Raw genomic sequence first — 120544 nt, forward strand, 5'->3', positions numbered from 1 at the left:
AAGGGCTCTGGTCAAACATAGTGCACTAAAAAGTTAATAGGGTAGCCTTTAGGACAAAGCCCTATTGAGGGTAGAGCCTGAGGATCAACAAGAGATCAATAGGAGGAGGAAGACTGAATGGCAAATATCTGGATGTATTTAATGTATGATATATTATATTCTATAGGGTGGTAAATATCAGGATGTATATAATGTATAATGTATGATATATTCTATTCTATAGCGTGGTAAATATCAGGATGTATATAATGTATGATGAATTAAATATTTAAGCAATAAGGTCTGAGGGGGAGTGGTATATGGCCAATATACCACAGCTAAGGGCTGTTCTTTAGCATGACGCAACGCGGAGTGCCAGGATACACCGTGGTATATTGTCCATATACCACAGCTAAGGGCTGTTCTTTAGCATGACGCAACGCGGAGTGCCAGGATACACCGTGGTATATTGGCCATATACCACAGCTAAGGGCTGTTCTTTAGCATGACGCAACGTGGAGTGCCAGGATACACCGTGGTATATTGGCCATATACCACAGCTAAGGGCTGTTCTTTAGCATGACGCAATGCGGAGTGCCAGGATACACCGTGGTATATTGTCCATATACCACAGCTAAGGGCTGTTCTTTAGCATGACGCAATGCGGAGTGCCAGGATACACCGTGGTATATTGGCCATATACCACAAACCCCTGAGGTGCCTTATTGCTATTATAAACTGGTTACCAATGGAATTAGAGCTGTAAAAAGACATGTTTTGTCATACCGGTGGAATACGGACTGATATACCACGGCTGTCAGCCAATCAGCATTCAGGGTTCAAACCACCCAGTTTTTAATCTATTCTATAAGGTGGTAAAGGACGGTGTTCTTAATGTTTTGTACACTCATATAAAAAAATATTAAAAAAAAAAAAAAATCATGAGTAACGCTAACAGATTACACTCATTTTGGCCAAGGGATCCATGAAATATGTATAGAGGATGTAATACAATACAATGTAATGGGTTTTCTCACAATGTGCCCTTTGATATTTTAGTGCACCAATATTGAATTTTAAAAGCCTGTTATATTAAATGGGGTGCCCTTTAATATAGGCCACATGGAGAATTCAATAAATAAGACTTTTTTAATGTGAATAACGGCTTGCTAAAATTGCAAAACCCAGCATTTTGACATGTCCCTCCGTCAACCCTGTGTTACCTCTAGGAAGATTTGAACTTAATCCCCCCAAAATTCTCAAAGTTTCACCGTCACTGTAAAGTCCTAGTTATTTATTTGCTTTGACAAAGGCATTTGTTAAAGATTATTATTTATTATATGTAAATAGTGATTCATTTATGTCAGTCTCTCATTTTATGGGTCAACCCTGTTACGTGAACTGAACTCTTGTTTTAATAGGGTGAAACATTAAAGAAACATCGAACATCTAATAGTCAATTCACAGAGTAAAAGCATGTGAGCTGGTCCTCGTCTTTTTGGCCATTTCCTGGTGTTTTGTGGTGGAATACTGAGTGGGTTAAGCATAACAAGGCAACCCTTTTTACCCATAGACAGACAGGATAGAAATGTTTTAACAATGTAATATGTTTTTGTTAAGCTTGCATTCAATTGCCACTTCATGTTGCACACAACAAGCTTCAGTTCCCCCTATTATAATTGGATTTATGGTTGATTAAAGAAAATATTGTCAACCCTGTTGCCTTATTTTGCACTTAATAGGCACTTAATATAGTTTTTATTTTAATTTTATTTAACCTCTTGAGGTGGGAATACAGTTTTTTTATGAAGTTGAAAATGTGCTCTTCATGAGAGAATGTTAATATTTGGTGAAATCTTGGTGGAATTGGTAGAACGACCCTAAAATGATTTATCTGCAATTTCTTAAACCTGAGCAGCGTGGGCCTGGGAGGCTTACATACTGACCACACCGCTCGCGTCACAAAATAAATGTACACATACATGTTATTCAATAATTTCACCCACACTGTTCGCTCGCACCAATGAGCGTCTGCGTTGCCAAGGCGCTAAAATAGAAGTCTGTTCTATTTGTGACGCTGAACGCGATGCAAGTCCTTCCTCTCCCATCTCCTCATTGGTTTATAGAAGCAGATACCCACGTGCCATCACCTCATTGGTTATACCCACGTGGGTCATTGAAAGATGAACTGAGGTCGGTCTGTTGTTGTGGTAATACTACGAAAGTTAGATGCCAATCGCCAAGAAGAAAAGCCTGGAAGAAGGAGGGATGACTAGAAACAATTTGGTTGATCGTTTTATGTATGGATTAACTGTCGTAGTAGAGGACCTTGTGCATTTCAGGTAAAATAACAACTCAACATTTATATCCCAGGACAAATGAGCTAGCAACAGCAAGCTAGCTAAATAGGACAAATTAGCTAGCAACTGCAAGCTAGCTAGCTAAATTGCCATAAATATTTCATGCTTTTCGACCTGTCCCCACATTAATATAGTTGGTTCAGAGTGTGTTTTGATATTTTAACCTGCGTGCCGTGATCGCGTTTGGTGTGGGGAGACAAAATCAATTTGTGCACGATAGCGCACGCTGTCTCTCCCGCGCGTCCAGTCTGGGAATGGTGTTACATGTTGACCAGACCGCACGCGTGTTATGACGCGCAAGTTGATTTTGTTCACCAAAACGATCAGGACACGTAGGTTGAAATAACAAAACAAACTCTGAACCAATTAATTTGGGGACAGGTCAAAAAGTATTAAACATTTATGGCAATTTAGCTAGCTAGCTTTCTGTTGCTAGCTAATTTGTCCTGGTATGTAAATATTGGGTTGTTATTTTACCTGAGGTCTCCGACAATTAACCCACAGATAAAACTGTAAACCTAATTAGTTTCTCGTCATCTCTCCTCCTTCCTTCAGCCTTCTTTTTCTTCTTTGACTTCATATGGCAGTTGGCAGCCAACTCTATAGAACCTACTGGAGTGTGGACCTAAGTTCATCTTTCAATCACCCACGTGGGTATATGCTCCTAAAAACCAATGAGGTGATGAGAGAGGCTGGACTTGCAACGCGTTGAGCATCACAAATAGAACCAATTTCCATTTAGCGCCTGGCTACACAGATGTTCGCTGACGCCTGCGATAGCAGTGTGGGTGCAATGATTGAATAACATTTATTTTGCAACGCTCGCGCACGCGATGTGTCCAGTCTGGTCAGCATGTCACAGGGATGTTGGTTTGCACAGTACTGCACCAATTCTCTTTTCCACTCAATACTTCTTGTGTTCTCCAAAAATGTCTATATATATTTTTGGACATAAATGGACTGTAATTTAATATTTTCTCTCTGTCTCGTGGCAAAATGTGTAGTATTGTAGGATATTAGTTTTAAGCTGCAACAACAACAACAATCTTTCTGCCCCATGACGACAAAATCTATAAAATTACATGACATTTTCTTGAAAACTGCTACATTTTCTCTCAGATGCCGAGAGGCGGGCCTTTAAAATGTTCCTTCCTAGGGCCAGAGACTTAGTTCTTCCAGACATCCACTAATTATTAAGACATAGTAGAACTATTCAATTTGATCTCACTCAAGGTGTGTTCTGATTATGATGAGGTTGCTGGTGAATTTTCTATCACAATAGTGGTCTCCAGCCACAAAACGTTTGAGAACCCCTGGCCTAAGGGCATGATTTAAGGAGCCCTTAAAAATATATAAAAAAGTGTTATGGGATAATATGGCAAACTGTTGTTTATCCTTTCAGAGTAAGAGCTAATTATATTTCAGCTCAGATATTTTCTTAATTTATTTATTTTCTTAGATAACTTCTTGGGTAATGGTCATTAGTGCACTCAAAAAGGATTAAACACAATCATTACGTAATGTCATATTTAGGAGCCCAAATGAGAAATGTTGTATTTTCGAAAACTCACAGCAAAGCATTTAATTAATTTATATCATCCAGGTGGTCGACTGAAGAGTATTAAATTATACAAGTCCTCGACTCACTTTAGCTACGAGCTAGAGTCTTTATTTGAGATAAACGATGCAAACACGTATCTGTTTCCTCAATAGGACAAGGCGGATTCCTGTTGAATACTGTGGATGAGAACGAACAAAAGCACCATATATCCATCCGTATTCTAATCGTGCGTATTCCATTCTTTCTCAACCGTCCGTGTGCCACGTGATATTTAGTGACTGCGTTCCCGAAAGAGAGCTGCATTAGAAACCGACTCACGTTTCAATGGACAATGTGGACAGCGGTGCCGATGAAATACCGCTACTGCAGAGACAGAGGGGAGAGAGACTCTCTTTAATAAATGTCTGCATGGAGGGAAAACAATATCGATTATACAACAAGGATCAAACAGAAAATACAAGTGGAGGCAACGAAGCATGATATTGAACAAAATACTTTCTTTCTGCTTCCTTTTTTTTGCCGCCCTTGCAACGCTCACTTGTCAATCAAAAAGTAACCCACAAGAACATTTAATTAAAAATGAAAATACTTTAATGCCGGCTGACAAATTCCCATCAAAAAGGGGAAAAAAAGAATTATTACATAATAATTGTATAGTCTGTCACAAGCATTTCGCTACACTCGCAATAATATCCGCTAACCATGGTTATGTGACCAATAAAATGGGATTTGATTTAGAACATTTTAACACGTCAACCAGTGTAGATCCGGGGTGTGCAAACAGTTAACGAAACTAAAAAGTTTATAGAAATATGATAATTTAACATTTGATTAATCATGGACTATTCTCTAGTTCCATACCAATGCGCGGGACATTAAAACTCTCCAGATGACAAGCCCTCTCTCCAATCCGAGCCGTAGCCTAACTAGTTGGAGCAACATGTAGACCAATAACAACGTTATGTGGGCGTGTGTTCAAAGGAGATGTGCTTTTTTTGAGTTTAGTAAATGACTGCAGCAAGAAATACAGTGTTGGTCTGACGAGAGAGCGCTGGGTTATGGGAGGCAATGGAAGAAGAGGCTAGTCACATCCCGATTTCACTCATTTTGACATTGTTGCGAGGAATTTAAATGCAAGAAGACGAAAACGAGTTGTGAGTCCCGAACTTGACCGGACAATGGAAGTAGCTCTCTGCAGCAGTTCCAACTCACCCCTGGGAGTCAACTACCGAGACACAGAGAGTACCTGCAGAAAAACATCAGTCAGCACCTCAGGGGTAACTACAACTACGTGTGGCTTGAAAGCAACACCTCTGTTTTTGGGATGCATATAAGAGAAAGCGTAAAGAAAAAAAACACTGACTACGTATGTATATATTTCGTGTAACAACTGTGGAATTCCGCCACTGTTCTATGCGTAAGGGATATACAACCACGTAGTTAAACCTCTCCTGAGATTGAGACATTCATTGAGACGCAGAGCACATACATTCTCACATTTATCACTGAAGGAGGCAATGTTCAAATTCACAAATTCCCCTTGTAACACAACCCTAATTGCCGCTTAGGATCGCAAAGAATAAACGTCGGAAATATCTGTGGTATCGTAGCCTAACGTGCTGTACCATCAAAGCAACAATAACCTGGGCTGAGTGAAATCCCGCAAACCGGGTCTGCTGCTGTCCGTGGTCCTGAAAAAATACTCATTATTTGGGTTATCCGAATCAGTAACGGCGGTCTAAGAAGACGGTTTCATGGCCTGGGCGGTTATGAAAATCTTGTGGTTTTCTTGTGACTCTGGAATCTGAAATAAAAGCAACAGAAGAATTGCCTACCTACCTTGGAGGTCCGAAATCATTCAAGGAATTGGAATTCTACTCCTATTGGTGCTCCTGGAGCTGTAGGTAGCCCGAATGAGACCGGCAAAAATGTATCGAATAAACGCTCTCGGGATCTATTTGTGGGAAACAATAGTATTTTTCAGGTAAGGAACATTATTTATTGACTTTACAGTGCATTCTTAATGTGTTAAATACAATTGTATTGATATCTGGTGGGCTGTACGGTGGTCAGAATGTATCCTACCATAGCTTAGCATGCATGGACAAAAGTCTGAAAAGAAATACATCAACACAGCCAATTGATTAGGTTTAATCACACGATTATCAATGTTGCGTAGGCTTTATTATATATTTATGTAGCCCTAATCATTCCTCTATTGTGAGTGAGTTACATTAAGTCACACACTACATTACATTAAGATGTGTGTGAGAGAGACAGCGGGTGCCAACAGCGAACACTAGTGGTCATCTAACGCTAAATGTTGTAAACTCTCATGAGGCATATGTTATCAACAGGCAAGTCAGAGTAAAGGAACTGAGTGCACACTCTCACACACATATCAGGGAAGTTTTGTTGTTGTTGGTGTGTAAGCCTATCCATCACCTACTCACTGAGAAGAGAAATGTCTTGTGTCTGTCTTCATTTCTCTCATGGGGCCAGCCCACTATATGTTACAGTCTTAGGCTAATAGTATTCAACTCTTGTGATTGAAATGGACAAATCATGTTTTTTAAGACTTGCATATTTAACAGGATATAAACTGTAAATATGCTGGATGATGACTGTTTTGCTTTCTCCCAGTAACCACACAGTATATCCACCCTGACCAGTAGGAATATTCTAGTTTTGACATGATTGTCTTTGTATGAATGTAACGACTACTATCAAGCTCGTGATCCTCATACATGAAGTGTATTATTCTCTGTAAATGTGAACAGGGATATCTCCAATGTTCACATTGGAGGGGAGGCAGGTATTCTGTTCAGAGAACAGCTTCTCTCCCATTGGCCCAAACATGGCTCTTTGTCTGTGTATGGTGTTGTGCATTGCATGTTTAATCAACATTACGTCCTACATTCTAGAATCAAATGAATCATCAGAGTTCTTTTTTAGACTACCTTACATTCTATATTCTATTCTATAGTCCATTGGATTCCATGTCCATTCCTTGCAAACAGACAGTGTTAATTTAGCATTCTGGCCAGCGTGTTTAGCTAATGAAGTAGATTCAGGATTTTGCAGCCTCAGCTCTCACTGCTGAACTCTGCAGTTCTGCTTAATTGATATCTCTTTCCCAGTCTCAACCTAGACCTCCAGACCTCATTTCAAATGCAGACTTATTACTTATTACTTATTACCAATAATTTATTACTTTGTCAATGTCAAAACAGCCTGATGAATGCACATTATATACATCACTGTATATACAAACATATTCATTCATATAAATTGCACATTTCTTTCTGAATTTCTATTAATGTTAGGGTTAGTTTGTGGAAAGGTTTGTGGTCATACGCACATCCATAAAAGCATACGTGCTGGGCTAATATAGAATACTAGTATATAACAAGAAGTACTCTGTTAAAGCTCCCAATTCACAGATTTATTGACAAGGTTTAGATTCGAAACGGATATTCGTCAGGTCGTCGCAGGGTTAGTTTGTGGCCCATGTGAAAAGTTGCGCGCTCGTTTAATGAACGACTATCAGATAAAGTATGCATTTGACACAGCAAGTGAAAACATGTAATTACCTAATCAAAGTCTATGTCAGTCTATGTTCATTTGCAAAACATCTGCGAATACTAGGGTTTGTTCAATCAAAATGACCTATCCTTTTGCCACCAAACATGAAAACAGTGGGAGGAAATTGAGCATTTCAATCATTCAAAACACATTCTATTGCACCGTATATTACACAGGATATACACTGTATAGCCCATATTACACAGGATATACACTGTATAGCCCATATTACACAGGATATACACTGTATAGCCCTTATTAAACAGGATATACACTGTATAGCTCTTATTAAACAGGATATACACTGTATAGCCCATATTACACAGGATATACACTGTATAGCCCTTATTAAACAGGATATACACTGCATAGCCCTTATTAAACAGGATATACACTGTATAGCCCTTATTAAACAGGATATACACTGTATAGCCCTTATTAAACAGGATATAGACTGTATAGCCCTTATTAAACAGGATATACACTGTATAGCCCTTATTAAACAGGAAATACACTATATAGCCCTTATTAAACAGGATATACACTGTATAGCCCTTATTAAACAGGATATACACTGTATAGCCCTTATTAAACAGGATATACACTGTATAGCCCTTATTAAACAGGAAATACACTATATAGCCCTTATTAAACAGGATATACACTGTATAGCCCTTATTAAACAGGATATACACTGTATAGCCCTTATTAAACAGGAAATACACTATACAGCCCTTATTAAACAGGATATACACTGTATAGCCCTTATTAAACAGGATATACACTGTATAGCCCTTATTAAACAGGAAATACACGATATAGCCCTTATTAAACAGGATATACACTGTATAGCCCTTATTAAACAGGATATACACTGTATAGCCCCTATTAAACAGGAAATACACTATATAGCCCTTATTAAACAGGATATACACTGTATAGCCCTTATTAAACAGGATATACACTGTATAGCCCATATTAAACAGGATATACATTGCTTTCTGCAACGTAGCACACCAATGTGTGGAAGTAAACATGTGGCCCTAATCCATTAACAAGAATCCCAGACCATCACTGGAGAATATGTACGCGGCAAATGTGTCCACACATAGTCTCTCGAGAATAAATATTCACTGATTTAAATTCAATTAAAGGCCTAACACTAAAATGAGTACCTCACATTTGTGCAGAAAAATGCTAGTCTCAACAGTGTAGAATGTGGCTGTATGGTGTTTTTTATTTTTATTTTTTATTATCTTGTATTTTATGCCATCTTTGACACCATGACACGTATGTTTGGAACGTATTACTCTCAGTTGAATAGTTCAATCAACCAAATACATGCACACTTTTCCATAGCAAAATTGGAATATGGAATAATCTATTTAGAAGAAAAAATATATATAAAATAAAATAGAATAATGTATTTAGAAAAACAAATAATATAAAATAAAATAGAATAATGTATTTAGAAAAAAAAATAAAATAATATAAAATAAAATAGAATAATCTATTTAGAAAAAAAAATAATATAAAATAAAATAGAATAATCTATTTAGAAAAAATGTGTTGAAGTGACTTTACGGATTTTTCTATTTCATACAATGCTTTCTAAATTGAACTGGAAAATGTAAAGCTAATTTATAATGGATTATTTCATGTATTCCTCCCAGTATCACCTGGCCTATAGGCTCATGAATAGGGTTGCAAAGGGTGGGTATATTGCTGGAAACTTTCAAAGTTTACCAGTAAACGACAGGAATTTCGGTATCTTTCAAAGATTTTATGTAATCTAGCACAAGACATATTGTGGCCCTTTTTGGGTACTTCAGATTATCACAGGTGTCTGTAATTATCTCTGGCCCTCTGTGTGGCCTTATTACATGTAAAATATACGGAACAAATTAATGAAAGAAAGAGAGAGACAAAGCTGTAAAACATTATCCTAAATATAAACCACCATTTTAGTAAATACCAAATCCTTTATATATTTTTTAACACCGTTTTATTTATTTTACTATGTCGCTGTATATTTGTTGTCAATGTTTAGGCCTCAAACTCATGGCAGTTGTGAAAAACGTCAATAGTAGGAAGAGTTGCAGAGTTATTTGAAAAATAATGCTATTGTCGATTAGACGCTTTCTCCATTAATTAGGCCATCTTCTCTTGAACTATGTGGTCCGTCCACTAGAAACACATTGACATTATGGACACAGATGTATAAAATTAGTCATATATATTAATATATTTTTCAAAGCTATTCAAGTATAAATTACCAAAGATTTTCTGTTAATTACCCAAATGACTAAAGACTCCTGTAACTTCCAGTAGCTTTGCGACCCTACTCATGAAACATAACCTTGAGTTGGCCTTGAACAGCAGAAAACAGTGGCGTTGCTTGCATGCACAGACACCACAGAACCAGTTGTATCCAATCACCTATATAGAATTAGTCCTTTAAAAACCTCATTTCATCACAGATTTGAACCCCATGTCTTCGTTAAATCATATTTACACACATCATGCTGTTCTGCCAACCATATCACGTTCATTGTGATGGTGATGGGGATGGCAGTCACTTGTTTCCAGGTCCGATAGGATGTACTACATGCATTGTCAGAACAGATGGGTGGGAAAGATGGATATATTTAGTTATAAATGCATAAGCCTCTAATAAAAAAAAACTATCGACGAGCTCAGTGGAGTTCACGAACCCTTACAATCACACATTTTAGCCAGGTTTATTTCCAAATCTTGATGTATGATAATACACTATTTATCAACATAGACAAAGACAGATAGCACTATAAATAACATCAATGGCCTCACCTCTCTTTCTACTCAGTCACGGAGAAAGAATTCGTAGCTCTGAATTCACTGAAATCTTTCAATTGTCCACACAATAATACCAGTTCCCATGCATGTCCAGTATGTTGTTCTATACAGCATGCTGTACTGTACTGCATGCTGACATTGTACGGAGCATTAATTCATGTCATGTTTCACTTCTTGATCTTTTTGTTTCTCTTTTCAGCTCAACACAATAACACTCCTAGACAAATGCATGACCTTATGCCGTGCACGTTCGTCATTCGTTTTGTGTAATGTTTTGTTTTTAAATATATGTTTATGATGATTCTAGGTTTATTAACGGACAGTTAACAGTTTGAAAAGGAGAACAGAACGCCCCCCCCGTCCGTCCGTCCGTCCTCCCCCCCCCCCCCCTGTCCTTTCTGTGCCAGGGACTGGGAGGGGATGAAGGCTTTGGTTGGGCTTTGATTATTTCAGAAAAGCCAGAATGAGATCAATTAGGATTGTGGTCTTCAGAGGCTTTATTAAGAACATAATGAGGTACACTTAGCGCTAATGATTGGTGCTCCACATTAAGGTATGCAGAGCTCAGAGACTGTTGGCATATTATTCTCTCCGTCGCTGGGAGTCAGCTGTTTTTTACTGCTGCCTCAGCACTGGCCACACGGACTAAGTCTCTCCACAGTTGGCCGTGGCCTGGCCAAGCAAGCATTGATCAGAAATAATTATAAAAGTAAATCTAAACTTTGATCATGCAAAACCCAGGAACAAGTCACTCGGGACGGGAGAAGCCGAGACGGAAGGAAGGAAATCATAGATGATCTTCTTGATACCCCCCATGGGTGTAGAATCCTGATTCCTGTAGGTTTGAGTGGGATTGACTTCTCGGCCTATTGATTATGTGATTTAGTGTTTTAGGGGTCTATCCTACATTCATAGATTATTTCTTCAAACCGAAGGGCCCCGATGATGTAAGGAGAAAGAGTGTGTTGGTCCCAGATTTTCTTGGTGCAAATTCCTGTGGTTTTGTGTGGGATTATCCTCCACAGATGTTATGATTTAGTGTGGTAGCGATGCTATAAATTCCTCATTGATTATTTCCCTCTATTATACCAAATCCCATAATAATGTAAGGGGAAAGAGTATGCCGGTCCCCTAATTTCACACTGTCAAACAGATTCCTGCGTGGCCCACAGCATGGGCCCATGCTAGCTGTCTAAGGCAATCATCTCTGTAGAGGACACTGTCTAATCTCTCTATGACTAATCTGATTGTGTGGTCAGTTCGAGGGTGTTTGTTCAATACTAAATTTAAAAGCGTTTTAACATAGCGTTAGATCATGGTATTATCTGTATTGTGTGAGTCCTAACAACAGTTTATTTCCAGCGCTTGATCCCTAGTACTAACCTCATGGTCACAGCCGACTATTGTGTTTAGGTGATTATAATAGGATTCCACCGTGTTGTGTGGTAATTAACTGGCATTAGAATAATCCTTGATACACTGTATTTTCTGCTGAAAGAAAATTCCATGCAAAACATTCTAGAATTCAAAGTTCTAGAATTCTAATAGTATTCGAAGAATTCTAGAGTTCTAGGCTATGGATTCTAGACTTGTCTGTCTTGGCATGGATTGATATTAATGGTTAGTAAAGAACTGTAGCTCTTAGGAACATTCCATCAATGAACCATAATGCCAGCATCGATGGAAGAGACACAGTGATTTGTCAGAATTGACAGAAACTGGTTGGTCTGCAGATAGGTTCAGGGTATCAGAGTTCTAGGGCCACCAGGGCATCAGTTAACCCACCAGGGCTTCAGGGTATCAGTTAACCCACCAGGGCATCAGGGTATCAGTTAACCCACCAGGGCTTCCGGATATCAGTTAACCCACCAGGGCTTCAGGGTATCAGTTAACCCACCAGGGCTTCAGGGTATCAGTTAACCCACCAGGGCTTCCGGGTATCAGTTAACCCACCAGGGCTTCAGGGTATCAGTTAACCCACCAGGGCTTCCGGGTATCAGTTAACCCACCAGGGCTTCCGGGTATCAGTTAATCCACCAGGGCTTCCTGGTATCAGTTAACCCACCAGGGCTTCCGGGTATTAGTTAACCCACCAGGGCTTCAGGGTATCAGTTAATCCACCAGGGCTTCCGGGTATCAGTTAACCCACCAGGGCTTCCGGGTATCAGTTAACCCACCAGGGCTTCAGGGTATCAGTTAACCCACCAGGGCTTCAGGGTATCAGTTAACCCACAAGGGCTTCCGGGTATCAGTTAACCCACCAGGGCTTCAGGGTATCAGTTAACCCACCAGGGCTTCAGGGTATCAGTTAACCCACCAGGGCTTCAGGGTATCAGTTAACCCACAAGGGCTTCAGGGTATCAGTTAACCCACCAGGGCTTCCGGGTATCAGTTAACCCACCAGGGCTTCAGGGTATCAGTTAACCCACCAGGGCTTCCGGGTATCAGTTAACCCACCAGGGCTTCAGGGTATCAGTTAACCCACCAGGGCTTCAGGGTATCAGTTAACCCACAAGGGCTTCCGGGTATCAGTTAACCCACCAGGGCTTCAGGGTATCAGTTAACCCACAAGGGCTTCAGGGTATCAGTTAACCCACCAGGGCTTCAGGGTATCAGTTAACCCACAAGGGCTTCAGGGTATCAGTTAACCCACCAGGGCTTCCGGGTATCAGTTAACCCACCAGGGCTTCAGGGTATCAGTTAACCCACCAGGGCTTCAGGGTATCAGTTAACCCACAAGGGCTTCCGGGTATCAGTTAACCCACCAGGGCTTCAGGGTATCAGTTAACCCACAAGGGCTTCAGGGCATCAGTTAACCCACCAGGGCTTCCGGGTATCAGTTAACCCACCAGGGCTTCAGGGTATCAGTTAACCCACCAGGGCTTCAGGGTATCAGTTAACCCACAAGGGCTTCAGGGTATCAGTTAACCCACCAGGGCTTCCGGGTATCAGTTAACCCACCAGGGCTTCAGGGCATCAGTTAATCCACAAGGGCTTCAGGGTATCAGTTAACCCACCAGGGCTTCAGGGTATCAGTTAACCCACCAGGGCTTCCAGGGGTCAGTTAACCCACAAGGGCTTCAGGGTATCAGTTAATCCACCAGGGCTTCAGGGTATCAGTTAACCCACCAGGGCTTCAGGGTATCAGTTAACCCACCAGGGATTCAGGGTATCAGTTAACCCACCAGGGCTTCAGGGTATCAGTTAACCCACCAGGGCTTCAGGGTATCAGTTAACCCACAAGGGCTTCCGGGTATCAGTTAACCCACCAGGGCTTCAGGGTATCAGTTAACCCACAAGGGCTTCAGGGCATCAGTTAACCCACCAGGGCTTCCGGGTATCAGTTAACCCACCAGGGCTTCAGGGTATCAGTTAACACACCAGGGCTTCAGGGTATCAGTTAACCCACAAGGGCTTCAGGGTATCAGTTAACCCACCAGGGCTTCCGGGTATCAGTTAACCCACCAGGGCTTCAGGGCATCAGTTAATCCACAAGGGCTTCAGGGTATCAGTTAACCCACCAGGGCTTCAGGGTATCAGTTAACCGACCAGGGATTCAGGGTATCAGTTAACCCACCAGGGCTTCAGGGTATCAGTTAACCCACCAGGGCTTCCGGGTATCAGTTAACCCACCAAGGCTTCCGGGCATCAGTTAACCCACCAGGGCTTCTGGGTATCAGATAACCCACCAGGGCTTCAGGGTATCAGTTAACACACCAGGGCTGCTTTTGGCTGTCACAATCGTCACCTAATGTTGAATATTAGACCTGCAACACTAATAGTGTTGACAGTTAGTTATCAACAGTCAGTTATCAACACTGTCCAGTCATCAGTGTGAATATAGAATGAACTTATTTGGTAGTGAACAACATACTGTATGGGCCTTTCCAATGGCACATTTCCAAACAACGACACAGCAGCAAACCCACAAACAAAAGCGTAAACAATAGCGAGGAACCATTGAAAATCTCGGAATGCATCCAAAATGGCACAGTATTCCCTCCTACATAGTGCACCACTGGTTAAAAGCAGTGCACTATAGGGTACCATTGTAGTATACTATATAGCCTTCACGTGCCATTTCAATGAGTGAGTTCTAGGAAGCCATGATGCATAGAGAGTAGAGAGAGTAGTGCTTGGCTGACCCCAGCAGCAGCCTCTGGGGAAGTTGGTGCCTGCCCATGTGACAGTAAAGCAGCAGCACAGCCTGGCCAGTGACCTGGCAGTTAGGGTGGCCCACCCACACACAGACTGGTAGCAGTATGGAGAGACAGCAACCTTCCTAATGTACAGCACTTCAGTGTTCTATGTCCATCCTTGTGTGATCTGTATTCTGTTTAGTCTACTGATGGGGCAGTTGGTTCATATGTTAGTCTAATGATGGGGGCAGTTGGTTCATATGTTAGTCTACTGATGGGGCAGTTGGTTCATATGTTAGTCTACTGATGGGGGGTGGGCAGTTGGTTCATATGTTAGTCTACTGATGGGGGCAGTTGGTTCATATGTTAGTCTACTGATGGGGGGGCAATTGGTTCATATGTTAGTCTACTGATGGGGGCAGTTGGTTCATATGTTAGTCTACTGATGGGGGCAGTTGGTTCATATGTTAGTCTACTGATGGGGGGCAATTGGTTCATATGTTAGTCTACTGATGGGGGCAGTTGGTTCAAATGTTAGTCTACTGATGGGGGCAGTTGGTTCATATGTTAGTCTACTGATGGGGGCAGTTGGTTCATATGTTAGTCTACTGATGGGGGCAGTTGGTTCATATGTTAGTCTACTGATGGGGGCAGTTGGTTCATATGTTAGTCTACTGATGGGGGGCAGTTGGTTCATATGTTAGTCTAGTGATGGGGGCAGTTGGTTCATATGTTAGTCTACTGATGGGAGCAGTTGGTTCATATGTTAGTCTACTGATGGGGGCAGTTGGTTCATATGTTAGTCTACTGATGGGAGCAGTTGGTTCATATGTTAGTCTAGTGATGGGGGGGGCAGTTGGTTCATATGTTAGTCTAGTGATGGGGGGGGCAGTTGGTTCATATGTTAGTCTACTGATGGGGCAGTTGGTTCATATGTTAGTCTAGTGATGGGGGGCAGTTGGTTCATATGTTAGTCTAGTGATGGGGGGGCAGTTGGTTCATATGTTAGTCTACTGATGGGGCAGTTGGTTCATATGTTAGTCTAGTGATGGGGGGCAGTTGGTTCATATGTTAGTCTAGTGATGGGGGGGCAGTTGGTTCATATGTTAGTCTACTGATGGGGGCAGTTGGTTCATATGTTAGTCTAGTGATGGGGGGGGGGCAGTTGGTTCATATGTTAGTCTACTGATGGGGGCAGTTGGTTCATATGTTAGTCTAGTGATGGGGGGGGCAGTTGGTTCATATGTTAGTCTACTGATGGGGGCAGTTGGTTCATATGTTAGTCTACTGATGGGGGCAGTTGGTTCATATGTTAGTCTACTGATGGGGGGGCAGTTGGTTCATATGTTAGTCTACTGATGGGGGGGCAGTTGGTTCATATGTTAGCCTTCTGATGGGGGCAGTTGGTTCATATGTTAGTCTACTGATGGGGCAGTTGGTTCAAATGTTAGTCTACTGATGGGGGGTATTTGGTTCATATGTTAATCTACTGATGGGGGCAGTTGGTTCATCTGTTAGTCTACTGATGGGGGCAGTTGGTTCATATGTTAGTCTACTGATGGGGGGCAGTTGGTTCATATGTTAGTCTACTGATGGGGGGCAGTTGGTTCATATGTTAGTCTAGTGATGGGGGAAGTTGGTTCATATGTTAGTCTACTGATGGGGGCAGTTGGTTCATATGTTAGTCTACTGATGGGGGGAAGTTGGTTCATATGTTAGTCTACTGATGGGGGCAGTTGGTTCATATGTTAGTCTACTGATGGGGGGTAGTTGGTTCATATGTTAGTCTACTGATGGGGCAGTTGGTTCATATGTTAGTCTACTGATGGGGCAGTTGGTTCATATGTCAGTCTACTGATGGGGGCAGTTGGTTCATATGTTAGTCTACTGATGGGGCAGTTGGTTCATATGTTAGTCTACTGATGGGGGCAGTTGGTTCATATGTTAGTCTACTGATGGGGGGGGCAGTTGGTTCATATGTTAGTCTACTGATGGGGGCAGTTGGTTAATATGTTAGTCTACTGATGGGGGCAGTTGGTTCATATGTTAGTCTAGTGATGGGGGGGCAGTTGGTTCATATGTTAGTCTACTGATGGGGGCAGTTGGTTCATATGTTAGTCTACTGATGGGGGCAGTTGGTTCATCTGTTAGTCTAGTGATGGGGGGTAGTTGGTTCATATGTTAGTCTACTTATGGGGGCAGATGGTTCATATGTTAGTCTAGTGATGGGGGGGCAGTTGGTTCATATGTTAGTCTAGTGATGGGGGCAGTTGGTTCATATGTTAGTCTACTGATGGGGCAGTTGGTTCATATGTTAGTCTACTGATGGGGCAGTTGGTTCATATGTTAGTCTACTGATGGGGGGGCAGTTGGTTCATATGTTAGTCTAGTGAGGGGGCAGTTGGTTCATATGTTAGTCTACTGATGGGGGCAGATGGTTCATATGTTAGTCTAGTGATGGGGGGGCAGTTGGTTCATATGTTAGTCTACTGATGGGGGCAGTTGGTTCATATGTTAGTCTAGTGATGGGGGGCAGTTGGTTCATATGTTAGTCTACTGATGGGGCAGTTGGTTCATATGTTAGTCTACTGATGGGGCAGTTGGTTCATATGTTAGTCTACTGATGGGGGCAGTTGGTTCATATGTTAGTCTAGTGATGGGGGCAGTTGGTTCATATGTTAGTCTACTGATGTCGGCAGTTGGTTCATATGTTAGTCTACTGATGGGGGGCAGTTGGTTCATATGTTAGTCTACTGATGTCGGCAGTTGGTTCATATGTTAGTCTACTGATGGGGGGCAGTAGTTCATCTGTTAGTCTACTGATGGGGGCAGTTGGTTCATATGTTAGTCTACTGATGGGGGCAGTTGGTTCATATGTTAGTCTACTGATGGGGGGGCAGTTGGTTCATATGTTAGTCTACTGATGGGGGCAGTTGGTTCATATGTTAGTCTACTGATGGGGGCAGTTGGTTCATATGTTAGTCTACTGATGGGGCAGTTGGTTCATATGTTAGTCTGCTGATGGGGGCAGTTGGTTCATATGTCAGTCTACTGATGGGGGCAGTTGGTTCATATGTTAGTCTACTAATGAGGGCAGTTGGTTCATATGTTAGTCTACTGATGGGGCAGTTGGTTCATATGTCAGTCTACTGATGGGGCAGTTGGTTCATATGTTAGTCTACTGATGGGGCAGTTGGTTCATATGTTAGTCTACTGATGGGGCAGTTGGTTCATATGTTAGTCTACTGATTGGGGGGGCAGTTGGTTCATATGTTAGTCTACTGATGGGGGCAGTTGGTTCATATGTTAGTCTACTGATGGGGCAGTTGGTTCATATGTCAGTCTGCTGATGGGAGGGGGCAGTTGGTTCATATGTTAGTCTACTGATGGGGGCAGTTGGTTCATATGTTAGTCTACTGATGGGGCAGTTGGTTCATATGTTAGTCTACTGATGGGGCAGTTGGTTCATATGTTAGTCTACTGATTGGGGGGCAGTTGGTTCATATGTTAGTCTACTGATGGGGCAGTTGGTTCATATGTTAGTCTACTGATGGGGGCAGTTGGTTCATATGTTAGTCTACTGATTGGGGGGGGGGCAGTTGGTTCATATGTTAGTCTACTGATGGGGCAGTTGGTTCATATGTTAGTCTACTGATTGGGGGGGGGGCAGTTGGTTCATATGTTAGTCTACTGATGGGGGCAGTTGGTTCATATGTTAGTCTACTGATGGGGGCAGTTGGTTCATATGTTAGTCTACTGATTGGGGGGGCAGTTGGTTCATATGTTAGTCTACTGATGGGGGCAGTTGGTTCATATGTTAGTCTACTGATGGGGGCAGTTGGTTCATATGTTAGTCTACTGATGGGGGGGGCAGTTGGTTCATATGTTAGTCTAGTGATGGGGTAGTTGGTTCATATGTTAGTCTACTGATGGGGGCAGTTGGTTCATATGTTAGTCTACTGATGGGGGCAGTTGGTTCATATGTTAGTCTACTGATGGGGGGGCAGTTGGTTCATATGTTAGTCTACTGATGGGGGGGGCAGTTGGTTCATATGTTAGTCTACTGATGGGGGCAGTTGGTTCATATGTTAGTCTACTGATGGGGGCAGTTGGTTCATATGTTAGTCTACTGATGGGGGGGGCAGTTGGTTCATATGTTAGTCTAGTGATGGGGTAGTTGGTTCATATGTTAGTCTACTGATGGGGTCAGTTGGTTCATATGTTAGTCTACTGATGGGGGCAGTTGGTTCATATGTTAGTCTACTGATGGGGGGGCAGTTGGTTCATATGTTAGTCTACTGATGGGGCAGTTGGTTCATATGTTAGTCTACTGATGGGGCAGTTGGTTCATATGTTAGTCTACTGATGGGGGCAGTTGGTTCATATGTTAGTCTACTGATGGGGGCAGTTGGTTCATATGTTAGTCTACTGATGGGGGCAGTTGGTTCATATGTTAGTCTACTGATGGGGGCAGTTGGTTCATATGTTAGTCTACTGATGGGGGGGGGGCAGTTGGTTCATATGTTAGTCTAGTGATGGGGTAGTTGGTTCATATGTTAGTCTACTGATGGGGTCAGTTGGTTCATATGTTAGTCTACTGATGGGGGCAGTTGGTTCATATGTTAGTCTACTGATGGGGGCAGTTGGTTCATATGTTAGTCTACTGATGGGGCAGTTGGTTCATATGTTAGTCTACTGATGGGGGCAGTTGGTTCATATGTTAGTCTACTGATGGGGCAGTTGGTTCATATGTTAGTCTAGTGATGGGGGGGGCAGTTGGTTCATATGTTAGTCTACTGATGGGGCAGTTGGTTCATATGTTAGTCTACTGATTGTGGGGGCAGTTGGTTCATATGTTAGTCTACTGATGGGGGCAGTTGGTTCATATGTTAGTCTACTGATTGTGGGGGGGCAGTTGGTTCATATGTTAGTCTACTGATGGGGGCAGTTGGTTCATATGTTAGTCTACTGATTGTGGGGGGGCAGTTGGTTCATATGTTAGTCTACTGATGGGGGCAGTTGGTTCATATGTTAGTCTACTGATGGGGCAGTTGGTTCATATGTTAGTCTACTGATGGGGGCAGTTGGTTCATATGTTAGTCTACTGATGGGGGCAGTTGGTTCATATGTTAGTCTACTGATGGGGGCAGTTGGTTCATATGTTAGTCTACTGATGGGGGCAGTTGGTTCATATGTTAGTCTACTGATGGGGCAGTTGGTTCATATGTTAGTCTACTGATGGGGCAGTTGGTTCATATGTTAGTCTACTGATGTGGGCAGTTGGTTCATATGTTAGTCTACGGATGGGGGGGCATTTGGTTCATATGTTAGTCTACTGATGGGGCAGTTGGTTCATATGTTAGTCTAGTGATGTGGGCAGTTGGTTCATATGTTAGTCTACGGATGGGGGGGCATTTGGTTCATATGTTAGTCTACTGATGGGGTCAGTTGGTTCATATGTTAGTCTACGGATGGGGGCAGTTTGTTCATATGTTAGTCTACTGATGGGGCAGTTGGTTCATATGTTAGTCTACTGATGGGGGCAGTTTGTTCATATGTTAGTCTACTGATGGGGCAGTTGGTTCATATGTTAGTCTACTGATGGGTCAGTTGGTTCATATGTTAGTCTACTGATGGGGGGGGGTCAGTTGGTTCATATGTTAGTCTACTGATGGGGGCAGTTGGTTCATATGTTAGTCTACTGATGGGGGCAGTTGGTTCATATGGGGCAGTTGGTTCATATGTTAGTCTACTGATGGGGCAGTTGGTTAATATGTTAGTCTACTGATGGGGGCAGTTGGTTCATATGTTAGTCTACTGATGGGGGCAGTTGGTTAACATGTTAGTCTACTGATGGGGCAGTTGGTTCATATGTTAGTCTACTGATGTCGGCAGTTGGTTCATATGTTAGTCTAGTGATGGGGGCAGTTGGTTCATATGTTAGTCTACTGATGGGGGCAGTTGGTTCATATGTCAGTCTACTGATGGGGGGGGCAGTTGGTTCATATGTTAGTCTAGTGATGGGGGCAGTTGGTTCATATGTTAGTCTACTGATGGGGGCAGTTGGTTCATATGTTAGTCTACTGATGGGGGCAGTTGGTTCATATGTTAGTCTACTGATGGGGCAGTTGGTTAATATGTTAGTCTACTGATGGGGCAGTTGGTTCATATGTTAGTCTACTGATGTCGGCAGTTGGTTCATATGTTAGTCTACTGATGGGGGCAGTTGGTTCATATGTTAGTCTAGTGATGGGGGGGCAGTTGGTTCATATGTTAGTCTAGTGATGGCGGGGCAGTTGGTTCATATGTGAGTCTACTGATGGGGGTAGTTGGTTCATATGTTAGTCTACTGATGGGGGGGCAGTTGGTTCATATGTTAGTCTACTGATGTCGGCAGTTGGTTCATATGTTAGTCTACTGATGGGGGCAGTTGGTTCATATGTTAGTCTTCTGATGGGGGCAGTTGGTTCATATGTTAGTCTTCTGATGGGGGTAGTTGGTTCATATGTTAGTCCACTGATGGGGCAGTTGGTTCATATGTTGTTGCGTTAATGATCACAGTGGTATAAAACATAAGGTCTTTGGTGTTATGATCACACGTAGATTTGAGTTGTATTTTGCAGTGGTGTTTATTGGAACTTTTCTTTCCTCTACCGTCTCAGTTTCAGAAGGCTGCGATCAGACCCGAGGCATCAGTTGGAAGGGCATTTGATTTCCAGAGGAGGGCGCATTTTTTAAATTATTGTATTAGTAAAGATCATAGGCGGCTCGTTAGCTTCAAGTTTGGGGAAGCTTACAATTTATCCTACCATTTCTACCGATCTGCGTGCCAGTTATGAATATTTATATATGCACATTTTCATGGAACAGTTTCATTTCAATTTGTTTTCCCAAATCATTATCACGTGGTGGTTAATCATAAAAATCTGAAGTAAAATCAAAAAGTTAAAAATTCAACTACGGCAAAGAGCACAAGCCTCTGCCATTTGGACACATTGATACACTGTGCTCCATTAACGAACTTGCAAGATTGTATCAACTAGCCTGTTTCCTGCCCTCGACGTTTCCTGCGCCAGTGAGTTTGGTATAGAAAGCTGTTTCTTTGTGACGTTTCCACAGGATATATGGGATCATCAGATCATGATATTTGGTTCTTTCACATCGAGTATGGTGATTATCGAGGCCAGGAGTGTTGGAAAGATTTTTCATATTCTCAGGAACTATCATTTGCAATGGATTAAAAACAGACTTTGTTGAGTTGTGTGAGGCGAAGAAAGAAACATGTGCTCTCTGTGGCGAGTTTAAGACGATCTGAAACAAGACATTGACAAACGGGCACTTTCCTATATAGCATTTCACCACACCTCCCTCCCCTTCTTCCTGTCTCAATATTTTAAATTCTACTCAAGATACATGATGTTCACACATATTTTAGACGCTTGTCACTGACAGCCGCAAATCAATGAGCTAGACCAATCGCCACGTTCACGACCCAAATTACAGGCTTCCCACACTTGTGATTTGAAACAATCCACAGCAACAAAAAAATTAATAGAAGCTAAAGATCCAAAGTGGCTAAGTCATGCTCCCCGGTGACGTGTTTTGAAGTATTTTATTTAGACAGGAGTAATTATATAATTTTGGCTCAACATCAGTTTCATTTAGGGCAATCCGCCGTTCTAATAATGCACTATGTACCCACCAACTTTCCTTTCCAATTGGTAAAAGGCTGAAACCAGAAATCTGTATATGATCCCAGAGAAACAGCGCCACTCTATATGTATCCCATGTATCTGATGATATGAGTCTTTCGCTCCAGACGACGACAGATACATTGTCTACACATACCGAGACAGATAGGGGGCGCTGTTTTACTCGCTCTGACGCTTTAACTGGGATTGATTTGTCTTTCTGTCGGCGCTCGTCTCCGTCAAAATAAATAAGGAGTATTTCAGTATTTTATTTGGAAGGGAAAGGAGGTAAGTAAGGGTGGACCAGGCCCCCTGGCCGGGCCCTGGACTGCTTGCATGAGACATTAAAGGGAATGCCACCCTGGTCATTATCTGTCATCCCTTATTATCCACAAGACGGTTCATTCTGGATATGCAGGATATGCAAATTCTCCGAACAAATGGAGAAGTAATTAACATATTTTCTGTTTTCAGCTTTCTTTTTGGAGCTATAAATTGGTATGTTTGTGGTATTTTCAAAAAACGTTGATTGTTTTATTATCCTGTCATCACAGGAAATGGATTGTGAGGTTACAGGTATCTGTGGTTATGTAAAATCTTGCTTTTATTCTGTGTAGGAAATGTTCATATTATTTTGTTAATGGCTATTAAAAAAAAAAGAACATAAAGAAATTCAAATTTTAGATGAGACATTTAGAAAATATCCAATAAACATGATGTATGTGTGTTTATATCAAATCAAATGTTATTGGTCACCTACACATATTTAGCAGATAATATTACGGGTGTAGCGAAATGCTTGTCTTGTAGGCTACGATGTGAAGGAGTCAAATATCAACAACTTAATGGACAATCAATATTATTGATTGTCCTCTGAGCATATAACTCACCAAGTGGATACTTCCTAAAAGTTCCCCACAAAGTTCCTACATTACATGGAGCTGATCAAACTGCTGTATTAATTTGGAAGACAGGTAACATAGTTCATACCTCATATTGAGGCACATTATATAACAAATGGACAGGGGAAGGGAACCAGTAATGGTAGCATCCCTCAACAGAAAATACTTGTTGGAAGGGATTACTCTCAGAATGATGCTATGTATGATGACAACTCACCATTTTAAATCTCAGTTGTGCACCCATATCTCTCTCTCTCTCTCGCTCTCTCGCTCTCTTTTTTATTCTCTCTCTCTCTCTCTCTCTCTCTCTCTCTCTCGCTCTCTTTTTATTCTCTCTCTCTCTCTCTCTCTCTCGCTCTCTTTTTTTTCTCTCTCTCTCTCTCTCTCTCTCTCTCTCGCTCTCTTTTTATTCTCTCTCTCTCTCTCTCTCTCTCTCTCTCTCCCTCTCTCTCTCTCTCTCTCTAGCTTGGCAGCCTCTAAAGAAGCCGCGGCTCGAAAAGCCGCCTCCCCGATGCCTCCCTCTGAGTTCCTGGACAAACTCATGGGCAAAGTTTCGGGTTACGATGCAAGAATCAGACCTAATTTCAAAGGTAGGAGCAGCCACCAAGACACAGTGGGATTAAACAGGAATGTAGCCAAGCACCACCAGAAATAACATATTCCAGTCAGAATTGTAAAGAGAGGACAGTGTAGTTAAACAATGAAATCTATATAATATGAATATATATATTACACCTTTATTTTACTATTGATTTGGGCTTTAGCAAATAATTCTGATTAAAATGTGTTGGTTCAAGTGAGGTCATTTTCACACATTAAACACACTTATTAACCTTTTTTTTCTTTCAAATTTGAACACTTTTTGCACCTTAAACACGTCACACTTTTAAACCGTAAAATATTGAATTTAAGCTGTTACGATATTCACAAATCCTCAATATGTTTACAGGATGTGGCTACAATGAAGTTGTTTAAGGCTGGCTACATTCCTGTGAAAAACAACACGTCACAACCGTTTCAATGTCCTGAATGTCTGTTTTGGTGGTAAAGGCAGTGTGTTGCTAAACATGTTTTCCGTAACGTTAAAAGTGACCTTTCCCTATATGGAAGCCCCCATAAAGATACATGTCAGAGGTTTCCTTATTGAACTATGGTCAGCAACACAGCTACGTTATGATGACTCAGTCCAAACCATGTTGTCCAATGGTAGAGCACCGTTGTGGCAACACACCAAATGTATGTTGGAGCATTTGAAAGAAGTATTCATCATTTTGATGAGAGTTCCTTTATTTTATAATATTTTCTGCGTTGGTATAATAATTCACATATGGTAAATATATACATATTTTTAATTTTACTAAGCAAGTCAGTTAAGAACAAATTCTTATTTTCAATGACGGCCTAGGAACAGTGGGTTAACTGCCTGTTCAGGGGCAGAACGACAAATTTGTACCTTGTCAGCTCAGGGATTTGAACTTGCAACCTTTCAGTTACTAGTCCAACGCTCTAACCACTAGGCTACCCTATATGTACCCTATATGGTATAAATATATATATATGGTATAAATATGTATGTATTTATACCATATAGGGTACATATAGGGTAGCCTAGTGGTTAGAGCGTTGGACTAGTAACCGAAAGGTTAGAGCGTTGGACTATATATTGGAATATTACCCCCACAATTCTGTAATTGTGGGGGTCTATAATAATAAGACATAAATATGAATCCAATGTTCTGCATGAGAAACCACTCCCACAAACAGCCTGTTTCCATACCATACACTGAGATTGTTTCTGAGGACATTTGAAGGGATTTGCTTCTGATTATCTATCTATCATACATGCTTTGATACTTTGCAAATATTTCACGTTAACTAACTACAATGGGACTGCTACTCTGTGTCCATGTTTAACATGATGTTTTGGCCCCAGAATGGCTCTGCCTTTTACAGGTATATTGCATGTGATTTCCATGAGTATGACATCTCAGTATATGAAGTACTGAATCCAGGAGTGTTTGCTGTGACTAAGCATGAATTATTCAGCCTGCTAGAGTTGCAAAACCACATCTGCTCATACAGTTAGACTACATAACGTCTTTTCACAATACTCACTTCGCTCACGATGTTCACTGCAACAACAACAACAACAACAAAAACAACGCCTTTTCTTTGCTTTATAAACTGTTTAATGTTCAGAGGCTTTGTATGAATGTTGTTTTTTTAGCCAACATCTCAACCCACAGTGATAACATCACGACAGATTGTATGATGTGCTGGTCTTGTCTGGCACCTGTAGAGTTCTGCTCTCAGCTAAACCTACTTTATCACAGTTACTTTGATATATGAAACTAGAGTGTTGTGTGTATTGTGATTCGCTGCTGTAATAGAACCCTCCATCACCGTTATAGTACACTGCCCAGAGAAAGTGTTCACTACAGGATCCGCTCAGCCTCAGTGGGCTTGTCAAGAGCACTAAGACAAGAAGCACAATAGCAGTTTTCATGCTAATGAGTCTAAATAGGGTTGGATATGAAAGCTAACAGTGTTCTAATTTTGATTTACTAGCCCAACGCTCTAACCACTAGGCTACCCTGCCGCCCCTCTAACCACTAGGCTACCCTGCCGCCCCTAATGTAACATGTCTTTGCATTTCAAGGAAAATACATGACATTACGTAATGTATAATGTTAATCATATGACTAGTGTGTGGCGAGAGGCCTATTGTCATGGGATGGAACAATGTGAGATAGATTCAGAGGTTAGTCATGGCTGTCAGGTCAACACTGTATTGTAGTGTGAGTGGTAGACTCACTCATTCAAGCAGTCCCTCTCCCATCCCTGCCAGCCAAACACATGAATCCCATTCATGAAATAAACAGGCCGGCAGGTCATTTCTTAATAATGAACGTCTGTACAAAGACTAAGAAACGTCTTCATCAGAGAATGATGGTTGTTTATAAGATATACAGTGAACACAGTGGAACTGTAGAACTGCTCATATATTATATACAATTAAAATGGTAAAGATATCCTTTATACAATTAGAATGGTAAAGATATACAATTAGAATGGTAAAGATATCCTTTATACAATTAGAATGGTAAAGATATCCTTTATACAATTAGAATGGTAAAGATATACAATTAGAATGGTAAAGATATCCTTTATACAATTAGAATGGTAAAGATATACAATTAGAATGGTAAAGATATCCTTTATACAATTAGAATGGTAAAGATATCCTTTATACAATTAGAATGGTAAAGATATCCTTTATACAATTAGAATGGTAAAGATATACAATTAGAATGGTAAAGATATCCTTTATACAATTAGAATGGTAAAGATATCCTTTATACAATTAGAATGGTAAAGATATCCTTTATACAATTAGAATGGTAAAGATATCCTTTATACAATTAGAATGGTAAAGATATCCTTTATACAATTAGAATGGTAAAGATATCCTTTATACAATTAGAATGGTAAAGATATCCTTTATACAATTAGAATGGTAAAGATATCCTTTATATAATTAGAATGGTAAAGATATCCTTTATACAATTAGAATGGTAAAGATATCCTTTATACAATTAGAATGGTAAAGATATCCTTTATACAATTAGAATGGTAAAGATATCCTTTATACAATTAGAATTAGAATGGTAAAGATATCCTTTATACAATTAGAATGGTAAAGATATCCTTTATACAATTAGAATGGTAAAGATATCCTTTATACAATTAGAATGGTAAAGATATCCTTTATACAATTAGAATGGTAAAGATATACAATTAGAATGGTAAAGATATACAATTAGAATGGTAAAGATATACAATTAGAATGGTAAAGATATCCTTTATACAATTAGAATGGTAAAGATATCCTTTATACAATTAGAATGGTAAAGATATACAATTAGAATGGTAAAGATATACAATTAGAATGGTAAAGATATACAATTAGAATGGTAAAGATATCCTTTATACAATTAGAATGGTAAAGATATCCTTTATACAATTAGAATGGTAAAGATATCCTTTATACAATTAGAATGGTAAAGATATACAATTAGAATGGTAAAGATATCCTTTATACAATTAGAATGGTAAAGATATCCTTTATACAATTAGAATGGTAAAGATATCCTTTATACAATTAGAATGGTAAAGATATCCTTTATACAATTAGAATGGTAAAGATATACAATTAGAATGGTAAAGATATCCTTTATACAATTAGAATGGTAAAGATATCCTTTATACAATTAGAATGGTAAAGATATCCTTTATACAATTAGAATGGTAAAGATATCCTTTATACAATTAGAATGGTAAAGATATCCTTTATACAATTAGAATGGTAAAGATATCCTTTATACAATTAGAATGGTAAAGATATCCTTTATACAATTAGAATGGTAAAGATATCCAATTAGAATGGTAAAGATATCCTTTATACAATTAGAATGGTAAAGATATCCTTTATACAATTAGAATGGTAAAGATATCCTTTATACAATTAGAATGGTAAAGATATCCTTTATACAATTAGAATGGTAAAGATATCCTTTATACAATTAGAATGGTAAAGATATCCTTTATACAATTAGAATGGTAAAGATATCCTTTATACAATTAGAATGGTAAAGATATCCTTGGTAAAGATACAATTAGAATGGTAAAGATATCCTTTATACAATTAGAATGGTAAAGATATCCTTTATACAATTAGAATGGTAAAGATATCCTTCATACAATTAGAATGGTAAAGATATCCTTTATACAATTAGAATGGTAAAGATATCCTTTATACAATTAGAATGGTAAAGATATCCTTTATACAATTAGAATGGTAAAGATATCCTTTATACAATTAGAATGGTAAAGATATCCTTCATACAATTAGAATGGTAAAGATATCCTTTATATAATTAGAATGGTAAAGATATCCTTTATACAATTAGAATGGTAAAGATATCCTTTATACAATTAGAATGGTAAAGATATCCTTCATACAATTAGAATGGTAAAGATATCCTTTATACAATTAGAATGGTAAAGATATCCTTTATACAATTACAATTGTAAAGATATCCTTTATACAATTAGAACTTCAAAAATAGTGTTTATAGAATTGTAGAACTGCAAAGGCATTCTTTAGAACATTAGAACGTTAGAAGGCATTCTTTAGAACATTACAATGTTAGAACTGCAAAGGCATTCTTTAGAACATTAGAACGTTAGAAGGCATTCTTTAGAACGTTACAATGTTAGAACTGCAAAGGCATTCTTTAGAACATTAGAACGTTAGAAGGCATTCTTTAGAACATTAGAATGTTAGAACTGCTAAGGCTTCTTTGAACATTAGAATGTTAGAAGGCATTCTTTAGAACATTACATTTTTAGAACATTAGAAAGCATTCATTAGAACATTAAAATTATAGAACTGCTAAGGCATTCTTTAGAACATTGGAATGTTAGAACATTAGAAGGCATTCTTTAGAACATTAGAATGTTTGAACTGCTAAGGCATTCTTTAGAACATTAGAATGTTAGAAGGCATTCTTTAGAACATTAGACTGTTAGAAGGCATTCTTTAGAACATTGGAATGTGAGAACATTAGAAGGCATTCTTTAGAACATTAGAATGTTTGAACTGCTAAGGCATTCTTTAGAACATTAGAATGTTAGAACGTCAGAAGGCATTCTTTGGAACATTAGAATGTAGAACTGCTGAGGCATTCTTTACAACAGGGGTGTCAAAGTCAAATGGACGGAGGGCCAAATAAAAAATTTAGCTACAAGCCGAGGGCCGGACTGTTCGAATGTTCATTGAAAAATTTTTAAATGACGCATATAGTCTAGTGAACCTAATTGAACCTACTGAAAACCTAACAAATATATTCCAATATGATCAGATAAATAAAGCAATATTTTCTTATGGCTCTGTCAGTAATCTTTAATTTTCAACAGACACAAAAGACAAATTTCCTTTATATAAAAATCCCCATAACATGAACATTAAACTCAGACTCACATTTAAAAAGAGTTGCCTTTTTTCTGGGCAAACTTCGTCACAAACTTTAATCATGCAGTTTTTGATGAAATCCCCCTCCGTAAATGGCCGGGCTGATTTAGCGATCTCTTCTGCCAAAATAAAACTGGCCTTGACAGCAGCCTGGCCTTGTGATTTGGCTTTTTTGAACAGAGCCTGTCGAGATTTGAGGCCTCGTTTTAATTCCTCTGCCTTTTGTAGCCTTTGTTCCATGTCCATATTCTTGTTTTTGTCCGCGTGTTTCGTTTCATAATGTCGTCTCAGATTATACTCTTTCAGTACCGCCACACTTTCTCCACACAGAAGACACACAGGTTTTCCAGCTACCTCCGTGAACATATACTCCGACTCCCACCTTGTTTGAAACCCCGGTTCTCAGTGTCCACCTTCCGTTTTGCCATTTTTGATGGGTATCTGAAAGTTAATTTTACTGTGATGCTGACGACTGCTGTGCCAATAAATATTGAAATGAAGCAGCCTACTGCTCGGTGCGTCACCGTTGCATTGTGGGAAATGTAGTATTGGTGCGTGTAAAAGATCTGCGGGCTGCCGGCTTGCTGCGGTCTGCGGGCCGGTTCTAATAATAAATCAAGATCATCCCAGGGGCCGTAAAAAACCTTCTCGCGGGCCGGATGTGGCCCGCGGGCCTTGACTCTGACATATGTGCTTTACAACATTAGAATGTTAAAAGGCATTCTTTAGAACATTAGAATGTTAGAACGTTAGAAGGCATTCTTTAGAACATTATAATGTTTGAACTGCTGAGTCATTCTTTAGATCATTAGAATGTTAGAATGTTAGAAAGCATTCTTTAGAACATTAGAATGTTTTAACTGCTGAGTCATTCTTTAGAACATTATAATGTTTTAACTGCTGAGTCATTCTTTAGATCATTAGAATGTTAGAACGTTTGAACTGCTAAGGCATTCTTTAGAACATTAGAATGTTAGAACGTTTGAACTGCTAAGGCATTCTTTGTAGGGCTAACAAAGGAGCACACCTCCTCAATCTACCACCATCCCTGCTAATGTGATGGCACAGCAACAGTGAAAAACAGGGAGAGAATAGCAGAGAATTGCCTGGAGCTTCGAATGTGCCGGCATGAGAGGAAATTACACTAATCATGACTGGGACTCACTGTGGGGAACCCTTCTAATTGATTTAGCAGGTTCTTTATTGGAATGGGAAAAAAGGAAATATCTTTCTGACACATTTGGGATCTCCCCTGTATGGTCTACGAGTTTCTTTTTAACATTTAATTCATTCCACTTTAACGTTCATTCTCCAGCAACGACTATGAAGGTTAAGGAGGTCTTGACTTATTATTTACCCTGCTAGCTTTCCCCTCGCACCTCTGATGAGCTATAGGCAGGGTGACTGGTGTAATCTAGGGCTCCACTCTGCCTGCACTGCAGTGATGAACAGTGGTGGGGGGTACAGCTGTGACTTCAGTCTCCTCTTCAACCTTGTCCCTCCTCATCAGTCACAGTGAGGGGCAGCTTGGCCGACAACCATGAGGCTGTGCAGATTCCACCAAAATACACATCACCACCCCACCCTGTCAGTCAGTCAGTCATCACCCCACCCTGGGTTGTTACTGCTGCTTCTGATGCCTGTCAGACAGTCATACAGCCAGTCAGTCAAGACAGCCAGACAGCCAGACAGCAGTCAGCCAGTCAGTCAGCCAGCCAGTCAGACAGTCAGAGAGTCAGACAGCCAGTCAGACAGCCAGTCAGTCAGTCAGACAGTCAGACAGCCAGACAGTCAGTCAGACAGCCAGACAGTCAGTCAGACAGCCGTCAGTCACTTAGTCCTCTCTGCTCTCTCCTCTTACTCTCACATCCTTTTTAAAGCCTGCCGTGTCACATCACAGTGATGATCAGTGTAACCACACGCTTTCACAATGAACTTGCTGTGTCACTTTGCTTCTGAATTAGTTTTGCGAGACAAGTGAACATCTGTAAATATATAGTCCTTGCTGCCGTATTTTTACTGTTTCTGGCTTCTGTCTTATTTTTCACTACGCAGGGATGTCTTTCACCTTTTATGTATCTCTCTCTCTCCCTCTCTCTCTCTCTCTCTCTCTCTCACCCTCTCCCTCTTTCTCCCTCTCCCGCTCTCTCCCGCTCTCTCTCTCCCTCTCTCTCTCTCCCTCTCTCTCCCTCTCCCTCTCTCTCTTTCTCCTCTCTCTCTCTCTCCCTCTCTCTCCCTCTCTCTCTCCCTCTCCCTCTCCCTCTCCCTCTCCCTCTCTCCCTCTCTCCCTCTCTCTTTCCCTCTCCCTCTCCCTCTCTCTCCCTCTCTCTTTCCCTCTCTCTTTCCCTCTCCCTCTCTCTTTCTCTCTCCCTCTCCTTCTCTCTTTCTCTCTCCCTCTCCCTCTCTCCCTCTCCCTCTCTCTCTCTCCCTCTCCCTCTCTCTCCCTCACTCTCCCTCTCTTTCCCTCTCTCTTTCCCTCTCTCTTTCCCTCTCCCTCTCTCCCTCTCTATTGCCCTCTCCCTCCCTCTCTCTCTCCCTCTCTCTCCCTCTCCCTCTCTCCCTCTCCCTCTCCCTCTCTCTCTCCCTCTCCCTCTCCCTCTTCCTCTCTCTCCCTCTCCCTCTCTCTCTCCCTCTCTTTCTCTGTTCTACCTCTTTTTCTTCTCCTTCTCTTTTTGTTTGAACCTACCTGACTAGGGAGATGAAATATTATTAGCTGGTGGGGCTTGACGTTCATTTGGTGTTATCAGCATTTGTTTAATGGGTAACTAATAGGATTAATGGAATACCCTAATGAGAGAGGGGGGAGGGGGCAGTGTTCAGATGCTGCTGTGTTCATATACACATGGCAACAGGGAACCAACTGATCTGCTGACTACTTCAGGAATATTAAAGGAATGGGGTTCAGTAAAGAACACAACCCTAAACAGAGTTAATATAACACACACACACACACACCAATCACTAACTACATTACTTTTTGACATTGAACCTTCAGTCTGCCTTCTTCTTAAAACAATTTAATTATTTTTGTTATTCTACTACGTTTGATGAATGAGGATACATTCAGCTACTCCGGATGCTCGACTCTTGGATCTAGACATTTGGTCTGACGTACCGTACTGAACTGGGAGTAGATGTTTGATAGCATTTCAGGACTGAATCTACCTGAGTTATAACAGAAGTTTTGATCATGTTTCAAAGTCTAGGGAGAGGCAAAATCGCAAGGACACAGCAGACTGAATGGATGATGTAGCAGTCATAGGACAGGATAGGACAGGACAGGATAGGACAGGACAGGATAGGACAGGACAGGATAGGACAGAACAGGATAGGACAGGACAGGATAAGACAGGACAGGACGCCATTCACACCAAGATGGTTGTCGTATCCAACCATCCGTTACTTTAATACTTGGTACAAATCTGTTCCTAGTATACATCTACTGTACATGTAAACATAGGAGAAATACCTTTTAAAAGAAATAAACAGTAGCCTTATTCTATTTATTTGAATGAGATGATATCAAGGCCATGTGTTTATTAAAGCCCTATTATTGGGAGTTTGCACTTGATGTTGTTATTCAGCATGATATCAAACAGTACCATTCTTTAATTTAATGAATGGCATGTGAGAATGGTTGGATTGTTCAATCGGATGCCGCTTCTCTCCGCCTGGTCACTGAAGCGTCTCTAATACTACTGTGAGGAGGAGAGGAGATGGTGTCATAACGGCTACTGTCACTTCCTGTCATTTGGGTCATTTCACTTCTGATACTGCGAAGTGGGAAAACGGCCACCACACTTGAGTGTGACATTAAAGTTGCCATATAATTGTTTACTCTGACAAGATAATTTAAGTCCCCCCCCCCCCCAAGCAACTGTTTTTATGTTTCATGCTAGACGGTTTTAACTGTCACCTTTTCAGATTTGTCCTTTTGTGAAACGGTGCGTGAGTGAGACGCTACCAGGCCCAGATGGATTCATTCTAAAAACGCAGTTGTACATTCTTATAGCCGATTATTCACTGTTCTTTACATTTTGCACAAAGCCTTTTACTTGCATCACCTCTTTGTAACATATGGAGAATTGATTTTACACACTGCTAGTTATTTGCCAGTATGAGATTTGCAAGCTTTGAACAAAGAAAACAGTCCAAGCTCTGGTTTAATGTTTGGATCAGGTTTTCAGATCTCAAATAGAGGATAAACTCAGGCTTAGGTTGACACAGAGGGATTGCCTTTGCATGCAGAGTGTAAAAACAACAACAACAACAACAAGAGGAAAAATAATAATAATCCTCAGTAGATCCAGACAGATTATAGAGTTCGAATCACCTGTCTACAACAGTTCATGGTCATGCAGAATACTTTCCATCTATCTTAAAGAACGATTTCCTTTTCTCCTGACGTTGATAGATTGCAATATCCCCCACAAAGACTTCAGCTCTGTGTAGTCGCCATCTCTCATCAATGGCACTTGTCACCTATAGAAAAGTAGGCAGACTGCATGTCGCCTGGTTTACAAATTCAATGCGCCTCCGGAGCAAAAAGAAAATAGCACATTTATCAACACACAATCTTTGTGGAGAAAATACATTTACTATGTGCCTAAGAAGAATAATTCACCTGTGTCGACAGGCGATAGTGATTAGGAACGGACCGGCAGCGTTTCAGCATGAGCAGCAAATGTTGTCTGGGAAGGAGCAACCTTTCTGTTGATCTAATTAAGATCTTTGGAATTTTGTCAGAAAGTTCTGGAAATGTACTGTATGTTTGTGTTAATGTGTGTGTTATGTACAGTGGTTTATCATTAACAGCCTTTGGGTGTAAAAGGTGAGCTTGAACAGGTTGAAATATGAAGGTTATCATCAGGTATTTTGGTGTTATCTTTTGCATGCCTTATTTATTTTACACACTTACCAAATACGTGCAATCAATAATGGGACTAATTTTTCTATCTTTAATTGTAATTAAGTGGTTTGTTGTGCTGGATTGGTGAAGCGCCAACCAGGTTTGAAATGATGCATGGCCAGCTTCAGTCATGGCAATTCATAAAAAAGGTAATTTCTGTAACGACTGGAAAAGGCCCAGGTAAAACAATGAATTGATCACGTCTGTGTGTGAGCCTTTGTGTTTTATATCACTTTTCTATATCACTTCGTCCACTAAGTATACTTCCTGTTCCTGTTCTCTTGTGTTGCACCAATTTTGCTGCTCAGTTGCAGGGGTCCCCCCGAGTGGAAGAGGTAAAAATATAATTTTTTTAGATTAACAAAATCTAAAAAAATAAGATTTTTATATCCCATTTATTAGAAAATTAGTTTGAATCACTTACCAGTTGCTTGATAAGAAAATGTAAGCATTTAAGCATTTAAAGCCAAATGATGCAAGCAGATCTAAGCGAAGCCAGTTTGACATGTAGTCTATGCATCTTTCCTTTGTCTGATGTTTTTCATCTTAGTGCATTTTGCTAACCTCACCTTCTGCCTCCCGTGAAGAACTATGCCTTGCACCCCTGCTCTACCCCTCCTCTCATCTCTGCATCGCCTCCTCTCCTGCCCGACCCGCTATGACGTTCTCCAACACAAACTCGTGCATCCCTCCTTCCTGCTATTGCCTTCAGTATTTTGACCACCACAATGTTTCCTTCCTTTCCCTGCCACACACTTACCTGTATAAGTTCTGAAGTGTTGGCAAGTTGTGATACTAGATGTGTTTTTATTGTTGTTTTCCACATTGTTTTTCTCAATGTGAGTTCTTGCTGTTAGAATATGATGTGTTTTAATCATGATCTTTTTTGTTATTAGACCCACAAGGCCCCAAAACAGAAGCTTCTCACAAGAAAGGTACTTTCTTTTCATTCATCACGGAATAAAGTATGCAAGTCACTCTCTCTCAACGCCACTCAGGCAATCTTCATGTTTATAGCCATTAAAACACATTTTGAAAAAAAGAAACCAAGCACGTTTCAGGTGTAATCTTGAAGAGGACACATGTGTTTACTGTCAATGCATAATGTTGTGAGGGGAATCAGTCTGCTGATAGTGTATCGTCAGATTTGTCTTTAAAGCGATTTTTGTAGAACAGCTGGCAATTAAGAACTTGGCTCAAAACATTAGTCCAATGTCAGCAATATTTCAAACTGTTTTGTTTGTAATTTATGTCGACGTGGTCTCTTCTGTCTTCTTGCTAATTGTTGTTCTGGATGGAAAAGTGGGAATACAACTGAAAGATGCACAGTTTTTTTTGTTGCTTTGGGTAAAAACAAGCTTTTTACAGTTGGTAAGCTTTGCTGTTAACGTTTCATGATACATCACAGGAGGTTGGTTTTGGCATTCCATTCCATTTGTTCTGTTCCAGGGAGGACGGTCTCAGCAGCCTCCACTGTGAATGGCTGGAGCGGAATCACTGGAATGGTATCCGAATACATCAAGATATTATCCTGTTGGGATGATTATAATGTAGAGAGGCGTGGTTTCCATGGTTTCCAGGTGTCTGATTCCATTCCATTTGTTCTGTTCCAGCCATTATTATGGCCTTCCTCAACTCAGCAGCCTCCACTGTGAAACATGTTTATTATATTCTGATGTAGAGAGGAGTGGAGATATCCTGTTGGGATGATTGTAATGTAGAGAGGAGTGGAGATATCCTGTTGGGATGATTATAATGTAGAGAGGAGTGGAGATATTATCCTGTTGGGATGATTATAATGTAGAGAGGAGTGGAGATATCCTGTTGGGATGATTATAATGTAGAGAGGAGTGGAGATATCCTGTTGGGATGATTATAATGTAGAGAGGAGTGGAGATATCCTGTTGGGATGATTATAATGTAGAGAGGAGTGGAGATATTATCCTGTTGGGATGATTATAAATGAATGATAGCTGGTGCTACAGGTCACTCCATTAATTTACAGACTAAAATACCTCAATGGCTACTTGACCTGTTTTCCTCCTAACAAGAGATTACCTGCTATACATAACAGGGAATATTAGTTACCTGACTGCTTTTTGGCTGAAACATGGCATCTGTATTGTAATTAGAATGAATTAGAGAGATTGTTGCTGGGGTTGAAAAGGAACAATCATGGAATGCATTCATTTCCTTTTTTCTAATTGAAATGAATCTCTCTATATATTTAAAAACGACTGTATTTAAATTATTCTGTTTTTAAACATAAATCATATTTGTTTGTGCAACTTGCTAAATGAGATGATTGTATGAATATGGTCCTTTGTAAAAGGGATGTAACCATTATTAATTTGTGTGTGTGTGTGTGTGTGTGTGTGTGTGTGTGTGTGTGTGTGTGTGTGTGTGTGTGTGTGTGTGTGTGTGTGTGTGTGTGTGTGTGTGTGTGTGTGTGTGTGTGTGTGTGTGTGTGTGTGTGAGAGAGAGAGAGAGAGAGAGAGAGAGAGAGAGAGAGAGAGAGGTTATATTATATTCATTGCCGTACTTAAAGTAGTATTTAACAGAGCGGATGACTGGGACCAGATTTCAGCCATTAATTTCAGCTGATCTCCTCTCCTCTCCTGCTATAGACACCGACTAAGGTAAATGTGATTTTATCCATATACCTAGCTATGGATTTAATATACATCAGTACACATTTCTAAATACTGTACTTAAATGTGAACATATTCTCTTGTCACAATTGCAACCAACACACTTTTATATATAAAATATATATATTGGTTAAAACCAAACCTGCTCTCGTGTTTACTAAGCCTAAATAAAGTGTTATCACCTTACTTGTAATGAACAGATTCAAGCTGAGCTGCCCTGTTTCACCAAGTCACATCACATGGTCAGGTTAGAATGCCCTGTTTCACCAAGTCACATCACATGGTCAGTTTAGAATGCCCTGTTTCACCAAGTCACATCACATGGTCAGGTTGGAAGAATGCCCTGTTTCACCAAGTCACATCACATGGTCAGGTTAGAATGCCCTGTTTCACCAAGTCACATCACATGGTCAGGTTAGAATGCCCTGTTTCACCAAGTCACATCACATGGTCAGGTTAGAATGCCCTGTTTCACCAAGTCACATCACATGGTCAGGTTAGAATGCCCTGTTTCACCAAGTCACATCACATGGTCAGGTTAGAATGCCCTGTTTCACCAAGTCACATCACATGGTCAGGTTAGAATGCCCTGTTTCACCAAATCACATCACATGGTCAGTTTAGAATGCCCTGTTTCACCAAATCACATCACATGGTCAGTTTAGAATGCCCTGTTTCACCAAATCACATCACATGGTCAGTTTAGAATGCCCTGTTTCACCAAGTCACATCACATGGTCAGGTTAGAATGCCCTGTTTCACCAAGTCACATCACATGGTCAGGTTAGAATGCCCTGTTTCACCAAGTCACATCACATGGTCAGTTTAGAATGCCCTGTTTCACCAAGTCACATCACATGGTCAGGTTAGAATGCCCTGTTTCACCAAGTCACATCACATGGTCAGTTTAGAATGCCCTGTTTCACCAAGTCACATCACATGGTCAGTTTAGAATGCCCTGTTTCACCAAGTCACATCACATGGTCAGGTTAGAATGCCCTGTTTCACCAAGTCACATCACATGGTCAGGTTAGAATGCCCTGTTTCACCAAGTCACATCACATGGTCAGGTTAGAATGCCCTGTTTCACCAAGTCACATCACATGGTCGGTTTAGAATGCCCTGTTTCACCAAGTCACATCACATGGTCAGGTTAGAATGCCCTGTTTCACCAAGTCACATCACATGGTCAGGTTAGAATGCCCTGTTTCACCAAGTCACATCACATGGTCAGGTTAGAATGCCCTGTTTCACCAAGTCACATCACATGGTCAGGTTAGAATGCCCTGTTTCACCAAGTCACATCACATGGTCAGGTTAGAATGCCCTGTTTCACCAAGTCACATCACATGGTCAGGTTAGAATGCCCTGTTTCACCAAGTCACATCACATGGTCAGTTTAGAATGCCCTGTTTCACCAAGTTACATCACATGGTCAGTTTAGAATGCCCTGTTTCACCAAGTCACATCACATGGTCAGGTTAGAATGCCCTGTTTCACCAAGTCACATCACATGGTCTTGTTAGAATGCCCTGTTTCACCAAGTCACATCACATGGTCAGGTTAGAATGCCCTGTTTCACCAAGTCACAACACATGGTCAGGTTAGAATGCCCTGTTTCACCAAGTCACATCACATGGTCAGGTTAGAATGCCCTGTTTCACCAAGTCACATCACATGGTAAGTTTAGAATGCCCTGTTTCACCAAATCACATCACATGGTCAGTTTAGAATGCCCTGTTTCACCAAGTCACATCACATGGTCAGTTTAGAATGCCCTGTTTCACCAAGTCACATCACATGGTCAGTTTAGAATGCCCTGTTTCACCAAGTCACATCACATGGTCAGGTTAGAATGCCCTGTTTCACCAAGTCACATCACATGGTCAGGTTAGAATGCCCTGTTTCACCAAGTCACATCACATGGTCAGGTTAGAATGCCCTGTTTCACCAAGTTACATCACATGGTCAGGTTAGAATGCCCTGTTTCACCAAGTCACATCTCATGGTCAGGTTAGAATGCCCTGTTTCACCAAGTCACATCACATGGTCAGTTTAAAATGCCCTGTTTCACCAAGTCACATCACATGGTCAGTTTAGAATGCACTGTTTCACCAAGTCACATCACATGGTCAGTTTAAATGCCCTGTTTCACCAAGTCACATCACATGGTCAGGTTAGAATGCCCTGTTTCACCAAGTCACATCACATGGTCAGATGGGTTAGAATGCCCTGTTTCACCAAGTCACATCACATGGAATGCCCAGGTTAGAATGCCCTGTTTCACCAAGTTACATCACATGGTCAGGTTAGAATGCCCTGTTTCACCAAGTCACATCACATGGTCAGGTTAGAATGCCCTGTTTCACCAAATCACATCACATGGTCAGTTTAGAATGCCCTGTTTCACCAAATCACATCACATGGTCAGTTTAGAATGCCCTGTTTCACCAAATCACATCACATGGTCAGTTTAGAATGCCCTGTTTCACCAAATCACATCACATGGTAATTGTAGATCCCATTAGTAGATAGGTACTCTGCCAGATGGTGGCTATTAGGTTAAAAGAAACCTATGGTCGATGTCCGCGCCTGTGCGGAAATCTAATAAGCATCTTAAAAAAATCCCCATACATCTGTCAGTTTAAGCAAGAGATATATAAAAACCAAATAGTATACAGAATTGTATTTGAGAGTATTTCCCAATACTTATTTCAAATAGTATTTTCAAATACCTGGATTAAATGCATGGGAGTGTATTTGAGTATATTCATATAAAAGTTTGGACACTTCTACTCATTAAAGGGTTTTTCTTATTTTTTAAAACTATTTTCTACATTGTAGAATAATAGTGAAGACATCAAAACGATTAAACAACACATATGGAATCATGTAGTAACCAAAAAAGTGTTAAAAAAATATAAATAGATTTTATATTTGAGATTCTTCAAAGAAGCCATCCTTCACCTTGATGACAGATTTGCACTCCCTTGGCATTCTCTCAACAGCTTCATGTGGTAGTCACCTGGAATGCATTTCATTTAACAGGTGAGCCTTGTTAAAAGTTCATTTGTGGAATTTCTTTCCTTCTTAATGTGTTTGAGCCAATCAGTTGTGTTGTGACAAGGTAAGGGTGGTATACAGAAGATAGACCTATTTGTCAAAAGACTAAGTCCAAGAACAGCTCAAATAAGCAAAGAGAAACGATAGTCCATCATTACTTTTAGACATGAAGGTCATTCAACTTTGACATTTTCTTCAAGTGCAGTCGCAAAAAAACATCAAGCGCAATGATGAAACTGGCTTTCATGTGGGCTGTCATAGGAAAGGAAGACCCAGAGTTACCTCTGCTGCAGAGTTACCAGCCTCAAAAATTGCAGCCCAAATAAATGCTTCACAGGGTTCAAGTAACAGACACATCTCAACATCAACTGTTCAGAGGAGACTGCGTGAATCAGGCCTTCATGGTCGAATTGCTGCAAAGAAACCGCTTCTAAAGGACACCAATAATAAGAAGCAACTTGCTTGGGCCAAGAAACACGAGCAATGGACATTAGACCGTGGAAATCTGTCCTTTGGACAGATGAGTCCAAATTTGAGATTTTTGGTTCCAACTGTCATGTCTTTGTGCGACGCAGAGTAGGTGAACGGATGCACTCCGCATGTGTGGTTCCCACCGTGAAGCATGGAAGAGGAGGTGTGATGATCTGGGGGTGCTTTGCTGGTGACAATGTCCGTGATTTATTTACAATTCAAGGCACACTTAACCAGCATGGCTACCACAGCATTCTGCAGCAATACGCCATCCCATCTGGTTTGCGCATTTGTTTTTCATCAGGACAATCTCCCAACACACCTCCACGCTGTGTAAGGGCTATTTGACCAAGAAGTAGAGTGATGGAGTGCTGCATCAGATGACCTGGCCTCCACAATCACCTGACCTCAACCCAATTGAGATGGTTTGGGATGAGTTGGACCGCAGAGTGAAGGAAAAGCAAAGTTATAAGCATATATGGGAACTCCTTCAAGGCTGTTGGAAAAGCATTCCAGGTGAAGCTGGTTGAGAGAATGCCAAGAGTGGTTGGCTACTTTGAAGAATCTCAAATATAAAATATATTTTGATTTGTTTAACACTTTTTTGGTTACTACATTACTATTTGTGTAATTTGATGTCTTCACTATTATTTTACAATCTATAGAAAAAATATGTATATATATATATATAAACCATTTAATGAGTAGGTGTGTCTAAACTTTTGACCGGTACTGTATGTGAAAGTAATTGAGATATTTGAAATAGTATTTGAAACCAAGTCTGGTAGGTATAGCCTACAGTGAATTGCTTCTGTTTGACATGGAAATTATTAGAAACAGAAAACAGATTGATACTGTTGCATGGAGGGCACTGGTCCCTGTCTGGTTAGTATGTGACGTCACCAGTATTAAAATACATTATTTTGTCATTTAAAAAAACCTTTTATTTAACTAGACAGGTCAGTTAAGAACAAATTCTTATTTACAATGACAGCCAAACCGGGACGACGCTGAGCCAATTGTGCGCCGCCCTATGGGACTCCCAATCATGGCCGGATGTGATACCGCCTGGATTCAAACCAGGGACTGTAGCGACGCCTCTTGCACTGGGATGCAGTGCCTTTAGACCGCTGCGACACTCGGGAGCCCCTAACCTGTTCAATATCACCAATCCACTAGTCTAATATTAGCTGGAATGATTGACCGACCACATCTTCATTTGATTTGCCCTCTCAACAGAGTGCTTCCTGTACTCAGTCGATTGCTTCAGCTGATGACTGATACAGCGGTGCTCAGTATCATGGTACCCCTAACCTCCCCACGCTCTTGTTTTCACTCTCAAGATGATTAAAACACCAAGCAAAGACCGAATATCACAACGTCTGCTAAAATCATTGACTGGTCCATTTTATTCCTTCCGTCACACTCCCTACCAGCTCCATGTGGTATACCTCTCCCTTGGCATGCATCCCAAATGGCACCCTATTCCCTATATAGTGCACTACTTCTGACCAGAGTCCTATGAGCCTTTTGATGGGTCAAAAGTATTGCACTATATAGAGAATAGGGTGACATTTGGAAGGTAGCCCATCCCTCTCTCTTTCTCTCTCTCTCTCTCTCTCTCTCTCTCTCTCTCTCTCTCTCTCTCTCTCTCTCTCTCTCTCCCTCAGTCTCTCTCTCTCCGTCTCTCTCTCTCTCTCTCCCTCTCTCCCTCTCAGTCTCTCTCTCTCTCTCTGTCTCATCTCTCTCTTTGTCTCTCTCTCCCTCTCAGTCTCTCTCTCTCTGTCTCATTCATTCTCTCTCTTTGTTTCTCTCTCTCTTTGTCTCTCTATCTTTGTCTCTCTTTCTCACTCTCTCTCTCTCTCTTTGTCTCTTTTTTTCTCTCTCTCTGTCTCTCTGTAATCCACTGGAATAATGCCCTCGTCAACTGTTCTGCGTTCGGTATCCCGAGCCACGGCCCGGATATTGATTAATGTCTTTCTGTAGTCACACTCCTCTAAGGCTGTCATGTCCTCCCATCTGTCACAGCTAACCCAGGGCCCAGGAAAAGGCTCATTTAGTCGCCTGCCATTACTTATAGACATGTGACATAGCAAACTCAGAGTAGCTAGGCTCTTAGTTGTACTGGCCGTCAGATCTAGCCATCAAGAGCTTTCAGCGACACTGCCAAATGGCCTCCTATTCCCTGTAAAGTGCACTGCTTTTGACCAGGGTCCACACAAGTTGGGTTAAACGTGGAAGACACATTTCAGTTGAACATATTCAGTTGTACAATTGACAAGCAATCCCCCCCTTTTCCCTTTCACATAGGGCTCTCGTAAGGCTCTCGTAGGGCTCTCGTAAAGCTCTCGTAGGGCTCTCGTCAAAAGTAGTGCACTATATACGTGCCCTGTCCTTTATGTAGTGCTCTATATAATGAATAGGGTGCCATTTTAAATGCAGCTTCAGGGCCTACATCGATCCAGCTAGCTAGCTGCCCACTCAATTTGAATACATTTCACTTAAATAATGAGACATTGAGAGGAACCCTGCTGTCATGGAACCTGTCAAGGATGTCCTATAATGGCATTTCATTTCTCATAAAAGCCTCATCCTGAAATGCCAGCCAGCTCAGAAAAAGTTTCTCCTTATAAGTGCAGGCTGTTAAAGCAGTGAATGTGATGCATGGTGGGAGAATGTATAGGTGAAGATTGGAAGTTGGAACAACCATTTCTCATGTTGCATAGTCCAATTAAAATGTGACAGAAATATTATCTTTTACCGCATATAGCTGTTGTTTGGTACGTTACAGCCTTATTATAAAATGGATTAAATATAAAAATGTCCCCATCAATCTACACACAATACCCCATAATGACAAAGCAACATTTATTAAAAAGAAAAAATGGAAATATCACATTTACATAAGCATTCAGACCATTTACTCTGTACATTGTTGAATTACCTTTGGCAGCGATTACAGACTCGAGTCTTCTTGGGAGCAGTTTATCCCATTCTTCTCTGGAGATCCTCTCAGGTTCTGTCAGGTAGGATGGGGAGTTGCACATCTATTTTCAGGTCTCTCTAAAGATGTTTGATCGGGTTGAAGTCCGGGCTCTGGCTGGGCCACTCAAGGACATTTAGAGACTTGTCCAGAAGCCACTCGTGTGTTGTCTTGGCCGTGTGCTTAGGGTCGTTGTCCTGTTGGAAGGTGAACTATCAACAGAGTCTGAGATCCTGAGCGCTCTGGATCAGATGTCATCAAGGATCTCTCGGTACTTTGCTCTGTTAATCTTTCCCTCGATCCTGACTCGTCTCCCAGTCCCTGCCACTGAAAAACATCCGCACAGCATGATGCTGCCACCACCAAGCTTCACCGCAGGGATGGTGCCAGGTGTCCTCCAGATGTGACACTTGGCATTCAGGCCAAAGAGTTAAATCTTGGTTTCAACAGACCAGAGAATCTTGTTTCTCATGGTCTGAGAGTCCTTTAGGTGCCTTTTGTCAAACTCCAAGTGGGCTGTCATGTGCCTTTTACTGAGGAGTGGCTTCCATCTGGCTACTCTACCATAAAAGCCTGATTGGTGGAGTGCTGTAGAGATGGTTGTCCTTCTGGAAGGCTCTCCCATCTTCACAGAGGAACTCTGGAGCTCTGTCAGAGTAACCATCAGGTTCTTGGTGACCTCCCTGACCAAGGCCCTTCTCCCCCGATTGCTCAGTTTGGCCGGACAACCTGCTCTAGGAAGAGTCTTGGTGTTTCCAAACTTCTTCCATTTAAGCATGATGGAGGCCACTGTGTTCTTGGGGTCCTTCAATGCTGTATATATTTTTGGGTACCCTTCCCCAGATCTATAACTCGACACAATCCTGTCTCTGAGCTCTACAGACAATTCCTTCAACCTCATGGCTTGGTTTTTTCTCTGACTTGCACTGTCAACTGTGGGACCTTATATAGACAGTGTGTGCCTTTCCAAATCATGTCCAATCAATTGAGTTTACCACAGGTGGACTCCAATCAAGTTGTAGAAACATCTCAAGGATGATCAATGGAAACAGGTGTCACGTTCATTGTAAAGATGAGACCAAGGCTCAGCGTGAGTAGAGTTCCACACGTTTTTAATAAAACCGAAACAAAACAAGCACAAATGAAACGTGAAGCTATTCGAATAGTGCAGACAGTTAACTAAACATAGAACAAGATCCCACAAACACCAAAGGGAAATGACTACCTAAATATGATCCCCGATCAGAGACAACGATAAACAGCTGCCTCTGATTGGGAACCATATCAGGCCACCATAGACATACAAATCACCTAAACCTACAAAAACTCTAGACATACAAAAAAACCTAGACATTACAAAAACTAGCATATCCACCCTAGTCACACCCTGACCTAACCAAAATATAAAGAAAACAGAGATATCTCAGGTCAGGGCGTGACAACAGGATGCACCTGAGCTAAATGTTGAGTCGGATAGCAAAGGGTCTGAATATTTATGTAAATAAGTTATTTCCGTTTTTTATTTTGAATAAATGTGCACAAATATATAAAAACATATTTTCGCTTTTGTCTGAATACTTTCCGAATGCACTATATGTATCAAATCAAGAAGAAAAACAACTATTCCACTTCAACATATATGTATGTGTGTATGTGTGTGTGTGTGTGTGTGTGTGTGTGTGTGTGTGTGTGTGTGTGTGTGTGTGTGTGTGTGTGTGTGTGTATGTATGTGTGTATGTGTGTGTGTGTGTGTGTGTGTGTGTGTGTGTGTGTGTGTGTATGTATGTGTGTATGTATGTATGTGTGTGTGTGTGTGTGTGTGTGTGTGTGTGTGTGTGTGCGTGTGTATGTGTATGTATGTATGTATGTATGTGTGTGTGTGTGTGTGTGTGTGTGTGTGTGTGTGTGTGTGTGTGTGTGTGTGTGTGTGTGCGTGCGTGCGTGCGTGCGTGCGTGCGTGTGTCTGTATGTATGTATGTATGTATGTATGTATGTATGTATGTATGTATGTATGTATGTATGTATGTATGCTTTCCACTAGTATTGTTTCTTCACTATTGATTCAGGTATTTGATGTCAGTTTACCCATCTCTAATACATCTCTAGTGTTTATGACGCTTTGACAAAGCCCCTCTGCCTCTATCAGCTGTGTTGTCTGCACATAATGAAAAAAAACCCCAGCTTAGTCAATAACACTATAACTTGTTTCTCTCTCCAGCTTGTAAGTGTAAAATGAGTTGCGCTCCACTTCCTTGAGCATGTGTGGAATATATATTAGCTCAATGAAACCTAAAACTGCTCGGGCCGACACTCTATAGGTACCAGGCTTAAAGTTATATAAGTAATGACTGCCTGGAAACCATTGTGTACGGCAGCTCGATTGTGAAGTGGTCCATTATAATTGGTTTTGATTTTTACTTATATCAAAACTCTTAAACCACACTTACATTTTTTTTCTCTCTCTCTCGATCACGGTCTCTCTCTCTCTCTCTCTCTCGCTCTCTCACTCTCTCTCTGTCTCTCTCTCTGTCTTGCTCTCTCACTCGTTCTCTCACTCTCTCGCTCTCGCTCTCTCTCTCTCGCTCTCGCTCTCTCTCTTTCTCGATCGCACTCTGTCTCGCTCTCTCTCTCTCTCTCTGTCTCGCTCTCTGTCTCGCTCTCTCTCTCTCTCTCTCTCTCTCTCTCTCTCTCTCTGTCTCGCTCTCTTGCTCTCTTTCTCTCACTCTCACTCTCTGTCTTGTGTTTGTTTGTTGTTTTGGATGTAAATCAATGTATCTTCACTGTGGTGTCGTTTAATTGGAACTGAGGTGTCGTTTAATCTGTGTCTCAACTCGATGTGGAATTGCAACACTTCAGTAAAACAGAGAGGAGCGTGAAGGTGGATGGGTCTTCCCCGTGGTACCTGTGTTTTACAACCCCCAAAAGGAAGGATGCTGTATCTACGCAGGGATATCATTATCATCCATGGGTTACCGCTATACTGAACCAATGCAGAGCAGTGAAGAACTGCATAGCTGCTTGATTTAAAGACATGCCTTCATTACACCCATGTTATGGCCTTGTGGTTAGAGTGTCTGCCCTGAGATTAGAAGGTTGGGCATTTGATTCCCAGCCAAATCATACCAAAGACTGTAAAAATGGGACCCGATATGTCTGTCATTGATTAGGGGATTGGGGGCAAGGCCCTGTGATAAACTAGTGTCCTATCCAAAGGGGTGTTCTTGTACATCAAGCTGTCTCCTGCTCCTATGAGCCACTCTGGCCAAGACTACTTATAACTGATATGCTGACCAGACTGGACGCGTCACGTGTGCGAGCGTTCCAAAATAAATGTCAGCGAGCGTCTGCGTCGCCAAGGCGCTAAAATGGGAATTGGTTCTATTTGCGACGCTCAACGCGTGCTGCAAGTCCGGCCTCTCCCATCTCCTCATTGGTTTTTAGAAACATGTACCCATGTGCCATCTCCTCATTGGTTTTTAGTAACATATACCCACGTGGGTGATTGAAAGGTGAACTGAGGTCGGTTGTTGTAATGCACCTTATTAGTTGCCAATCGCCATATAAAGTCCAAAGAAGAAAAAGAAGCCTGGAAGGAGGAGAGATGTCTAGAAATTGGGTTGACTGTTTGCGTATATTAATTGTCAGAGTAGAGGACCTTGTTTATTTCAGGTAAAATAACAACTCAATGTTTATATCCCAGAACGAATTAGCTAGCAACAGCAAGCTAGCTAGCTAAATAGACATAAAATGTTAAATGCTTTTCTACCTGTCCCCGAATGAATATACTTTGTTCAGAGTTTGTTTTGATATTTCAACCTGCGTGTCGTGATCGCAATCATTATTCCAAGAGTGAAAATGATTTGTTCTGCTTAAATTACTTGACACATTAATCTGATCTGAATAATGATGTATTGTTTTTACAGTTGTTTCCAGTTGAGAAAAGCCAGTGGGGTTTTGATAGCTAAGGCCATGGTCATCTCTTAGCAAGGAAAGGAGAGATGTAAGCAAAGCATTTGTTTCATTATGGTTTATTGCTGTTGTCACTTATTTTTAATGAAATTGGAGGTTGGGGTACAGGAGCACGGAATTGATTTGGAAGGACAGTTCACCTCACCTCAGCAACAAATCAGAGAGAGACACCAAGACACCTACTTACCTCTCTCTCCTTTTTTCCCTCTGTCTCTCTCTCTCTCTCTCTCTCTCTCTCTCTCTCTCTCTTTCTCTCTCTCGATCTATCTCTCTCTCTCTTTCTCTTTTTCTCTCTCTCTCTCTGTCTCTCTCTCTTTTTCCTCGCTCTCTCTTTCTCTCTCGCTTTCTCTTGCTCTGTCTCTCTTGCGCTGTCTCTCTTTCTCTCTCTCTCGCTCTCTTTTTCCCTTGCTCTCTCTCTTTTCATTTCTCGTTCTCTCTTTCTCTCTCTCTCTCTCTCTTTTTCTCTCTCTCTCTTTTTCCCTCGCTCTCTCTTTCTCTCTCTTGCTCTCTCTTGCTCCGTTGCTCTCTTTTTTTCTCTCTCTGTCTGTCTCTCTCTCGGTCTCTCACTCTCTCTGTTTCTCTCACTCTTTCTCTCTCTCTTTCTCTCTCTGTTTCTCTATGTTTCGCTCTCTCTCTCACTGTTTCTCTCTCTTTCACTGCTGTGTCTGCAGTGCACTGAGCCCAGACCATTTGGAATAAACATAGTAAAGCAAATCATTGTGCTCTACAGTATGAGTCACCCTGCCTTCACAGTTAATGAGCTGCCCTTTATCCCTCTCTGCATAGCTCATTGGAAGGCTATGAAATGAACTGCAGCGGTGGAGAAAGAGAGGGAGGAGAGAGAGAGAGAGAGAGAGAGAGAGAGAGAGAGAGACATTAGATTTCCCAAGCCTTTGCGTCACCACACATTGTAAGGGAGGAATGTCAAGAAAATAGAACTTATTACATTTACTTCCTCCTCCTCTTTTCTCCTCCTCTTTCCTCCTCTTTCCTCCTCCTCTTTCCTCCTCTTCCTCCTCCTCTTTCCTCCTCTTTCCTCCTCCTCTTTTCCCCCTCTTCATTCCCCTCCTCTTTCCTCCTCTTTCCTGCTCCTCTTTCCTCCTCTTCCTCCTCCTCTTTCCTCCTCTTTCCTCCTCTTTCCTCCTCCTCTTCCTCCTCCTCTTTCCTCCTCTTTCCTCCTCTTCCTCCTCTTTCCTCCTCTTTTCGCCTCCTCTTTCCTCCTCTTTCCTCCTCCTCTTTCCTCCTCTTTCCTCCTCCTCTTTCCCCCTCTTTCCTCCTCCTCTTTCCTCCTCTTTCCTCCTCCTCTTTTCCCCCTCTTCATTCCCCTCCTCTTTCCTCCTCTTTCCTGCTCCTCTTTCCTCCTCTTCCTCCTCCTCTTCCTCCTCTTTCCTCCTCCTCTTTCTCCTCCTCTTTCTCCTCCTCTTTCCTCCTCTTTCTGCCTCTTCCTCCTCCTCTTCCGCCTCTTTCCTCCTCTTTTCGCCTACTCTTTCCTCCTCTTTCCTCCTCCTCTTTCCTCCTCTTTCCTCCTCCTCTTTCCTCCTCTTTCCTCCTCCTCTTTCCCCCTCTTTCCTCCTCCTCTTTCCCCCTCTTTCCTCCTCCTCTTCCTCCTCCTCTTCCCCCTCTTTCCTCCTCCTCTTTCCTCCTCTTCCTCCTCCTCTTTCCTCCTTCTCTTTCCTCCTCCTCTTCCTCCTCCTCTTTCCACCTCCTCTTTCCCCCTCTTTCCTCCTCCTCTTTCCTCCTCTTCCTCCTCCTCTTTCCTCCTCCTCTTCCTCCTCTTCCTCCTCCTCTTTCCTGCTCCTCTTTCCTCTTTCCTGCTCCTCTTTCCTCCTCTTTCCTGCTCCTCTTTCCTCCTCTTTCCTCCTCCTCTTCCCCCTCCTCTTTCCTCCTCTTTCCTCCTCCTCTTTCCCCCTCTTTCCTCCTCTCTTGCCTCCTCTTCCTCCCCCTCTTCCCTCCTCTTACCTCCTCCTCTTTCCCCCTCTTTCCTCCTCTTCCTCCTCCTCTTTCCTCCTTCTCTTTCCTCCTCATCCTGCTCCTCTTTCCTCCTCTTTCCTCCTCCTCTTTCCCCCTCTTTCCTCCTCCTCTTTCCTCCTCTTCCTCCTCCTCTTTCCACCTCCTCTTTCCCCCTCTTTCCTCCTCCTCTTTCCTCCTCTTCCTCCTCCTCTGCCTCCTCCTCCTCTTCCCCTCTCTTCCTCCTCTTTCCTCCTCCTCCTCCTCTCCTCCTCCTCCTCTTTCCTCCTCCTCTTTTCCTCCTCCTCCTCCTCCTCTTCCTCCTCCTCTTTCCTCCTCTTTCCTGCGCCTCTTTCCTCCTCTTCCTCCTCCTCTTTCATCCTCTTTCCTCCTCCTCTTTCCCCCTCTTTCCTGCTCCTCTTTCCCCCTCTTTCCTCCTCCTCTTCCTCCTCTTCCTCCTCCTCTTTCCTCCTCCTCCTTCCCCCCCCTCCTCTTTCCTGCTCCTCTTTCCTCCTCTTTCCTGCTCCTCTTTCCTCCTCTTCCTCCTCCTCTTTCCTCCTCCTCTTTCCCCCTCTTTCCTCCTCCTCCTCTTCCTCCTCTTCCTCCTCCTCTTTCCTCCTCCTCTTCCTCCTCTTCCTCCTCCTCTTTCCTCCTCCTCTTTCCTCCTCCTCCTCCTCCTCTTTCCTGCTCCTCTTTCCCCCTCTTTCCTCCTCCTCTTTCCTCCTCTTTCCTCCTCCTCTGCCTCCTCCTCTTTCCCCCTCTTTCCTCCTCCTCCTCTTTCCTCCTCTTCCTCCTCCTCTTTCCTCCTCCTCTTTCCTCCTCTTCCTCCTCCTCTTCCTCCTCCTCTTTCCTCCTCCTCTTTCCTCCTCCTCCTCCTCCTCTTTCCTGCTCCTCTTTCCTCCTCTTTCCTGCGCCTCTTTCCTCCTCTTCCTCCTCCTCTTTCATCCTCTTTCCTCCTCCTCTTTCCCCCTCTTTCCTGCTCCTCTTTCCCCCTCTTTCCTCCTCCTCTTTCCTCCTCTTCCTCCTCCTCTTTCCTCCTCCTCTTTCCCCCTCTTCTTTCCTGCTCCTCTTTCCTCCTCTTTCCTGCTCCTCTTTCCTCCTCTTTCCTCCTCCTCTTTCCTCCTCCTCTTTCCAACTCTTTTCATCTCCTCTTCTCCCCTCTTTGCCTCCTCTTTCCACCTCCTCTTTTTCCTCCTCTTTGCCTCCTCTTTTCAGTGTGAAACATTTTAAATCTTAGAACGTTTTAATGTGGGATCATTAATGTATACGCTGATTGTTGATTACAGGCTTATGTTTGTCACGGGCATTCATGCTATAAAACTAGACTTAATTATTGATTTATTTTCTTTACTTATTTTGTCCTGTGATTACTTTATTGATAGTAATTTAATTCGATGAAAACCTAAAAAAAATTGATATTTGCTCCAGGGTAAAAACCTGCTGATTTCCTCTGCATCTCCATCTCCTGAGGTTTGTGTGTGTGTGTGTGTGTGTGTGTGTGTGTGTGTGTGTGTGTGTGTGTGTCATCAAAATAATTCAGAGCCTTCAGTTCACTGTAGCCACCAGGCCTTCAGTTCACTGTAGCCACCAGGCATCTGTATTAGAGGAAGCTTGTCAACTTAAACACAGAGGTTGTTTGTGTTAAAGAGTACAGGATGTGACCTTAAATGTTAAGGGAATGTAGTCCTCTTGTGACATGTGACTATGTCCAATTATTCTTTAATCATATATATATATACATATATTACCATACCTTTGTGACCCACAAATTTGATGTACTGTAAAATAAAGTAAAAATGATGTAGTCTTTTTTTTATATAAACAATAAGTAGAATCCTTTAATTTACCAAAAAAAGGTTGTCTTTCCGGCTCTATGTAGAAGGTAAAGATGATGAGGAGGGGTTTGGTACCGCCTAAGGAGGGGTTTGGTACCTCCTAAGGAGGGGTTTGGTACTGCCTAAGGAGGGGTTTGGTACCGCCTAAGGAGGGGTTTGGTACCGCCTAAGGAGGGGTTTGGTACCGCCTAAGGAGGGGTTTGGTACCTCCTAAGGAGGGGTTTGGTACCGCCTAAGGAGGGGTTTGGTACCACCTAAGGAGGGGTTTGGTACCGCCTAAGGAGGGGTTTGGTACCGCCTAAGGAGGGGTTTGGTACCGCCTAAGGAGGGGTTTGGTACCTCCTAAGGAGGGGTTTGGTACCACCTAAGGAGGGGTTTGGTACCTCCTAAGGAGGGGTTTGGTACCACCTACGGAGGGGTTTGGTACCACCTAAGGAGGGGTTTGGTACCTCCTAAGGAGGGGTTTGGTACCGCCTAAGGAGGGGTTTGGTACCGCCTAAGGAGGGGTTTGGTACCTCCTAAGGAGGGGTTTGGTACCTCCTAAGGAGGGGTTTGGTACCTTCTAAGGAGGGGTTTGGTACCACCTAAGGAGGGGTTTGGTACCACCTAAGGAGGGGTTTGGTACCACCTAAGGAGGGGTTTGGTACCTCCTAAGGAGGGGTTTGGTACCACCTAAGGAGGGGTTTGGTACCGTGATTTACCGCTTAAAGCCAATATCTGTCATTTCCTGAGGGGGTGGATGGGGGCTAGACTTGTTCCCATTGCTGTCCTTTCTCCTTTGAGCCCATTGAAAGTGAACTTTTGTCATCGGGCAACTGGGTAATCATATTTATGTTTGTAAAAGCAGGTAATACGGCCTTCAACGGACAAACTTCAACCCTGTGTTGTTCGTTCTAAACTCGGCACTGTTGTCTGGAAACAACCTAGGAGCGTCTCTGAGGATCGTAGCATTTTTTGGGGGGTGTGGGGGGGTGGAGATACTCTCAGAATCTCTCAGTCAACATGGAGCGCTGTGTGTTTACAACGTGATATTACAGTACTAGTATATTACAGGCTTATGGGGAATTCCGTTGTGGCCCTCTGAAGATTCCCAGGATCGCACGTACATAAAGACGAAATCGCTTTGGAGAAAAACATCTGCTAAATGGCATATTGTATATTGTATTATGTGTTTTCAGTGTAATCAAGGTGGAAGGACTGTGTTTTCAGTGTAATAAAGGTGGAAGGACTGTGTTTTCTGTATAAACAAGGTGGAAGGACTGTGTTTTCAGTGTAATAAAGGTGGAAGGACTGTGTTTTCAGTGTAATAAAGGTGGAAGGACTGTGTTTTCAGTGTAATGAAGGTGGAAGGACTGTGTTTTCAGTGTAATCAAGGTGGAAGGACTGTGTTTTCAGTGTAATAAAGGTGGAAGGACTGTGTTTTCAGTGTAATAAAGGTGGAAGGACTGTGTTTTCAGTGTAATGAAGGTGGAAGGGCTGTGTTTTCAGTGTAATAAAGGTGGAAGGACTGTGTTTTCAGTGTAATAAAGGTGGAAGGACTGTGTTTTCTGTATAAACAAGGTGGAAGGACTGTGTTTTCAGTGTAATAAAGGTGGAAGGACTGTGTTTTCAGTGTAATAAAGGTGGAAGGACTGTGTTTTCAGTGTAATGAAGGTGGAAGGACTGTGTTTTCAGTGTAATCAAGGTGGAAGGACTGTGTTTTCAGTGTAATAAAGGTGGAAGGACTGTGTTTTCAGTGTAATAAAGGTGGAAGGACTGTGTTTTCAGTGTAATGAAGGTGGAAGGGCTGTGTTTTCAGTGTAATAAAGGTGGAAGGACTGTGTTTTCAGTATAAACAAGGTGGAAGGACTGTGTTTTCTGTACATTTTCTGTCTGGCAAGGAGGGGTTTTTGTATCACAGTTCTGTAAATAAGAAAATACTCATTCTAATTTTTCATTCTTTTACAGGTCCCCCTGTAAACGTAACGTGCAACATTTTTATTAACAGTTTTGGGTCCATCGCTGAAACAACAATGGTGAGTCCAAATGTTTACCTTTTCAATGTAAAAAACCCTTCAACATAAAGTATATTTCTTTCTGTTGATATTTTGAAGTTACCGTGAGGATACACTGAATCATTTTTATTTTCAACAGTATTTTGACTTGCATAACCCTGCCTCCAAGATTGTGATTTAATTTAAATAACGATGGCCTTAATATGCAGTGTGCCCAACGGTTTCCTTCTGGAATTACATGCAGTGCCTGAATATTTAGAATAGTATTTGTCTGCCTCATCGAACTTAATCTCTATTCAAAACTCAGTTCAGAGGGGCTTCATATCTACTGTTCAGATGTCTTTGTGTCTTGAATGAGGTCATCAAGGGGTCATCATTCAAAACTCAGTTCAGAGGGGCTTCATATCTACTGTTCAGATGTCTTCGTGTCTTCAAGGGCTCATCATTCAAAACTCAGTTCAGAGGGGCTTCATATCTACTGTTCAGATGTCTTCATGTCTTCAAGGGGTCATCATTCAAAACTCAGTTCAGAGGGGCTTCATATCTACTGTTCAGATGTCTTCGTGTCTTCAAGGGCTCATCATTCAAAACTCAGTTCAGAGGGGCTTCATATCTACTGTTCAGATGTCTTCAAGGGCTCATCATTCAAAACTCAGTTCAGAGGGGCTTCATATCTACTGTTCAGATGTCTTCAAGGGCTCATCATTCAAAACTCAGTTCAAAGGGGCTTCATATCTACTGTTCAGATGTCTTCGTGTCTTCAAGGGCTCATCATTCAAAACTCAGTTCAGAGGGGCTTCATATCTACTGTTCAGATGTCTTCAAGGGCTCATCATTCAAAACTCAGTTCAGAGGGGCTTCATATCTACTGTTCAGATGTCTTCATGTCTTCATCATTCAAACTCATTTTGGAAAGAATACATATCTATTAGGTATTTTAAAATAATCAGTTGTTTGTCGATTATTTATCAAGATAGTAGATCAAGAGGTCTAGGATATCAATAAAAAGTGAAAATATATGTTGTTTGAAGGACAGTATATCAACATGTAGATGGAAGGACAGTAGACCAACATGGAGACAGAAGGACATAGAGACAGAAGGACAGTAGACCAACATGGAGACAGAAGGACAGTAGACCAACATGGAGACAGAAGGACAGTAGACCAACATGTAGACAGAAGGACAGTAGACCAACATGGAGACAGAAGGACAGTAGATCAACATGGAGACAGAAGGACAGTAGACCAACATGGAGACAGAAGGACATGGAGACAGAAGGACAGTAGACCAACATGGAGACAGAAGGACAGTAGACCAACATGGAGACAGAAGGACATGGAGACAGAAGGACAGTAGACCAACATGGAGACAGAAGGACAGTAGACCAACATGGAGACAGAAGGACAGTAGACCAACATGGAGACAGAAGGACAGTAGACCAACATGGAGACAGAAGGACAGTAGACCAACATGGAGACAGAAGGACAGTAGATCAACATGGAAACAGAAGACAGTAGACCAACATGGATACAGAAGGACAGTAGATCAACATAGAGACAGAAGGACAGTAGACCAACATGGAGTCAGAAGGACAGTAGACCAACATGGAGACAGAAGGACAGTAGACCAACATAGATACAGAAGGACAGTAGACCAACATGGAGACAGAAGGACATTAGACCAACATGGAGACAGAAGGACAGTAGATCAATATAGAGACAGAAGGACAGTAAGACCAACATGGAGACAGAAGGACAGTAAGACCAACATGGAGACAGAAGGACAGTAGACCAACATGGAGACAGAAGGACATGGAGACAGAAGGACAGTAGATCAACATGGAGACAGAAGGACAGTAGACCAGCATGGAGACAGAGGGACAGTAGACCAACATGGAGACAGAAGGACAGTAGACCAACATGGAGACAGAAGGACATGGAGACAGAAGGACAGAAGACCAACATGGAGACAGATGGACAGTAGATCAACATGGAGACAGAAGGACAGTAGACCAACATGGATACAGAAGGACAGTAGACCAACATGGATACAGATTGTAGAGTTGTGATATAGGGTGCTAGTTTTGTCCTATATTTCTATTGTATTTATTTTGAATCCCAATCCTCGTCCCCGCAGGAGGCCTTTTGCCTGTTGGTAGGCCATCATTGTAAATAAGAATTTGCTCTTAATTGACTTGCCTAGTTAAATTATTGTTTTTATAAAAATAAGATCATAGAAACAGACCCAACCCACTGGGTACTGACGTCAATTCAACGGTGATTCAACCAGTCTGTTCCCAGTAAATAACAGGTATCAGATCAATGTGTCCTCTGATGGAAATCCCTGTCTGTACAGTCAAATACAGTCAAGGACGGACTGGCAGTTATAGAAACGATAGGTTGACTCTCTATTTATCTGGAGGCACTCAGTTCCATAGTATGGAATTCAAACAAGCCCTGATGACAGATCCTTCCTACCTCATTGTCATCATTTAATTTCTCCAACCATAATGAAAACATATTTAAGGGTCTCGGAGAGGTCAGAGCAGGACAAATAAAGCATGGGATGCGTTTGGAGGGGCTGGGATGGGATGGGTTTGGAAGGGCTGGAATGGGATGGGATGGGTTTGGAGGGGCTGGGATTGGATGGGATGGGTTTGGAGGGGCTGGGCTGGGATGGGATGGGTTTGGATGGGCTGGAATGGAATGGGATGGGTTTGGAGGGGCTAGGATGGGATGGGTTTGGAGGGGCTGGGATTGGATGGGATGGGTTTGGAGGGGCTGGGATGGGATGGGTTTGGATGGGCTGGAATGGGATGGGATGGGTTTGGAGGGGCTGGGATTGGATGGGCTAGGATGGAATGGGTTGAGATGGGATGGGATGTGCGAGGATGGGATGGGCTGGGATGAACTGGGTTGAGATGGGATGGCCCAGGCCTTAGTCTCTAGTCTCCATGCCAAGTCTCCTTGGGGGAGACGTATCAGTAGAGTTAGTAGAGCAAGCAACTAAAACTGCGGCAGACTGCACAACCTCCTCACGCAGAACAAATGTACCACTCTTTTTCTCCCTCTACGCTCAGTGGAATTGATCCGGATGCCTTTCCTCCAAGTCCTAGTCTTGGAGGTAGACAATATAAAGTGAATATATAAAGTGAAATAAACAATAAAAATGAACAGTAAACATCACACACACAGAAGTTCCAAAACAATAAAGACATTACAAATGTCATATTATATATATACAGTGTTTTAACAATGTACAAATGGTAAAGGACACAAGATAAAATAAATAAGCATAGATATGGGTTGTATTTACAATGGTGTGTGTTCTTCACTGGTTGCCCTTTTCTCGTGGCAACAAGTCACAAATCTTGCTGCTGTGATGGCACACTGTGGAATTTCACCCAGTAGATATGGGAGTTTTTCAAAATTGGATTTGTTTTCGAATTCTTTGTGGATCTGTGTAATCTGAGGGAAATATGTCTCTCTAATATGGTCATACATTGGGCAGGAGGTTAGGAAGTGCAGCTCAGTTTCCACCTCATTTTGTGGGCAGTGAGCACATAGCCTGTCTTCTCTTGAGAGCCATGTCTGCCTACGGCGGCCTTTCTCAATAGCAAGGCTATGCTCACTGAGTCTGTACATAGTCAAAGCTTTCGTTAATTTTGGGTCAGTCACAGTGGTCAGGTATTCTGCCGCTGTGTACTCTCTGTGTAGGGCCAAATAGCATTCTAGTTTGCTCTGTTTTTTTTGTTAATTCTTTCGAATGTGTCAAGTAATTATCTTTTTGTTTTCTCATGATTTGGTTGGTTCGAATTGTACTCCCTCTCTCTATCTCTCTCTCCCCTTGTCTGTCTCTCTCTCTCTCTCTTTCTCTCTCTCTCTCTCTCTCTCTCTCTCTCTCTCTCTCTCTCTCTCTCTTTCTCTCTTTCTCTCTCTCTCTCTCTCTCTCTGTCTCTCCCTCTCTCGCTCTTTCTCTCTCTCTCCCTCTCTCTGTCTCTCTCTCTCTCTCTCTCGCTCTTTCTCTCTCTCCCTTTCTCTGTCTCTCTCTCCCCCTGTCTCTCCCCCTGTCTGTCTGTCTGTCTGTCTGTCTGTCTGTCTGTCTGTCTGTCTGTCTGTCTCTCTCTCTCTCTCTCTCTCTCTCTGGGCTCTGGTCAAAAGTAGTGTACTATGTAGGGTATAGGGTGGGCTCTGGTCAAAAGTAGTGCACTATGTAGGGTATAGGGTGGGCTCTGGTCAAAAGTAGTGTACTATGTAGGGTATAGGGTGGGCTCTGGTCAAAAGTAGTGCACTATGTAGGGTATAGGGTGGGCTCTGGTCAAAAGTAGTGTACTATGTAGGATATAGGGTGGCCTCTGGTCAAAAGTCATGCACTATGTAGGGTATAGGGTGGACTCTGGTCAAAAGTAGTGTACTATGTAGGGTATAGGGTGGACTCTGGTCAAAAATAGTGTACTGTGTAGGGTATAGGGTGGACTCTGGTCAAAAGTAGTGTACTATGTAGGGTATAGGGTGGACTCTGGTTAAAAGTAGTGCACTATGTAGGGTATAGGGTGGACTCTGGTCAAAAGTAGTGCACTATGTAGGGTATAGGGTGGGCTCTGGTCAAAAGTAGTGTACTATGTAGGGTATAGGGTATAAGGTGGACTCTGGTCAAAAATAGTGTACTGTGTAGGGTATAGGGTACCATTTGGGATGAATGCTGGCTCCTGGTCCACAAAAGGAACCTGAGGTCCTCTGTGGCCCACCACCGTCTAATTGTTTACCCGGCTTTAAAGCTACAACACCCAGGGGGAAACGCCAGAGGCTATTTAATTAGCTCTGTTAGCCTGAGTCCCAAATGACATGCTATTCTTTGACCATGGCTCAGGGGCTTTGGACAAAAGTAGTGCACTATGTAGGGAATAGGATGCGATTTGTGACTCATTCCGAGCCTGCTGCTTTTTCATTCTCTTTCTTCCGGAGGCTAGAGAGTGAACGCATAAATCCCAAAGTCCTGATGTTTGTTTGTTACAGGCAGTTGTTGGAGATGGTTGGGTGTTGCTCCATGCAGACCTAAGTCACATTAGACTTCATAGCAAAAAAAAACACACACAAAAAAAAAAATGTTTCAAATATGTCACAGTCAGGACTCAGAGAAGGAGTATAAGGAGTATATTTGGCTTTTGGCTAAAATTGCATTATGGATTGGGTGCTATGCTGTTGCCGTAAATCTGTTAGCTTAGAGAAATCACACCCAACATGTCTGAGAGAGTGAGTTCACCCATGGCTTCTGCTGCTGCTGCTGCTGCTGCTGCTGCTGCTGCTGATGATGATGATGATGATGATGATGATGGAGGAATGTGTGAGACAACTCTATGCTTTCTAATCCAACAGTATACTCTATGGTGGTTCATAATCAGACTGTTGTAGCAGAGGTTGGGTTAGAGCCAAACTGAGACCTGGGCAGTGTGTTGTGAGCTCCTGACCTGATCCTCTTTTCTCGTGTAGGAGACCCGTGTTTGAACCCAGTTGGTCACACTATGTTAAAACTTCTTCGGGATCAGTGTCCCTTCCATGAGACAGTGAGCTAACGTAGGCTAATGCGATTAGCATGAGGTTGTAAGTAACAAGAAAATGGCCAAGGGTATAGACATATCTAACATTTGCAGGAAGCTTAAATTCTTGTTAATATAACTGCACTGTCTAATTTACAGTAGCTATTACAGTAAAATAATACCATGCTATTGTTTGAGGAGAGTGCACAATTTTGAACATGAAAGTTATTAATAAACAAATTAGGCACATTTGGGCAGTCTTGATACAAAATATTGAACAGAAATGCAATAGTTCATTGGATCAGTCTAAAACTTTGCACATACACTTCTGCCATCTAGTGACCAAAATGTAAATTGCACCTGGGCTGTTATAATACATTATGGCCTTTATCTTGCATTTCAAAGATGATGATACAAAGAAAATGCAAAAGAACAGTTGCTTTTTTCTTTGTATTATCTCTTACTAGATCTAATGTGTTATATTCTACTACATTCCTTTCACAGTTCCATAAACTCCAAAGTGTTTCCATTCAAATGGTACCAAGAATATGCATATCCTTGATCCAGGGCCTGAAAAAAAAGGGTCTAATCCTTATCACACACATTAAATATCTTTCCATTTGGTAGGATTTGACATTGATGACAATTTGTTTTCTATCTTACTTGATATGACTTATAATGTGTAGTTGTAAGGAGTTGATAGTAACAAACAGTCAAATCAGTCATCACATAAGGTAGCTTTGACAGTCATAGAAATTGAATTACTCAATATGGCCGCTCATCCACCCATCACTGAACATTGACTTGAACAGGTGCTTCCCTTTAGGGTAATTATATTTCTATGTTGGCAGCAAACCAATTTGGCTATCCACATTGGAGAACCCTTTAAAGAACCCTTCTTGGTTTAAGTAGAACCCTTTTGTTTCACAGTAGAACCATTTTGGGTTCCATGTAGAACCCTTTTGTTTCACGGTAGAACCATTTTGGGTTCCATGTAGAACCCTTTCAGTCACTTCTCGTGAAAAACAGAAGATGTTTTGCCATAATGTGAAATTACCTAACTGCCCTGGGAGATAATTGTATGACAGCCTCCACTTATATTGTATTGTATTTTCATAATCCACCTGTGTGTTAAGAATCTAGATTACTGCTATTTTAAATAATGAAAAGGTCTATGAAGACCTCATTCTGTAATCACAGACAGACTAGACCTACTTTTGTGATCATAGTCAGACTAGACCTCATTTTGTGATCATAGTCAGACTAGACCTCATTTTGTGATCATAGTCAGACTAGACCTCATTCTGTAATCACAGACAGACTAGACCTAATTTTGTGATCATAGTCAGACTAGACCTCATTCTGTAATCACAGACAGACTAGACCTAATTTTGTGATCATAGTCAGACTAGACCTCATTCTGTAATCATTGTCAGACTAGACCTCATTCTGTAATCATAGCCAGACTTAACCTCATTCTGTAATCACAGACAGACGAGACCTAATTTTGTGATCATAGTCAGACTAGACCTCATTCTGTAATCATAGTCAGACTAGACCTACATTTTGTGATCATAGTCAGACTAGACCTCATTCTGTAATCACAGACAGACTTAACCTCATTCTGTAATCATAGTCAGACTAGACCTCATTTTGTGATCATAGTCAGACTTAACCTCATTCTGTAATCATAGTCAGACTCAACCTCATTCTGTAATCATAGTCAGACCAACCTCATTCTGTAATCATAGTCAGACTCAACCTCATTCTGTAATCATAGTCAGTGTTCCGTAAAAACTCATTTTTATTTTCCAACAAAATTCCCATAATAACAAAACAGGTGTATCTGTGTGTTGTGAGATCATTTCTAGAAAACATATTTCTAATGTTGTGGCTGATTGCCATTGGAAAGGTCACCTGCTGTCATACCCTGCTACGTTACAGCCTCGTCTCTAGAATAATTGACAATTACGGTGGACTGTCGTGGCTAAAGGCCACAGCTCTATTGAAGGGCTATATGTGTTTTCTAAAGGACACCATGATCCACCAGGACCGTTATTTAGCTCCTGCCTTAAAAATGCTGCTACTGTTCAGACAGGCTTGATTTGCATAAACAATATACACATGGAAAGCCCAATAACGTCTAATATAGAATCTTTAGTTTAACTAAGCTTTATTCAATAAAAATGCATAGGTTTTTCTTTTATGTCGAAAGAAACCAAAATTGGAATTCGAAACCAAAATCAAATCAAATCTTATTTGTCACATACATGTGGTTAGATGTTAATGCAAGTGTAGCGAAATGCTTGTGCTTCTAGTTCCGACAATGCAGGAATAACCAACGAGTAATCTAACCGAACAATTCCACAACAACTACCTTATACACACAAGTGTAAAGGGATGAAGACTATGTACATAAAGATATATGAATGAGTGATGGTACAGAACGGCATAGGCAAGATGCAGTAGATGGTAGAGAGTACAGTATATACATATGAGATGAGTAATGTAGGGTATGTAAACATTATGTTAAGTGGCATTGTTTAAAATGGCTAGTGATACATTTTTACATCATTTTTTGCATTATTAAAGTGGCTGGAGTTGAGTCAGTATGTTGGCAGCTGCCACTGTTAGTGGTGGTCGCTATTGTAAATGAGAACTTGTTCTCAACTTGCCTACCTGGTTAAATAAAGGTGAAATAAAAATAAATAAATAAACAGTCTGATGGCCTTAAAATCCCCATGTCAATCCTTTAACCCAGAAATCAATTATTAAATTAAACAAACAAGCAAACCAGCCAATCAATCAATCAAACCTCCCCCTGAGTCCTGGCTATACAATGCACTGACATGCCTAGGTCTTTCTCTGACAATCTGATGCACTGATTGACATTGAACTGTTCTCTCCCCAGGACTACAGAGTAAATATCTTCCTGAGGCAACAATGGAACGACCCCAGGCTGGCCTATAGTGAATACCCCGACGACTCTCTCGACCTGGACCCGTCTATGTTGGACTCTATCTGGAAACCTGATTTGTTCTTCGCCAACGAAAAAGGCGCCAATTTCCATGAGGTTACGACTGACAACAAACTACTAAGGATTTCAAAAAATGGGAACGTATTGTATAGTATTCGGTATGCTATTATTTTCTTGTTGTACCTTCCTCTTATCTTGTTAGTTTCTCAGAATGTCTATCCGTTGCTAGACCTATAGCTGACAGATGAATGTCTGGTGCTAGACCTATAGCTGACAGATGAATGTCTGGTGCTAGACCTATAGTTGACAGATGAATGTCTATCTGGTGCTAGACCTATAGCTGACAGATGAATGTCTGGTGCTAGACCTATAGCTGACAGATGAATGTCTATCTGGTGCTAGACCTATAGCTGACAGATGAATGTCTGGTGCTAGACCTATAGCTGACAGATGAATGTCTGGTGCTAGACCTATAGCTGACAGATGAATGTCTGGTGCTAGACCTATAGCTGACAGATGAATGTCTGGTGCTAGACCTATAGCTGACAGATGAATGTCTGGTGCTAGACCTATAGCTGACAGATGAATGTCTGGTGCTAGACCTATAGCTGACAGATGAATGTCTATCTGGTGCTAGACCTATAGCTGACAGATGAATGTCTGGTGCTAGACCTATAGCTGACAGATGAATGTCTGGTGCTAGACCTATAGCTGACAGATGAATGTCTGGTGCTAGACCTATAGTTGACAGATGAATGTCTGGTGCTAGACCTATAGCTGACAGATGAATGTCTATCTGGTGCTAGACCTATAGCTGACAGATGAATGTCTGGTGCTAGACCTATAGCTGACAGATGAATGTCTGGTGCTAGACCTATAGCTGACAGATGAATGTCTGGTGCTAGACCTATAGCTGACAGATGAATGTATATCCGGTGCTAGACCTATAGCTGACAGATGAATGTCTGGTGCTAGACCTATAGCTGACAGATGAATGTCTATCTGGTGCTAGACCTATAGCTGACAGATGAATGTCTGGTGCTAGACCTATAGCTGACAGATGAATGTCTGGTGCTAGACCTATAGCTGACAGATGAATGTCTGGTGCTAGACCTATAGCTGACAGATGAATGTCTATCTGGTGCTAGACCTATAGCTGACAGATGAATGTCTATCTGGTGCTAGACCTATAGCTGACAGATGAATGTCTGGTGCTAGACCTATAGTTGACAGATGAATGTCTGGTGCTAGACCTATAGCTGACAGATGAATGTCTGGTGCTAGACCTATAGCTGACAGATGAATGTCTGGTGCTAGACCTATAGTTGACAGATGAATGTCTGGTGCTAGACCTATAGCTGACAGATGAATGTGTGGTGCTAGACCTATAGCTGACAGATGAATGTCTGGTGCTAGACCTATAGTTGACAGATGAATGTCTGGTGCTAGACCTATAGCTGACAGATGAATGTCTGGTGCTAGACCTATAGTTGACAGATGAATGTCTGGTGCTAGACCTATAGTTGACAGATGAATGTCTGGTGCTAGACCTATAGTTGACAGATGAATGGCTGGTGCTAGACCTATAGCTGACAGATGAATGTGTGGTGCTTGACCTATAGCTGACAGATGAATGTCTGGTGCTAGACCTATAGCTGCCAGATGAATGTCTGGTGCTAGACCTATAGCTGACAGATGAATGTCTATCTGGTGCTAGACCTATAGCTGACAGATGAATGTCTGGTGCTAGACCTATAGTTGACAGATGAATGTCTGGTGCTAGACCTATAGTTGACAGATGAATGTGTGGTGCTAGACCTATAGCTGACAGATGAATGTCTGGTGCTAGACCTATAGCTGACAGATGAATGTCTGGTGCTAGACCTATAGCTGCCAGATGAATGTCTGGTGCTAGACCTATAGCTGACAGATGAATGTCTATCTGGTGCTAGACCTATAGCTGACAGATGAATGTCTGGTGCTAGACCTATAGCTGACAGATGAATGTCTGGTGCTAGACCTATAGCTGACAGATGAATGTGTGGTGCTAGACCTATAGCTGACAGATGAATGTCTGGTGCTAGACCTATAGCTGACAGATGAATGTCTGGTGCTAGACCTATAGCTGACAGATGAATGTCTGGTGCTAGACCTATAGCTGCCAGATGAATGTGTGGTGCTAGACCTATAGCTGACAGATGAATGTCTGGTGCTAGACCTATAGCTGCCAGATGAATGTCTGGTGCTAGACCTATAGCTGACAGATGAATGTCTATCTGGTGCTAGACCTATAGCTGACAGATGAATGTCTGGTGCTAGACCTATAGCTGACAGATGAATGTCTGGTGCTAGACCTATAGCTGACAGATGAATGTGTGGTGCTAGACCTATAGCTGACAGATGAATGTCTGGTGCTAGACCTATAGCTGACAGATGAATGTCTGGTGCTAGACCTATAGCTGACAGATGAATGTCTGGTGCTAGACCTATAGCTGCCAGATGAATGTGTGGTGCTAGACCTATAGCTGACAGATGAATGTCTGGTGCTAGACCTATAGCTGACAGATGAATGTCTGGTGCTAGACCTATAGCTGACAGATGAATGTCTGGTGCTAGACCTATAGCTGACAGATGAATGTCTGGTGCTAGACCTATAGCTGACATATGAATGTCTATCCGGTGCTAGACCTATAGCTGACAGATGAATGTCTGGTGCTAGACCTATAGCTGACAGATGAATGTCTATCTGGTGCTAGACCTATAGCTGACAGATGAATGTCTGGTGCTAGACCTATAGCTGACAGATGAATGTCTGGTGCTAGACCTATAGCTGACAGATGAATGTCTATCTGGTGCTTGACCTATAGCTGACAGATGAATGTCTGGTGCTAGACCTATAGCTGACAGATGAATGTCTGGTGCTAGACCTATAGCTGACAGATGAATGTCTGGTGCTAGACCTATAGCTGACAGATGAATGTCTGGTGCTAGACCTATAGTTGACAGATGAATGTCTATCCGGTGCTAGACCTATAGCTGACAGATGAATGTCTGGTGCTAGACCTATAGCTGACAGATGAATGTCTATCCGGTGCTAGACCTATAGCTGACAGATGAATGTCTGGTGCTAGACCTATAGCTGACAGATGAATGTCTGGTGCTTGACCTATAGCTGACAGATGAATGTCTGGTGCTAGACCTATAGCTGACAGATGAATGTCTGGTGCTAGACCTATAGCTGACAGATGAATGTCTATCCGGTGCTTGACCTATAGCTGACATATTATATTACGGTGGAAACAAAACAGATATTAACATCCACATAACAACAAAAGTGATCGACTTTAAATGCAAGCATTTTTGCAATGTATTTGATCTGTTATCAAGCCTAGTATTCAACCCTTGGACAGACAGAGAGGAATTGGATCCTTATGAACAGCCATGGGAAGGCAATGAGAAGAGGCCTTCTCGTATCTTACCTTGACACCGTCAAATGAACCCATTAGATCGCTTTGAGCTCACCTGACCCCGCGTTAAAGAGAACCTGCCTCAGTGTCTGAGCTCACCTGACCCCGCGTTAAAGAGAACCTGCCTCAGTGTCTGAGCTCACCTGACCCCGCGTTAAAGAGAACCTTCCTCAGTGTCTTTGATTCTCACCTGACCCCGCGTTAAAGACAACCTGCCTCAGTGTCTTTGAGCTCACCTGACCCCGCGTTAAAGAGAACCTGCCTCAGTGTCTTTGATCTCACCTGACCCCGCGTTAAAGAGAACCTGCCTCATTATCTTTGATTCTCACCTGACTCCGCGTTAAAGAGAACCTGCCTCAGTGTCTTTAATTCTCACCTGACCCCACGTTAAAGAGAACCTGCTTCAGTGTCTTTGATTCTCACCTGACCCCACGTTAAAGAGAACCTGCCTCCGTGTCTTTGATTCTCACCTGACTCCGCGTTAAAGAGAACCTGCCTCAGTGTCTTTGATTCTCACCTGACCCCGCGTTAAAGAGAACCTGCCTCAGTGTCTTTGATCTCACCTGACCCCGCGTTAAAGAGAACCTGCCTCAGTGTCTTTGATTCTCACCTGACCCCACGTTAAAGAGAACCTGCCTCCGTGTCTTTGATTCTCACCTGACTCCGCGTTAAAGAGAACCTGCCTCAGTGTCTTTGATTCTCACCTGACCCCACGTTAAAGAGAACCTGCCTCCGTGTCTTTGATTCTCACCTGACTCCGCGTTAAAGAGAACCTTCCTCAGTGTCTTTGATTCTCACCTGACCCCACGTTAAAGAGAACCTGCCTCCGTGTCTTTGATTCTCACCTGACCCCACGTTAAAGAGAACCTGCCTCCGTGTCTTTGATTCTCACCTGACTCCGCGTTAAAGAGAACCTGCCTCAGTGTCTTTGATTCTCACCTGACCCCACGTTAAAGAGAACCTGCCTCCGTGTCTTTGATTCTCACCTGACCCCACGTTAAAGAGAACCTGCCTCAGTGTCTTTGATTCTCACCTGACCCCACGTTAAAGAGAACCTGCCTCCGTGTCTTTGATTCTCACCTGACCCCACGTTAAAGAGAACCCGCCTCCGTCTCTTTGATTCTCACCTGACTCCGCGTTAAAGAGAACCTGCCTCAGTGTCTTTGATTCTCACCTGACCCCACGTTAAAGAGAACCTGCCTCAGTGTCTTTGATTCTCACCTGACCCCACGTTAAAGAGAACCTGCCTCCGTGTCTTTGATTCTCACCTGACCCCACGTTAAAGAGAACCCGCCTCCGTCTCTTTGATTCTCACCTGACTCCGCGTTAAAGAGAACCTGCCTCAGTGTCTTTGATTCTCACCTGACCCCACGTTAAAGAGAACCTGCCTCAGTGTCTTTGATTCTCACCTGACCCCACGTTAAAGAGAACCTGCCTCAGTGTCTTTTCTGATTGAAAAAAATCATCCTTATAAATAACATTTGTCGTGTAACGGTGATGATATCACACTGCGGTATAAGTAAACTATGAATGCAATGCAACCAATAGACCTGCTCCTCTCCTACCTACATGTATCTCAAGATAAAAGTAACAGCAGCCGTCTCGGTTGAAGCATGAATGGCTGTCGCTTCTGTATAGATGTTTTTCTATACTCGCGGTAGGAACAGTAACATGGAGATGCAGCCAGTCTGTTTGGGGATGAGGTTCACGTGCACGGCAAGCAGGAAGGTGTTTGGCATGAGGGGAAGAATGCCTGAGATGTGTATTGTAACCTTTTAGATTACAAGGCATCATGACAGGAAATATAGCCGCAGTTAGAACAATATGTTACCCTGCTTCTCCTCTTGTAATGCTGTGCTAGTGGTTTATAACAATATGTTACCCTGCTTCTCCTCCTGTAATGCTGTGCTAGTGGTTTATAACAATATGTTACCCTGCTTCTCCTCCTGTAATGCTGTGCTAGTGGTTTATAACAATATGTTACCCTGCTTCTCCTCCTGTAATGCTGTGCTAGTGGTTTATAACAATATGTTACCCTGCTTCTCCTCCTGTAAGGCTGTGCTAGTGGTTTATAACAATATGTTACCCTGCTTCTCCTCCTGTAATGCTGTGCTAGTGGTTTATAACAACATGTTACCCTGCTTCTCCTCCTGTAATGCTGTGCTAGTGGTTTATAACAATATGTTACCCTGCTTCTCCTCCTGTAATGCTGTGCTAGTGGTTTATAACAATGTGTTACCCTGCTTCTCCTCCTGTAATGCTGTGCTAGTGGTTTATACCAACATGTTACCCTGCTTCTCCTCCTGTAATGCTGTGCTAGTGGTTTATAACAATATGTTACCCTGTCTATTCCATTCATTATATTCTATTAATTTCCATTCTTCCATTCTATTCTATTCCATTCTATTATATTCAATTTTTCCATTATATTCTATTCCATTATATGCTATTCTTTTCCATTCAATTATATTCCATTCTTCCATTCAGTTCTATTCTATTCCATTATATTATACTTAATTCCATTCCATTCTATTCCATTCAATTCTATTCCATTCATTCCATTCTATTCCATTCTAGTCTTCCATTCAATTCTATTCCATTATATTCTACTTCATTCCATTCCATTCTATTCCATTCAATTCTATTCCATTCATTACATTCTATTCCATTCTAGTCTTCCATTCAATTCTATTCCATTATATTCTACTTCATTCCATTATATTCTATTATATTCAGTTCCATTCTATTCCATTCCATTCTATTATATTTCCTTATATGCTATTTCATTCTATTCTATTACATTCCAGTACTTTCTATCCCATTATATTCTATTGTATTCCATTGTATTCCATTCAATTGTATTATATTTCATTATATACTATTCCATTCTATCCCATTCCATTCTATTCTATTAAATTTCATTACTTTTTATTTCATTATATTATATTGTATTCCATTCTACTCCATTCCATTCTATTCTATTCCATTCTATTCTATTGTATTCCATTCTACTCCATTCCATTCTATTCTATTCCATTCTATTCTATGTAAACTTGTTAACAAAATAACGCTGATCCTGGCCTGTCTGTTCTGCTCTTTCCTGTTTTGTGCTGTTCTGTTCTGTTTTGTTCTGTTGTGTTCTATTCTATGTGACCAGAATAACACTGGTCCTGGCCTGTCCCATGGACTTGAAGAACTTCCCAATGGACGTACAGACCTGTATCATGCAGCTGGAGAGTTGTGAGTATTCCATTATCCTTTAGGAACACAGTTATCACACACACACACACACACACACAGGTAGGGTAGAGGGAAAGTATTTATTTTGTGTTAGTGTGATGGATGTGTCTCTGGTCTGGAGGACAGTATGATGAAAGGCCCAGTGATTTACACAGGCCCCTCCAGCAGCAGAGAGCAGATACAGGGAAGGGACAGGGAGGGAGTCAGGGGGGACCAACCTCCTCCAACCTGCTCTAACCAGCCAACACCGGCTTGTCCCTCCCTCCCTCCCCACCTCTTCTCTTTGGAAATTATGGATTTTTCTTTTTTCTTGACTCATTGTTCTCAGGTGTGAAGAATGAAAACAACATGTATTGCTTCTATATGAACACTGTGGAGCTACGGTAGAGTTGGTTGATCAAGGCATTTAAACCTTCATCATACCACATTGTCAATAATATTTATTTTCTCTCTTACAAACAGCTTGAATGTACTGTGATACTGTGGTAGTAAGACTGTAGTAATACTGTGGTAGTAATGATCTTGTTTCAAACTGCTCCCATCCAGTCGGCTATACGATGAATGATCTCATATTTGAGTGGGATGAGAAGGGAGCCGTGCAGGTCGCAGATGGGCTGACGTTACCTCAGTTTATACTGAAAGAGGAGAAAGACCTGCGATACTGTACCAAGCACTACAACACAGGTAGGTTTGTCTCTCATCACTTCTCTGGCTAACTCTTCCTCATACGCTCTTTTTTAAGGGGGTTTGTACATTGAGCTAAACTCTCTTTCTCTATGTTGGTCTTTTGTTGAATGTCTGAGAACAACGTAACATAGACATTACAGGGTGCGTTGTTAGATCATATAATGCTGGAACACAGAGTGGGAGAAAGAAGGGGGGGGTGGACCGAAACCAATCAGAGCTTTGTCCCAAAATGGCCCCGTTATTCACTGAAAACCATCTGGCCACTCAACCTCATCAATCTCACATTGTTACACTCCAGATGCAACAGAAGAAAACAGAGACTGAAGAGCGGTCTAGATGGAATATGAACATAGACTGAAGGCCAGTCTAGATGGAATCTTAACAGAGACGGGAGACCAGTCTAGATGGAATCTAAACAGAGACTGAAGGCCAGTCTAGATGGAATCTAAACAGAGACTGGATTCCAGTCTAGGTGGAATCTAAACAGAGACTGAATTCCAGTCTAGATGGAATCTAAACAGAGACTGAAGGCCAGTCTAGATGGAATCTAAACAGAGACTGATGGCCAGTCTAGATGGAATCTAAACAGAGACTGAAGGCCAGTCTAGATGGAATCTAAACAGAGACCGATGGTCAGTCTAGAATATTCTAAAATAGAATAGAGAGTGAGGAAAACAACAAAGGATAAAATAAAGATATGATTTGATATAATATGATTTGATATGATTTGATAATATATGATTTGATTGTATATGATTTGATATGATATGATTGTATATTACTTGATATGATTTGATATGATATGATATGATTGTATATTCTTGGATGTGATTTGATGTGATTCTGTTATTTATTTTTTCTGAGGATTTTGTTTGTTGTGTTGTTGACATTGGATTAAATTGATATCTGGTGCCATTAAAATCTTGATTATTTTAAATATCATACCATCGCTCAGGAGAGGGTGACATCTGGAAATGACAGGCCAGCTGATGGATGGTGCCTGTCTCCTACCTCTAGAATCCTGTTCTCTCAGACATAGACAGCCTTGACATGCTTGATGGCATGCTAAATCCCCTCCTTCCACACACACACACACACACACACACACACACACACACACACACACACACACACACACACACACACACACACACACACACACACACACACACACACACGCATGCACGCACACATTGAACACAGACACACTGAACACACACACACACACACACAAATTGAACACACACACACTGAACACACACACACACTGAACACACACACTCTCTCTCTCTCTCTCTCTCTCTCTCTCTCTCTCTCTGTCCCATCTCTCTTTTTTTCTCTCAAACCCCTCCCTTCCTCTCTCTCTCCCCAAGCCCCCCACCCCACTTCCCCTTCTCCCCCTCCCCCTCTGTCCTGACTGTGGCCTATTATCTGTCCTGATTTGTCATAGACACTTGCTAAAAAACTTTAATGAGGAAACCTTCCTTCATGACCTGGCAACTTTAAAAGACACTTGGACCTTCTTTTTTCAGTGTTATTGTTAATAAACACGCCCCCATAAAGAAAATTAGAATTAAAAACAGGTTCAGCCCCTGGTTCGACCGTGATCTGTCAGAGTTACTCCACCTCAACAACTCAATTTGGCCTAAGGCTCGGCACACGCATACTCAGGCTGACTGGCTCTCGTTCAGACAAATGAGAAATACATGTAAGTGCACTCAGGCTATCCAGAAGGCCAAGGTTATTTACTTTAAGGAGCAGTTCTCTCTCTCTGTGTCTAAACCCAAGAAGTTCTGGAAAACGTTTAAACCCTCCTCGTCACAGCTGCCCATGTCCCTTAATGTTGATGTGGTTGTTACTGACAAGGAGCACATGACTGAGCTCTTTAATCACCACTTCATTAAGTCAGGATTCCTTTTCGACTCAGCCATGCCTCATTGCCTGTCCAACATTTCCTCATCTCCCACCCCTTCTAATGAGACTATCCCCGATGCTCCTCACTCTTTTTCTCCTGCCCCGCTACAAAGTTTCTCCCTGCAGACGGTCACTGAGTCCGAGGTGCTAAAGGAGCCTCTGAAACTTGACCTCAAAAAAACATCTGGTTCAGATGGTTTAGACCCTTTCTTCTTTAAGGTTGCTGCCCCTATCATCACCAAGCTAATCTCTGACCTTTTTAACCTGTCTCTCCTCTCTGGGGAAGTTCCCATTGGTTGGAAGGCAGCCACAGTGCATCTTTTATTTCAAGGGGGAGATCAAGCTGATCCTAACTTGTTATAGGCCAATTTCTATTTTGCCCTATTTATCAAAATTGTTGGAAAAAACTTGTAAATAATCAACTGATTAGCTTTCTTGATGTCTATAGTATTCTCTCTGGTATACAATCTGGTTTCCGCTATCATGTCTACTCCTGCTCCTCCCCTCTGTTGTGCGACGTTGCTGGAGTACTAACCACCTGTTCTGGCACGCATCATTACGCACAACTGGCACGCATCATTACGCACAACTGGCACTCATCATTACGCACAACTGGCACTCATCATTACGCACAACTGGCACGCATCATTACGCACAACTGGCACTCATCATTACGCACAACTGGCACTCATCATTACGCACAACTGGCACGCATCATTACGCACAACTGGCACTCATCATTACGCACAACTGGCACTCATCATTACGCACAGCTGGCACTCATCATTACGGACTGCTGGCACTCATCATTACGCACATCTGGCACTCATCATTACGCACAGCTGGCACTCATCATTACGCACATCTGGCACTCATCATTATGATTCACACCTGACCTCGTTACCTCCCCTTCATAGGTCCCTTCCTTTTGTTCATTCCTCAGTTGGTATTGCACCTGTGTTCATGTTGCCTCGCTTCTGTTACAGTGTCTTGTTTCATGTTTGTTGTTTTCATTAAACATTTTACCTGCACCTGCTTCTCGACTCACGGTGTCATCGTTACAGAATACCAACTCCAACAATGGAAAAAGCAGGAAAATCGGATATCTCTCTGACGGTCGATGAACAGGGTTACCTTCTGCGTCGGCAGCATGACCAGCTGGCACAACTGGGGACGGCCATGGAAGAGGTCCTTCGCAGTTTGCAGCGTCTCAAACATTCCTGGGAGGCGCTGCATCCTACTAGTGGAGGATCCTCTAGATCCAGCCTACCCAGTGAGCCAGCCCAACAGCCCATTCAGCAACACGCTCCGGTCAGCAATGCCCATTTATCCCTCCCAGAGAAATATGACGGTACCCCATCCAAATGATGTGGCTTCCTACTTCAGTGCTCACTTTATTTTACACACCAGATGGGAGCCCCCACCACCGAGCTGTTTAAGGTTGCCACGGTTATTTCTCTGCTGACGGGGTGGGATGGGCATTGGAATGGGCTACGGCTGTCTAAGAGAGAGGAGAGGAGGAGCTAAATTCATATGAGGGGGTTATGGCTCTGTTTTAAATGTATCTTTGATCATCCCCCGGAGGGCAGAGAGGGAGTTGAGCATCTACTTCAATTACGGGATCAGACAGCTGCTGAGTATGCCCTCACTTTCCAGACAGTAGCAGCATCCAGTGGATGGAATGAACCAGCGCTTCGCACGCTATTAAGAAGAGGTCTGCGCGAGGAGGTCCAGACGGAACTGGCCTGCCGACACGTCAACCTTACCCTGGACGCACTCATTGCGATAGCCATCCGTCTGGATAACCTTCTCCGGGAGCATCTGCATCTTCATCGCTTCTCTCCCTCCTTCGGCAAATACTCAGAATCAGAGCCTGAACCCATGGAGGTAGGGATCACACACCTCCCCGCGGCGGCGTGCCGCAGATGGATACAACTGGGGCTCTGTATGTGCTGTGGTCAAGGAGGGAATTTTATGGATTTATTATGGATCAGACCCTTGCCTCCCTCTCTCAATATTACTTCATACCCGCTACTTTTCCGGTGCAAGGTCTTGTAACGGCTTTCTTCCAACTCCTCCTCTGACGAAGAGGTAGAACAAGGATCGGACCAAAATGCAACGTGGTTCGTTCGATACATCTTTAATGAAGAAGAACACGAACAATACAAAACAACAAACGTCGAAAACCGAAACAGCCCTGACTGGTGCAACAAACACAGAGACAGGAACAATCACCCACAAACACACAGGAAACCCAGGCTACCTAAATATGGTTCCCAAACAGAGACAATGATAATCACCTGACTCTGATTGAGAACCGCCTCAGGCAGCTATAGACTAATCTATACACCCCACACAACCATAAGACGAAACACACTACAAATAAACCCATGTCACACCCTGGCCTGACCCAATAAATGAAGATAACATAATAAATATAGACCAGGGCGTGACAGAACCCCCCCTAAGGTGCGGACTCCCGGACGCACAACAAAAACAATAGGGAGGGTCCAGGTGGGCGTCTGTCCATGGTGGCGGCTCCGGCTCGGGACGTGGAACCCACTCTATGAATGTCTTAGTCCCCCCTCCTCGCGTCCTAGGATTGTCCAACCTCGCCGCCAACCATGGCCTAGTAGTCCTCACCCAGAAACCCACTGGACTGAGGGGCAGCTCGGGACAGAGGGGCAGCTCGGGACAGAGGGGCAGCTCGGGACAGAGGAACAGCTCGGGACAGAGGAAGCACAGCACTGAGAGGAAGCCCAGCACTGAGAGGAAGTCCAGCCAGGTTGTTGAATTCGGCAGATCCTGGCTGGCTGGCAGTTCTGGCAGATCCTGGCTGACTGGCGGATCTGGAAGAGTCTGGTTGACTAGCGGATCTGGAAGAGTCTGGTTGACTAGCGGATCTGGAAGAGTCTGGTTGACTAGCAGATCTGGAAGATTCTGGTTGACTGGCAGATCTGGAAGAGTCTGGCTGACTGGCAGATCTGGAAGAGTCTGGTTGACTAGCAGATCTGGAAGAGTCTGGTTGACTGGCAGATCTGGAAGAGTCTGGTTGACTGGCAGATCTGGAAGAGTCTGGCTGACTGGCAGATCTGGAAGAGTCTGGCTGACTGGCAGATCTGGAAGAGTCTGGCTGACTGGCAGATCTGGAAGAGTCTGGCTGACTGGAGGATTCTGGCAGACTGACGGCTCTGGCAGCTCTGGCTGCTCCATGCTGACTGGCGGCTCTGGCTGCTCCATGCAGATTGACAGCTCTGGCGGCTTCTTGCAGACTGACAGCTCTGGCTGCTCCATGCAGACTAACAGCTCTGGCAGCTCCTTGCAGACTGGCAGCTCCTTGCAGACTGGCAGCTCCTTGCAGACTGGCAGCTCCTTGCAGACTGGCAGCTCCATGCAGACTGGCAGCTCCATGCAGACCTGCAGCTCTGGCTACTCCAAGCAGACTGACAGCTCTGGCTGCAACATGCAGACTGGCAGCTCTGACTGCTCCATGCAGACTGGCAGCTCTGGCTGCTCCATGCAGACTGACAGCTCTGGCTGCTCCATGCAGACTGGCAGCTCTGGCTGCTCCATGCAGACTGGCAGCTCTGGCTGCGCTAAATGGGCAGGAGACTTCGGCAACGCTGTAGAGGCGGAAGGCTCTGGCAGCGCTAAACAGGTGGGAGGCTCCAGCAGCACAGGAGAGGAGGAAGGCTCCGGCAGCGCTAAACAGGCGGGAGACTCCAGCAGCGCTGTAGAGGAGGAAGGCTCTGACTGCGATGAACAGGCGGTAGGCTCCGGCAGCGCAGGAGAGGCGAGGCGCACTGTAGGCCTGATGCGTGGTGCTGGCACTGATGGTACTGGGCCGAGGACACGCACAGGAAGACTGGTGCGGGGAGCTGCCACCGGAGGGCTGGTGTGTGGAGGTGGCACAGGATTGGCTAGACCGTGAAGGCGTACTGGAGATCTTGAGAGCAGTGTTGGCACAGGACGTGCAAGGCTAGGGATGTGCACAGGAGGCCTGGTGCGTGAGGCTGGCACCAACTTCACCAGCCGACTAACACGCACCTCAGGACGAGTATGGAGCGCTGACCCAGGTGCCATCAAATCCCTGACACGTTCCATCGGGCGAATTCCATGCAAAAAGCACCAACACAGCAACTCCCTCATTTCTTTCTCCTCCAATTTCCCCATTAACTCCTTCACAGTCTCTGCTTCGCTCACCTCCAACACCGGTTCTGGTCTCCTCCTTGGCTCCTCACGATAAACAGGGAGAGTGTGCTCAGGTCTGACTCCTGACTCTGCCACACTCTCCCTGAGCCCCCCTCCAAGAAATTTTTGGGGCTGACTCTCGGGCTTCCATCCGCGTCGCCGCGCTGCCTCCTCATACCAGCGCCTTTCAGCTCTCTCCGCCTCCAGTTCTTTTTTGGGGCGGAGATATTCTCCAGGCTGATCCCAGGGTCCTTCTCCGAACAATTTCTCCTCCCAAGTCCAGAAGTCCTGTGATCGCTGTTGCTGCCTTTGTTGCTTCTCCTGTGGCTCCTGCCTGTTGACACGTTGCTTGGTCCGTTTGTGGTGGGTGATTCTGTAACGGCTTTCTTCCAACTCTTCCTCTGACAAAGAGGTAGAACAAGGATCGGACCAAAATGCAACGTGGTTCGTTCGATACATCTTTAATGAAGAAGAACACGAACAATACAAAACAACAAACGTCGAAAACCGAAACAGCCCTGACTGGTGCAACAAACACAGAGACAGGAACAATCACCCACAAACACACAGTGAAACCCAGGCTACCTAAATATGGTTCCCAATCAGAGACAACGATAATCACCTGACTCTGATTGAGAACCGCCTCAGGCAGCCATAGACTAATCCATACACCCCACACAACCCCAAGACGAAACACACTACAAATAAACCCATGTCACACCCTGGCCTGACCCAATAAATGAAGATAACATAATAAATATAGACCAGGGCGTGACAGGTCTTGATTATTGGCCATCAGGATCCGGAACCATTACACACATCACTCAACCGCTCACCCTCACCGTCCAATCATCAGGAGAAAATCCCCTTCTTCATCACCAGTACACCAGTTCACAAGATCATCCTCTGCCTCCATTGGCTTCAATGCCATAACCCCACCATTTCATGGTCTAGGATGAGAAGCACAGACTGGTCACCTAAATGCCGGAGAGCCTGCTTCCCTGTTCCCGGAGGTATACCACGATCTGAGGGAGGTATTCTCCAAGACCCGGGCCACCTGTCTCCCTCCTCATCATCCCTGGGACTGTGGCCATCGACCTGCTTGCTGATGCAACACCTCCACGCAGACGCATCTACCCTCTGTCAGTGGCTTAGACCCAGGCCATGGAGGGTTACAATCAGTAGGCAGGGTTTCATCCGCACGTCCATTGGCTGGTTTCGTCTTCGTGGCCAAGAAGGATGGAGGATTACACCCTTGCATTGATGACAGAGGACTCAATGAAGTTACCAAGAAGTATCGGTACCCCCTCCCGTTGGTGCCATATGCCATCGAGCAACTCCACGGGGCCCGGTTCTGCACCATACTGGTCCTGCAGAGTGCCATCAATCGACAAGAAGGTAGATGCAGTCAGGTCATGGCCAGTCCCAACCACCATTAAAGGGTTACAACGGTTTTTGGGGTTTGTCAACTTCTACCGTCGTTTCATCAGGAATTTCAGCTTTGTTGCCACTCCTCTCACTTCTCTCCTTAAGGCAGGCCCCCGTAGGTTGGTGTGGGGGCCAGCAGCCGATGAGGCATTCCGTCTTTTCAAGGGACGTTTCACCTCCGCCACATTGCTGAAACATCCAGATCCCACAATATCCTTTGTGGTGGAGGTGGACGCTTCCAAGGTAGGCGCGGGGGCAATTTTGTCTCAACGACAGGGGAACCCGTGCGTTTTATTCTAAGAAAATGTCCCCTGCAGAAAGTAACTACGAAGTCGGCGATCGAGCGCTCCTGGCGGTGAAGTTGGCATTAGAAGAGTGGAGACACTGGCTGTAGGGCGCCAAGGAACAATTTGTCATCCTCACTGACCACAGGAACCTGGAGTACATTTGGACAGCGAGGAGGCTGAACCCACGGCATGCAAGGTGGGACCTTTTCATCACAAGGTTTAACTTCACGCTAACCTATCACCCAGGCTCAAAGAACACCAAGGCCGATGCCTTGTCCCACCTCTATGATTTCAGGAGAGGGCCCTGTCCTGTGAGCCTATAACCCATCCTCCCGAGTCGTAGCTCCTGTGGTCTGGGACATAGATGTGGAGATCCACCAGGCTCAAGAGAGGGAGCCCTGAACTGTTCTCCTGGGCACACCTATGTTCCCACAGGGATAAGGGATTGGCTGACCTGGGCACACACAGCTGTCGTTGCTGGACATCCAGGTATTTCTCGCACGATCCATTCCGACGCTGAGAAATACTGGTGGCCCACCTTGGCGCAGGATGTCACCCGTTATGCCGTCCATTGTCAAAAGGAACAGGCACACCGCCACTGCAGTGAGACCCCTGTGTTCCACACTGGGAATCGTGTCTGGCTTTCTACCAGGAACCTCCCACTCTGCCTGCCCTGCAAGAAACTAAGCCCCCGGTTTGTTGGGCCATTCAAGGTTCTCCAGAGGGTCAATGAGGTGACGTATTGGTTACAACTGCCCAGTCACTACCATATCTTACCCTCGTTTCATGTCTCCCTTCTCAGGCCGGTGGTTCCTGGTCCCCTAGCTAATGCTGTCCCCCACGACACAACACCATCACCCCTGGACATCGAGGGCAGTCCGGAGTATGCTGTCAGATCTCTGCTGGACTCTCGGCGCCGTGGGCGTCTGCTCCAGTATCTGGTGGACTGCAAGGGGTCTGAGGAGCAGTGTTGGGTTCCGGTGGAGGACATTCTGGATCTCAACATCTTCTGTGATTTCCACCTTCGCTACCCGGATCGACCCGCTCCTCGTCCCGAGGTCGTCCACCTAGTCGTCCACGTCCTGCGGCCGTGCATCAGAGGGGGGTCATGTCACGTCTGCTCCTCCCTTCTGGCGTGCAACGTTGCAGGAATACTAAGCACCAGTCTTGGGGAATCCTGATTACGCACACCTGGCATCCATCATTATACGCACCTGGCATCCATCATTACGGACACCTGGCATCCATCATTACGGACACCTGGCATCCATCATTACACGCACCTGGCATCCATCATTATGGACACCTGGCACTCATCATTATGGACACCTGGCACTCATCATTATGATTCACACCTGGACCTCATTTCTTCCTCTGTATAGGTCCCTTCATTTTGTTCCTCAGTTGGTTTTGTACCTGTGTTCATGTTACCTTGCTTCTGTTACACTGTCTTGTTTCATGTTTGTTGTTTACATTAAACGTTTTACCTGCACCTGCTTCTCGACTCACGGCGTCATCGTTACATCCACTCACGTTATGGACGTGTTGGATTTTAATGCCAGCAGCATACCACCCTGCATACCACTGCTGGCTTGCTTCTGAAGCTAAGCAGGGTTGGTCCTGGTCAGTTCCTGGATGGGAGACCAGATGCTGCTGGAAGTGGTGTTGGAGGGCCAGTAGGAGGCACTCTTTCCTCAGGTCTAAAAAAATATTGGGGACACTGCCCTGTGTAGGGTGCCGTCTTTCGGATGGGACGTTTAACAGGTGTCCTGACTCTGAGGTCAGTAAAGATCCCATGGCCCTTATCGTAAGAGTAGGGGTGTAACCCTGGTGTCCTGGCTAAATTCCCAATCTGGCCTTTAAAAACTTGTTCACGCTACAGGTGCCCCTAGGGGAACCATGCCCCCCCACTCAACTCAAACCGTGGTGCACAGAATGCAAAAACATTAACAAGTCCAATAGCTCAAATGAAAGATAAACACCTCGTTCATCTACCCAGCGAGTCAGATTTCTAAAATGTTTTACGGCGAAAACATAGCACATATGTATATCAAACCACCACAAAGACACAGACAATATGTAGCCATTTTGTCAAACAAAAGATGCAATCACAAACGTAGGATTAAAAGAAAAATAATTCACTAACCTTTTGAAAATCTTCATCAGATGACAGTAATAGGACATGTTACACAGTACATTTATGTTTTTTCAATAATATGCAATTTATATCCATAAATCTCCGTTTACATTGAGCCATGTTCAAAAAATGCTACAGAAATGTATGGAGAAATTATAGATAACGCCAGATAACAGCAATACACATCATAAACTTTGACTAAATATAAATGTTCTACATATAGTTAGGAAGATACACTGCTTCTTAATGCAATCGCTTTGTCACATTTCTTTTTAACATTACAGAAATTGTTCACTATTCAATAATCTGAGATGGCGCTCAGACATAAGCAATATTTCTCGACTATGTTGGAGTCAACAGAAACACAAAATTACAACATATATATTCCCTTACCTTTGATGGTCTTCGATCAGAATGTAGTGGAAGGAATCATACTTACCCAATACATTGTTTGGTTTCAAGTCGTGTGTCTTTGTATTAGCATATGCTACAAGTTCCAGTTGAAATGCAGCCAAAATGACTTCTGGTCCCGAACAGTTGCGCATCAAAACTTCAAAATTACATATTATATGTCGACTAAACTGATCAAAATAAGTGTAGAATCAAGCTTTAGGATGTTATTAACGTACAAAACAATTGGCGATTCGACCGAAAGAACGCAACTCTTCTCAGGCGACCTGGAACAAAGGAATGAGCTGTATACAATTGCACCAGGACGCACAGCTATTTTCTCACGACACTTCAGTATTTTGCCTGCCAACGGGTCAAAGCTCGCGGGATTTTCTTCACTACTCGCTTTATTGAAAGAACACATCCAGCCGAAGACACAGAAACTGTTCCCTGATCCATAGCTGGTTGGGAAGGGTGGGGGCGATGACGTCAAAGTTGGCCCAACTTTCCTGATGAGAGAGATAGTTTGGGAGAATGGCTGCCCTATGAGTTCTGCTTTACATACAGACATAATTTGAACGGTTTTAGAAGCTTTAGAGTGTTTTCTATTCAATAATAATTATTATATGCATATATTAGCAATTTTGGACAGATTTGTTTTCTGTTTACTATGGGCACGCAATTCCTCCAAAGGGGGCAGTATTGTCCTGAGCCATCACGGTCACCTAATAATCCCCAGTTTACAATTGTCTCATTCATCCCCCTCCTCTCCCCTGTAACTATTCCCCAGGTCGTTGCTGCAGATGAGAATGTGGTCTCAGTCAACTTACTTGGAAAAATAACAGATAAATAAAATTTAAAAAATGTGTCACTGCAACCTTATATGTCCTAAATTATATCAACATTGCCCTTGATTCTAAGCAATGTTGTGCTGCTATTTTGATTGACTTGGCCAAAGCCTTTGATACGGTAGACCATTCCATTCTTGTGTGCCGGCTAGGGGGTATTGGTGTATGTGAGGGGTCTTTGGGCTGGTTTGCTAACTACCTCTTTCAAAGAGTGCAGTGTATAAAGTCACCAAGTGAGTACCCCAAGGATCAATCCTAGCTCTTCTTAATTTACATCAACAACATAGCTCAGGCAGTGGGAAGCTCTCTCATTCATTTATATGCAGATGATACAGTCTTATACTCAGCTGGCCCCTCCCCGGATTTGCTCTACAGCAAAGTTTTGTTTAGTGTCCAACAAGCTTTCTTTGCCCTTAACCTTGTTCTGGACATCTCCAAAACAAAGGTCATGTGGTTTGGTAAGAAGAATGCCCCCTCCCCACCGGTGTGATTACTACCTCTGAGGGTTTAGAGATTGATGTAGTCATCTCATACAAGTTCTTGTGAGTATGGCTAGACGGTACAGTGTCCTTCTCTCAGCACAGATCAAAGCTGCAGGCTAAGGTTAAATCTAGACTTGGTTTCCTCTATCGTAATCGCTCCTCTTTCACCCCAGCTGCCAAACTAACCCTGATTCAGATGACAATCGTACCCATGCTAGATCACAAACGTAATATATAGATCGTCAGGTAAAGGTGATCTCGAGCGGCTAGATGATCTTTACCATTCAGCCATCAGATTTGCCACCAATGCTCCTTATAGGACACATCACTGTACTCTATACTCCTCTGTAAACTGGTTGATGCTTATTTATAAAACCCTCACTCCCCCCTATCTGAGATACCTATTGCAGACCTCATCCTCCACAACACCCGTTCTGCCAGTCACATTCTGTTAAAGGTCCCCAAAGCACACACATCTCTGGGTCGGTGCTCTTTTCAGTTCGCTGCAGCTAGAGACTGGAACGAGCTGCGAAAAAGACTCAAATTGAACAGTTTTATCTCCATCTCTTCATTCAAAGACTCAATCATGGACACTCTTACTGACAGTTGTGGCTGCTTCGCGTGATGTATTTTTGCCTATACCTTCTTGCCCTTTGTGCTGTTTTCTGTGTCCAATAATGTTTGTACCATGTTTTGTGCTGCTGCCATGTAGTGTTGTCATGTGTTGCGGCCATGTTGTCATGCTGTGTTGCTACCATGTTGTTGTCATGCTGTGTTGCTACCATGTTGTTGTCATGTGTTGCTACCATGTTGTTGTCATGATGTGTTGCTACCATGTTGTTGTCATGCTGTGTTGCTACCATGTTGTTGTCATGTGTTGCTGCCATGCTATGCTGTTGTCTTAGGTCTCTCTTTATGTAATGTTGTGGTGTCTCTCTGGTCGTGATGTGTGTTTTTTCCTATATTTTTATTTTTAATCCCAGCCCCCGTCCCGCACGAGGCCTTTTGGTAGGCCGTCATTGTAAATAATCATTTGTTCTTAACTGACTTGCCTAGTTAAATAAAGGTGAAATAAATCAAATCCAATATTATTCACCAGCCATGCTGCACCATGTGTATGTGATTATCTGCCCCTCAATCAAGCACAAACTTTACATTTGTCTCAAGTTTACTTGCAGCAATCTAGTGATTTGAGGAGAGACGATTCCTCGGCCCCACTGCGTCCTTCCTTCAACGTTCATACTTTGTCCTGTTTTATATCCCTTCCCCCCTTTCCCTAGTCCATGTAGATTGGTTCAGACCACATGTAATGTCCCCTCCCCCTTTCCCTAGTCCATGTAGATTGGTTCAGACCACATGTAATGTCCCCTCCCCCCTTTCCCTAGTCCATGTAGATTGGTTCAGACCACATGTAATGTCCCCTCCCCCTTTCCCTAGTCCATGTAGATTGGTTCAGACCACATGTAATGTCCCCTCCCCCTTTCCCTAGTCCATGTAGATTGGTTCAGACCACATGTAATGTCCCCTCCCCCTTTCCCTAGTCCATGTAGATTGGTTCAGACCACATGTAATGTCCCCTCCCCCTTTCCCTAGTCCATGTAGATTGGTTCAGACCACATGTAATGTCCCCTCCCCCTTTCCCTAGTCCATGTAGATTGGTTCAGACCACATGTAATGTCCCCTCCCCCTTTCCCTAGTCCATGTAGATTGGTTCAGACCACATGTAATGTCCCCTCCCCCCTTTCCCTAGTCCATGTAGATTGGTTCAGACCACATGTAATGTCCCCTCCCCCTTTCCCTAGTCCATGTAGATTGGTTCAGACCACATGTAATGTCCCCTCCCCCCTTTCCCTAGTCCATGTAGATTGGTTCAGACCACATGTAATGTCCCCTCCCCCTTTCCCTAGTCCATGTAGATTGGTTCAGACCACATGTAATGTCCCCTCCCCCCTTTCCCTAGTCCATGTAGATTGGTTCAGACCACATGTAATGTCCCCTCCCCCTTTCCCTAGTCCATGTAGATTGGTTCAGACCACATGTAATGTCCCCTCCCCCTTTCCCTAGTCCATGTAGATTGGTTCAGACCACATGTAATGTCCCCTCCCCCTTTCCCGAGTCCATGTAGGTTGGTTCAGACCACATGTAATGTCCCCTCCCCCTTTCCCTAGTCCATGTAGATTGGTTCAGACCACATGTAATGTCCCCTCCCCCTTTCCCTAGTCCATGTAGATTGGTTCAGACCACATGTAATGTCCCCTCCCCCCTTTCCCTAGTCCATGTAGATTGGTCCAGAAACTACATGCAACACTAATCATTGTCGCTGGTGCATTGCCGTTTCGCTCTCGCTACACTAGCTATGATATTGTCAAACTAATTTGTTTTCGATCTGTAAATATAATCTGTCTGTCTGTCTGTCTGTCTCTCTCTCTGTCTGTCTCTCTCTCTCTCTCTCTCTCTCTCTCTCTCTCTCTCTTTCTATTTTTCTTTCTGTCTGTCTGTCAAATATACCCCACTATCATCGCGAGACCATATCTTATCAGATGCAAAAGCCCTGAAGTGTATCACAGCTATAAATCCATTTCAATCTCCATGTCTCCCTCTGTCCACATCCAAAACAATACACTAGGGTTCAACTCTAATTGAATTAAAAGTCTTCAAGACAAAGACAGTCTTCAATGACTATAAGCTGAATTAATGACTTGTCAGCGATCTGAGCATCGAAGCCACTTTGACAGACAAGACACACCTGGTGCTCACATCACACAGTCAGCATGAAAAGAAAGAGGACACCTATCATGAGTTTATAATGCCCTCTTTTAGCTTATGTACTGGGCTAATGTCCAAAATGGCACCCAAGTGCCCTATAAGCCCTATACTATATAGGGAATAGGGTGCTGTTTGGGAGGAATCCTTACCGTCCGTTGTGGTGTTTGCTACGCAGCTGTGGTCAGGGAAGTAGATGGGTTCAACCACAACAGAACACCTGTCAGCTGTAGTGGGTTCAACCACAACAGAACACCTGTCAGCTGTAGTGGGTTCAACCACAACATAACACCTGTCAGCTGTAGTGGGTTCAACCACAACATAATACATGTCAACTACAGTGGGTTCAACCACAACATAACACCTGTCAGCTGTAGTGGGTTCAACCACAACATAACACCTGTCAGCTGTAGTGGGTTCAACCACAACATAACACCTGTCAGCTGTAGTGGGTTCAACCACAACATAACACCTGTCAGCTGTAGTGGGTTCAACCACAACATAACGTCTGTCAGCTGTAGTGGGTTCAACCACAACATAACACCTGTCAGCTGTAGTGGGTTCAACCACAACAGAACACCTGTCAGCTGTAGTGGGTTCAACCACAACATAACACCTGTCAGCTGTAGTGGGTTCAACCACAACAGAACACCTGTCAGCTGTAGTGGGTTTCAACCACAACATAACGTCTGTCAGCTGAGGTGGTGTGTTACATTTGAACATAGAGGGTACTTTACCTACAGCCACTCTGTCAAACTGATGTTCTCTCCCGGGCTCTGCCTCAGTCTCTTCCGACACTGCAGGGAAATAGGAAGATCATTCAGCACTGAGGCTATCCATTTCATTGCCCGCAGTTGACTTTCTTCTTTGTGTTCTTGAGACATGCAGAACAGAAAGACTGGATGATGCGTTACAGTGTATCAGTAATGATAACAGTAGATCCATAACATAGCAACAGCAGAGAAAGATTAGATAATACTAATATAACATATCATATCATAGCATATTGACTGTATTGTATTAATATTATTGTAATATATATTTTATCATAGTATAGACTGTATTGTAGTAATAATATTATAATATATATATATATAATATCATAGTATAGTAAATAGACTGTATTGTAGCAATAATACTATAAAATATATTATATCATAGTATAGACTGTATTGTAGTAATAATATTGTAATATATATTTTATCATAGTATAGACTGTATTGTAGTAATAATACTATAATATATATATATATATATATATATATATAATATCATAGTATAGTATATAGACTGTATTGTAGCAATAATACTATAAAATATATTATATCATAGTATAGACTGTATTGTAGTAATAATATTGTAATATATATTTTATCATAGATTAGACTGTATTGTAGTAATAATATTGTAATATATATTATATCATAGTATAGACTGGATTGTAGTAATATTATTGTAATATATATTTATATATATATATTATATCATAGTTTAGACTGTATTGTAGTAATAATATTGTAATATATATTATATCATAGTATAGACTGGATTGAAGTAATACTACTATAATATATATATATATATATATATATATATATATATATATATATATATATATATATATATATATATTATATCATAGTACAGACTGTATTGTAGTAATAATATTGTAATATATATTTTATCATAGATTAGACTGTATTGTAGTAATAATATTGTAATATATATTATATCATAGTATAGACTGGATTGTAGTAATATTATTGTAATATATATTGTAATATATATTATATCATAGTTTAGACTGTATTGTAGTAATAATATTGTAATATATATTATATCATAGTATAGACTGGATTGAAGTAATACTACTATAATATATATATATATATATATTATATCATAGTACAGACTGTCTTGTAGTAATATTATTGTAATATATATTTTATCATAGTATAGACTGTATTGTAGTAATAATACTATAATATATATATATATAATATCATAGTATAGTATATAGACTGTATTGTAGCAATAATACTATGATATATATATCATAGTATAGACTGTATTGTAGTAATAATATTATAATATATATTCTATCATAGTATAGACTATGTTGTAGTAATACTATTAAAACATATCATATAATATCATAGTATATAGACTGTATTGTAATAATACTATTATAATATATAATACTATAAAGACTGTATAGTAGCAATAATATTATAATATATCATAGTATATAGACTCTATTGTAGTAATAATATTATTTCATAGTACTGTATATAGACTCTATTGTAGAAATAATATTATATCATAGTATATAGACTCTATTGTAGTAATAATATTATATCATAGTATATAGACTCTATTGTAGTAATAATATTATATCATAGTACTGTATATAGACTCTATTGTAGTAATAATATTATATCATAGTATATAGACTCTACTGTAGTAATAATATTATATCATAGTATATAGACTCTACTGTAGTAATAATATTATATCATAGTATATAGACTCTACTGTAGTAATAATATTATATCATAGTATATAGACTCTATTGTAGTAATAATATTATATCATAGTATATAGACTCTATTGTAGTAATAATATTATATCATAGTATATAGACTCTATTGTAGTAATAATATTATATCATAGTATATAGACTCTATTGTAGTAATAATACCATATATCATATTATTATATGACCCCTGCTTTCTCCTCTGTCTGTGTCTTCTGTATAATACTGAACCCCTGCTTTCTCCTCTGTCTGTGTCTTCTGTAAAACAGGAAAGTTCACTTGTATCGAGGCTCGTTTCCATCTGGAGAGGCAGATGGGCTATTACCTGATTCAGATGTACATCCCCAGCCTTCTGATTGTCATTTTGTCCTGGGTGTCCTTCTGGATCAACATGGACGCTGCACCTGCCAGAGTGGGACTGGGCATTACCACCGTGCTCACTATGACCACCCAGAGCTCCGGCTCCCGAGCCTCCCTCCCCAAGGTGAGACAAACTCCCTAACCGAGAGCTCCTGCTCCTGAGCCTCCCTCCCCAAGGTGAGACAAACTCCCTAACCCAGAGCTCCTGCTCCCGAGCCTCCCTCCCCAAGGTGAGACAAACTCCCTAACCCAGAGCTCCTGCTCCCGAGCCTCCCTCCCCAAGGTGAGACAAACTCCCTAACCCAGAGCTCCTGCTCCCGAGCCTCCCTCCCCTAGGTGAGGAGAGGAAGAGGAACACAGCACACCTGCACCTGTCTTTGACACACACACAGAGATACAGACATGAACACACATACACAGTCAGATACAGATATGAACACACACACAGATACAGACATGAACACACACACACACAGATACAGACATGAACACCCACACACACAGATACAGACATGAACAAACATACGCATGCATACACAAAAACACACGTCTCTCACACATACATGTCTCTGCACACACACACACACACACACACACACACACACACACACACACACACACACACACACACACACACACACACACACACACACACACACACACACTCTCTCTCTATCTCTCTCTCTCACACACACAGCCAGTCTGCTTTATAATGGGCAGAGCAGAGAGGCAGTCAGTCTGCTTTATAATGGGCAGAGCAGAGAGGCCTAGATGAACTACAAATCACACTGTCTATTGTCCTGGATGAACTACAAACCACACTGTCAATTGACCTAGATGAACTACAAACCACACTGTCAATTGACCTAGATGAACTACAAACCACACTGTTAATTCAACTAGATGAACTACAAACCACACTGTTAATTGACCTAGATGAACTACAAACCACACTGTCAATTGACCTAGATGAACTACAAACCACACTGTCAATTGACCTAGATGAACTACAAACCACACTGTTAATTCAACTAGATGAACTACAAACCACACTGTTAATTGACCTAGATGAACTACAAACCACACTGTTAATTCAACTAGATGAACTACAAACCACACTGTTAATTGACCTAGATGAACTACAAACCACACTGTTAATTCAACTAGATGAACTACAAACCACACTGTTAATTCAACTAGATGAACTACAAACCACACTGTTAATTCAACTAGATGAACTACAAACCACACTGTTAATTGACCTAGATGAACTACAAACCACACTGTTAATTCAACTAGATGAACTACAAACCACACTGTCAATTGACCTAGATGAACTACAAACCACACTGTTAATTCAACTAGATGAACTACAAACCACACTGTTAATTGACCTAGATGAACTACAAACCACACTGTCTATTGTCCTGGATGAACTACAAACCACACTGTCAATTGACCTAGATGAACTACAAACCACACTGTCAATTGACCTAGATGAACTACAAACCACACTGTTAATTCAACTAGATGAACTACAAACCACACTGTTAATTGACCTAGATGAACTACAAACCACACTGTCAATTGACCTAGATGAACTACAAACCACACTGTCAATTGACCTAGATGAACTACAAACCACACTGTTAATTCAACTAGATGAACTACAAACCACACTGTTAATTGACCTAGATGAACTACAAACCACACTGTTAATTCAACTAGATGAACTACAAACCACACTGTTAATTGACCTAGATGAACTACAAACCACACTGTTAATTCAACTAGATGAACTACAAACCACACTGTTAATTCAACTAGATGAACTACAAACCACACTGTTAATTCAACTAGATGAACTACAAACCACACTGTTAATTGACCTAGATGAACTACAAACCACACTGTTAATTCAACTAGATGAACTACAAACCACACTGTCAATTGACCTAGATGAACTACAAACCACACTGTTAATTCAACTAGATGAACTACAAACCACACTGTTAATTCAACTAGATGAACTACAAACCACACTGTTAATTGACCTAGATGAACTACAAACCACACTGTTAATTCAACTAGATGAACTACAAACCACACTGTCAATTGACCTAGATGAACTACAAACCACACTGTTAATTCAACTAGATGAACTACAAACCACACTGTTAATTCAACTAGATGAACTACAAACCACACTGTCTATTGTCCTAGATGGTAAAACTAACACAAGGGGAAAAATGCCTTTTTAAAGAAAACTATTTTTGATATAGGGATTTTCAGATTAAAAAGGAAGAGGGACATTGCGTGAGGGACTAGTATTTTATAATTATGTCCTGTAAAAGTATCCTCCCATTTTGCTTGTTGACATTAGGTGATTCATGTTCTCTGGAAAATTGAACAAGTGAACCGTGATTTCTATGCAGTTCAGCTGTCACAATAATGATCACACAGCACAGCTGAGCGTAGGTGCACACAGCACAGACTGCTCTCCCTCTTCCACGCCTCACTGGCTTGGTGCTGCATTGGTGACAGGGAGGGAAGGAGAGGATAGAGGGCCATTTTGAAAGTCACCCTTTACTGTGTCATTACTCAACAAATAGCCACCACAGAAAAGTAACTTTTTTGCTGTCATTATTGTCTATCCCTGTGTTGTAGTGCTCTACTTTCAATACGAATAGGTGAAGAAAATGTCCAGCAGATAAATACATTTCACCACTTTAAGTGATCTAAGTGCTGTGAAACAAAAACTAAAAAACACATCAAAATATCTGATCTGGAGTGGGGAAATAGAAATCCCACAATCCAACGACACCAAGAAAGAGTAAAACAGTAGTCTGCCTCTGTCTGTCTTGGGCTGCTGCCTTCTTATCATTTGAACAATGTCTTGTGAACCATGCATTCTGTAATGCCACCTAAGCTGCATTCCAGGGCCACTTGGTCACTGACTTGTCAAATACAGTGAGCTTCAGCTGAACTGACAAGCCAACCCAGTCTAGCTTTAGCCCCATTTCCAGGTCAAAGATGTGGTTTCCATGCCTCACTCTATCTCACTGCCCAGGCAGAGCAGAGTCCTGCCAAGCCAACTGACCATACAGACTACTGTGACCATACAGACTACTGTGTACTGGACAGTTCTCAGAGTTAGAAGGTAAATGTTGTCTTTGTAGCAGACATCACAGGATTATTAGATACAGATACATACAGTGCCTTGCGAAAGTATTCGGCCCCCTTGAACTTTGCGACCTTTTGCCACATTCCAGGCTTCAAACATAAAGATATAAAACTGTATTTTTTTTGTGAAGAATCAACAACAAGTGGGACACGATCATGAAGTGGAATGACATTTATTGGATATTTCAAACTTTTTTAACAAATCAAAAACTGAAAAATTGGGTGTGCAAAAGTTCAAGGGGGCCCGAATAATTTTGCAAGGCACTGTATATAGATGGTACCAAGGTCCGTTTCATTTGAATAGTCTACAGAATCCAGTTTAAAAAGTCACCTTCTGTTGTTGTTGGTGTTGGAGTTGTTTGTGTTGGTGTTGGTGTTGTTGGTGGTGTTGTTGGTATTGTTGGTGTTTGTGTTGTTGGTGTTGGTGGTGTTGGAGTTGTTTGTGTTGTTGGTGTTGTTGGTGGTGTTGGTGGTGTTGTTGGTATTGTTGGTGTTGGAGTTGTTGGTGTTGTTGTTGTTGGTGGTGATGGTGATGTTGTTGGTGTTGGTGTTGTTGGTATTGTTGGTGGAGGTGGAGTTGGTGTTGGAGTTGTTTGTGTTGTTGGTGTTGGTGTTGTTGGTGTTATTGGTATTGTTGGTATTGGTGTTGTTGGTATTGTTGGTGTTGGAGTTGTTTGTTTTGTTGATGGTGTTGGTGTTGTTGGTGTTGTTGGAGTTGTTTGTGTTTGTGTTGTTGGTGTTGTTGGTGGTATTTGTGTGGGTGGTGTTGCATTTGCTGTTGTTGTTGTTTTTGTGTTTGTTGTTTTTGTTGTTTCTATTCTTGTTTTTGTTGTTGTTGTCCTCCTACTTACCACCGTGTCCTCCTGCCCACTCACAGGTGTCGTATGTGAAAGCCATTGACATCTGGATGGCCGTGTGCCTCCTGTTTGTCTTCTCGGCCCTGCTTGAGTACGCTGCTGTGAACTTCATCGCTCGGCAACACAAGGAACTGCTGCGCTTCAGGAGAAGGAGGCGACACATGAAGGTCAATTAACTGCTTTTTAAAAATATTATTAGGATTCACATTTTATGATCTAATCATAGACGAGACGAACACTTTTCACAGGAACACTTCCTGTCTCCTGTCCCCTCCTGTCAGACCAGAGCCAGTCTCAGTTCAATATTTAGCTCTTTGGTTTCTCATATTCTCTACAAGTAAAGTACACAACAGTTCATATGTAATGCTGGGGGAGTATTGAGAATCCTTAAAGCCCTTAGGATGCATCCCAAATGACACCCTAGTCCCTGTATAGTGCATTACTTTTTAACCAGGGTCTATAGGGTTCTGGTTAAAAGTAGTGTACTATAGAGGGAATAGCATGCCATTTGGGACACATCCATGGACAAAGCCCAAACAGAAGAATGAGCTACTCTATGTATCAAATCCACAATTATTCCCACATACTTTAATAACGTAGTCTGACATAATCTATCATCTAACAGGCCCAAGAGCACACCAGGTTGTAACTGTTGGCCTTAAAGGCCACTGCATTACAACATTCCCAATGGGTGGTGCCTGTTATCCTCGTATCAAAGTCAGTTAAACAAGTAGCCTGGTCCCAGATCTGTTCTACTGTATATCAAACTCCTGTGGTCGTTGTCATACCTAGTTTGTTATGCACATTGACTACACTACTACACTCCATCGCTGTCGTATATCTGATGGTGTTTGTGATATTGATGTCTTGATGACTGAATATCAAATACAGCTATCAAAGTATGACTCATTTTAGTAGTATCTATCTACCACAGAGCATGTTGTTATATCTCTTCCTAAAACTCATTTAGTTGTATCTATCTACCACAGAGCATGTTGCTCCATCTCTTCCTAAAACTCATTTAGTATCTTTCTACCACAGAGCATGTTGCTCCATCTCTTCCTAAAACTCATTTAGTAGTATCTATCTACCACAGAGCATGTTGTTATATCTCTTCCTAAAACTCATTTAGTTGTATCTATCTACCACAGAGCATGTTGCTCCATCTCTTCCTAAAACTCATTTAGTATCTTTCTACCACAGAGCATGTTGCACCATCTCTTCCTAAAACTCATTTAGTTGTATCTATCTACCACAGAGCATGTTGCTCCATCTCTTCCTAAAACTCATTTAGTAGTATCTATCTACTACAGAGCATGTTGCTCCATCTCTTCCTAAAACTAATTTAGTTGTATCTGTCTACCACAGCGCATGTTGCTCCATCTCTTCCTAAAACTCATTTAGTATCTATCTACCACAGAGCATGTTGCTCCATCTCTTCCTAAAACTCATTTAGTTGTATCTATCTACCACAGAGCATGTTGCTCCATCTCTTCCTAAAACTCATTTAGTATCTATCTACCACAGAGCATGTTGCTCCATCTCTGCCTAAAACTCATTTAGTATCTATCTACCACAGAGCATGTTGCTCCATCTCTTCCTAAAACTCATTTAGTATCTATCTACCACAGAGCATGTTGCCCATCTCTTCCTAAAACTCATTTAGTTGTATCTATCTACCACAGAGCATGTTGATCCATCTCTTCCTAAAACTCATTTAGTATCTATCTACCACAGAGCATGTTGCTCCATCTCTGCCTAAAACTCATTTAGTATCTATCTACCACAGAACATGTTGCTCCATCTCTTCCTAAAACTCATTTAGTTGTATCTATCTACCACAGAGCATGTTGCTCCATCTCTTCCTAAAACTCATTTAGTTGTATCTATCTACCACAGAGCATGTTGCTCCATCTCTTCCTAAAACTAATGTAGTTGTATCTATCTACCACAGAGCATGTTGCTCCATCTCTTCCTAAAACTCATTTAGTTGTATCAATCTACCACAGAGCATATTGCTCCATCTCTTCCTATAACTAATTTAGTTGTATCTATCTACCACAGCGCATGTTGCTCCATCTCTTCCTAAAACTCATTTAGTTGTATCTATCTACCACAGAGCATGTTGCTCCATCTCTTCCTAAAACTCATTTAGTATCTATCTACCACAGAGCATGTTGCTCCATCTCTTCCTAAAACTCATTTAGTATCTATCTACCACAGAGCATGTTGCTCCATCTCTTCCTAAAACTCATTTAGTTGTATCTATCTACCACAGAGCATGTTGCTCCATCTCTTCCTAAAACCCATTTAGTAGTATCTATCTACTACAGAGCATGTTGCTCCATCTCTTCCTATAACTAATTTAGTTGTATCTATCTACCACAGCGCATGTTGCTCCATCTCTTCCTAAAACTCATTTTAGTAATATCTATCTACCACAGAGCATGTTGCCCCATCTCTTCCTAAAACTCATTTAGTATCTATCTACCACAGAGTATGTTGCTCCATCTCTTCCTAAAACTCATTTAGTTGTATCTGTCTACCACAGAGCATGTTGCTCCATCTCTTCCTAAAACTCATTTAGTTGTATCTATCTACCACAGAGCATGTTGCTCCATCTCTTCCTAAAACTCATTTAGTTGTATCTATCTACCACAGAGTATGTTGCTCCATCTCTTCCTAAAACTCATTTAGTAGTATCTATCTACCACAAAGCATGTTTCTCCATCTCTTCCTAAAACTCATTTAGTTGTATCTATCTACCACAGAGCATGTTGCTCCATCTCTTCCTAAACCTCATTTAGTTGTATCTATCTACCACAGAGCATATTGCTCCATCTCTTCCTATAACTAATTTAGTTGTATCTATCTACCACAGCGCATGTTGCTCCATCTCTTCCTAAAACTCATTTAGTTGTATCTATCTACCACAGAGCATATTGCTCCATCTCTTCCTATAACTAATTTAGTTGTATCTATCTACCACAGAGCATGTTGCTCCATCTCTTCCTAAAACTCATTTAGTTGTATCTATCTACCACAGAGCATGTTTCTCCATCTCTCCCTAAAACTCATGTAGTTGTATCTATCTACTACAGAGCATGTTGCTCCATCTCTTCCTATAACTAATTTAGTTGTATCTATCTACCACAGAGCATGTTGCTCCATCTCTTCCTAAAACTAATTTAGTTGTATCTGTCTACCACAGCGCATGTTGCTCCATCTCTTCCTAAAACTCATTTAGTCTCTATCTACCACAGAGCATGTTGCTCCATCTCTTCCTAAAACTCATTTAGTTGTATCTATCTACCACAGAGCATGTTGCTCCATCTCTTCCTAAAACCCATTTAGTATCTATCTACCACAGAGCATGTTGCTCCATCTCTGCCTAAAACTCATTTAGTATCTATCTACCACAGAGCATGTTGCCCATCTCTTCCTAAAACTCATTTAGTTGTATCTATCTACCACAGAGCATGTTGATCCATCTCTTCCTAAAACTCATTTAGTATCTATCTACCACAGAGCATGTTGCTCCATCTCTGCCTAAAACTCATTTAGTATCTATCTACCACAGAGCATGTTGCTCCATCTCTTCCTAAAACGCATTTAGTTGTATCTATCTACCACAGAGCATGTTGCTCCATCTCTTCCTAAAACTCATTTAGTTGTATCTATCTACCACAGAGCATGTTGCTCCATCTCTTCCTAAAACTAATGTAGTTGTATCTATCTACCACAGAGCATGTTGCTCCATCTCTTCCTAAAACTCATTTAGTTATATCAATCTACCACAGAGCATATTGCTCCATCTCTTCCTATAACTAATTTAGTTGTATCTATCTACCACAGCGCATGTTGCTCCATCTCTTCCTAAAACTCATTTAGTTGTATCTATCTACCACAGAGCATGTTGCTCCATCTCTTCCTAAAACTCATTTAGTATCTATCTACCACAGAGCATGTTGCTCCATCTCTTCCTAAAACTCATTTAGTATCTATCTACCACAGAGCATGTTGCTCCATCTCTTCCTAAAACTCATTTAGTTGTATCTATCTACCACAGAGCATGTTGCTCCATCTCTTCCTAAAACCCATTTAGTAGTATCTATCTACTACAGAGCATGTTGCTCCATCTCTTCCTATAACTAATTTAGTTGTATCTATCTACCACAGCGCATGTTGCTCCATCTCTTCCTAAAACTCATTTTAGTAATATCTATCTACCACAGAGCATGTTGCCCCATCTCTTCCTAAAACTCATTTAGTATCTATCTACCACAGAGTATGTTGCTCCATCTCTTCCTAAACCTCATTTAGTTGTATCTATCTACCACAGCGCATGTTGCTCCATCTCTTCCTAAAACTCATTTAGTTGTATCTATCTACCACAGAGCATATTGCTCCATCTCTTCCTATAACTAATTTAGTTGTATCTATCTACTACAGAGCATGTTGCTCCATCTCTTCCTATAACTCATTTAGTTGTATCTATCTACCACAGAGCATGTTGCTCCATCTCTTCCTAAAACTAATTTAGTTGTATCTGTCTACCACAGCGCATGTTGCTCCATCTCTTCCTAAAACTCATTTAGTCTCTATCTACCACAGAGCATGTTGCTCCATCTCTTCCTAAAACTCATTTAGTTGTATCTATCTACCACAGAGCATGTTGCTCCATCTCTTCCTAAAACTCATTTAGTATCTATCTACCACAGAGCATGTTGCTCCATCTCTGCCTAAAACTCATTTAGTATCTATCTACCACAGAGCATGTTGCTCCATCTCTTCCTAAAACTCATTTAGTATCTATCTACCACAGAGCATGTTGCCCATCTCTTCCTAAAACTCATTTAGTTGTATCTATCTACCACAGAGCATGTTGATCCATCTCTTCCTAAAACTCATTTAGTATCTATCTACCACAGAGCATGTTGCTCCATCTCTGCCTAAAACTCATTTAGTATCTATCTACCACAGAGCATGTTGCTCCATCTCTTCCTAAAACGCATTTAGTTGTATCTATCTACCACAGAGCATGTTGCTCCATCTCTTCCTAAAACTCATTTAGTTGTATCTATCTACCACAGAGCATGTTGCTCCATCTCTTCCTAAAACTAATGTAGTTGTATCTATCTACCACAGAGCATGTTGCTCCATCTCTTCCTAAAACTCATTTAGTTATATCAATCTACCACAGAGCATATTGCTCCATCTCTTCCTATAACTAATTTAGTTGTATCTATCTACCACAGAGCATGTTGCTCCATCTCTTCCTAAAACTCATTTAGTATCTATCTACCACAGAGCATGTTTCTCCATCTCTTCCTAAAACTCATTTAGTTGTATCTATCTACTACAGAGCATGTTGCTCCATCTCTTCCTATAACTAATTTAGTTGTATCTATCTACTACAGAGCATGTTGCTCCATCTCTTCCTATAACTAATTTAGTTGTATCTATCTACCACAGAGCATGTTGCTCCATCTCTTCCTATAACTAATTTACTTGTATCTATCTACCACAGAGCATGTTGCTCCATCTCTTCCTAAAACTCTGATCCAGCTCGGGGACTATTTCTCTGCAATATTCATCTAATTTCTCTGAGGTGAAACTAGATGGAGGAATTCAAATGGTTATTATTCTTACCATTTAATCAATACATTTTATGTGTCCAGATGAATTGATTAAATCCAAGACCATGTGATTTCATAAGAAGTTAACCTGTCAGCCTTGAGGGGGGGAATATAGAAGAAGTCTGAGGAGGTGACTGGTGAGAGCCGCAGGAGGTGGAGGAGGAAGAGGAGGAGGTGGAGGAGGAGGAGGTGGGGGAGGAGGAGGAGGAGGAGGAGAAGGAGGTAGAGGAGGAGGTGACTGGTGAGAGCCGCAGGAGGTGGAGGAGGAGGAGGTGGAGGAGGAGAAGGAGGAGGTGGGGGAGGAGGAGGTGGAGGAGAAGGAGGAGGAGAAGGAGGAGGTGACTGGTGAGAGCCGCAGGAGGTGAAGGAGGAAGAGGAGGAGGTGGAGGAGGAGGAGGAGGAGGGGGAGGAGGAGGAGAAGGAGGTAGAGGAGGAGGTGGAGGAGGAGGAGGAGGAGGTGGAGGAGGAGGTGACTGGTGAGAGCCGCAGGAGGTGGAGGAGGAAGTGGAGGAGGTGGAGGAGGAGTAGGAGGAGGATGAGGTGGAGGATGAGGTGGAGGAGGAGGAGGAGGAGGAGGAGGAGGAGGAGAAGAAGGTGGAGGAGAAGGAGGTAGAGGAGGAGGTGGAGGAGGAGGAGGAGGAGGAGGAGGAGGAGGAGAAGGAGGAGGAGGAGGAGGTGACTGGTGAGAGCCGCAGGAGGTGGAGGAGGAAGAGGAGGAGGTGGAGGAGGAGGAGAAGGAGGAGGTGGAGGAGGAAGAGGAGGAGGTGGAGGAGGAGGTGACTGGTGAGAGCCGCAGGTGGTGGAGGAGGAAGAGGAGGAGGTGGAGGAGGAGGGGGAGGAGAAGGAGGAGGTAGAGGAGGAGGTGGAGGAGAAGGAGGAGGTAGAGGAGGAGGAGGAGGTAGAGGAGGAGGTGGAGGAGAAGGAGGAGGTGGAGGAGAAGGAGGAGGAGGAGGAGAAAGAGGTAGAGGAGGAGGAGGTGACTGATGAGAGCCGCAGGAGGTGGAGGAGGAAGAGGAGGAGGTGGAGGAGGAGGAGGAGAAGGAGGAGGTAGAGGAGGAGGTGGAGGAGAAGGAGGAGGTAGAGGAGGAGGAGGAGGTAGAGGAGGAGGTGGAGGAGAAGGAGGAGGTGGAGGAGAAGGAGGAGGTAGAGGAGGAGGAGGAGGAGGATGAGGTGGAGGATGAGGTGGTGGAGGAGGAGGAGGAGGAGGAGGGGGAGGAGGAGGAGGAGGAGGAGGAGGAGGAGGAGGAGGAGGAGGAGGAGGAGGAGGAGGAGGAGGAGGAGGGAAAAGAGAGAAAACACAGAAAACCCTAGAAGGAGTTAGACATAAATATTCCATGAGGTGGTGGAGGAGGAGGAGGAGGAGGTAGAGGAGGAGGAGGAGAAGAAGGTGGAGGAGAAGGAGGTAGAGGAGGAGGAGGAGGTGGAGGAGGATGAGGTGGAGGATGAGGTGGTGGAGGAGGAGGAGGTAGAGGAGGAGGAGGAGGAGGTAGAGGAGGAGGAGGAGGAGGAGGAGGAGGAGGAGGGAAAAGAGAGAAAACACAGAAAACCCTAGAAGGAGTTAGACATAAATATTCCATAAACTCCTTTTCATTCCATTGGCTGACCTGGCAGGCAGACAGGCAGGAGGCTACAGCCACAGACTACGTCCAGGGAATGTGAATCCATTCAGTCATTCAAAAGAGAGTAAAAAAGCAGAAAATAAATCCTCAGTAGTATTGTTCTAATCCATAATCCCTGAAAGGAGGATATGTACTCAGTGAGGGTAGATTAGTCTACTGTTCCCTGGAGCACTAGTCTGTCTCAGGTAAATCGAGAAGCTGGCCACATCCCTAATGGCAACCATACGGCTCTGGTCAATAGTAGTGCACTATACAGGGATTAGGGTTCCATAGGGCTCTGGTCAATAGTAGTGCACTATACAGGGATTAGGGTTCCATAGGGCTCTGGTCAATAGTAGTGCACTATACAGGGATTAGGGTTCCATAGGGCTCTGGTCAATAGTAGTGCACTATACAGGGATTAGGGTTCCATAGGGCTCTGGTCAATAGTAGTGCACCATACAGGGATTAGGGTTCCATAGGGCTCTGGTCAATAGTAGTGCACTATACAGGGAATAGGGTGCCATAGGGCTCTGGTCAAAAGTAGTGCACTATACAGGGAATAAGGTGGCATAGGGCTCTGGTCAAAAGTAGTGCACTATACAGGGATTAACGTTCCATAGGGCTCTGGTCAAAAGTAGTGCACTATACAGGGAATAGGGTGCCATAGGGCTCTGGTCAAAAGTAGTGCACTATACAGGGAATAAGGTGCCATAGAGCTCTGGTCAAAAGTAGTTCACTATACAGGGAATAGGGTGCCATAGGGCTTTTGTCAAAAGTAGTGCACTATACAGGGAATAAGGTGGCATAGGGCTCTGGTCAAAAGTAGTGCACTATACAGGGAATAAGGTGGCATAGGGCTCTGGTCAAAAGTAGTGCACTATACAGGGAATAAGGTGCCATAGGGCTCTGGTCAAAAGTAGTGCACTATACAGGGAATAGGGTGCCATAGGGCTCTGGTCAAAAGTAGTGCACTATACAGGGAATAGGGTGCCGTAGGGCTCTGGTCAAAAGTAGTGCACTATACACAGGGAATAGGGTGCCATAGGGCTCTGGTCAAAAGTAGTGCACTATACAGGGAATAGGGTGCCATTTGGGACGTAAACTCTGAGTACCATACAGTGCTTAGTACTCTAACCTCTACAAGAGATGATAGCTGGTAGTCTGTAAATCCCAATGTTTGGCAGGAATGACCCAATTCTTCATCCAGCCTTTTAAACGTTATGAGTTCAGAAGATTCCGGATGGGTAATGTCATCATGTACTACTGTAGTATTGTGAAATACAAGTCAAGCATTTTTCAGCTGCTTTTTATAGAAAATGTTAACAAATTCTTGTTTGAGTGGTGTTCGGCCTGTATAGTATTGCCGTTAACAATATTATACAAAATAGGACAAATATAAGCAGCCACCAAATTATTATTTAGTATTATTATATAGTATTGCAGTTAATAACATTGTTATATTGTGCTATTATCATTACATTGTTTTATGTAATTATTACCAAATATCGTGTGACTAGGCCTTCGTGTAGAGATATTTTGAATTACCCCCTACTGGCCTCTCTTTCTGATGTGACTGTGATGTGACTAATTCAGGGCCAGGTCAAAACCCTCTATTACCTCATTCTAAAGGCTATCATTCAGCCAGTTCAACCTTCTAAAGGCTATCATTCAGCCTGTTCAACCTTCTAAAGGCTATCATTCAGCCAGTTCAACCTTCTAAAGGCTATCATTCAGCCTGTTCAGCCTTCTAAAGGCTATCATTCAGCCTGTTCAACCTTCTAAAGGCTATCATTCAGCCAGTTCAACCTTCTAAAGGCTATCATTCAGCCTGTTCAACCTTCTAAAGACTATCATTCAGCCAGTTCAACCTTCTAAAGGCTATCATTCAGCCAGTTCAACCTTCTAAAGGCTATCATTCAGCCTGTTCATCCTTCTAAAGACTATCATTCAGCCTGTTCAGCCTTCTAAAGGCTATCATTCAGCCAGTTCAGCCTTCTAAAGACTATCATTCAGCCTGTTCAGCCTTCTAAAGGCTATCATTCAGTTCAACCCTGTTCAGCCAGTTCCTTCTAAAGACTATCATTCAGCCTGTTCAGCCTTCTATCAAAGTTCAACCTTCTAAAGGCTATCATTCAGCCAGTTCAGCCTGTTCATCCTTCTAAAGACTATCATTCAGCCTGTTCAGCCTTCTAAAGGCTATCATTCAGCCAGTTCATTCAGCCTGTTCAACCTTCTAAAGCTATCACAGTTCATACTAAAGACCATTCAGCCAGTTCAACCTTCTAAAGGACATTGCTCTAAAGACCATTCTCTAAAGGCTATCATTCAGTGTGGCCTTCTAAAGGCTATCATTCAGCCTTCTAAAGGCTATCATTCAGCCTGTTCTAAAGGCTATCTTAAAGGCTATCATTCAGCCTGTTCAACCTTCTAAAGGCTATCATTCAACCTACTAAAATCAACCTAAAGACTATCATTGGTTCTGGCCTGTTCAGCCTACTAAAGACTATCATTCAGCCAGTTCATCCTTCTAAAGGATCAGCCTGGATGGATCATTCAGCCTGTTCAACCTTCTAAAGACTATCATTCAGCCTACTAAAGGCTATCATTCAGCCTGTTCAGCCTTCTAAAGGCTATCACACTAAAGGCTATCATTCAGCCTGTTCACCTTCTAAAGGCTATCACAACTACTAAAGGCTATCATTCACGCACACATTCAACACGCACATCACACGTTCACGCACGCAAGGCTATCACTAAAGACTATCATTCAGCCAGTTCATCCTTCTAAAGGCTATCATTCAGCCTGTTCATCCTTCTAAAGGCTATCATTCAGCCTGTTCAGCCTACTAAAGACTATCATTCAGCCTGTTCAACCTTCACACATTCGCCAGTTCACTACTTCACAGTTCATCCCACGCACTGCAGTGTGGAAGAAGGAACCACACACGCACAATAAAACAACCTCTCTGGTTCTGGCCGGGGTTGAGGATGGGGATGCATAGTGCGCTCACACACACGCACACACACACACACACACACACACACACACACACACACACACACGCACGCACACACACACACACGCACGCACACACGCACACACACGTACACGCACACACACACACACACACACACTGCTCCAGACCCAACCTTCAACAGCCTCAGTGACAATCGTGTTGTTTCTCTGTTGGTGTTTAATTGATCGATGACTGTCACTGATAACCTAGAGAGTTCCCATCAGCTTCTACCTGACCTGGTTGAGAACAGACGGTCGTTGATTAGAAAGACAATGAGGGGGAAATCTACAACCAAACACTTCAGCCTTTCCTGTGTGTGTGTGTGTGTGTGTGTGTGTGTGTGTGTGTGTGTGTGTGTGTGTGTGTGTGTGTGTGTGTGTGTGTGTGTGTGTGTGTGTGTGTGTGTGTGTGTGTGTGTGTGTGTGTGTGTGTGTGTGTGTGTGTGTGTGTACATCTGTGTGAAGGTCACAGATTGAGGTCTCCCCCTTCTGGCCACATGGTGTAACTGCAGAAGGCAGATCAATAGCAATCGGTAGACCATTTTGTCCTTGAAGGATAGACTGACTGTCCCGCAGCAGCCCATTCGACAAGCTCTCTTGACACACACACACACACACACACACACACACACACACACACACACACACACACACACACACACTCACACGCACACATACACTCAAACACACACTCAAACACACACTCAAACACACACACACACACACAAGCATACACACACACACGACAAGCTCCTCTCAAGACTGAAAGAAAGAGAGAAAGCTTTGAGAATATAGGATCATGAAAAAACTGCAGCCTGCCAATATTGTCCACCAGCAAATTAAATAATATCAAACCACATATAAATTTGACAAGCTCCTCTCGAGACGAAGAAAGGCCTTGGGAATTAACATGATTATATTGACTTGATTAAACCTTGACCCAACTGCAGAATACAGGATATCAATGGTGTCTCCTTTAAGCGTTGTATAAAGAATAGAATCATACCAATTGCAGAATCAAGAACAATAATTGATTTAAGTAGCCGTACCAACCACAATATAGACAGCCATATAGCCTATGCATTAAAGATGTCCTCCAGGATCTGAAGCACAACCAATTAATTCCTAACCTACAGGAGAAATTGGATTCGCAAGATAGTTTACGAATTGAAAAGTAATTGTTAAAAAGAAAATTTGCAGGACGTAACATATCATACGAAATGGATGATGTAGTACACAATCTGATGACGTAGTACACAATCTGATAATGTAGTACACAATCTGATGATGTAGTACACAATCTGATGATGTAGTACACAATCTGATGATGTAGTACACAATCTGATGATGATGTTGCACACAAAATACGGGGACCACCTTTGGCTTGTTAGCACTTTCAAAACTACTGTCTGAAATTATACAAAATTTTGAGAGTGCCTCTTTAATTCATGTATTCCATACTGTACTCCACATTCGATTTTTCTCATGGTTTTAAAAACGAAGTCTGTGGCACATTTGTGATGCTAGTCAACCAATGCCCCCAGGCCAGGCAGTCACTAAAAGCAACAACAAAAAGAAGTAATCTCTAGTCTAAAATATTAGGTTCCGGAAACAACTAAGCTAAGTGCATGGTAGCTACTTTCTGTCAGCTGTCTTCTGTTTCTTCCATCCACTCTGCGCTGGTAGTCCAAACTGAGATATATTAATAACTAGGTGACATGATGTGACCCCTAGACTGTAGATACACTGTTCCGCTGGCTAACGATGACAGGGCCTTATTAGGACCACACTTCCTGATTGATCCAGGATAATCAGCTCATTAGGCCTGATTAGCTACTGTTCAAGGGGAATCTTTCCCACGGGATTGTCTCAGGGGTGTGTGTGTGTGTGTTCTGAGGTTACACTACCATGTCTGAGAACAACGGGCGATAAGAGACTGGATTAGCTAGGTAAATAAGTGGAAGCTACTCTCTGCCAGTGTCTGCAGTACAAGACAGGGCAAAATGACCTGTACTCATTGTTTCTTTGCAAAGTACAACATTATACATACAACAAAAACAAAGTCATTGAACTTCTGTACGATATGTTCACAGTAGGCTATATATTGAACTATATATTGAACTCTATATTGAACTATATATTGAACTCTATATTGAACTATATATTGAACTCTATATTGCATAGTATAAAGGTCCTATATGTATAATGTATAATTAAAATCAACTGTTCACCCTTAAATGGGGAGAGAGAGAGAGAGAGAGAGAGAGCGAGGGGAGAGAGAGAAACAGAGAGAGAGCAAGAGAGAGAGAGAGTTAGAGAGAGAGCGAGGGGAGAGAGAGAAACAGAGAGAGAGTCAGAGAGTAAAAGAGAGAGAGAGTGAGAGAGAGAGAGAGAGAGTCAGAGAGAGAGAGAGAGTGAAGAGAGAGAGTGAAAGAGAGTGAAAGAGAGAGAGAGAGAGTGAAAGAGAGAGAGAGAGTAAAAGAGAGAGTGAGAGAGTGAAAGAGAGAGAGAGAGAGGGACAGAGAGCGAGAGGGAAGGAGAGAGTCAGAGAGAGAGAGAGAGTGTGTGAGAGAGAGAGAGCAAGGGAGGAAGAAACAGATCATGATGTGTTTAATCATTCCAGGTCAATGGCTTCATGATGGAAGGAGGGGCTTTAACACAGACTAACCCAGAGTCTTTATGCAACCATCTACTCTCAATAGGAACAGAAAACCAACATGTCATTAGTTTAACATTTTTTTTTTAAATAGAACCTTTGGGGCTGGTTTCCTGGACACAGATTAAGCCTAGTTCTGGACAACAACAAAAAACCCTGTTCAAAGAAGAAGAGACAAGGTATTTATTTTATTTTACTTTATGTCCGGGAAACCAGCCCTTAACATTACATAAACATTCTTCTCAGATTTCCTGATCCTTTAGTACTGAAGGATATAACTATCCTCACAGTAAAAGCTTGATGGCACGATATTAATAAAGGAACAAAAATCCAACTGGAAAATGGTCATGTATTGGCATTGGGTGTAAATTGCTTTGGGAAATCATTAAATGAACAGCAAGGCACCAACTCCTGGAGGAGATGTTGATGATAGTTAGTTGTGACACTCCCCAAAACGACTTTATGCAAATCAGTATTTTTATTTTCAAGGCATCATGACACCGCGACCGATGCAAAGGCAACTGTTCAGAGAAAACATAAGATGGAACCACCAACTAGTTGACATTATGGTTCCCTTTAATCTCAGCCATTAATCACCACACACTAAGAGATGTAAAAGCATTCATCATGAGCAAATAGCATGATGGATGGAGGAGTCAAGTGATCCTTCTCTCTCTGTCACAGTAGACACCAACCAACCAACCGGTCACCTCTCTCTCTCTCTCTCTCTCTCTCTCTCTCTCTCTCTCTCTCTCTCTCTCTCTCTGTCACAGTAGACACCAACCAACCAACCGGTCACCTCTCTCTGTCTCAGTAGACACCAACCAACCAACCGGTCACCTCTCTCTCTGTCTCAGTAGACACCAACCAACCAACCGGTCACCTCTCTCTCTCTCTCCCTCTCTCTCTCTCTCTCTGTCACAGTAGACACCAACCAACCAACCGGTCACCTCTCTCTCACTCTCCTCTCACTCACTTTCTCTCACTCCCTCTCTCTAAAATTGCAAATACAGAAGGGGGGAATGAGGGAGGAGGAGAGAGGAGGAGTGAGCCGGATACTCCTTTCATCCCAGGCCAGACATTGTCTCCCTCACCACCACAAACCCAAAGGGCCTAGCTCCCCATTCATCTCTCATTATTTCTCTCCCCTTCACAATAAGAGTCTCTGCCCAGTTTACTGGATTAATGGTGGGATGTTGAATTAGGGATCCGGGTAATGAGTCAGACAGCCTGGTCCTGTGCGGCCGGGCGGGCGATGTGAAAATACCTGCGTCCCAAATGGCATCCTATTCCCTACACTGTGCCCTACTTTTGACCATAGGTAGTGCACTATGTAGGGAGTAGGATACCGTTTTGGGACGTAGACAATGACGCAGGGAGGACGCCATCCTCCACAGCCCCGCCCCTCCCTGTACTGCTCCACGTCACGTCCCCCAGCCAGCACATTAATCATACGGCAGGAGGAATGAGGCAGAGCATCTGTATTACTTACAAATGGTGTCGCTGAAGGACAAGGGAAGGTCGACGCACAACCTAGCATTAGACGTTTCAGACACTGTTATAGGAAAACAGGGGAGCGAAGGAGACGATACAAAATGAGGGAGAAAGGAGTGTGTGTGTGTGTGTGTGTGTGTGTGTGTGTGTGTGTGTGTGTGTGTGTGTGTGTGTGTGTGTGTGTGTGTGTGTGTGTGTGTGTGTGTGTGTGTGTGTGTGTGTGTGTGTGTTCCTCCATTCAGCCCAACACACATTAGCAGGTATAAAGACAAGGACAGAAGGAGGATATGGTGTCTACAAATGGAACCTAGAAAACTAAGGGTTGTATTTTAGCACTGCCTGTGCGCCTGTCCATTTGAATTTGCAGTGGAGGTGTTGAATGATTACATTTACATTTTTCAAACCAGGCAAAGATAGATAAGGGAGCCTGATTGTTTGTTTGTGTGTGATGAGGTATTGTGGAGGAAGGGATTGTGTTAGCCAGCTACCTGTAATGAAATCATTCAAGGTATTTTCTTTATTTTTATTATTTTCTACATTGTAGTATAATAGTCTAGACATCAAAACTTTGAAATAACACATATGGAATCATGTAGTAATGAAAGAAGTGTTAAACAAATACATGTTATATTTGAGATTCTTCAAATAGCCATCCTTTGTCTTGATGACAGCTTTGCACACTGTTTCTCAACCAGCTTCACCTGGAATGCTTTTTCAACCGTCTTGAAGGTGTTCCCACATATGCTGAGCACTTGTTGGCTGTGTTTTTTCTTCGCTCTGCAGTCCGACTCATCCCAAACCATCTCAATTTGGTTGAGGTCAGGTGATTGTGGAGGCCAGGTCATCTGATGCAGCACTCCATCACTCTACTTCTTGGTCAAATAGCCCTTACACAGCCTGAAGGTGTGTTTTAGATAATTGTCTTGTTGAAAAACAAATGATAGTCCCACTAAGCACAAACCAGATTGGATCGCATATCGCTGTAGAATGATGTGGTAGCCATGCTGGTTAAGTGTGCCTTTAATTCTAAATAAATCACAGACAGTGTCACCAGCAAAGCACCCCCACACCGTCACACCTCCTCCTCCATGCTTCACGGTGGGAACCACACATGCGGACATCATACGTTCACCACACCTCGTCTCACAAAGACATGGCAGTTGGAACCAAAATTCTCCAATTTGGACTCTAGACCAAAGGACAAACTCTAGACCAAAGGACTAATGTCCATTGTTCGTGTTTCTTGGCCCAAGCAAGTCTCTTCTTCTTATTGGTTTCCTTTAGTAGTTATTTCTTTGCAGCAATTCGACCATGAAGGCCTGATTCACACAGTCCCCTCTGAACAGTTGATGTTGAGATGTGCCTGTTACTTGAACTCTGTGAAGCATTTTTTTGGGCTGCAATTTCTGAGGCTGGTGACTAATTAATTTATCCTCTGCAGCAGAGGTAACTCTGGGTCTTCCATTCCTGTGGCGGTCCTCATGAGAGACAGTTAACACTAATGAACGTATCCTCTGCAGCAGAGGTAACTCTGGGTCTTCCACTCCTGTGGTGGTCCTCATGAGAGACAGTGACATCATACCACAGCAGAGGTAACTCTGGGTCTTCCACTCCTGTGGTGATCCTCGTGAGAGACAGTGACATCATAGAACTTGATGGATTTTGCGACGGCACTTGAAGGAACTTTCAAAGTTCTTGAAATGTTCCGCATTGACTGACCTTCATGTCGTTTATCTTTGAGCTGTTCTTGCCATAATATAGTCTTGGTCTTTTACCAAAAATGGCTATCTTCTGTATACCACCCCTACCTTGTCGCAACACAACTGATTGGCTCAAACACATTAAGAAGGAAAGAAATTCCACAAATTTACTTTGAACAAGGCACACCTGTTAATTGAAATGCATTTCAAGAGTGTGCAAAGCTGTCATCAAGGCAAAGGGTGGCAATTTGAAGAATCTCAAATATAACATATATTTTGATATGTTTTAAGACTTTTTTGGTTACTACATGATTCCATGTAGGTTTTTTGGTTACTACATGATTCCATATGTGTTATTTCATTGTTTTGATGTCTTCATTATTATTCTAAAATGTGGAAAATAGTTTTAAATAATAAAGAAAAAACCCTTGAATGAGCAGGTGTTCTTTTGACCAGTAGTGTATGTACGTATGATATCGAGATAACATGTCCTTTATAACATGCTAACCTTGCCTCATAACTCTGAGTGATGACATAGCTAAACATGTGAATTGTCCACCCATGCAATCCATATTCATCACAATGCATATCAATGGTTAATGAAATAGTATGCTGTGAATCATGTTGGACTTTGACATTTAATGCTCAACATGATGTGCCATGATATGTCTCTGCTTTACTTAAAGGCCCACTGTGATTTTTACAACCATTATATGTGATTTCAAATTACGAAGTCTGTTTAGAGCCTTTTCCATGAAGGCCCACTATGATTTAAGTCTGTTTAGAGCCTTTTCCATGAAGGCCCACTATGATTTAAGTCTGTTTAGAGCCTGTTCCATGAAGGCCCACTATGATTTAAGTCTGTTTAGAGCCTTTTCCATGAAGGCCCACTATGATTTAAGTCTGTTTAGAGCCTTTTCCATGAAGGCCCACTATGATTTAAGTCTGTTTAGAGCCTTTTCCATGAAGGCCCACTATGATTTTGAAAGTTATATGTTATTACAACTTAAGGGGTGGGCCTTTAAGAGATACTGTATACAAAGAGAGAGCAGGCATGGATATTACATGTGTAATGGGGTTTTTAATTCCTAACAGAATGAATATTTGGCTGTGTTACAGGAGGATGAGGGCGGTGAGGGCCGGTTCAGCTTCACCGCCTATGGCATGGGCCCTGCCTGCCTGCAGGCCAAAGACGGCATGGCCATCAAAGGGAACAACAACAACGCCCCGACCGCCACTGCCGGCCCTCAGGAGAAAACGGTGGAAGAGATGCGCAAGCTCTTCATCGGCCGCGCGAAGAGGATCGACACGGTCTCTCGCGTGGCTTTCCCGCTAGTCTTCCTCATTTTTAATATTTTCTACTGGCTCGTATACAAGATCATCCGAAGCACGGATGTACACCAGATGACGTAAGCAAGGGAAGAGAGAGAGTTCAATACCACACCATCCTGCTCCCAAACCCCAATACTCCTCGCTCTTCACTTGCTCACTTGCTTTTGGTGGCTATCGCCTTGGCAAAGGTTATTTATCAATATTTGTTCTTTTCTTTTCTTTCCCTCCCTCTTTTCTCCCTAATAATCCGGACCAATGCAAATAGCAATGCAGTAAAATGCATGATATATGAATGTGGCAAAATATTTACAAAATCAGTAAATATTACGACTTTTACCGATACATCCAAGAACTTTGGAATTTATGATAACTGAGAATTTTAAAAAAAGGAAGAGCGAGAGATTCTCTTCTAAGAAGTGTTCGTTTTTTTTCGCAACTCGAAGAAGACAAATACTGCATTATAAAGAAGGAGAATTTGGTGAAACATACAGCACTGTAATATAGTATATATCTATCATACATTTAAAAAACGGTTATTTCTTCGAAAGGCAGGCAGGCGTCTGGATGGAACACGAGGGATGGATTTTTAAAAGGATTCTAAGATTGTTCTAAGATGATTTAGTGATTCCATGAATGAAGTGATGCAAGGATCATATGTCCTATATATCTCAATTAGCTTCAATGTGTGTTGCAAGCACTTGTCAAACGCTCCCTGAGCCCTCAACAGAAACTGAGAGGTGGTTGATGCTGCTATCAACTATATGAAGGAAACTTGATGAGTCAAAATACTATTCTATTGTTTCTCACCGCTGTGGTCAACGTGTTCCTCTGTCTGCCCTTAACTTCATTTTCTTAATTGCATATCGTTTTTTTAATTAGCGTGCTCAGTATACATCATGTTGCTGTAATCAGCTCAAGCTCTTCTTGGGAACTCTAAAGTCGAATTCTAAAGGGACATTTGCCATCATTCACATATCGTCATTGTTGCATTTCTTAATTTATTTATGCATGTGCTATTTTAAGGATTTGGTACTTCAATCAAAATATGATTAATTAAGAGTAAATCTGGAGTGGACAAGCATTACAAAAATCCTGATTCTTCCTCCTCATTTCATTGAAGCTATACTGTTAACATTTGTTTAGTTCTTTTCGTAGCTCATTGTTCATTACCCAGGTACAGTAAGATACCTGGCAGGTCGATGGAGGAAAAATGTAGTGAGTTAAGATTTAACAAGAAAACACCTACTGTCCCTTAAACAATTATTACCATTGATGCATATACCCACATGAATAATGTAGCTTTAAAAAAAATGTGTTATTATAATAATTTACAAAATATGCCTAAAGATATTCACTCAAAAATCATGGAAAAAAGTTTGCTACTTTAACAGCAATGATTAACACAATGTTCTCATTGGTGTACCATACAGTACATTTTATAGTTCACACAACTACACGATTCTGTGTAACTGATTCATTTATTCAAGAGGCTTGATTTAAGATACTGAAATCCATTACTTCTCACCAAGCTTTTCTATGCAATAATTAATATATGCAATAATTTTTTATTAGCTTTACCATTTACAAAACATTATCATGAATTGGTTTGAACTTGTGTGACATCAAGGCTTTTAATCTCAGATATTACAAATCACAGTGCTCATATTTCCAATGGTGGACATACATACATACATACATACATACATACATACATACATACATACATACATACATACATACATACATACATACATACATACATACATACACACACATACATACACACACACACACACACACACACACACACACACACACACACACACACACACACACACACACACATACATACATACATACATACATACATACATACATACATACATACATACATACATACATACATACATACATACATACATACATACACAAGGCCTTCATATCTACATCCCCAAGCATAATGTAAACTATTCACCCTCCTCCTAGGCCCATCATTCTAAACACAATCACATTCAACTACAAGCAGGCCAAGCTACAGTGGCTTTTCATATTGCATATTTAAGACTCTCTGCTCTCTGTAGCCCCACCTCTGGGACATTGTTTAGCTAGCCTAAAGTGCTGTCACCAAGCCCCAGAAATAAAGACTACACTACTGCTACCACAGGAAATATGGCCTGCGACACATTGTCATGGATGGGAGATGGGAGACTCGGACACAGTGGAAATAAACACTGGTCAAGTGAGTTTTTTTTTTACATTTAACTTCATTGCCAAATGTTATTTTCCTCTATTTTATTCCAAACCAAATAAGTATTTTGTTAACCTATGATCATTGCCTTCCTGGTTCGGTTTTGAATATGACGACATAAGGGGAAAGATGCCAGAACACCTTTGCAAACAATATTATGCACTGGTTCAGGATATTGTTTAGGTTTTGTTGTCGTAACTTAGATTGATTCAGTTCTTTCCATTGACTTCCCAGTGTGTGGATAAAGTGCTTCCATTTATTTTTGTGGTAATATGATGCTATTCAATTAACAATATTATATATTTTGATATGAAATGTTTTCTCTGCTTCTTCATCCCTGTTTTCTTCTTCTTCTTGAAAAGTGTAATCCATTACTTTTTTAACATGTCATAGATGTTTCGAATGTGTTAATGACAGTTTGAGGTGGTTTGATGTTTAAGGCTTGATGGACTTGCACAAGAGATTAGAACCATATTTAAAATTTCGGTCAACTATTTCTTAAAATGTATATTATCTTCCAGTAATTCATACCTTCGAGTTGAGGCAGTATTTGTCAAAAACGTATTGATGTGTGTTTTCACAGACACGGTCGATGGGGTAAATTGATTTGAAGGGCTATCCTTTTCTATTCGTTTTATTTTATCCCAGCAAATTAACTTTCAACATGTATAACATTATGCTTTACCCAAAACTATGCATTTATAAAAGTTCATTGCTTAAAAGGGGTTAAAAGGTTTTGGTAAAACATCAGCACAGTAATCATATGTTTTGAAAGTGACAAAAGATTTGATAGTTATTCGTTTGGCCACAATATTTTAGCACAGATTTTGACCATGAATCTTTCCTCAGTTTTGACTTCCTCAGACAAAACTATCCATTAAATAAAATGTTATCCAGTGTTGAATATGCAACAAACTAGCAACTAATCATATCATGTACCTCCACTCAACCACCATGATATTCACTCATCCATTCAATAGTAATAGATTGAACTCTATGCCCTGACCATGTGAAGGATCACTGCACTTGAGACAATGCTATATGGATTTATTGTAACCAATTGCTTAATAAGGTGCATTATTACTTGCGCCCTGTCCAGGGCGTGTACTTGTACATCAAGCTGCCTCATGCTACAGAAACAGGAGATAGGCTCCAGGGTTGGGGTCAATTCCTATTTAAATTGAATTTTAATTCAATTGAGGATTGTCCTGGAATTTGAATTGAATACATGGGACATGAATAGGAAGAAGGAATTGAATTGTAATTGAATTTCTGGAATTTACCCTGACCCTGATAGGCTCCTGCCCTACGGGACAAGGGGCAGGGGCTCGGACAAGGCTTACTTTGTTTATTATGTTATTCAAGATGGAAATGACACTTACTGCTCTGAATAGACAACATCAACAAGGTCTAACGTATTCTAGAACACTGACACATTCTACAACGAGAATTGTATGTTTAACTTAATTACTCAGCAATTCAATGTTTAAAGTATGGAAGTGGTTAGAATGTTCACTGATGGGGAAACCCTCCATTGAACAGATAGGACATCCTACCCTTCATATCAACCTGACCTATCATAATGTCAAATATTATTGACAATGGAAGGAAGTTCATATAATATTTGGCATATAGGACAGAGCAATATGAACATTTTAAAAGTATGAAATTCAACTAGCATGTTATGATTTGTTAGTAATTGCAACAGTTGTTTGATTCTGTTTATTGTATTTTTTATATATCAGATGCCCTGGTTGTGGTGATGCACTCACCACCCAGTGATAGAGATGGACACAAATAACCAGTCATGAACTGAACTGTACACAAAAATGGAAACTTTTTTTATTTAGGTATTTTTATTATTTTTTAGCACAAGTTGGAATGGCCTTAATTTTGTTTTACTTGCTTAAATATTGTGTATTGGCACAAAGTGCACATCTTGATTTGCTAATTACAGTTATGATAATAATCCAAGAGTGCACTTCAGAAGAAGGAAAAAAGTTCAGCAAATCCTTTTTATTTTTCATTAAAATGTGAAAACACTGAATATTTTGCATGAATATAATTACAATGGCAGATATTTTTGGCTTGTACAAAAATGTGAGCAATTTGAAGAAAAAAGGAATGTACAATTTCTGCTGTAAATGTATATAACTAAATATTTATTGAAATATGTCATTATAAGTAATTCTAATTACAATTAAAGGTTTTCTGAACAAAAATGTGTCCCTTTTTTTATTGTCAAGAGTTGGACGGTCGGAGTTAAACTATTACTTCCTGTTTCCTTGCTCAAACATCTGTTACCCAGGTGAAAGATATGTTACCCAGCTCAAAGATATGTTACCCAGGTGAAAGATCTGTTATCCAGCTCAAAGATCTGTTACCCAGGTGAAAGATATGTTACCCAGCTCAAAGATATGTTACCCAGGTGAAAGATCTGTTATCCAGCTCAAAGATCTGTTACCCACGTGAAAGATCTGTTACCCAGCTCAAAGATCTGTTACCCAGGTGAAATATCTGTTACCCAGGTGAAATATCTGTTAACCCAGGTGAAAGATCTGTTACCCAGGTCAAAGGTCTGTAACCCAGCTCAAAGATATGTTACCCAGGTCAAGCATCTGTTACCCAACTCAAAGATCTGTTTCCAAATCAAATCAACTTTTATTGGTCACGTACACACGGTTAGCAGATGTTGTTGCAAGTGTAACGAAATTCTTGTGCTTCTTGTTCTGACAGCAATATCTAACAAGTAATCAAAACAATGTCCACAACAACAACCTAATACACACAAATCTAAGTAAAGGAATGGAATAAGAATATATACAGTGCCTTGCGAAAGTATTCGGCCCCCTTGAACTTTGCAACCTTTTGCCACATTTCGGGCTTCAAACATAAAGATATAAAACTGTATTTTTTTGTGAAGAATCAACAACAAGTGGGACACAATCATGAAGTGGTACGACATTTATTGGATATTTCAAACCAGGAAAAGCCCATTGAGACCCAGAGTCTCTTTTTCAATGCAGACCTGGCCATGAAGGAAGCAACAATCAATACGCTACAGAATTAAAACATACAACAATACAACAACCTGATCCAGACTAAAACAATTTTAAATTCATTCAGTGGCAACAACATATCTAGATGAACCATGGATTGTGGACTATTCCATTCAGGGTCACTAACATATCTAGATGAACCAGGGATTGTAGATTATTCCATGAGTCTGGTGCACAAGAAGAGAAGGCAGTCTTGCCAAATACTGTAAATGTCCTGGGGACAACCACCTAGCAGAACGGGTATGGTATCTGCTGGTGGTGCAGTAGACCAGACTACAGAGGTAAAGAGGGAGTTTACCTGCTGGTGGTGCAGTAGACCAGACTACAGCGGTAAAGAGGGAGTTTACCTGCTGGTGGTGCAGTAGACCAGACTACAGAGGTAAAGAGGGAGTTTACCTGCTGGTGGTGCAGTAGATTATCAGACTACAGAGGTAAAGAGGGAGTTTACCTGCTGGTGGTGCAGTAGACCAGACTACAGAGGTAAAGTTAGTTTACCTGCTGGTGGTGCAGTAGACCAGACTACAGAGGTAAGAGGGAGTTTACCTGCTGGTGGTGCAGTAGACCAGACTACAGAGGTAAAGAGGGAGTTTACCTGCTGGTGGTGCAGTAGACCAGACTACAGAGGTAAAGAGGGAGTTTACCTGCTGGTGGTGAAGGAGACCAGACTACAGAGGTAAAGAGGGAATTGACCTGCTGGTGGTGCAGTAGACCAGACTACAGAGGTAAAGAGGGAGTTTACCTGCTGGTGGTGCAGTAGACCAGACTACAGAGGTAAAGAGGGAGTTTACCTGCTGGTGGTGCAGTAGACCAGACTACAGAGGTAAAGAGGGAGTTTACCTGCTGGTGGTGCAGTAGACCAGACTACAGAGGTAAAGAGGAGTTTACCTGCTGGTGGTGCAGTAGACCAGACTACAGAGGTAAAGAGGGAGTTTACCTGCTGGTGGTGCAGTAGACCAGACTACAGAGGTAAAGAGGAGTTTACCTGCTGGTGGTGCAGTAGACCAGACTACAGAGGTAAAGAGGGAGTTTACCTGCTGGTGGTGCAGTAGACCAGACTACAGAGGTAAAGAGGGAGTTTACCTGCTGGTGGTGAAGGAGACCAGACTACAGAGGTAAAGAGGGAGTTTACCTGCTGGTGGTGCAGTAGACCAGACTACAGAGGTAAAAGGGAGTTTACCTGCTGGTGGTGCAGTAGACCAGACTACAGAGGTAAAGAGGGAGTTTACCTGCTGGTGGTGCAGTAGACCAGACTACAGAGGTAAAGAGGGAGTTTACCTGCTGGTGGTGCAGTAGACCAGACTACAGAGGTAAAGAGGGAGTTTACCTGCTGGTGGTGAAGGAGACCAGACTACAGAGGTAAAGAGGGAGTTTACCTGCTGGTGGTGAAAGAGACCAGACTACAGAGGTAAAGAGGGAATTTACCTGCTGGTGGTGAAGGAGACTAGACTACAGAGGTAAAGAGGGAGTTTACCTGCTGGTGGTGAAAGAGACCAAGACTACAGAGGTAAAGAGGGAGTTTACCTGCTGGTGGTGAAAGAGACCAGACTACAGAGGTAAAGAGGGAGTTTAGCTGCTGGTGGTGAAGGAGACCAGACTACAGAGGGAGTTTAACAGCTGGTGGTGAAGGAGACCAGACTACAGAGGTAAAGAGTGAGTTTACCCAAAAGGGCTTTGTAGATGAACACATACAAATGTATCTTTCTGCGCATATAAAGTGAGGTCCAATCTACCATTTGGTGCAATGTGCAATGGTGGGTGAGTGACTTGGTATTTGTAATAAAGCGCAAGGATGCATGATAAACAGAGTCCAGTCTCTAAGACGGAAGAGGCTGTATGATAAACAGAGTCCAGTCTCTGTTAGACGGAGGAGATGCATGATAAACAGAGTCCAGTCTCTAAGATGGAAGAGGCTGCATGATAAACAGAGTCCAGTCTTTAAGATGGAGGAGGCTGCATGATAAACAGAGTCCAGTCTCTAAGACGGAAGAGGCTGCATGATAAACAGAGTCCAGTCTCTAAGATGGAGGAGGCTGCATGATAAACAGAGTCCAGACTCTAAGACGGAGGAGGCTGCATGATAAACAGAGTCCAGTCTCTAAGACGGAAGAGGCTGCATGATAAACAGAGTCCAGTCTCTAAGATGGAGGAGGCTGCATGATAAACAGAGTCCAGTCTCTAAGACGGAGGAGGCTGCATGATAAACAGAGTCCAGTCTCTAAGACGGAGGAGGCTGCATGATAAACAGAGTCCAGTCTCTAAGACGGAAGAGGCTGCATGATAAACAGAGTCCAGTCTCTAAGACGGAAGAGGCTGCATGATAAACAGAGTCCAGTCTCTAAGACGGAAGAGGCTGCATGATAAACAGAGTCCAGTCTCTAAGACGGAAGAGGCTGCATGATAAACAGAGTCCAGTCTCTAAGACGGAAGAGGCAGCATGATAAACAGAGTCCAGTCTCTAATACGGAGGAGGCTGCATGATAAACAGAGTCCAGTCTCTAAGACGGAAGAGGCTGCATGATAAACAGAGTCCAGTCTCTAAGACGGAAGAGGCTGCATGATAAACAGAGTCCAGTCTCTAAGACGGAGGAGGCTGCATGATAAACAGAGTCCAGTCTCTAAGACGGAAGAGGCTGCATGATAAACAGAGTCCAGTCTCTAAGATGGAGGAGGCTGGATGATAAACAGAGTCCAGTCTCTAAGACGGAGGAGGCTGGATGATAAACAGAGTCCAGTCTCTAAGACGGAAGAGGCTGGATGATAAACAGAGTCCAGTCTCTAAGACGGAAGAGGCTGCATGATAAACAGAGTCCAGTCTCTAAGACGGAAGAGGCTGCATGATAAACAGAGTCCAGTCTCTAAGACGGAAGAGGCTGCATGATAAACAGAGTCCAGTCTCTAAGACGGAAGAGGCTGCATGATAAACAGAGTCCAGTCTCTAAGACGGAAGAGGCTGGATGATAAACAGAGTCCAGTCTCTAAGACGGAAGAGGCTGCATGATAAACAGAGTCCAGTCTCTAAGACGGAAGAGGCTGCATGATAAACAGAGTCCAGTCTCTAAGACGGAAGAGGCTGCATGATAAACAGAGTCCAGTCTCTAAGACGGAAGAGGCAGCATGATAAACAGAGTCCAGTCTCTAATACGGAGGAGGCTGCATGATAAACAGAGTCCAGTCTCTAAGACGGAAGAGGCTGCATGATAAACAGAGTCCAGTCTCTAAGACGGAAGAGGCTGCATGATAAACAGAGTCCAGTCTCTAAGACGGAGGAGGCTGCATGATAAACAGAGTCCAGTCTCTAAGACGGAAGAGGCTGCATGATAAACAGAGTCCAGTCTCTAAGACGGAAGAGGCTGCATGATAAACAGAGTCCAGTCTCTAAGACGGAGGAGGCTGCATGATAAACAGAGTCCAGTCTCTAAGACGGAAGAGGCTGCATGATAAACAGAGTCCAGTCTCTAAGATGGAGGAGGCTGGATGATAAACAGAGTCCAGTCTCTAAGACGGAGGAGGCTGGATGATAAACAGAGTCCAGTCTCTAAGACGGAAGAGGCTGGATGATAAACAGAGTCCAGTCTCTAAGACGGAAGAGGCTGCATGATAAACAGAGTCCAGACTCTAAGACGGAGGAGGCTGCATGATAAAAAGAGTCCAGTCTCTAAGACGGAGGAGGCTGGATGATAAACAGAGTCCAGTCTCTAAGACGGAAGAGGCTGGATGATAAACAGAGTCCAGTCTCTAAGACGGAAGAGGCTGCATGATAAACAGAGTCCAGTCTCTAAGACGGAAGAGGCTGCATGATAAACAGAGTCCAGTCTCTAAGACGGAAGAGGCTGCATGATAAACAGAGTCCAGTCTCTAAGACGGAAGAGGCTGCATGATAAACAGAGTCCAGTCTCTAAGACGGAAGAGGCTGGATGATAAACAGAGTCCAGTCTCTAAGACGGAAGAGGCTGCATGATAAACAGAGTCCAGTCTCTAAGACGGAAGAGGCTGCATGATAAACAGAGTCCAGTCTCTAAGACGGAAGAGGCTGCATGATAAACAGAGTCCAGTCTCTAAGACGGAAGAGGCAGCATGATAAACAGAGTCCAGTCTCTAATACGGAGGAGGCTGCATGATAAACAGAGTCCAGTCTCTAAGACGGAAGAGGCTGCATGATAAACAGAGTCCAGTCTCTAAGACGGAAGAGGCTGCATGATAAACAGAGTCCAGTCTCTAAGACGGAGGAGGCTGCATGATAAACAGAGTCCAGTCTCTAAGACGGAAGAGGCTGCATGATAAACAGAGTCCAGTCTCTAAGACGGAAGAGGCTGCATGATAAACAGAGTCCAGTCTCTAAGACGGAGGAGGCTGCATGATAAACAGAGTCCAGTCTCTAAGACGGAAGAGGCTGCATGATAAACAGAGTCCAGTCTCTAAGATGGAGGAGGCTGGATGATAAACAGAGTCCAGTCTCTAAGACGGAGGAGGCTGGATGATAAACAGAGTCCAGTCTCTAAGACGGAAGAGGCTGGATGATAAACAGAGTCCAGTCTCTAAGACGGAAGAGGCTGCATGATAAACAGAGTCCAGACTCTAAGACGGAGGAGGCTGCATGATAAAAAGAGTCCAGTCTCTAAGACGGAAGAGGCTGCATGATAAACAGAGTCCAGTCTCTAAGACGGAAGAGGCTGCATGATAAACAGAGTCCAGTCTCTAAGACGGAAGAGGCTGCATGATAAACAGAGTCCAGTCTCTAAGATGGAAGAGGCTGGATGATAAACAGAGTCCAGTCTCTAAGACGGAAGAGGCTGGATGATAAACAGAGTCCAGTCTCTAAGACGGAAGAGGCTGCATGATAAACAGAGTCCAGTCTCTAAGATGGAGGAGGCTGCATGATAAATAGAGTCCAGTCTCTAAGACGGAAGAGGCTGCATGTATATACAACAAGTCACCATAATCAATTACAAAGAGAAAAGTGGCCTGAACAAGCTTCTTTTTTGTCATAAGCAGGAAACAAGCCTTGTTCCGAAAATAAAAACCAAATTTCAATTTAAGCTTTGTCACAAGATTATCAACATGAACTTTAAAGGACAACTTGTCATCCAACCAGATACCGAGGTATTTGTAGGATGACACTTTTTCAATGGAAAAGCCACCAGAAGTGACAATGCTAACGTTCTCTGACAGAGTTCTAGCTCTGATAAAGGTCATGGATTTAGTTTTTTTTTTGTACATTCAAGACCAGTTTGAGACCATAAAGGGAGGCCTGCAGTGACTGAAAAGCAGTCTGGAGCTCTTCAACAACCTGAACCAGAGAAGGAGCACATGAATATATAACTGCATCATCTGCATATAGATGTAACTTTGCTGGTTGTATCCCATTTCCCAAATCATTGACAGACATTGAGAACAACACAGGAGCTCAAATGGAACCCTGGGGCACACCTCTATTAATCTCTAGAAAGCTAGACTTGTGATTGTCAGTATATAACACATTGTGTTCTGTCAGAAATATAGTTCCTAAACCAATTTACCTCCCCTTCACTGAGACCAATGTTTCTGAGTCAAGCTAGCAACAATTCATGGTCAACTGAATCAAAGGCCTTTGAAAAAATCCACAAACAGACCAGCACAATGTTGCTTTTTATCAAGGGCATTAATGATGTTGTTTGCTACTGTCATAGCTGCAGGTGTGGTGCTGTGCCCCGATCTAAAGCCTGACTGAACCCCACTCAGTATGTTATTTTTAATTAAGACGTTTTTTAAACTGTTAGTTCACTAGGGATTCATAGACTTTGGCCAGGATAGGGAGTTTAGAGATAGGACCATAGTTAGTAGCATCTGAGGGATCTCCACCCTTTAGCAGTGGAAGGACATAAACTGATTTACAGATGCTGGGTATGGAATTGGTCAGGAGACTCAAGTTGAAAATGTGAGCCACAGGTTCAGTAATAATACCAGCTGCTATCTTTAAGAGGAAGGGGGTCTGGGTTGTCTGGACCTGCAGACTTTTTAGTGTCTATTGCCTTTAGTTCTTTATAGAACTCAGTATAAGACACAGGCTCAAAGTTAAAATGGTTCACATGAGGGCCTATATCATAGTTGACTGTAACAGAGCTGACATTAGAGGCCTGGGCCCCACCATTATCAAAAACTGAACCAGCAGATATGAAGTGCTTGTTAAAAACCCTACAATATCATCTTTATCCTTCACTTCATTTACAATCCATCATTAAATGGCCAGGAAGGCCAGAGGATACATTAGAACCTGACACTGATTTGATTGGCTTCCAGAACTTGGTAGGGTTGTTTAGGTTCTATGACTGTATTTAAATTGTCATTTGATTTGGACTTAGTGATCTATCCTGTGTATTTGTTTCTTAGCGCTCTGAAGGAGGCCCAGTCAACAGGAGCATTTGTGTGTCTAGTTTAATTGCTGACAGACAATTTGTTCGTTGGACATGGTGGGATCTTTTTGTGACGGTAAAATGAATTATCATCTTATTCTGGTGACATGATGATGCTTGGCTGCTGTTTGACAAATAAAACAAATATCGCTCTTATCCAGAATAATTTCAAAATGCAGGTAGCCTACCAGCACTGTATTTGCCAGCTGTTGGCTCGAACACACGTGTGAAGACCAGAGTGGGCACGTTTGCTGTTTAACACAACAGTTTGTGACAAAACCATCAGTAGAGTTGAAAATGCGATGTAAACCCATTTAACTTTGTATTTTTTAAATTCAGTACAATGTCATTTAACCACAAAAGTTATTTTTTATGTGCACGACGTCTTCACCCACAGCCTTTTAATCCGCAATGGGTCCGTTTGATGGAAACACATCACTGGTGGGGGAAAATGCGGGTATTGTTTAATGCAGATTTTTGAATATTTGCATGTAAATCTGTCGTAAATTGGATGGAAACCTAGTTTATGACACTTCATTAAAACAACTAAGGTTACGTCCCAAATGACACCCTATGCACCTACTTAGCGCAGCATTTTTGACCAGGGCTGTTCGAAAGTAGCGCACAACATCTGCCTCATCTCTTGAGTTATGATGTAGAACATCTCCTGGTAAACAGTGACTGACTGAACTTCCTCCTCTTAAACACACAATAGGCAGGTTTCCATTGACCCAGGATTAATCGACAAAAGCAATGTGGCAAAAATAATCATTGCGACATGTGTAATAAAACGCCAGATATAGAATAAATGTTCCAAAGATCAAGACACATTTAGTCTCTGTTTCGACAGCGGTGCATTTTTCTTTTGTTGAACTTTCTTTATTGCGACACGTGACGCAAACTATGATCGCTAAATCATTTTGATGGTACACGTAGCACGTGATGTCAGCACATAACTATAAAGCTCTACTTCACATTTGATTCTAAATGCCTGAACTTCCTCCTCTGTAACGTGATATTTTTAGCTGTTGGATGACGATGACCCAATAAAGGACTGGGTTCCGTCATGACGTTTGCGCCCTAAACGGTACCCTATTTCCTATAAAGTGCACTACTTACACCACAGGGCTATGGTCAAAAGTAGTGCACTATATAGGGAATAAGACGTCTTTTGTTATATAGGCATAGCTTTGGCTCCTCTGCCCTTGTTCTGGTGGT

The 120544-nt window shown here is 42.3% G+C and overlaps 1 protein-coding gene across 1 annotated transcript; it reads left to right on the top strand.

The window, feature by feature from the left end:
• Nucleotides 1–4964: 4964 nt before the first annotated feature.
• On the top strand, nt 4965–112094 carry LOC135545480 (glycine receptor subunit alphaZ1-like). Its single transcript, XM_064973112.1, has 11 exons — nt 4965–5884; nt 23518–23642; nt 34304–34330; nt 34892–34930; nt 52862–52929; nt 61357–61580; nt 68047–68129; nt 68676–68813; nt 86062–86276; nt 90213–90359; nt 107418–112094. Exons 1-11 carry the CDS (start codon nt 5814–5816, stop codon nt 107709–107711), a joined length of 1431 nt encoding a protein of 476 aa, XP_064829184.1. The 5' UTR covers nt 4965–5813; the 3' UTR covers nt 107712–112094.
• Nucleotides 112095–120544: the final 8450 nt, after the last annotated feature.

The sequence above is a fragment of the Oncorhynchus masou genome, chromosome 9, assembly GCF_036934945.1.
Source record: "Oncorhynchus masou masou isolate Uvic2021 chromosome 9, UVic_Omas_1.1, whole genome shotgun sequence".
Classification (NCBI taxonomy): Eukaryota; Metazoa; Chordata; class Actinopteri; order Salmoniformes; family Salmonidae; genus Oncorhynchus; species Oncorhynchus masou.

Excerpts from the sequence above, each read along its gene's own strand:
- LOC135545480 (XM_064973112.1), top strand. The coding sequence starts at position 5,814 with ATGAGACCGGCAAAAATGTATCGAATAAACGCTCTCGGGATCTATTTG. Across the intron at positions 86,277-90,212 it reads CCCGAGCCTCCCTCCCCAAG|GTGTCGTATGTGAAAGCCAT; the intron begins GTGAGACAAACT and ends GCCCACTCACAG. Across the intron at positions 90,360-107,417 it reads GAAGGAGGCGACACATGAAG|GAGGATGAGGGCGGTGAGGG; the intron begins GTCAATTAACTG and ends GCTGTGTTACAG.